The 109,325-nt window shown below is 33.3% G+C and overlaps 1 protein-coding gene across 5 annotated transcripts; it reads right to left on the bottom strand.

The window, feature by feature from the left end:
• Window positions 1-27,657: 27,657 nt before the first annotated feature.
• UBE3A (ubiquitin protein ligase E3A) lies at window positions 27,658-104,648 on the bottom strand. Of its 5 annotated transcripts, XM_031959103.1 has the most exons (13): window positions 101,605-101,690; window positions 101,112-101,177; window positions 99,750-99,958; window positions 98,321-98,365; window positions 78,467-78,777; window positions 51,116-52,365; window positions 42,426-42,570; window positions 37,939-38,144; window positions 37,360-37,524; window positions 35,864-36,019; window positions 35,686-35,759; window positions 30,891-31,034; window positions 27,658-30,106 (listed from the first exon to the last, which is right to left on the bottom strand). In XM_031959103.1, exons 3-13 carry the CDS (start codon window positions 99,854-99,856, stop codon window positions 29,986-29,988), a joined length of 2,724 nt encoding a protein of 907 aa, XP_031814963.1. In that variant the 5' UTR covers window positions 99,857-99,958; window positions 101,112-101,177; window positions 101,605-101,690; the 3' UTR covers window positions 27,658-29,985. The 5 variants fall into 5 exon arrangements, with proteins under 5 accessions (XP_031814963.1, XP_003765680.1, XP_031814962.1 ...); XM_003765632.4 differs by lacking the exons at window positions 99,750-99,958; window positions 101,112-101,177 and adding an exon at window positions 104,584-104,648 and having other exon boundaries at window positions 101,605-101,724; XM_031959102.1 differs by lacking the exon at window positions 101,112-101,177.
• Window positions 104,649-109,325: the final 4,677 nt, after the last annotated feature.

The following is a 109,325-nucleotide window of genomic DNA, read 5'->3' as shown; positions in this document are numbered from 1 at the left end:
ACAAGAATCAAATGAAATAATATTTATAATGCTTACCACAATGTCTGGCAAGTAATTAGTTCTTGTTTCCTTCTTCCTTCTAGAAAGGTAGCCAAAGTTTTCACTTTTGCCTTATACAATATGTTTCCCAGTCTTTTTTAGTCCCCATACCATTGTGAATCACAGTTAAACCTTCTTGTATTCTATGTAAAGTATAAAAGAAAATAAATGTTAAATTCATTTAACATAAAATATAAATTAAAATAAATTCTAGAATTTATTTTGCATATAGGAAATAAAATCAAGAAATCATTTTTTCATAAAAAATTTTATTTGGCATTTTTTCAATAGCATTATACATTCATACATAGCATACATACTATTCAGGAATATTATGTATATATATAGTTTTCAACATTCCCCTTTGCAAAACTTTGTTTTCCAATTTTTCTCCTCTCCCTCACTTTCCCCTCTCCTTAAGACAGCAAATAATCCGATATAGGTTAAACATGTACAATTCTTCTAAACATATTTCCATATTCCTCATGTTGTCATGTCAGCTCAAAAGAAAAATAAAAAAAACAACAACAAAAATGAAAATATTATGCTTTGATCCACATTCAGTCTCTATAGTTCTCTCTCTGAATGCAGACAGCATTTTCTATCTGAGTTTATTGGAATTTCCTTGAATTACCACATTGTATAACAATTTTAGTATCACAAAGTTATTAGATATAATTCTTTTCACTAACGCTACTATTTTGGGATTATTTCAGTAAGTTGATAGAATCATTTATAACATTTCCCCCATACTCCTTTAACAAAATCCTAAAACTACCCAGTGTTACATGTACTCCAAGTTGGGAATCCCTGTTTTATAGGATTGGTTTGAGAGGAACTTCACTTACTATTTGGTCTCACTTCTTTTTCTTAAAGATAGTAGGCTTAAGATATACAGGTAGTCTAATCAGCAGAGCTATGACTACCAATACAAGAAGGTTTGTAGTTCTAGCTCTAAAGACTTGTAATGGCAGATAAGATCAATAAGATCTACTCACTGCCCCTCATCTTGCTCTCTGGTATATCTAGGGTTCCATACAGAAGGCAGGAGTCTCATGGTCAGAGAATATATTTTCCTTCTCCCCGGTCCTCCCTACTCTTACAAATGTCAAGGATAAGGCTGGGTACACAGCAGGCTCACATAGCTTATTGAATTGAACTGCAAGTCATCTCACTTAATCTAAAACTGATGTACTACTCTGAATCCTGAAGCAGGTCTCCTAAAGAATTCTATTTAAGCAATATTTTGTTAGCCTAGTTGGAATTATCTCATATAAGCAATAAAACTATATTTTATGGATTTCTATTAGCTGCCTCCACAACTGTTATGATCTAGTAAAGGTTTATTGTATCAAACTGATCCTTAATGTTCAAGAGTGACACTGATAAGCCAGAACCTTGTACTAGATTTATCCATATTGGCTATATTTAAGAATGACATAAGCCCTGGTGCTGGGGGTAGGGAGAAGGCAGAAGAGTCAATGAATCTTGTTAAAATGAATACAAAATTCCCTCTTTTTTTTTTTCTTTTGCTGATTTAGGGGACTGTGAATATGGAATATTTCTCTTTCTTTTTAAATCTTTATTACTAAGAATGGCTCATTGTTTAGGGAAAATAGAAGAACTGAATCAAAAAATCAAATGATAAAGAAAATATCAGCAAAAAGTAGTTATAGAAACATACAAAAAAAGATTCATACAAAATCAAGAAAGAAGAAAAGAAACAAACAGAAAAAAATCATGTAAAATAGCTGAAATAAAAGGTTGATATCCAAGATATATAGGAATTGGATACAAATATGTAAAACTGACTGTAATCCCCCCCCCAAAAAGAGGTCAAACAATATAAACACCTTTCAAAAGAAGTAGTACAAAATCATCTACACCCATATGAAGTATAGATTACAAGTCAGTAATTATAAATGAAATGCAAATTAAAACAATTCTGAGTATCCACCTCACATCTGACAAATTGGCAAAATTATTAAAAGATATAAATAAGCAATGTAGGTGGTATTATGGAAAGAAAGCCACAATAATACATTACTGATGGAGCTATGAACAGATCTACCATTGTGGAGACTTTAGAATTTTGAGAAAAGTATTCAGTTATTCTGACCTTTTCACTGTTGTGCCATAGTTCCCTTTTATTATCCTGATTCAGTTTCCCCTAATTTTCCTGACCCAGTTTCCCTAAATTATTCTGCCTCAGTTCCCTCTTAATCATCAGAATGTTTGATAGAATAAAGATCTTATATCTTAGAAATCATTAGAATATCAGATGCCTCTCCCCATCCCAATTAATTAGAATATCAGGTGCCTACCCCCATTATGTCTCCATTCTTGTTATCTTATAAAAGAATCTTTATATCTGACATTCGCTGCTGGATTCTTGGAGATTATAGTCTCATTCAATCCTGGGACCAAACCATGGATCCATTTAGTCCCAGTAAATCTCTCCCTTTCAAATAAAATATTAAAAACTCTCTAATCACTATCTTGCCTCAGTTTCTCTGGCATTACCCTCACTCCAGAGATCTCTCTCCTGGATATATGCACCCCAAAGAGATCAAAGACATAAGAAATGGCCTTATATTTACCAAAATATTCATAGTATCACTTTTAGTGGTTGCAAAAAAACAAAACAAAAAAACTACTAAGAACAAAATGGTTTCCTATTTATTTAGGAAAAGCTAAACAAAATATGACATATAAATATAATGGAATATTATTGCACTTTAAGATACAATGAATATGAAGAATTTAGAGAATCATGAGATAATTGCTATGATCTGTTAGTGAAAAGAACACTATTGATGATTTCTTTTGTTATTGTTTACTTGCATCTGATTCTTCATGATCCTATTTAGGGATTTTCTTGACAGAGATACTGGAGTGATTTGCCATTTCCTTTTCCTGATCATTTTACATAAGAGGCAAACTAGAAAGTCACTTACTTGCCCTACCCTACCCTTGTGTAAACTTACACAGCTAAAAAGTATCTAAGGACAAATTTGAACTTAGAAAAATGAGTCTTCCTGACTTCAGGTCTGGCACTCTATCCATTGTACCACATAGCTGCCCATTAAAGGATGACTATAATAGTGTAAACAAAAAGAATGTTAAAACTGGCTGAATCACTTCTGAGCTGATGACACGCCTAATCTTGGCCCAATACTATAGATCAAAACTTCTTAAACTGTGGGTTGTAGTCCCAAAAATGGCAATGTAATTGAATGCAATAGTCTCAAAATTATGATTTATTATCAGTAAATGTTTGATTTGTATACATATTTTATATACCTATATACCCAGGATCATGTAAAAAAATTTTTGAGCGAAAAGGGGTTGTGAGTGGAAAAAGTTTATATAGCCCTGAACTAGATGGCTCATCTTTTGGTGGACACCTAGGGGGCTTTGGGCATAAAAACTTACATTTGCTATCAGATGTGGGATCACTGTGTCTGTCAATTGTTTTGAAGGTCTTTTTTTGTTTGTTTGTTTTTATAAGATAAGGACTTTGAATGTTTGGAGGTGGGAAGAGTAGGACTATGACCAAAAATGATTATAATTTAAAAACAAAAGACAACAATAAAACTTATTTTGAAAAAATAGATTAGGTATAAACCTCTATTTCAGAGCTTTTATTTCCCTCCTCAATATCATTATGGTACACACAACAGATGCTGATGAAATACTGAGGTGGTCAATAATGTTCTTTTCCAGATCTCAAAATGGTCCCTAGACCACAGTCTAAAATAACCCTGTCCTGGGGATATGGAATATAAAGCAGGCCTTAGACCACTGGTATCAGTTTATGAAATGCTAATGGCTTATCCAGCCAGGTTTACCACCTTTTGCTTGAGGCAATTTGGGAGCATTAAGCATCCATAGCCAGAAGCTTTAAATAGTACAATATCAAATATTTACATGTGAAAGGATCTGTGTAAAAGACTGGGATAAAATTTCATTATCTGTAGAAAACTCACTCTCTCAAAATAGCTGATTCTCCTTTTTTTTTCTCTAAAGGAAGATGATTCAAAATGGCAGATCAATCAATCAAATAATCAGTAAATGTTTATTAAGCATCTATTATGTGCCAAACACTGTGCTAAACATTGGGGACACAAAAAGAGGTAGAAGACAGGCCCTACCCTATTGAACTCAGAATTTTCTTCTGAAATAGTTTTCTCAGTGACTGTGCCAATTAGAAGCATTGAGCCTTCAGATTCTGTTATTTTATAATTAAGAATCATTCATAATTCTATAGCCATGTATTTCTATAATATAATGTAAATTAATATTTTTAAATAATGTAAACTATTCCTGCTTAGTAATATGATATTATTATTATGGTTATTTACAAAATGACACTATAGATTTTTGTTGCTGTTCAGTCATTTCAGTCATGTCCAATTCTTCCTGACCTTAGTTGGGGTTTTCTTGGCAAAAATACGGGAGTGTCTTGCCATTTCCTTCTCCATATCATTTGACAGATAAGGAAATTGAGACAGAGTAAAATGACTAGTAAGTGTCAGAGGCCAAAGTTGGATTAATGAGGATAAATCTTCCTGATTTCAAGTTCATGCTGGATCCACTGTGCCACCTAGGATACCTCCACCTAGGATGGTGGAATGATGAAATTGGAGTAACAGGAAACATGATTTAATAGAGATGATACTAGACCTGAAATCAGTAAAAATTGGGGTCAAATCCTACTTCTGACAATCATAAAGCCGTTCAGCAGTGAATAAAGTCACTTATCAAGCTTTTGTTTATTTATTTTTAAAATGGGTATCATAATATTTTTATAGTTATAGCCTCACAGGGCTATTTCCAAGGTTCAAAAAAAGTAATAACATTTGTAATGTGCTCTATTAATGTTAGTTATTTTTATTGCTTTCAGTTTCTTCAACTGCAAAAGCCTGTTCTTATGTTAAGTTGAATGTATGTAAGGATGTGACTACACTAACATATAACTTTCTTCCTAGTTCCCAACCCTCAGACAGGAAACCCTGTGACTCACTTCTGGCTGGCAGTCACACAACACAATCTCTGTGACTACTGGAGACTTTCCCTTTTGTTTTCAGCACCTAGGATAGTGCTGGACACAGAGTAGGCACTTGTTTGCTTCCTTGATTGGTTTGTTGCATTGCATGAAGATATGGTTGCATGTGTTGTTCTAGGCATCCACAATTATTTACATGACAATTTTAACTCAAGAGAAGCTAAAAATCTATCCAGCTTTCCAGTCTTTAGCACACCCATCTCCACTTCAACATACACCCCCTAAACTCTTCTTCATCTTTTCTGCATTTTAGATAGCATCACTTCTCCCATTAATGCATAAGTCAACCTGAACTCTCCCCTCTTTATATTTAATGCACTGGGGGTTCACATCTTCCCTGTAGTTAAGGAGAAAATGAAAATACAAAATTGAAGCACTTAGATGGTATAATGGGTAGAGTACTAAGCTTGGAATCAGGAAAACTTGACTCCAAATCTAGCTTTAGAATCTAACTAGCTGTATTATTCTAGGCAAATCACCCACTGACGCACCCAGTCTCCATTTTACCATCTATAAAATGGGAATAATAAAAGCTTCTACCTCCCAGATGATTGTGCAAATCAAATGAGGTAACATATGGAAAGCCTTAGCAAACTCTATAACACTCTGTAAAGGCCATTATCATTATCTACTCTGGTTTAAAAGGACATCTTTTAGGCTATATGGTGAAGTAAAAGTAAACAGATAGTGAATACTATCTTGATTGATAAAATTGATTAAAAAAATTGATAAAATAACTTAATTCTTATCACTAGGAACAAGAAGACAAGGCCTGAATTGATCTGCATAAATCTTCTCCCTTCTTAAGGCCAATGATTTGCCAAAGCATTAACATTTATCAAATCAACATTTGCAGTTGAAAAAAATACATACAAGCATTTCTTTGGAGCAAAAAACTAGATGTGGTTTTTTTTTTTCTTTTTGCTTCTTTTCCTTTGGTTAAACCAAGATCATTCTTCTGTCTGCTTTTAGGAATTTTTAAAATGTTTTGGCTTTTACAATATGGTATCATGGTTTTGGTATATATACCTGTTTGAATCTGCTCCTGTTTTCTCTTCCTCCCACAGAAGGAACAGTGAAGGCTTTTTTTTCCCCTAACATGCTGCTTATGTTTTTTTTTTTTTTTTTCTCTCTTCCTCTGAATACTACAAGATCTTACATCTTCTTAGGTCATTTAATATTTTAGGTGCCCCTGCAATCCCCAATTTCATACTTCTGGCATTTTGATGCATTTAAAATTACAGAACATCTAGACAGAAAATTGTTACTACCAAATATATTACTTGCCACTCCTTTAGATGATCTTTGCAATGTCAGAATTTCAATAATATCCTTACCTTCCTGCTCTTAAGATATTTACTCTTGATTAGACTGACCTGGACCACATCCTAGGTCCCCACACACAGGGAGTTTACCTTGTGGGGAGCCCAGTTCAAATGAGATTTCAGTTCTAGCGTCCTTGGCCCTTTCCATTGGGATTCATGGCAAGAAGAGTAAAATGGCCAGAATAAAAGAGCTTTCCTTGCCCAGATTGTCAAGAGTCTCTGGGATCTCTTGATCAGGTCTAGCTATCTCATACTGCCTCCTTCCCCCTCTCTTCCTGAAACTACAAAAAACTTTTCCATGGGTCAATTTGGTTGGAAAATACAATGAACATTCCCAGGGTAGCAGGTTTCTTATCTCAGTTAGAAAATGTTTTATTTCTGAACTCATGGTCTTGATTTATTTCAGGACCTGATCATCTCCACTCAGGGTCATTCTTTAGGAGTCCACAACATATTAATTGATAACTAAGTTTGGCCCCAGAGAAGAGTTGAGAACATGCATGATCCTTTATGATAAAAAAATGCTGTCTACTTCTACAGAAAGAACTAGTGGAGTCTAAATACAAATTGAAGCAATTTTTTTTAAACTTTATTTTTCTTGTTTTTTTCCTCTAGGTCTGTGTTTTCTTTCATAACATGGCTAATGTTTTGCTTGACAGCACATATATAATCTATATTAAACTGCTTGTCTTTTCAAGGAAAGGAGAGAAGAAAAGAATCTGGAACTCAAAATTTTAAAATACAAATGTTAAAAATTATTTTTATATGTAATTAAGAAAAAAAAATTTTTTAAAGAAAATACACATTCTTAACGTTTTTTACAGAGGTGGAGGACTATAGTGTGTGATGTTACATATACTGTCAGACTTGGTTAGTATGTTTTATAATTTTGTTCAATTTTTTTTCCTTCTCTTTCTAGTATATACTTTATTACAAACCATAGCTTTCTTTGTAGAGGAGGAAAAAAGATATCTGGAAATAGAGGTGATATGAAAAACAAAGGAAAAAATAAATAAAAGGCTATTAAATTAAAAAAAAAAGAAAAAAAAAGAAAAACAAAGGAAAGCAATAATATTTTCAAAAAAGAAAAAAAAAAGCACTATATTGTCTATTATTTTTATGGAAGGAAAGAAGTGTAGTCTTTCTGTGGTCATAGTTGGTCATGGTTTGTGTAGTGTTAAGTGTCCCGACTGAATGAGCCTTAAATCTATTTTAATATCTTTAGAAAAACAAGCTCCACCTTCCCCAGGCACTGCCCAGCTGTTTGCCAATGTTCAGGGCCAGGTCAGTTGTCAGAATTGGCCCTAAGCTAGAGATGGCTCTGTTTCTAGCACATCATATGTTTTTAAAGCAACTTACTTTAACACGTTGATGCTCTAAAGATATGTGATATCATTGACATGGATATTCCCTCCACTGATGGATACTGTCATCTACTGACCATTACCAGTCAAGACAAATGAGTCAATCTAACGAAGCATTAAATAAACTTATCAGGAAGTGACCTGAACCAGGAAAGTCTAACCACCTGCACCAACTTAACCATTACCTCCCTTCCAAACCCAGTGGAGATAGCCTAGGAGCCTGAGCCTGAGAGTCCTGGGAATAGCAGTGACCTCTAGACTACTAATCCTGCTTGCAGCCCTGCCTCCCACAGCTTTCATACAGAGGATGTCTTCCTGGGCATTTATAGACATGTGAACTAAGAAATGCCCCTGAAGGTGCTCTAATCACTGCACTGCCTAGGTGCCCCCGAGTTGTGTCCTTCCCCTCCATATATGTTTATCTCCTCCTAACATCAATCTCTTGCTTCCATAATGGAACACTATTGTGTTGTTAAAAATGATGAAGGGGATAGTTTCAGAAAAATCTAAGAAAACTTACATAAACTGATACAAAATGAAGTGAGCAGAACCAGGAGAACTCTGATCAACACACTGATCCATCAATAGTTCCAAAGGATTTAAGATGAAAAATTCTATCTACCTTTAGATACAGAACTGATGTTATCAGGCACAAAATGAAACATTTTTCCTACTTTCTTTTTCTTTCTTCCTTCTTCAACATTACAAATGAGGAAAATTATTTTACATGACTTCAAATTTGTAATAGGTTTTGCATTTTTTGCTTTCTCAAGTAAAGAGGAGGAGTAAGCTAGAGAGAAAGTAAAACTAAAAATAAAATAAAATAGAATTTTTTAAAAAAAAGTTTTTCTAAAAGTTCTTTAATTGTATATCTTTTTGTCTGTAGAAGTGATAGTAGCTGAGTGAGATTATGGTATCTCAAGGGCACAAAAAGTAGATTATCTTTCTAATGGTTGGAATTACCATCTAAGGAGCCAACAGGAACCCAAGAGACTTACTGATACATATTATAGCTTTCCTAAAGAAACCCATGCTTCCCCATTCACCAGAGATCAAAGAAAGGAAAAGGTGAAGTCAAAAAGGAGCAGGAAGAGAGTAGCTCTGTGCTACAGAGAAAGTAGTTAATGATTTTTTTTTCAGTCAATTTGCAGTATATCACCATTATTAAAGGGATAGCTGGATGGCTCGGTAAATAGAGTGCCAGCCCCGCATTGAGGATCATATGAGTTCAAATCTGTCCACAGACACAAGCTGTGTGGCCCTAGACAAGTCACTTAACCCTATTTGCCTCAGTTTCCTCATCTGTAAAAAGCTGAAGAAGGAAATGGCAAACTACTTCAGTATCTTCACCAAGAAAACTCAAATAGGGGCGAGAAGAATAGACACAACTTCTGCCTAAGATCCTAATATTCCTTAAGGATCAATGCTATCTCCTCAGTACATAAATCTAGACCTGGACCAGAAGTCATCTAGTATAAATCCCTTAGTTTACAGATCAAAACTAAGGAGATGACCCAAGGTCGCACAGGTGATAAGGATCAGAGATAGGATTTGAATTCAGGTCCCTTGTTCTAGATAAAGTATTTGTTCAATATTGCCATGCTGTGTCCTACATGAGGGTACCTGATTTCCCCAGCTCCTAAGGCCTTCTTTCCCTTCTTCATTAGAACAAACCTTTTTTTAATTAATTTTGCATATAAATGTCTGTGAATATATTATTTCCTCCTACAGAAATGTAAAGTTTATTAAGAGCAGATTTTTATTTTATTTTATATTTTTATTTTTTCCTTTGTATCCCCAACTTCTAGCACATTTATTAAGCAACTATTATAAGACCCTATTGGGGTTTTTATTTGTTGTTTATTTGGTTTTGTTTTTTGCTGAGGCAATTGGGGTTAAATGACTTGCCAGGGGTCACACAGCAAGTAAATATTAAATGTCTGAACCTGGGTCCTCCTGATTTCAGGGTCTGTACTTTATCCACTATATTGCCTAGCTGCTCCATTTGAGGTTTTCTTGGCAAACCACTTGACAACCACTGAAGTGATTGGTCATTTCCTTCTCTAGCTCACTTTACAGATGAGAAAACTGAGGCAAATAGTGATAAGTGATTTTCCCAGTCACACATTTCCCTAGCATATTTGAACTGCTAGACCTAGCTACCTAGTTTCTCTGGTATACTAGGCAACTGTGTAAATAGTAAAGCACTGAGTAAAAGCTTTCTCAACACAAAGATACTTTGCATGTGTGTTGGTCAGTCAACAAGTCTTTATTAAGCACCTACTATACCAAGTACAGTGCTAAGCACTGGGGATTTAAAGATAAAAGATGTTCCCTGCCCTCAAGTAGCTTACAGTCTGTGGCGATGGGGGGGGGGGGGGGGGAAAGGGGGAAGTGAGGGTGGAAAGCAAGCAAACAACTATATACAAAAAAATAGAAAGAAGATAAATTAGTTGGTAGGCAGCTCGTGGAAGAACCAATGAAAGGAACTTCTATTCCAAATCTGATTCTCATATAGAGAGGACCTGATTGCTGGATGGAAGTGATGACAACTTTGGGAGAAAGTCCTTTCTCCTCAATGGAATGTAAGCTTCTAGAAGGCAGGGGCTGTTTTCAGTTTTTGTCTTGGAATTTCTAGTGTCTAAAATAGGGAAAGTGTTTAACAAATGCTTGTTGAATGAATCTTATATTCTCTCTTCTGGGCAAAAGGAAGGCTGGTCTTATGGGCCTGCACCCAAATCCTCTCCATCTCTAGCTGGTGGTCAGTCTGAAGATATAGCAGGTGGTGGGAGAATGGTTCTGAATGTGAAGAATTCACATCAGACATTATTGTCACAAGGACCCTTTATTGATGTGAAAAGGCTCATAGGTAAAATTAAAAAAATGACTTAGTAATGGGCTTTGTAAAGGTCAGAGGGTGAGAGAAAGTAAGGGTAAGATCTTGATTGGTTGTTGTCACCCCTCCCCAAAGAAATCCCATTACAATATATCTGGCAAAAGATCTCAAATGAGAGGTAACCAACCCAATGCCTCTAAAAGAATTCATTCCACTTTGGAATAGTTCTGATCATTGCTCAAAAGTTTTCTTGATATGAGCCCAAATTTGCCTCTTTTCACCTTCACCCTTGCCACTGTTTCTTTCTTCTGAGACCAACAGAGATCAACAGAATAGGTCAAATTTCTTTTCCAAATGATACCCTTTAAACTAATTAAACATGATATCCTATCCTTCCTGAGCTTTCTCCTCTCTATTCGAAAGATATTTAGTTTCATGTTGGCTACATGGATGGAGTATAAAACCTGGAGGTAGGAATGTTTAATTTTCCTCCAGGGTGAGAGGGTTATGTTTGCTAAAATTCAATCAGATAAAATTATGTTCCACTCAGTGGAAATGGTTTATTCCAAAGGCACTAACCCACCTATCTCTAATCATGCTTCTTGTCCTGAGTCCCATGAACGGGGTTCACTCTAAAAAGGAGACTTGGGGTGCCTTGGGGAGGAGGACATCATTGTCAGAGTGAGCAGTCAGTTGCCATGTCAAAATTCTCAGTGTGTGACCTATCTGTATTCTAAAATCAATAAACCATTGGCTTGAGCTTCCTAATATAGTCCCCTGTCATTTTTTCATAGAGGAAGAGGATTCAATGTCCTAGCAACCCCACAAAGTACTCCATGGTAAGTCTCAACAACAAACCCTGGGTTGCCTGAATAGAATGAAGTGGGTGGTAGTATTGGCTACATAGGCAACTAACCACATTCACATGCATACTGCCAAGATCTTGACTGCCTTACTCTGTTTTAAGCAGAATTCTGCCAGGGATCTGGGAATAGAGCAGCAGAGCTTGGGGGATACTCAGTTACATGAAGACACCCCTGGGGTGGGGCTCTTTGGATATCTCCCACATAGAACCATCCAGATCTAGAGAGAACGAGCGTGATTTCTGAGCCAGGGAAAAAATGAAAATCAAATATTTGGAAAAATCATATTCAACTCTTACTTTCAACTGGAAGGAAGAAAATCTGCTCAAGAAAAAACTCAGTCTTTTGGAATCCCTGAAAAAACATGAAGCCAGAACCTGGCTAGTGGAACAGAAAGCTTTATATGGTCAATTCTGCAAGAAGCTTTGGAGGTCAGAATTGGCTTATGCCAGGTTGCTGGGCAACAAGGACTTGATCAGACAGCTCTCCAAGAATGAGTTCTCTAGCTCCATGATGGCAGATAGTGAGCCAGCGCTGATGGCTTTAGTGCAGAACAGGAGAGACATGAGGAAGCCTCCAGGACCAGGCTATTGTGGTTCCACTAGGGATGACTTCTCACCTGCTACAAATAGTAGTTTGGTGAAGGAGAAGGAAAGCAAGAAAGACCTAAATGGGTTTTTGGAAGATTCTAAGAAAAAGCTAAATCCAGATTCAAAGCAAAACAGCTTGAAAATGAATTTGGAAAGGAGAAATTTATCAGCCCATCAGGAATGGGATAGTTTGGATAAGCAGGTCCAGTTTTATCTCCAGAGATCCCACAATGGTAAAGAACAGGAGGGACAGAAAAGAAAATCCATTTCTGCCAACTATAGATCTTATTTTAATCAAAAGCTTCCAAGTTCTCCAAATCAACAGCACCCAGCTATTACCCACTCTGGGCGGGATGCGCAGGTAGATGACCAAGACCCAACCCGTGACAGACCAAATGACAAGTTTCTAGGATGTCTACATTACAGTAATAGCAGAGAAAGCAGCTACTTAGCCAAATCAAGACCCAGCCCAAAAAGGGTCTTTTTGGGGGAGGAAGAAGCAACATCATTCATGCTCTTGAGGGCTGAAATTCAGTCCATGATGAATCAAAAACCACATTTTAGAGAAAAAATCAAGCACTATCTTCGGAAAGTGGCAATTCCACCAAGTGCTCCTCTTCCAAGAGATCATTATGCTAAAGGTGTCCAAGAGAGGGGTGGGCAAGACCCCTGTTATAGCTGGGATTCAGAAGCAGATACAGAGAAAGAGTGGATGAAATGGCTCCCAGTGGGACCAGAATCCCGTTCACGAAGTGTTACCTTAAAAAAATTAGATTGGTGCTTTGTTCAAAAGGCTACTTCCCCAGAGGTTCTTTTCCTGGAGAGTTACAATGCAATCCTCACCAAAGAAAACCAGGTGAAGAGAAATTGGTTCCATAATAACTCTTACTGCTCAATCACTAAACTGCCCTAAAATTTCCCTAAATTGGTCATTTCTGTCTTTGGATGAAGAAATGGCCAAGAAGCTGGGTCCAATCATTTCTGAAAATTGGATCCCATAAACAGGCTATTTTCTTTCAGATTTATGAGAAATCACGACTACTCAGACCAGGGAAGAGAAACTTTCTATCTTCAAAAGCATCACTTTGATAGGCTCTGGTTGTGAAAGCTTTGCATTGTCCAGACTTATCTTCATTTATGGGTCCTGCCGCTCAATATAGTAAAATGCTTTTATTAGGAAGGATTTCTGGGAATCCAAAGATTTTGAGAAACCTTATTCTAGTAAACCAAAAATGAATATAAAAGGAAAAGCAGGAAACAACAGCTTGTATAAAGTGAAGAAGTTTCAAGATTGAATGTTAACTTGGGAAGGGAAAATGAACTATAGGAAGAGAAGCTAAGCCTTATTTCTAAACCTTTTTACAATCTACTAAACTGAGCAACTGAACAAGGACTTTTGCTTACCAAGTGCTGGAAGGAATGCAATGGAATGTCAAAGCTAGTCCCTGTCAGCTCTCCCTCAATCCTCATCAGTCAAGCAAAATTAAACTTTTTTTTTCATTGTGAAATGAGGTTATTAAAATCTCTTTGCTTCAGTGGTATATTATGTTATAGGAGAAAGACCATTAGACTTGAAACCAGAGGAAAAGTAGATCTGAGTTCTAGTTCTAAAAGCAACAGAGAAATCATTTAATCTTAGGTTTTTCATCTGAAATATGGGGATAATAATGCAGGTACTAGATAAGAAAACATGTCTCTGCTTGTTACAATGTGTATAACCTTAAATGAGACCTTTAACCTTCCATGGTCTCAGTTTCTTTTTTCTATAAAATAAAAGGGTTGAATTAAATGACTTCCATAATCCAAAATTCTCTAATTTCACAGATGAGAGATTTTCTTGACCATTATGTCACAAGTAGCGCGGTACAGCTAAGATTCATGACCAGGTCTCCTGACTCACTTTTCAGGAGTCTTTTTATTACACCTTACTGGTGCATGTGGCAACAACCAGTTTTGACATGTTTAAATGATAAGACAGGTTATTCCTGTCCCCTGAAACCAAAGATCCTACATATCTGAGGTTGTCAGATCTTGTGGTCTGTTGAGTTAATTGACTTTTTGGGTGAATTATTTAGGAGGATTATATACATGTATGTTATATATTAAATACAAAATATTTCATTAACAGATGTTGGGTTTCTCAAGTGTGATTGGTTTGTGTTGGGGAGAAGGAATGGGAAGGGTTGGCTGGATATTTAGGTTTGATAGTCAACTTTTTTTTTTTTTAAGGAACATACCACTGAAATATTAATGCCAATAGAAACAGGGTGATTCAATATACAATATTAAAATATATATTTCTATTTAATGCTATACCAACATAATTGTGTTATGTCCATTTTACATATATTTATTTAAAATAGATTTAATTTTAAATTTATTTAAATTTAAAATAAATATTCTTCAATAAAGACAAAATCTAACTTAGTTTCAATTGATCAAGGATGGACAGAAGCAGTTACACCCAAAGAAAGAACACTAGGAAATGAATGTAAACTGCTTGCATTTTTGTTCTTCTTCCCAGGTTATTTATACCTTCTGAATCCAATTCTCCCCGAGCAACAAGAAAACTGTTCAGTTCTGCACACATATATTGTATCCAAGATCTACTGTAACCTATTTAACATGTATAAGACTGCTTGCCATCTGGGGGAGAGGGTAGAGGGAGGGAGGGGAAAAATCGGAACAGAAGTGAGTGCAAGGGATCATGCTGTAAAAAATTACCCTGGCATGGGTTCTGTCAATAAAAAGTTATTTAAAAAATAAATAAATAAATAAATTTAAAATAAATAATGATCAAAACCTAGATCAAGTAGTTGCCACTTCCCTGTGTCATTGAGAAAATATACTTCCAAAGGCTGTCCCTCATCCAAAAACCATCACTTTATAAGTCCAATAAAAACAATCACAGAGGGCATAAATAATGATTTTTGAGATAACATTCAATCTAGTTGTTGCATTTTCAGTTGTCGAAGCCTTTTTTCATAGATCTACCTCTTTGTTTTGTAGGGGCAGCTAGGTGGCTCAGTGGATTAAGCACCTGGACTCAGTTCAAATCTGGCTTCTGATACTAGCTGTGTAACCCCTGTGCAAGTCACTTATCCCAGTTTGCCTCAGTTTCCTCATTTGTAAAATGAGCTGGAGAAGGAAATAGCAACCCACTTCATTATCTTTGCCACGAAAATTCCAAATGGCATTGTGAATAGTTGGACACAAGTGGACCACAGTTTTGTAGGAATGGATACATTGTAAACTTCAGAAGCAGCATATCTCCTGCCCTAGTGTTTCTTTGAATACAGAGTCTTTGCGGAGTTTCTGGGACAAGGTCAAATCTTTTGGAGGAATCACAAAATGTTTTGACTTGTAACTATTGATAGCTTTGGAAAGATAGTGGCTTCCTAAGGAAAGGAGAATTGGGTTATGTTCAGAAGACTTCAGTTTTAATCTAGGGTTTGCCTACTTGTTTAATCTCAGCAAATCATTTAATTTCTCTGGGACTCATCTCCCTCATCCATTAAAATAAAGGGTTTAGACCAAATGATCTTTAATGGCCTTTGCAGATGTAAAGCTGGTTGTGATCCTAGGAATTCCCCTTTGATTGGGCCCTATTTCTGATAACATCCTAAATCCAGAACTGGGATATTACTGTCCTTGGAAGACCCTTTTTCTATATTTTTATTTCTCCATTGACTGATTCTAGGATCTAATATACATAAATAATGGATCACAAGCTACTCAATGAAGGAACTATATTTTGGAATTGAGCCATCCAGGTGAAGGAGGAATCCTATAGCCTTAAAAATCTTCTGCATTTATTCATGGCATCTTTAGATGGAGGATTTACGAGGTAGGGATCATGATCAGTGTTTTCAGAAAAAAAATTCCAATATTCCCTTTCTTCTTGAAGAATGGATTCATGATAAATAAACATAAGTCTTCTGTGTACCTTACAAAATGTTTTCTTGGTTCTCTCATTCCTGAACTTGATTTTCCAAGATATTTTTCAGCATCCTTCCATAAGCTCATTTTTATCCTTTAGTCATTGAATATTAATGTATGTGGTAACCTAGTTGGGAGGATCTTATTGTATCCTTGCTAGGAGTTTCCTCCCTCCTGCTCTACAAGAGATTTTGGTGCACAAGTACAATTGCCTTCATGGTAGTCTCTTCTTTTAAGTTCCTTATGAGCATTCTAGCATGAGGTGGCCAAGTGTCATATTAAAGATTGTTTATTATTGCTTTTGAAATGCATGATGAAACCAATTCTGCTGAACCTTCGTTGAATTTCCAGAGAAATTCCATTTAGCTACAGCTTTCTTATATCTTTTGGTCTCTGTTATCCAAGAATGTCCCTGTCTCTAGAATTCTTAGTGTGCTACAAATTATTGGGAAAAGAGGTAATTTGTATAGGAGATAAAAGGTTTTACATGGGCTATATAGTATATATTCTACTGCCTCTATATTAAAATGACTTGGGGCAGAAAGAGGTAAGAGAGCTGAGGCAGCAGTGGGTTAATTTGACTCAGAACATCCGACCTTGACCAGATGAAACCAAATTGAGCTAGTTTCTCCACTTGTAGTCAGTTCTGTCAGATGAGTGTTGGATTCCATGCCATTTGTGCATGGTTCATTGCTCCCTTAATGGTGTTTTTAATTGTGTGGTTTGTAAGGATGGATATTATTTCAAGGAATTGTGCAAAAGTAGTAACTCTTAAAGAGCACACTTCAGTGACTATTAGAAATACTGCAGTGATTTTTTGCTGTGGGGAAATCAAGTTTTTCAAGGATCACTGAAGCTCACAATTTAATAAGATCAGATGAACAAAAGCACAATGGAGAATAGTTGAAAACTAAAAAAAAAAAAAAAAAAAGGACTGAGTACTTTTACAAAAACAGACTAATTGCAGAAAAAAAGGCAAAAACTTGAGAAATCTAGGATTTGGAGTTTTTCTTGATTCTTCTATAATGCAACCTAGGTTTATCGACATTGAAAGAACAAGAGATAAGCAAAAACAAAAACAAGACACAGCGACTAACTCTTGTTATTAAGTAAATAAAACCACATGGAAGAAGCTACATGAAAACTACTGACAGCAGAGCTTTAAATGACTTAGTAAGATGAATATCTCATCATACTATAAAACATCCACATAAAAATGTTTGGGGGATTTACAAAAATTCTTAGAAATCTTGATCCCATTAAGAGAATGATAAACATATTATCATGAAAGTTTAGGAAATTTGTCAAAAAGATGAACATATATATTTTCTCTTTCTTGTGTTTTTTTCATGTTTGATGTGATTTTTCTTGTGTAGCATGACAAATATGGGAAATATATTTAGAAGAATTATATGTTTAACCTACAGCAGATTGCTTGTTGTCTTGGAGGTGAGGAGAAAGAGAGAAAAAATTTGAACAGGTTTTTACAAAAATGAATGTTGAAAACTATCTTGTTTGTATTTGGAAAAACAAACAAACAAAAGATGAACATAAACTGGCCTGGGTGGTGTGGGACTTTGATTGATTTAAGCCATATTAAAAACCTATGTGCTACAATAAAAGCTAGAATTGGAGAAAAAAAAAAGGCAGTTCATCAAATCTCCATTTAATATCCAAATATTGTACAAGTTGTGGTATTAATATAATGGAATGGGATATGTCTTTTTTTTTCCCCAATTGTGTCCAATTCTTCATGACCCCTTTTTTAGGTTTTCTTGACAAAGAAGCTGGAGTTGTTTGCCATTTCCTTCTCCAACTCATTTTACAGATGCTACTGAGACACACAGGGTTAAGTGACTTGTCCAGGATTACACAGCTAGTAGATGTCTTCCTGACTCCTAATGGTGCTCTACCCATTATGTCACTTATTATGTCTATGTAATAGAATACTATTATGCTACAAGAAATAATGAAAGGAATAATTTCAGAAAGTTATAGAATTCTTATGAACTAATATGAAATAAAAGAATCAGAATAATGGATACTATTAACATAATAAAAATGAATGCTTTTGAAACATTCAAGGATCTCTGATCAACACAATGATAAACTATTATTCCAAAGGATAGATGAGACATGCTACCCATTTTTTGACAGAGAGGCAATAATTTAAAAATGCAGAATAAGAGGCATTTTTAGACATGATATGGACAATATGAGAATTTTTTTGCTTGACTATGTTTGCAACAAAGGTTTTGTATTTTTCCTTTCAGATGTGGGGGAGTTGGAAGGTAAAAACATTGAATTTATTATTGAAAAAAAAATGTCTTCTTGACTCTAGGTACTAGCTGTAAAATGAAGTTAATTGGCCACATTCAATATGTATAATTATTATGTGGAGTGCTAATTATATATATATATATATATATATATATATATGTCTCATCATTCAATAAGAATTTATTAAGCTGTATCTTCCATTATATTAAGCCTTGGGGAAAGAGAGAAAGGCAAAACTGGGATCCTCAAGTAACTCACATTCTAACAGGGCAGATAGCATGCAAATAACTATGCATATGCAGCCAGGCCAAGAGCTTTTGGGTTCAGCTAGGAATAGGAAAATATGATCATCTTTCCATCTCTCCTTCAAGGGGCTGGAAATCACAAAATTTCTATTGTCCTCTCAATCCCCAATCCCCATCCATCCTCCATTCTAAATCCTTTCCTCCCCATAAACTAGGGTCTGATTTACAAGGTGGAGTGTTTTGCAAGATCATAAGCCAAGGTGCCCCTGGAATATCTGCTTCTAGAGATCCACTTTATTTTAAATTTAAAACTAAATACAAAATTAAGGAAAAAAATAGAAAAGGAAAGGAAAATAAAAACAAAAAAAAAAAAATACCTTATATACATTTACTAGCTGTGTAATGCTGGGCAAATCACATAATCTGTTTGTTTTAATCTACTGGAGAAGGAAATGATAAAGTACTCCAGTATCTTTACAACGAAAAACTGGACATGACTGGACAACTAAACCACAATGTACCAAAAATTGTGCTAAGTATTGGGGATAAAAAGAAAGACAAAAACATGATCCCAGAACTCACGGATCTTGTATTCTTGCTGGGGAGAAAACATGCAAATAGTCATGTGCAATGTCCATGCACATGCAAGACATGTACAGGGAAGCAAGGGATAATGTTGTAAAAAATTACCCTGGCATGGGTTCTGTCAATAAAAAGTTATTTAAAAAAAAAATAAGATTTACCAAAAAAAAAAAAAAAAACCCACATACAGGGAAAATGGAAAATAATCTAAGAAAAGGTCCTGGCTGTGTGGAGGTGAGTGTGAAGAGGGGGGAGAATACTGAGAAAAGTCTTCCAAAGAAGGTAGGATTTGATTTGAATCTTGAAGCTAGGAAAATTCAGATATGAAAAGTGAGGAGGGGGGACACTGCCAACACGGGGGAAAGTCAGATGGAGTATGGTGTGAGAGTAATAGTAAAAAAGTCACCATAGCTAGATTGTATAGTATGTGGAATATAGGAAGATTGGAAAAGTAAGAAATAGGAGACTGCGAAATACTTTAAATGACAGAGCATACTATATTTGATTTTCCAAGTCTAACAGGGAGCCACTGGAGTTTTTTAGAATAGGAATCAGATTTGGATTTTAATAGTTTTGGCCACTGAGGAGAGGATGGATTCAAATGGGAACATACTTTTTAGTAGAAGATATTAGAAATCATTGATAAAACCATTGTAATAGTCCAGGATGGTAGTTATCTATGTGTGTCGAGAAAAGGTGAAATTTTATGGGAGGTTGACACGTTGTTTAGAGATGACAAATCTTGGCAACACATGATTGGATATGCACAAATGAGGAGTTAAAGATGACACCATAATTACCAGTTAGAATAACCAGGGGAATGGTAGGACTTAGTCATAGGAAAGTTGGGGAAGGGAGGTTTAGGAGGAAATTATTTCTGTCCTGAATGTGTTGAGTTTGAGATGCTTATGGAACATCCAATTTGAGATGTCCAAAAATCAATTCACAATGGGAGAGGTTCAGGAGATTTGTACTAGTTATATAGAGAACATTTTAATAATGCAGATTAAACTTGAGATTTTTTCCCTCTACCTGGAAATCTGGTTGTTAAATATTTACTATCTTACCATTTGTTGTTATAAAAATTAACAAAACAAATTGAGAAAACAATCTACATCTGAGAATCTGAGTAGAGAGAGGAGAATTAAAGTTAGGGAATGAAGGAAGGAATTAAATTTGTTCAGGCATTAAAGAGATTTTGATTTCCTGTATTGCTTTCATATTCCTATCTCCTTCAATGCAATTTAATTTCCTCTTAATGCCACACTTCATATCTACTCATTCCTCCAATGTGTCAATCACTTGCATAAAAATTATAATTGAATTTATGACAGCTGATGAGATTGACAAGCAATATGATAGAGAAAGAGGAAATAGGGCAGGGCCTTGAAATACACCAATGATTAGTGGATTAAGATCCAGCAAAGGATACATTGCAGAACTGTCATGAGTAGATAATGAAGGGAGAGAGAATCACATCATAACTTAAGAGTATGAATATTGAGTAAAAGAGAATGGTCCACAGTGAAAAGAAACAACAGAAAAGGTTAAGAAGGTTGAGGGTTGAGAAAAGCCCATTAAATTTGCAATTGAGAGGACTGATAACTTTCAAAAAAACTATTTGTTGAAGGATGAAATTAGAAGCCTGGTTGAAGAAGTTTTAGAAGTAAGTGTGTGAAAGGAAAGAAAATGGAGGCACTTTCTCTAGGACATTTTCTGAGGAAAGTAGGAAAGATAAAGTTTGCTAACAGGGACAGTAGGATCAAATAGTAGCTTTTTTTTTGGCCGTTAAGATAGGCTTTTTGTAGGTCTCAGCGTTTCTGTATGTCTGTTAGATACAGAGAGATTAAAGATTAGAAAGTGTGGATGAGAATGGCAGCAATCTGCTAAAGAAGTCAGGAGAGGATGAAATAAAGGCTGCACTTGAAAGACATAGGCAGTGAAGGTATTGGAGATCATGAAGAGAAAGAACGGGTAGGGGATCATAAGCATATAAGATGGAATAAAAAAAGATGAAAGAAATTTTCAGGTTCATTAATCAAAGTGGGATACTTGGTAAAAAAATCAAAGGGTTGATGTCAACCTCAAAAGCTAGCTGAAGTGGGGAGGAAGAGGTGATCATGGGGGTTGAGGACCAGGAAAATTTGGGTATTTAAGGTAGTGTAAATATGTTTAAATCCATGAGAGGAGTTGAGGTCATGAGTAGATATTGTGAGCCAGATGAGTACATTGAGGAAGGAGAATATGAGGGGCATCTACTTTAGTCAATAGATATCCTCAAAGGAAAGATTTATGACATGATGGAAAAACCTGAAATTCAAAATGGAAGGTAAAGTATTCCGATCCCCCCCATAATGATTGGGTATGCATGAACATGAAACCAGCCCTTGAAAAAGTAGCAGGGCATTCATTATTGTCAGAAAGGAATAAGGTCCTGAGTGTCAGAATGTGGAAGGTGTGAGAAAGAAAAAGATTTAAGACAATTATGGAGTAGGTATTCAAGGGCACAGAATAGAAGAAATAGTAGACTTTAAATGTGATATTAGGGGAATATTAAAATTGGGTTGAAGGGAACAGAAGTATGGAAACAACATAGGAAATAAGATTTTTCTATTTAACGCCTAAACACAGATTGGATCTCTTCCCTCATTTTCTAACTTTAATTCTTCCCCTCCCTGTACTCATCTTCTCAGATGTAGGTTGTTTTCTCAATTTGTCCTTTTAATTTTTATAGCATAACCAATGCTATGGTGACGAATATTTAATAATCATCTGTGCAGGAGGAAAAGAACCTTAAATTTAATCCGCACTATTAAAATTTTCTCTAGTATTATTAAGATGATCAACAAAAGAATGAATCAAATCCAGATTTGTAGCATTTGCCCATTTCCAATATGTAAATGCTCACACTGAACGTTTAACAATTGGTTCTCCACTATGAACTGGCTCCAGCATAAACATTCTGAAATGCATGCCTATGCTTCAGCTCTGGAATTGATATTCAATATATCCTCCACTTCTGTGCCCTGTTTGGGAGTCAAAGCCTGCAGAACCTGTTCCAGTTTCAGAATTCTGGTCCTGTGCCCTCTTAAGACATGATCTGCAAGATTTGAAACAATCACATTCCTATAATAACACCTGCTTTCATGGGCTTGTGCTGAGAAACCACTCAGAGCCTGGAAGTGATTGTGTTGTAATCCACCTTCTCACCCATGATTTATGTACACAAACTTTGCCTTCATTCTCCTCAGGAGAACTCCAAAGACTGGCAGGTAGATTACCCTCTCAGAACATAAACTAGTTGTTTCTCGGCCCTCCTCTCTGGCCTGCTTTGTCTAGCTTTATTTCCTGGTTAGAGACCGGTCCTGTCAGGACATTTAAAATTCTGTTAACAGCATATTATTTATTAAGACAGCTAGCTTCATATGTATATTTTAGAGATATTTCCGTTTCAGACTTTGGTATGTATAGCTTTAAATATTTGGAAAACTCTTATGTAGAGTACTTGTATATGATGGAGGATAAATGAGATGGATATCCATATTCTTTGCAGATCATCATTTCAGAATTTTTCTTGCATTCTTCATTGCTCTCATTTTCCATTTACCAATGGTAAAACTCATAAATTTCAAAGTACGATTATATAGGAAAATTCTGACATAACCTCAACCCACACCAAGGCTGCCTTTTCAGCATGTATCTGGAAATAGGCACCATTTAGAAATGAATTCTCTACAACTAATCTCATCGACTTTGTTGCTTGAGGACAGTTTAGGATATAATGTAATGTTTAGAAAATACCAGGGAACATCAACATCTTATGAAGATTACATGTACCAAGAACATAGTAACTGTTTTGAAATCAAAAATGATCAAAATAGGAGTGAATGAGGAAAATCTAATCCAAGCACGCTTTTTAACTGGAATACTTCAAGTTATGGGGCATCCCATTTCAATCTCGGGCAGCTCTAATTGTCAACATGTTTCTCAAATTTATAACTAATTTCAACCCAATTACTCTATAACTTACAATAAATTTAATTGTCCTTTGTGCCATCTCCTGGTCTTCTCTAGGCTAAATAGCCCACTTCAACAAATTTGCACAGCATAAATTGTAGTCTTGTGGTCACCCAAAATCACATATGCTAAAGATGCAAGGCAGCTTACAAAGAGCGTCCTGTTATATTAGTTCACCTTCAGAAAAAAAACTTATTTGGATTTTTATCAGAGCTCTTGTAAATCCCTTTGTCCAATTTAGCCTGTCAAATACTGTCAAATAGTTTTAGGTATAGCCCTAAAATAGTTTTGTGTAATTCCAAAATGAAGATACCATATTCCATATGCTGTAATTAATTCTTTCTTAAATTATACCCAGTTGTTAAAGGAGCAAAGTATGCACAATTACACCCTATTCTACATAGGTTCATAGACCTAGAAAGGATTTTGAAGGTCTTTTAGTCCAAACATATTGTGGGTATGATTTTTAATGAGAAACTGGCCCAAATAGATTGTGTTTTGCTCAAGGCCCCTCAGCTACTAAATAACAGGGTTCAAATTTGAATTCAGGTCCTTTATCTAAACATTTTCCATTGAGCCAAACTACATCCTTTCCAAAGCAATCTTGAAAAACCAGATCAGTTCTGGGGCATTCAAGTTCACCATAATGTAGGTCTGAGAATTTACTTGGGCATTCTAGGAACAACTTAAGAGCTGACCTGGCTTTTATATATGACATGGATAAGAATAGGAAGATTTGGGACTATGCAAAGAGACTCTATGCCATTCAGAGAAGAAAATAGCATTTCCTCATGCTGGCACAGAACTGAGTTTTAGTACAAGATGATGTGATCCAGATTAGGGAATTTGTCTCCACAGAAATCAGCAGCTTTTACTTTACCACTGTCAATGCATATGCCCCTACATTAAATTGTGAGACAAAGAAATTCCAAATATCTTAAACTTATCAAAAGTTAGTAGTCATGAAAATCTTACACATACACACACACAGAGTCAGAGTGCCTCAGATATTTATTAGCTGTGTGACCCTAAGTGGTCACTTAAGCAGTTTGCCTCTGTTTCTTCACCTGTAAAATGGAGATAATAGCAACTACTCCCAGGGTTGGTGTGAGGATAACATGAAATATTTATAAAGTGCTTTGCAAACCTTAAAGTGCTACATATAAATTCTGTTACACACACACACACACACATATATATATATACACCAAACATCAGATCATAATCCCCATAAAGAAAAATCCAACAGATGCGCCCACGTCCATCCACTAAAAGTGGATGGGTTTCAGATGTCATCTTGCACTGTGGACTTCAAGCTGTTTTCAAGGCTACTTCCGTGAAAATAATGCTGGGGTGAAGGGAGAACTTGCACTAAAAGCAAAAAAACAAATGAATAATCTACCTTATACTAAAATGTATTTATGATTTCACCAGAGTGGGTATTTTTTTTACATGGTGCAGACCACAAGCTAGCCACGTGTGCTCAGCTTGTGTGGGTCTTATTCATATCCTCCCATAAGGTGGACACCACCACAGGGAGCAAAGGAACAATTTTGCCCAGAGCTGGCAGCCTTCCTTGCTTTCATGTGACATCACAAGGGTAACAATGGATTTTGCTATGCCGTTATTTCTTAATTTTACCATTAGACCAGCTTTTCTAAAATGACTTTATCCCTCTTTAGCAAATTATTCTAAGATATTGGGGACTGAATATACCCACCGTTGCCCTCTGGATCATCCCCCTAAGGATCCATCCAAGACATGTATCCAATATAAGAAGTGGAACCTATAAGAAAATCAGTATGATGGCACCCCCAGATTCATGAGGAGTTCTGAAGATTGGACTAATCACACAAGACCATGCTGTAAGAGCTGAGCTCTCTCCTAAGAGATATGAACAGTCAACAACATGTCACTGAGTTTAACATAACACACATCCTTCTCCAAAGAATCACATAGGAGCTGTATAAAAGTTCAAAAAGATTTCAACCTAATTGGCTATAATTTTTTTCATGACTTCTTGGAGAATGTACTTAATAAACATTAATTTCTGAGGCAAACATGATAGTGTTAAATTTCAGGGCCATTTCTTTTTACTTAAAATGAGAATCTCCCACTTAATTTCTATAATATAAAATAGAATTGGTCAGGCCTCATTGGGTAAACTACTCTAGGTCTTTTAATTATAACTAATAGTTGACTTACAGTACTTTAGGAGAAAACACTATCTCATTTGATCTTCCTTGTAAGATATCAAATGAAATTATCCATATCCCCTTTACAGATACAGAAATTGAAACTCTACAAAAATCAAGGGCCTTAGGGATAGAATGCAAACCCAGAACATCTTTAAACGTCAATTCCAGGGCTTCTATAACTAAACCTCTGCTCTTGCTTTTCCTCCAATCACACCCTCTTATCACTACAAAAATAATGTTCTTAGGCATAGAACTGATGTATCTTGTTTAATTTTTTAAAAACCTCAGTTGTTCCCTATTGCACATTCAAATGTCCCTAGTATCATTCCTAGTCCTCCAACCCTGTGCACAACTCTGGGGTCCTTCATCCCACACAACACTAATCTCTAAGGCTTTTCTTGAATTGTTCCCCAGGCTAGAATCATCTTTCTCTCCCCTTGTCTATAAATTCCTACCTGCTCTTTAAATCTCAAATCAGTACAATCTCTTCTTGAAAACCTTTCTAGACTTCTCCAAAATTCATCTTTAACTTTCCAAGGCATCAATTAGATCAGATTGTAGACTGTGGCTATCTTATTCTTCTATTAGACTCTACTCTTTGAAGGCAGAATTCTTAAACTTAGATCTCCCCTAGCACAGTTCTTAATAGAGGCTTAATAGATGGTGTATTATATATCAATATTCTCTTGTATAGATTGTATTTATTTGAGATACTAGACACACTTTATGTAAATTGACTTTTTTCCAGTCCTAAAATTCTCTTTTAGTGGGTGACGAGTGTATTCCTTAAAGAATGATTTCTTATGACAAGCCAAGTCTGAATCTGATGCTTTTTTAAGGTGACTCTCATCTAGCTCTAACAAGGGCATAAAGAAGAGAGGTAATATACAACTAATTTACAGTTTAAAACTTACTGTGTAATCTGCCATTTTATTGGTGGGTTTTTTTTCTTTCAACTGACCAAGTATCAACTTCTAGATTTAAAAAATACTTTATTTTAAAAAATGATTGCAAAGACAGAGAGGTCTTTGCATTGCATGGACAGCCTTAGATCTTTAGATTAATTTAAAAAGAGTAGTCTTTGTGAAAACAAAAAATCTGTTAGTATACAAAAGTTACTAAAGCACAGTTCAATTCAACAGAAATTATTGGGTGTTTCAATATCAGATTGTTCCATATCATACTTGTTTGTAACTAATGAAAGTATTATCAAAGTGAATGAAAACGAAGGATTCCTTCATAAAAGGGAACGTATATCTGTCAATTATAAAATAGTTCTTTACCATTATGGGGGGGAGGATCAGAGAAGAGTGAAAATAAAATTTTCCAATCATGTTGTAAAGTGAGGGGAAGCATACTGTTGCATATTAAGCTGCTATAGTTTATAAGGAAGAGTTTAGTTTTTCACCTTTTTTTGGAGCTAATATAAGAAATTATACATTGAGTAAATAGCATAATAAAAATAAAACATTAACTTTTTTATTTAAAATTAATTCGTTACTTTTACTAAAAGGTGATAAAAATGTCATTATGGCATAGTGTCTGGACATATTTAAAACCCATTCTCATAGATATACATGTCATTTATCTTGCGTTGTCAATATAGTTAGCAGCAGCTCCTGTATGAATTCCAAATCAATCTCTCAAAAAACCCCCAACAGTAGTATAAAAATGGAAAAAAAAAATGTTGTCTAACATCTCAATTTCCAGATGAGAAAAGTGAAACCAAGAGAAATTAAATGAACTACCTGAAAGAAAGACACCTAATTAATGAAATTACAGAAATTATAATCAAAATTTAAAAGGTCTGGATATAGTCTTACAAGAAGCAAACCGGCTTTTTAGAATATAAGACAAAAATTTATAATTATATTGAAGCAAAAAGCCTTCTTTCCTAAGGTTACTATGTAATACTTAGCCACTTTAGAAAATAACAGCCATAAAACAATGATGAAACACTAAGAAATTAGTATTAGAGAACAAAAATCTCAAGTAATATCCCCTTCAAAATGAGAAATTCTAAATTCACTTTAGGGGAAAAAAAATTTTTTTAGGAAAATAAAAAATGCTAAAATCAGACTTGGGCATTTTTTTTGTTGTTGTTGTTATCTTCATTTCATTTAAGAAACCAATTCCTTCTATCAGTATTAGAAATGTTAAGTTCTGGGAAGAAAGTTTTGAATGAAGGTATTCTTCCTGAGCTTTACTGATGCTACAACCTAGTTTTTCAGACGAATACACAAAAACTATTTTTGAGGAAAACTAAATTTAAATAAGACCACCAGTTTTTAAGAAAGAATATTGTCAGCCATTTTTTTTTTTTTTTTTTTTTTTTAAAGGACATGTCAAGAAACAGAGGCTAAAATTCAGGGAAATATAGTCCCAATTAAATCACTGCTTTCACCCAAGCCCTTGAGAACCAAACCAAGAGCTAATATACAGAGAGCAAATAACTATTTCGAATTTTATTCCATTACAAACTGTCTGGTCTATCTTTACTAATACTGCCAATACTAATTAGCAATGGAAAATCACAGGTGTGCAGAAAGAAGTTATAGCACAAATGAAAATAAACTCCTGAAGAGATCATCTGACATACCTTTTTTCTTTACTTAATATAGATTTTTTTTCTTTTTAAATTTCTAATATTCTAAAATAGTACACCTAGTGTTTTGAATCTGCTTGATTCACAAATCAAAAACTTGTCAGAGAAACATTAAAATGGCAGGATTTCAGTAGTGGAGTGATAACAGAATTTAAGAGAATAACTGAACAGCTTCAAATTGCTTCACCCATTTATTATATAAGATGCCTAATGGCATTTGGGGTTTCCTTGCTCTCACTTTTACATGAAGTAAAAAAAAAAAAAAAAAAATGGGTATGTCCTTTAGAAAAATGTATGATCTTGAATGTTCACTGTCATGCCGTATATATATCTTAACAATGTTCTAAAAACAGGTAAGCCCAATTACACCCAATTTAACTTATCAAAGGAAGGAAATCACTGTCTTATTTTTTCCACTAGATCATGGTGAAAAAGGTCACTGTTTTATTCGGCATTATAGTTACATAACAGTTCTGTTTCTATTACTAGAAAGAATTTATTAAAATAATCCTGAAAGACATTTCCCCCCACCCCTCCAATGATTTCAAGACTTGTCCTTTTCCTTCCAATTTCACACAAATCATTAAGCTGATTTGACTTGTAGAAGTCAGTTAAAACAATTGTCAAGGCACAAGCTCAGCTCTGCACAATAGCTATAGCTTGTTGTTGAAAAATTTACCAATTATGTCCCCTTAGTTAAAAATATACAATCCCTTTATTGTATATTGCAATGGGAGAAATTAACATTACAGACATAGATGACTAGGAAAGGGGAAAACTATTTCTGAACTGTCATTTAAGTTGAAAACCTACCGATTACTTTCTGTAACACAAAGTAATTTTTAGCATTCACTTTTTAAAATAATTAAAATAATATTGAATAGTTGGGGACATACAATAGAAATGGGGTTTAAGATCAATAGTTTCATTCATTTCCAGGTTTGCTTAATGTTAGATTCTATAAACAAGGAATAGTAGCCATCTTTTTTGATTATGTCACAACACTGATCATGTGCCTTGATAAGGAGGAACAATTCATTAAATAGGATGATGATATCATGTAGGGAAGACTTTGGATTGTCTATTTTAAAATCAATGTAATAGGCAATTAATAAAACTTAATTTTAAGTGCACTTCCACATGCTTTGTCTATAATATAACAACTTTCCCAACTTTCTTGCAATACACTTGACTTACTATCATTTGGCTGAATATGCACTTTCCCCCAAGTAAATATTTAGTTCAAAACAAAACAAAACAAACTCAGAAAAACAAAAATAAAAAACTCCCACCAACCTAAAATCTCTACCCTTTCATATACTAACAAACAGGATTGGCTACTGAAACAGTATATTGCAAGACACGTGAAGACAACATACAGTGGCATGAGTTTTGTTTTTTAATTTGTTGTGCTGTGACTAAAGTAAAGTTCTCAGGGTTGCAGTTAAAACATTCCAAGTTCTCCCTTCCATCTTTATTGATTCTCAAGATTTTGCACAGAAAACTCTTTGGGGGCTAGAACAGCAGTAATTGCATCACACTGTTTCCAGGACTTCAAGTTTTAAAAGCAAACTGTTCCAAAAAGTACAGTTCCTGATTTGAGTAGATACAGGGACAAAAAAAAAGCACATACTTGAAGGTTACACAGGCTACAAATGATGGCAATATTTTTCCTTGGGAAAGTACAGTTTGTTGGTATTTTTTTTAAATACTCAAAAAGGCTCAACTTCAAGCAGTAATAAACACAAGCAAAAGTGATTTAACCCTTAAAATAAATATTCAGGAAAACCTCTCTGTACATATAAGTGAAAGAATATGTAACACTTTCACGTGAAAAGAAAAAAAAATAAAGAATTTGTTCATACAAGCAGCTGAAATCTGCTGTTCCAGCCCTAATGTCCCCAGGAAAGAAGGGAGGCACAAACACGGATGACTACTGTAGCACACTATCTTATGGCCTTTTTTGTATAGGGACATCATCACCACCAATTGTTATCCCTTTTGTTATATTTATTAATTATTATTATTTTTTTTTTACAGCATGCCAAATCCTTTGGCATATGTGATGGCCTTCAACAATCTTTCTTTAAGTTTTTCTTTGCTGGAGTATTCCGGAAGCAAAAGGACATTAAAGCAAGTGTGAGATGTAGGCAACCTAAATGAGAAAAAAAGGGAAAAAATGGAAAAGTAGTAAGTCATGGGAAAATATAGTATATACACTTGTTAAAAACCTGTGAAAGATGTACATTACATCAAGTTGATTTACCAGCAATAATGTCACATGAAACCAAAACTTATCAATAAATTTCTGCTTTTGGATTTAAATTATAAACATGAAATCTTCTGGCCTGAAAATAGGCAATCTTGAAAGAAATTTTTTGTGTGTATTCAATTACTTGTAAATTATACAATACTATAATCTTAATATCAATTTTAAATGAAGCATATTTTGGAAAGAAATGTTATTTAGGGGCCAATAATCACATATGAGAGCATAGTAATTCCCTTTCCCTATTAGAAACTTAAGATGTAATGACAAATGGCCAATCTCTATGCCTGTGTTTAACTATTTCTGAAACAATTATCACCTAACCAGTTACTTGAACAGAACTAAGTTGTGAATTAAAAAAAAAAGTGAATGAACCACAATAATTTGCTGAGGCAAAAAGTTAACATTTTACTGAGCTGAAAGATGAACTAAAATTTTAATGAATAACAATAATGAAGTTATATACTTATTATAAACTGGTACAAATTATAACTTCAAAATATTTTTTTGAAAAATACTTAAACTGAACCAAAATCATAATTGGTTCAAACAAATCCTTGAATAAAAATAAAAAGTACAACTGTTTCTGGTACATTATGTTTATACTTGAATAAGATAAATTTTTGGAACATGATAAAAGGTACTATATATTCATGAATTCCATAATTACCTTTCTGTGTCTGGGCCATTTTTGGCTATAATCATCTTTAATTTTCCCAGTCCTCCCACGGGTGCTCTGTCTGTACCTGTTGTAAACTGCAAGAAGAGTCTTTTCTGCTCATCTGTAAACGAATGGACGATTTCCCAGAACTCTCTAAGTAGGGAGAAAATGTAACGGTAAATTCAATTTAAAAATTGTTTCAATGACTATAGCACTACATTTATGAGCTTAGCATTATATGAGTTTTCTATTAAAAAAAAAACTTATATATTAAACATAATCTACCTGCCATGATATGGAGTTATGAATCAAGCTAGTTTAAAAAAAACCTAATTTATAAAATCTTACAGAAGATAGTGAGAAGTTATAAGGAATAATATCTTATAAAACAATTATGTAACAGCAAAATTTATGAAATGCTTTCTAGGCAGAAGCAAAATCATTCTCAGAGTATTTAAAGATGAGGCAGGAAGGAGAATGGCCAAAAAAAAAAAAAAAAAAACTGTCCAAAATTTTATGATAAACTCTTCTTTAGTAAATGACAGTGTAGGTACCGCATTTATATTTGAGTACCACAATCTAGGGTTCTGGAGAAGGAAGCTGAAACAATATTAAGGAAAACAAAAATGGGATTTATCAGCTGGCTTAGATCAACTAGACATAGCAAAATCCAACTGAAATTGACAATTTTTTAAGGGATTGATGAACAGGGAAGAATGAACAAAATTCAGATCTCCTGTTGCCAGATAAAAGCCATGTTTCTACAAAATTTCTATGACAATAATATTCACATCCATTGAAAACACTTCCAAAGAATGAAGAAAGGAGAGGACTTCTATAGCAGCATAAATAGAAAATACAACTGTGCTTTGTTTACTGACTATATATATATTTTAGAAGCATTTACCATGATATAATAGAATACCACCTTAAAAGCCAAACTGTCTCACATGCTTATGTAAAATCATGAGATTCTCTGAAAGATTTTGTTCTAAAAATCACTGTTTATGTGTATGATTATATATATATATATATATATATATATATATATATATATATTTGTCAAAGGAGGTAGTAACCTTCATAAAATAAGAGTCTAAATAAAATGAGGTTAAGTTCTCCAGATATTCCTACATATAGCTGACAATGTGCTGACTATTTAAGCCTCAGAATACTAAACAATTTTTAAAATGAGATTGATAATCATTCAAAAGAATTCAGCTTAGATATTCAAAATGACAAAACAAAAACAAACCCCAAGATGGATAAAGAAAATCTACTGTCCACACTATTTGCATGAAAAATCCACAGATAGATGAATGTTCCAACAGGATAACTTGAAAAGTATATAAATATAACTTGAACAGAAACTGTAAATGGAAAATGAACCTGATCAAGAATTGAATAGGAGGATAAAACTGAATTCCCTTTGAAAAACTACTGTATTTAGAAGATCTAAAACTTTTATTTGAAACAAAGGTCTACCTTGTTAACATCAATATTTTTCTGATGCTTGAGCAAGTTCATTCCAGGCACAGAGCATGGCCAGTACAAAGGCATGGAGATGAAGGATCATGTGAAAATAAGAAGTACAGATCTTCAAAGAGTAGGGAGAGGAAGCAATATATAGATGGGAAAGACAGACTGGGGTGAGGAGTGGGAGAAGGGAAGAAGGGATAAGTAGTAAAGAGCTTTAAAAACTAAAGAGGAGTTTATATTGTATTTTGGAGGCAACATGGAATCACTGAATACTGAGTATAAGTGACATGGAAAGATCTGTACTTAAAGAAAAGTATTTCAGCAGCAAAATGGGAACTTAGGGTGGGTAGAACAATAAGAAAGCTGCTATAATAATACAGGTGAAAGATAATAAGTGCTTAAACTAAGGTATGTAACTATATGAACAGAGAATAAGGCAAATATATGCAAAAGAAATTGTGGAGGTGAAAATAGCAAGATTTGGCAAATGATTTGATGTATGGGGTAAGGAACAAAGTGAATTTGAGGATAATGCCAAGATTATAAGATAGAATGATAGTGCCTTCAAGAGATACGAGAAAGTCTGAAAGTGTGGGTGGGAAAGTAAGTTCAGTTTTGTACATCCTGTATTTGAGATGTTTCTAAAACTCCCTCTTTGAAATATCTAATAGGTAAGTCTTGATGTGAGACAAGCTGAGAAAGAAGATTGCTGCAATATAACAGATCTATAAATTGTTTCCATAGAGATGAAAGTGAAACACATAAAGGATAGTAAGAGGTAAAGTGGGATGAAAGGAGAAGTGGGATGGGGGTGACAGAAAGATGAGACAAGAAAGGAGGAACAGGGGAAAGGAAAGAGCAGGGAGAGAGGAAAAGAGGATGGAATCTTGGAGCATATCCATATTTTTTTAAAAATATTTTTCAATTATTTTATTTTTTACTATTATTTTATTTTTCCAAATATATAGTTTTCAGCATTCATTTTTGTAAAACTTTGTGTTCTAAATTTTTCTTCTACCCTTCCTTACTTTTCCTTCCCCAGGCAGCAAACAATTTGATATAGGTTAAATATGGTGCTATCATTTTAAACATATTTCCATATTTGCCAGAAAAAATCCATATTTAGGATCATGAATACATTGAATCAGTAAAGGAGATTGCAACACAACAAAACCAAGAAAGGAGTTCTTATTTAAGAATAAAGGGTTGTCAACACTAAAATAAAATGGGAAGAAGGAAGACAGAGAAAAAGATCATCAGATGTGGCAATTAAGATTACTGGTAACTTCAGAGATCGGTTTCCAAAGGGTTGAGGAATAAGAAGAGAGGAAATGAAAGAGTTTTTTCAAGGAGTTTCACTGAAGACTAGAAGGAGATGGGAAAGTGATCACATGATGAGACTGAAGGATGACTCATGAACTAACCGCTTGTAATTTTCTAATAAACCGCCTGTATCCATACAATATCAAAATATACAGAAGAAAGTCCGATACCCTCTATGGAAAATTTATGGGACAACATGAAAAGAAATGCACAGGATGACAAGAGACATAGGCTCCAATCACTGTTGATAATGATGTACATCAATGAGATCACAAATCTAAGGATCAATGTATCAAGACAAAATGGAAATATATAGCATACTGGAAAAATATTCTTGAAAAAGTTTCATGCACAAAACGTCCTCAAAATAAATATTTTAAAATTGTAAATAGAGTAGAATCCCCTTTATGATGTTGGTATTGGCTTGAGGAGAAAAGTACAACTTGTTTCAGACTTGTGAAATTTGTATTAGTTATATTTGAAAGATATTATTTGAATGATAATATACTTGAATCCTTGTAATAAGAAAATCAATATATAAGGTGAATACAACATATCAAAGTAACTTTCCATTACCCATGCAAGAATAAGTAAGCAGTGGTAATGTTTGAGTAAAATGATATTTCAGGAGAGAAAAATCTTTTTTAGTTGGCTTTGGGATATACATACATGCAGATGCATGTATGTCTATATGCTTATCTTCTTTGAAAAGTCATACTATTTAAATACCAAATGATAGACAGGATGATATAACAGAAAGAGCACTAGATTTGGAATTAAAACAGCTCTTCATTGCCTATGTGACCTAGTTACTTAATCTCTCAGTTTCAGTTTCCTTAATTTAAAATAAGGAGGCTGAAGCACAAGATGTCTATAATTACTCTAAGCAAGAGGTCACACTGAATTAGGATGGCAGTAGAATGTTCCATATTCTAGTCCCCAAATCTTTTTCTCATCTGCTCTTTTTTGTTTGAACAGCTCCACTCCTACTGAGAACCCTCAGTCATATTCCTCTATTCTGTTCTATACTGCTATGAAACAAAAGTAACTAAGAGGATTGAGATCCCTATTTGGCAGTATCTGGTGGAAATAAGGCCCAGATACTGAATTCTCTTGGATGAATGAAATCTCAAATGGATGAGTTCTATCCTAGAAAAAGTATTTACACAGCAGACGTAGTTACTTGAATAAAAGCAAAATCTAAATTGAGTAGTGAAAATATTATCTCATTTACTTATAAGAAAGCAGATTGTCCTGTTAATGAGCAATAAAACAAAAACAACCCAACTTAGAGTCTCTTGAAAACATGAGGACCCTTTTTTTATTCTTTCTGTTCCAAATTCTTTCTGTTAAGAAGCTACTTTGTCCTTAAAAGTCCTGTAGTGGGTAAAAAAGCTAAGATGTCAATAGGAAAATTTTCCTAGAGAGTAAGCAGGAATGGGGATCACACTGAAAACTATCATCTGATCATGGCTTCATATCCTCACTATCATGCTCATTTGGCAGAAAGGGGAAGCTAATGATTTTTTAACCTCATTCCATTCCTTGAAATTTGTATTTTATACCTATAATTTCTGATGGTACTGGGCAGCAATGATAGGGAAATGGCCTGAGGCCATGGTCCTAGACATTAGCCACATTGGAGGCCATGGATTTACTAGTGATAACAACTGAACAATCAGTTACCATGGCCCTAAGGTCAAGTTTTGCTACCTTCTCAGCATGGAAACAAATTATAGAACTAAACTTTTTCCACCCTTAGTTGGCAATGTCACTAAAAATAGTAGAAAATGCATGCTCTAAACATAGACAAACATAGTCAGCTTACACATGATGTATTTGACATAATATATCAAAGCCTTGACTTTTTTGGTTTTATGAAAAATAAATTTTCATGACTAATTTTAAAGGTTAGATCATTTACTATTTAAAAATACATAAAGGGACCTAAAACATGAAATTGAATGGACAAAATGGTGCCATTCTACACAGAGCATCTTACCTAATAATAAGAGAGTCCCTGGTATAGCCACCATCATATTCTGTGGTTTCTTCTAATGCTTGGAAGTCTAGATTCTGAAAACAAAAGAGTATCTCTTAGCATCTTCTGGACCACCACCTTCTTTGGAATAAATGAGTTTTATTTAAAAAAAAAAAAAAAAAAGTGCCTGTTTTCTTACCCGGCTTCCACAGATAAGCAATTCAATTTCCTCTGGTCTGAATAAATACTTCAAGGGAGACTCATTGGTTACCATATGAAAACCTCTCCGAAAGGCTTTGAACTGCTTTTCTACTGATTTGTTGAGAATATAGTCAGCATAGAGACTGACAAATTCCTGAAGGAAAACATTAATCAGAGGAATTTATTGTGGCAGTGAATATAAATGGCAAAACATTTGGTTGGGTAGTATAAGTTTTTCCAAAGATTATCAGGTTCAAGAATATTTTAAAAACCCAATACAATTTTGTAGAACAAATTTCATAATTCATAGATGTTTCTGAAAGATGGTGATAAATGCTATCCATACCACCTCATTACCTCATAGAAATTCAACATACAGAAATTAAAACAATTTACAAATCTGGAAGCTAACTCAATTTAAAGCACTTGAAAATCTTGGTTTACAAAATATTGAAGTCTCTTCAGCTGTCTGTTAACATGCTAAACCATTGTCCCTATCTTATCTTCAAGTCAGAATATTTACTTTAAAAAATTAGTGACTTCCACAAAATGATATTCATAGGTTCTAAGCAATCAGAAAATTATATTCTCTTTCCTGTAAAGTACTTAGGAAACTAGTGAATTTTTTTCAATACTCTCATATTTATAGGATTATATGTATCCAAAAGTGGAAGAGACCTCTAAGGCCATCTAGTCTAATCTTCTTAATTTTACACCTGAAAAAACTGAGGTATCCAGAGGTTAACTGACCGGCCCAAAGTCATCTAGGTCTTCTGATTCCAGAGCCAGTGCTCTCTCTATCATATGGTACTATATACCATACCACCTCCTTGTCATGAGTTCTTCTATAAGATATGGTACTAAAATATTAAATTAATTAGATAGAATTTATTATCATATGATTTATTTTGGATGTTGATATTCCAATACAAATATATTTTCTGTCTATGTTCTTGAAAAAATGCTGAATTGTGATTTTTATTCCATTTTGGTAGATTTATCCCAACACAACAGTTTTCTTTTGATGGAAATTGGATTTACAGAAAACTTTACACAATTAATTACTCTATAAAAGAGACATGCATGAAGATAAAGTACACAGGTATCATTTTGCTGATGTGAACATGCAGTAAATAAAGTTTCACAACACCTCTTCCAGTGCGTGCGCGTGCACGTGCACACACACACACACACGCTATAAAGATATATAAAATTCTGAAGTGTGTTTTTGTAAATCTAAAAACGGTGGTTCACTGTTCATAAAGAAAAAGACCATGGTGCTTATTATAAAGTTCTTTGAAAGATGGAATTACAAATTCCCTTTAATTACTCAAAGGATTAGAAAATGTTGACTTTAAGATTTAAATGAAATTATGTGATCACTTAGCTTTTAAATGTAGTGTTTAGACAGAGATCTAAAACTATTCATGATACATAACATTTTGCAATGCACAGAGAAATGGAGAGCAATGAAGAACTCAAAACATGGATTACCTTCCTGTTTTCATTTGTAATAGGAATCTTATCGCCATTTTCCTTTAGATCATACATCATTGGATTACCAAAGAGATCTGTCTGAGATATTTGAAAAGTGATCATCATGTCATCTTCCACACTTCCCTCATACTCCAGCAAATCTTTTAAACTCTGATAGAGAACCTAAAAATTTAAGAAGGAAAAAAAAAAAAAAAAAAAAAAAAACAAGTGAGCCTACTGGTAAATTTTAAAACATAACAAAGAGCAAAACTATTTCTCTTGAAAATAGGTGTACCAAGTCATAATGAGCAGTAAAGATCAGTATTGCACACTTGCTCTGCAGAAGCAGGGAGAGGGCTATCACGACAGGAAAGCATCACTGTCTTGTTTCCTTTTGTCATCTTTCAGCTACTCTAAAAGTTTCAAGGAACTAAAACAATTTTACAAAATCAATAACACTACCATTACAGTTAATATTTAAATAAGCAGCCAATACTTTAGAAATGTTAAGCACAAATATTTAAATATCAAGTGAATTCTTATATTTATATATCAAGTATAAGGGATAAAAATAGAAAAACAAAACAAAATACTTACTGGGTGAGAGTCTGCCAGATCACGGAAAGTTCCTTTTTTCCCCATTAGTTTCCTGTAGACAACCATGGGAAAATGCACATCCAGTATACAGTTATTGTAAATAGCCAGACCCAGTACTATGCCAATCAGGGTAAACTGACCCTCAGTTTCAAAAGAGGATGGATTAAACCAAAACAGTTTTGTAGATTCATCATATGTGAACATACCTATAAGAAATGATTTTAAACAAAAAATATTTTCTTTAAGATCATGACTGAAAAAAGTATAAATTTAATTATTTACTTATATTAAACTAATTTGTACATGAGTAGGAAAATTCATGTTTATACATTTTTAAAAATCAGCATTTAAAAAACCAAAGGGCAAATTTTAGATTATGTTACAAACATACAATTAAAAAAGTAGAAGCATATAATTTCAGGAAGCTAATGAAACATGCAAGAATAAAGAGTTCCCAGTGGACTTTGATATGAATGTAGGGAGATTTTCCCCAAATTCGTAATTTTTAATATTCCATTTATAGAGAGGTAAAGAGATCTCATATTCCTGCTACAGTGATTAAACATAAAAAATAACACATTTCCAGAAAAAAATGAAAATACAAAATATTCTATTGTTCTTAAAAATCTCACTAAAAAATTCTAAGCAATATTTAGTTAGTATTACTTTAAATCTCATAATTGTAAAATAGAATTTGGGAGTTTCAGTCTGTAATGTAAATACAAGCATAAATGCATCCTAAGCTAAAGCTCCTAAATGTATTCAATATATAATGTATATAAATGTATTCTCCACTTAGGCAAGTAAGTGGCGAAGGGGATGATCTTGTCAGAAAAATATATATTCAATTCAGTTTCTGACACTTAATAAATGTGTGGCCCCTGAGCAAATCCCTTAATCTCTATTGTCTCATTTGTAAAATGGGGATAATAATAATATATACTTGGCAGGGTTGTTATGTGGATCAAATGATATAATAATTATCATTATCATCATTATTATTAAATTTAGATAATTGATAAGTTTAGTTATGCTATTTTTAATATAAAGGATATTGTAAACTGAGCATAACTCAATAAGAGAAGCAAATGTGAATCTATATAAGCCTAATTTATTTTTTGCTTCACACAATTTCTCTTCTCTTAACTCTTGTAGAACTCTTGTAGATTTTACAAACTAGCCATTTTCTACTTCATAGTACACTTGTTTACATACATTTCTTATCATCACCTATTATTTTAAGATCCATGATTTCTTTCTGTCAGAGACTGTTCCCATGCCATATTCTCAATATATTTTGGCAAGATGATCAAATTTCCATTCTACATTATGTATGGTGTTTCCTATGCACATATTATTATTCCAAACTTCAAGAACAATTTCAAATTTAGAATTTTAGAACAATTTACAAGGATTACAAGTCTTTGGTTTTTAAATTTTACTATTATACTGAATACCACTCATGCCTTTCTTACAATACCCGAAAGTTAAACATTATTTAATTATATGGTAATTGCATTGTAAAGGTTTTCAATTCACCAAAATAATTTTTTAAAAGATTCTTACTAATATGAAAGGGAACAAAATATAAAATCACATTTTTCAAAAAATCCAACATGATATACAAGTAACTGATTTCAAAACTGCCTAACAGTTATTTATAATAGATATCAAAGAGATGAAGTCTAATTTTCTCGACTAAAATGATTCTTAATTCTTGCAGCCATTATGTAGAAAGATAAACACTAGTAGACCTTCTCCTCTGTTTCTTCATGTAAGGTAATGTAAAGTAATAAATAATGTAAAGTAATAAATAATAATCACTCAATCACAAGTAATATAGTATATAATTTATGTTAAAATTTAACAGTTTGTATTTTAGAGGAAAAAATTTTGAAACAATACTTCAGAGTAAAGAAGAGAAGAAAAAAGACATCTACCTTGACTAATCTAAGCTATATCATCATTTGCTTTCTAATGAATTTTGTTAAATAACTTGGTTAGTTAAAGGGCTAAGACTCAATCATTAAATTCAATCAAAAACAAAGTAAATGAAAGAACTCAATTCTAGAACCATATTTCAAACAAAGGCACTGCTTCTAGCCTTAAAGACTTCTAATAGAACTAGATTATGTGCAAAATCCCCTACTACTAAAAAAATAACTTAAAAAAAGCTAATCTTATTGATAGTTGGCTGGCAGTGTGATCTTTCTACATGAAAAGAAAAGAGGTTTTCAATGTCTTTGGCATAATTTGTTTGTTATTTTAGGAATATCCTGTAATTTCACTTAAGAGATCTACTTTCACTATAAGATTTTCATGGCATTTAACATGATATTTCAAAAATCAAATTTTATGAAATTATTTATATTAGCACTCAAAATGCCAACTTAAATTTAAGTAAACCTCTACCATGATATTATTTCTAAAAGCACATATTTCAATATGCAGAGCGTGTATTCATATAGATGTTCACATTCAATAACAGCTAATAACTTAAGAGGGTCTTTCAACCATCAGTAAACCAATATGACTGCAATTGAAATAACAGGAAATCTCAAACTGAAAGGGCAAAAATACTTAGAATTGCCATGGTTGTATCTTTCCTAAGTGATTATATAAAACAAAATGCTATTGCCTTAAAAGACAAGGAAAAACATTTTTAAATGTATTTTTGATTTAAACTAACATTCCTATGGCTAAATATCTACATAAACCAGAAACTACACTGACTGAATTCACTGCAGTCTACTATCTTGGATCATCACTTTGCAGGCTGGCTAGCCTTTATTCATCATCTCTTAATGATCCTCTATTAATTCAGTGACTATTTCCAGACAAACTCTTGTCCAAAGAACTCAATTCCATTCTCCCTCCCTACCAATCTTTTATTAGAAAAGTCAGAAGCTTCCTTAACATCTTGTCTTTCCCAATTCCCCTTTGCCTAGTTAACCTTTTCACATATGCTCTGGATACTATCCCCTTCTCTCTATTCTGGTATACTGTTCCAGTGATCATTCTGGTTCTCCAACTGATCTTCAATAGCTCTTTCTACTTTTATCTCCCCGACATCAAGGAAAATGCTTAACTCTCATTTAGTCTAAAAATAAAAACCTTCTCTTTGATCCTGTTATCCTTAAACTACTGTCTCATGTTTCTCCTTCCTTCCCTTCACTAATTTCTAGAAAAAATTATCACCACCCCTTCACTTCTCAAAAACTCATCAAGCAGGCTACCAGACTACAACTTTATTGAAAATACCCTCGGCTGTAAGGGTTACTGATGAAATCAATCAAATGACCCAATTCAATAGCTTTTTCTTACTTCCCTAACCTTATGGTAGTACTAAATACTGCTGGCTAACCTCTTCTTGATTCTCTTTTCTTTCTTGACCTTCAGGGGGTTGGAAGAGGCCTGAGAGACCTTCTACTGGAATACATTTATGACATACCCATAGAGTGGTTGACCAGTCTCTGCTTAAAGAATCCCCAAAGAAGACTCCACAATTTTCAAAGTTTTCATTTTGAAAAAGTTCTAACATTTAAGTTTTTCTTTCCATAAGCCTGGGGCACATCCCTTTTTATCTTCTATTCATTATTCTACTTTTACTTGTGTAATGTCTTGTCTTATCTTCACACTAGATTCCAAAGTCCTTGAGGGAATATGCTATGACATTTCTCATTTTTAAATTCCAGGTACAGAGCACGATATCTTATACATAATGTTGATGCAGTGATAAAAGCAACTGTTTCGGAGTCAGAAAATCTAGTTTAAATCCCAGTTCTGATGTTTTAATACTATATTTGATCATGGATAAGTTGCTTTTCTTCTGAGCCTCAACCTATGGACATCACAGGAAAACTGTGAGATTTCTACAAGTTACTTAATATGGTTTTCTAATTGAATGTTCACTTTTTTTCTTTCCCTTATAATAAACTCAAAACTTGGCTACTTTTGAACTTAGTCCAAACTATTAAACCACACCAAATCAAAATTTAGTATGAAGTAATAAGAAAAGCTCTTTAGTTTTCAGATACAATATCGCATATACTAGTATCCTAAGAGGCTCAATGCAGTTTGAAGTCATTAAAGTATTATTAAGAGTTATTTCAAATTGTTCAATCCTAAAACATTAAGAATTTTGGGATTTGCCATCTAATATATTATGTCCTCAACTCTCAAAATTAATGGAAAAACATACTTTATTTTGGGTTACATAGCTAGTAAAATGCCCTTTCTATATTAACAGGTCATCTAATGACTTTAAGATTTAAATATTTTATATTATTGCCTAGCTCACAATTAACAGATAAAATATGTAAAATATAGCATAGTGTCACTCAATTTTTCTAAAACAGGAATAAAATCTAGGAATGCTGACCCTCAAGTTAAGTAAAACGATCAATTCTAAAGAAAGGATAAAATTGGGGAAAACCTAGGACATAAATAATGATCCCAGAAAATGAACACATTATCAAAATATATACCAATATCTGGATTGAAGATTTCTTCCACGACTAGCTGAAAAAATTCTTTGGAAACACCTCCTTCATCAACTCCTTGTTCTCCTTCAAATTCCACATATAACTGCTTCTTCAAGTCTGCAGGATTCTCCATGGCAATCATCTCTAGCTAGAAGTAGAAAAACATAAGTATATAACATAATTTTAACTGAAAGTATTAGGATAGAAATCAAGCAAAACTAAAGTAGAAGCAACAAGGGAAAAATAGGAATTGGGAGGAAAAAGAAGATACAAAGAAAGCAAATTTATAATGAACTTGCTAGATGATACTGATGTATGAGAGAGAAATCTGGTAATTTAAGATACTTAAGATCTAAGTCATTTTTTCCAACATAAATACAGTCTAATTTGATTGCTTGTTTCTGCCTTCTAAAAGGTTAAAAAAAAAAAAAAAAAAAAAGGTGGAAAAAGAGCCCGAAACTGTGTCTAGAATAATACAGTGATTAACTTTTTTTAAACTATGAAACTAACAAGTAATGGAAAGACAAAATTAGATTCTGTTAATCCTAAATTATGGATTGGATATTAGAGAAAAAAGAAAAGAAGACTGCAGAAAAGTAAATGTTCAAATTATATATGTTCAAATTATATATAATCTCAGTACATGCAATGGAGTACAAACATATTTGCAAACTTTTTTTTACAGACTATAAAACAAGTTAATTCCCACTAAGATAAATATGTCACATGAGAGCAGTTTATGCTCTCACATTAGCCTTTCATTTCTTCAATTCCTTTATAACAAGTGAAACTGGTGAAATCCATTCCCTTGTTCTGAATATATTCATAGAAATCAGTTCATAGTAGACTTGAGTGACCTGGTACTTAGCATCTGAGGCGATTCAATGGAGAGTGTGGTGGGATTGGAGTCACAAAGTCTAAGATCAAATCATGCCTCAGAAACTTATTAGCTGAATAATTTGGAGCAAGCCACAACTTCTTTCTTACTCTCAGTTTCTTCATCTATAAAAAGTGGAAGGTTAGGCCCAATGACTTCTATTGTACCTTAAAGCTTTAAATCTATGATTTTATAATCAATTCTCATATCTAGCACTCCTACAAACCATTATACAAGAAAAATCAATGCCCACAAAGATGACCCTTGTAAACTGAAAGACACTGAAACATTCCCTGAATTGCTGAAATATTGTGTTCATAATAATAGTTTTAATTAGGCTCATTATATAGCTAATTAATTAAAACTGGTAAACCATATAGTTCTTTACTAGACATATAACAATACTTTTTTCTCAGTAAAACATTTATGAATTTACAAGTCTTAAGTCCATTAAAATTGGCTTTACTCTAGAACTGAAAGATATAGTGGAAATAATGTTTTTTATTTTTTATCTAAGCTGATAGTAAAGACATTGCTCAATGCTTTCAAACTCTTGTTACCACTATTTCAGTATTAGAGATAATTTCATCCACATAGGCACTGAATAAATGCTTAATGACAGACCGAGTAAAGAGCCCATTAGTACTGACTATTCCTTCAAGTTACATGCAGAACAACTTCTTTTATTCTTCAGGTGGCATGAAGATAACAGTACATCTTTTCTCTGCATTTTGCATGTCAGGTTATTACACAAAACAAATTCATGATTTCCTTCTGGTTACATATTCTGATACTTTTTTTTTATCAAGTTGCATGTGATTTATATCATGACAACTTTTATTTTTATAAAAGAGCTAATAAATTTTATAATAAAATGCACAGCAATATAATAATATAGTTTTCCTTATTCAAAAGAACTCCGAATACATACTAGTCTGAAATGAATATTTTGGAAAGTCTGATCTCACTAAAATACACAAAATATGTCAAAAAGATGTTGTTGTTTTGACTCTAACCTACATAGAAGATTCTGAGAAGTTTAAATTCCTTTCTATGTCCCCTTTTAATATTCATTCCTCTCTTATACACATATGTACACATGTACATACATGTGTATATGTACATACATTTATAGAAATATATGTATTTCTTCCAACTAGGGGAAATTACAAAGAGTAAAGGTAAAACACTATATATTTAGAAACTGTCTAAAATAATATGTAATTATACAATATCATACTTTTCAGAAGACTTCAATGCAACTTTCAATTTAGTTTTTTATATATACACATATGTGATTTTGCATGCAGTTAAATGTTTTTGAATCTTTGGAATTTTAATTATCCAGGAAATTCTAAAAAGAGCATTTTTTTTCCTTCAAAAAACATACACGCAAATTGTAATAACCCATATCACTTGTGTGTTGAGTGACAGCCAAATCTTAAATCACAACTGTCACAAAGATGCCAGATTTACAGGTACCTAAAGAAAATGCTACAACAACCTAGAAATCTTTGGACTCTATAATAATTGTGTGTGTGTTGATATACTATTTATGCTTATCTGCCTATGACAGGCAATTTCTTTAGTCTGTGGAAGAACATGGATATTTATGAAGCTCCATGAAATATAAAATAGAATTTTTGAAGTCTTAAATTTATAACTATTCTCACACCAAAATACAAAGTATCTTTAAAGCTATGTGGCTGCTCTAATCATATTAAAGTTAACTTGTTGGTAATAAGAAAAATATTTCTAATGAAGTGGATGAAACAATTGGACAGAAAGTTGTTCTGGGGTTTTCTATGAATTTATTTCTGTTCTCTATTAGAATGGATCAAGCCAGTTGGTAGCATGAAAAACCAAGGGATATTAGGTCAAGTGCTGTCCTAGTGATTTTGCTATTCCAATTTAATGTAATAATGGGAATGTATGACAAACCATTCAGTACTGACTGAATCTGAACACCACTAAATATAAATGAGAAGAGCAGCAACCAAAAATAGCACAAAGAACAAGGTATTAGACTTGGAGGAAGGAAGATTCTGGGTTCAATTTCCCTTTTTGACATTTTAAAGGTTAAAAAACTTTGCTAACGTCTCTTCTGAGACAAACCTATCTTAAACTCCACTATAAAAAGGGACAATAATACTTGTGGTTCCTACCTCAAAAGGATTATTTTGGCCTTTGCAAATTTTAAAGCACCATATAAATGCCAGAAATTAATACTGATGTTGTTATGGTACCTGAAAGCAAATTATTATACTTTTTTCTAGGAAGAATCTCTAAATAAAGGTGGGGTAAGAGATGATAGTGTGGCAAGAGAGAAGGAAAATGTGTGTCATTGCAGAAGGAATGATTGTCAGGGGATTAAAGCCCCTGTTGCAGGTTTTCTTTAGAGACTGACAGCTGAGTACTACCTTATCATCTCCATCTTATTTCATTTATAGTTTATTTAGGCACTGCTAAACCAAATCTCACATTATGATTTCTCTCTATACTCTAAATATTTCTTCTTCATTCTCCTATACCTACCTGGCAGTTAGCTAAATCTAACATTTTTCTGAACTTAAGTGTATAATTCTTCTCAATGTTCATCTATGCCTCATACTCCCTCTACTTGTGATTCAACTCTAAAAAGACAAAAATATTTTCTATTACATGCTCTGTACCTAGAGTGCACTAAACATAGTTCAATACATTTTTTTAAAATGAGAGAACCATTATCTGCAACTAATAAAATAAATTGTCTCTACACTAAATGTTTATATTATACAGAAAGACTTCTGATATGAATGTGGCAAGATTTGCCTATATTTTAAAAGGACAACAAATTATGATAATAGAAATTAGGATAAATTAAGAAATCAGGAAAATATAGTCAAGATTTATTTGGAACTCATGCTAGTTCAGATAGGCTGTGTCATCATCAAAGGTGTGCTAGGCAAAAATAAAGATTATACATAACATCTAAATGTGAATAAATAGTTTTCAATACTTTAAGAGACAACCTTTTGTATAAAATGATATACTAATTATGTTTATTCTTTCTACAACAATAAAGACAATATTCTTTATCTGCTAATAAACTAAGTTATGAAGATGATTTTTTTTTTAAAGCTAAAAGATGTATCTATCTATATAAAAATATTCAGAGCTGCTTTAATGTAGTGGGCAAAAATAGGAAACAACTTAGAAAGCCAATAATTAGAAAATCAATTTGGGAAATCAATAAAATAAAATAATCCTGAGATTAAAAAAAGATAAATGTGAATACAGAAACATCTACAAAAAGACATGGATATAAAATGAATAAAGTAAAATTAGCATAGGACAAGAATACAAAAAAAAAATGAACAAAAACAGTATCTTATATGTGTATCAAGGGAATAAATCAGATGGGGCCAGGGAACAATTAATCTACTAATTACTTTGGTTAAAATTTCCTTTGAGTTAGACCTAAGTTATAATGTTAAAGTCCTATCTTTTAGCCTAGTAATTATACCTACTCCTACTAAAGCTATGGCAACTAGTTGTTCAGGATACTTTCAATGGCACAGAATTATCTGGTTCCTCAACCTTTTATCTTCAATTGTGACTTTAATACATGTTATATATTCTCAAAATCCAACTTCCAATCTTTTCCTCAGAATACACTGTAAGATTATAGGTACTTCTATCATCCCTATTTACAATACCTGTATCTCAAAAGATTTTTGTGCTGTAAAAATATTGTTATCATAATGTGATTATAACAACTCCTCTTCCCAAAAGTAATAAATTATCCATGCCTGGAAGGTAGAATCCAGACAGTTTAACCTATCCCTAATAAAATGCAGTATCTTGGACACAAGTGCTTTTCTAACTCTGCCAATAAACAAAGACCTGGCTTTATAATGTATAAAATAAAAATGTTCGATGAAATAATTTTTAAGGGTATTTCAAACTCTCAATATTTTTGATTCTATGTAGCTTCCTTTTTCACTTATTATTTTCATTTCTTATAAATATTATTAATAGGCTACAAATTTGTCATCTTTGTATATTTATTTCAAAGCAAAATTTTGCTAAAACTTTTTCTGAATTGTATGTCCATTAAAAAATTAATTCCTAACTATTCCCAAAAGGTTTTAAAACTGTGCATACTCGGATTCAGCAATACTACTGCTAGTTCTGCATCCCAAAGAGATTGGGACAACAAGAAAAATGAGGCAAGGGGGAGTACAAAAATATTTATAGCAGCTCTTTTTGTGATAACTAAGAATGTGAAAGAAATTGAGGGGATGATCATTAATTGGGGAATGGCTGAAAAAGCTATGGTATATAATTGTGACAGAATACTATAGTGCTATAAGAAATGACTTGCAGGATGATTTCAGAAAACCCAGGAAAGACTCACATGAATTGATGCAATGTGAAACAAGCAGACAGGAGAAAATTGTAATAGCAATATTTTATGGTAAAGAACTGTGAATGCTATTATTAGCAACATGATGATATAAGACAATCTCAAAGGATTCATGACGAATCATGCTATCTGACTGCAGAGAAAGAACTGATATTGTCTAAATAAAAACTAAAGCATATATATTTTTTAAGCTTTCTTTTTGTTCTGTTTGTTTCTTTTTCTACAAAATGACTGGTAGAACTCAAAACTTAAAAAATATTAAAATATTATTGTTTAAAAAATTTTAAGTAATTCCTAATATCCTATAATGTTTATATTTCTTTATACAAATGGGATCATTTTAACAGAGATTATAAAAACCTGCCTAAATAGATCACCTACAATTCTACAAAGAAAGTGGTCATTTGAGAAGTGACTTTGAATACCATTCTCAAAAAATTTTAGATAACTGATTTATATGGGTAAATCTTAATTTATGGTCTTGTTTACAAGTGCTTAGAAGTTATTTGTCAATATAGTTAACTCTCCAGTATTTAAATTCACTTTGCTAATTTTAGTTCTTTCTTGAATAAAATAATAAATCTTATTTCCCAAATCTCTGAAGGTATGAAAAACAAAGGGCAAAATCAACATGTCAAGCTTATCAGGAGTAGATCTTAAATAGGTTTTGACCTTGTTCCTGTAGAACTGAATGTAGATCAGGAAATGGAGGAGGATATGCTTTATATCACTACCTGGGATCATGGGCAACTCTAATAATATAAGTAAGGCTGTAGGAACTGGTGATATTCAGTCTTGAGAGAGGACCTTGGAGGGGGCTGGCATTCAAGCTCATGGCCGCAGTTTTCAAGTATCTAATGGCCCATCTTTTAGAAGATGAAATAGATCTAAGACTGCAGAGTTATAACTGGACTCTTCACTTTTCTGATGGGGAAGATATGAAAGAGATACTAAGTGAGGACCTTGCCCAAGGACCCACAGGAAATGAATAACAAGGGGTCTAAGCTAAATCTTTCTCATTCTAAACGCAATACTACTCTACTTAGCCCTGGGAGAGTGAAACAAGGTAAAGGCCCCAGAAAAATTTCAGCTTAATGTTAAAAAAAAAAAAAAAAAAAAAAAAAAAAGTTCCAATAATTAGAAATATCTATAAGTGGAATTTTATGCTTTGGGAGGTGCGTGACCCTCACTGGAAGATAAGATTACCACTTGTAGAGTCTAAGTGTAGATTTTAGTAGGTCTTTTCTCTAATTTTTTAGCTCTTTACTTATTTGAAGAACAGGCATAATCACCGCACAATGACCAGCCTCCACAAAGCTCAAAGGAGTGAACCAAGAAGTCATAGTGTTTAGTTTTGTGCTCTGGCACCTCCATGTACCCTGAAAACTCCACAAAACTACATGTATGTATAATATCTATACTTCGGCCAAAGTTGTTAATTTGTTGAAGTCTGCAGATTAAGATTAGTGGACTTCTGAATCACATGGTTAAAATGAAAAAGACCAAGCAAGCCTTTGAAAGAGACATATGTTACTGTCACCTGCCTCCTCTGGGGCTTTTTGTCACTAGTCAACAATTTTTGCATTGCAAGGAAGACTGGGGAACTTGTGTTTTGCAAAATTAAAAGTCCTTTAGTATTAAGACACTTGGTTATTTTGCAATCAGTAAGATGGAAAGATCCAAAACTAATTAACCTGTAGACCTGGAGCTTAAATGCAGATTATCATCTTCTCAGAAATTTATAGTCTATATGAGAGTTAACTAGAGCACTAAGAAGTTGGGTAACTTGATTGGGATCCCAAAGTCACTAAGCATCAAGAAGCAGGTCTTCCTGGTTTCAAGCCAGTTATTTTTCCCACCAGGTCAAGCTACAAAAATTTGGTCTAATATAACTTTTAAGAATTAACTTTGCCACACCCCAATTCTACACCAGTGTAGAATAATGAAAGTTAATTATACTTTTATCCATGAGCAGATAAGCTATTTAATTTGTTCAAAATCAGAATAAAATCAGTATTTTTGTTTCCATGTTGAAAATTAAAGATGAATAAGTAGTTTTTCATTACTCTAATAAATAACACAGGTTAAATATGGATTTTTAAATGCTATGATATGATATTACCTTTCAATTGTTCTGGAGCTGGAGCTATTTCCCCTTCTTCTTCCTGATATTTATATTTATGCCACTTAAACTACTGTACCTATACTTCCATGTAAGGGTTTATAGAAGATGGTAAAAGGCATATCCTTTTTTCCCCCTTAGTTAATAGTAGCAATTTGGCAATTATTTATACTTTTCATTCATCTTTATTAGCCCTGTCCTCCATTAGCATAAATAGTTGAAAGTAAAGCTATAAAAATTTGTAGAGATGTTTACAGGAATATGTAACTTTTATTTTAGGGATTCTAGTGTGGTGGAGAGAATACAGTCACTCAGTCAATAAGCATTTATTAAACACTAATTCTGTGCCAGGCCCTGGGTTAAATACTAGGGATACAAGGAAAGGCAAAAATATGGTCCTGCTGTCAAGGAGCCCACAGTCTAATGAGACTAAACATGTAAACAATTCAGTATATACCACAAACACACACACAGTAAATGGAAAACAATCTCAGAAAGCAGGGGCCAGTAGAGTAAGATGGAAGACAAGGAATGGCATTCTGTAGAAAAGGGAGTTCAAATTGTATAGTATGACGCTGGATAGCAGAAAACTTGGGTTCAAATCCAAGCTTTTTATGTTTATTATTTTTATGACTTTGGGCAAGGATTATTCAGTCTGGGCCACAATTTCCTTAACTGTAAACTGAGTGAGCTTGACTAGGTCTGAGGTCTCCTTTCAGCTCTAATGCTTATGACTCACAGGTCATATTTGAAAAAAAATTACTAAAAATGCCACATAAGTGATGCCAGCTAACTGCCTGTACTGGGGCTACTACTCTTTCTTATCTTATATAGGTCTGTCTTTACATTTGTGGCCTTCACTAGTGATCCCAATTTCCTCTGTGTTTTTTGTATTTTCTATGTCCTTAATTTATATTTTTAAAATAAACTTGGAGCTGGCTGGCAAATCATTTATTTTGCCCTTGCAGAAATGAAAAATCCCACTCTCTTCTAGTCAAAGAGGCAACTATTAATATAATTGCATAAATTTAATCTTTAGTTTATCAAGAATATTGAATTGATAATTCTGAATCTGATGGGCAAAAGTCACAATACTATCACATTATTCAAGAGAAGAAAATTCAGCTGTGCTTATGGTTTCTACAACACTCACCATAACTTCTAGATTACAAAATGCTGCCATCGTGCCATACAATTCCTCCTAAATAGTTAATGGCTTTTCCATCTTTCTTACAGCTAAACTTGCTAATATTCTACTGTGTATTTCAAATTACCACATAACTTACCCGGACAAGTGCATCATCTATGATATGATCACGTCTGACTTTGAGTCGTAAATATGGATTCAACTGTTGTCCTTGAACTAAGCTGTAGAGCACAGTTATGCGTCGTTCACTGTACATGCGGATTCTATTATCATAATACAATCCCAGGTTCTTGGTGACAGCATTCAATATAAAGGGACAAGTCATAAAAGAGAATTTGTTTTCTGTTTCTACCTTGAAAAAAGTGTAATCTTTGTCCATTTCTAGAACATCATTCAGTGGTTCATTAATAAACTCTTCAAAAGGGATAAGTGGTTTTCTGCAATCTATAGTTTTAACACCAAGTTCAGTTTCTAATGGGTCTACTCGAGGACCCTTCTTGTTTCTTCTCTCCTCTCCCAAAAGCTCCTGAAGTGTCAATTCACTGGATTCTGGGATGGGCTCTTCATCCTCCTCTTCGTTATGATCTGTATCTACCTCTCCTCCTACTACATTTGCATAGTAAACCATTTTCAAGCACTTTGAAGCAGCAACAATGGCATCATCATCGTTCACTAGATTACGACTATTGAATTCATTGCTTATAACTTTGTAAGTAATAAGCTGTTGAAACGTTTCCATCATTCTCCGAATCTGATCTGCACTGTATTTAGACCACAGTCTGACCATTTTTGCTTGGGCTGCAAGGGGTAATTTGCTCATTGCTTTGCAAAACAATGGCAGAGCCATTTCCAGATATTCAGGGCTATGAAGATTGCCATTCTCCATGACAATAATGAACAAATTCAGATAATTAGGATCCCGAGAGTACACATTGTGATAAGTCAAGTCACACTCCACATTAGGTGACAAGTACACAAGTGCATTAAGAAAGGCAGTTTCTATTTTTTCATTAGAAAGCAATCTGTTGTAGACTCTTCTGATTGCTTCAATATCTACAGATACTTCATCAGGACCTAATTTTTGTAAGTTGTTATCTCCTTGAGAGTTGCTATCACCTATCCTTGAGGATGATGCTTCTGAATCTTCCTCCATAGCAGCAGCAGAACATGCAGCTTTTTCCTTTTCATCTTCATCCTTATCTTCATCCTTTCCTTGAAGAGATTTCAGTTCTTCCTTCGTATGTTGTTTAGCTTTACGGAAACTCTGTACCAAGGCCTCAGCACTAGAAAATACTCTTCCAATAACTCGTATTAAAGGGGAATAATCCTCTTTCTCTCTACATAATTCAAGAATTTCGTATACCTTTTCTTCTGTTAAGTAAGTCACATCTATAAAGTTTGGGGAAGAAAAAGAAAGACATTTTTATAAGTCAAATATATTTTTTAAAAAGTTTAATAAAAAAACAAGACAAACACTTTGCACTCAACACCATTACTGCTTAACAAATCTTTTAAAAGTAAATGGGGATTCTTAGGATATATTTTAGCCACTTGGAATATAGTTTACTTCATTTGCATTATGCAATGTTATAATTATACAGAATTAGAAAATTGGCTCCAGCCTAATGAAAATATTCAGTGTGACTGAGAATATGCCATTACTTCATGGGGTTTATTATTTCTACTAATTGGAATGTGGCTGTGTAATCAGAAATACAAATAAAATTTTATGATTATTTGCTACTTTTACTCCTGCTTAATAAATAAATTAAATTAAATCTCAATGAATGAATGAATGAATGAAGCTAGCTTGCTCTGAACATCCTTTCCACATCTCATTGAAACCTAGACTTTAACCCTGGGAGTGACTCTATGGTTTCATATACTTAATACCATTTGTAGCTCACCTTTATGAATAGTCTTATGCCATTAGATTATATAAACTCCATAAATACAGACTGTCTTATTTACTTGTATTTATGTTACTAGTGCTTAGTACAGTGCCAATCATTCATTCTTTAATAATATAGATACAATATAGATAATGAAGAACTTGAAAGTATATTACCCAAAGTAGTTGTTTTTTTAAATATAGAGATAATAATTAGTGTGTTAGTATGCTCCAGTTTGCAATCAAATATATTAAGATAGTTTTATTTTTAATGAGTCCACATTTTATATTTATGTTTCATTTTATACCCCAAACAGCCCAGTTCAGCAAGTCTTTTTTTTTGGGGGGGTGGGGAAGTGGGAGGAAGGATCTCCTCTCCCCACCCCCAACATTTTCTTGATTCATTACCTATGTAAGGAGGAAGTAGAAAAAAGATCTAAAAGATACCTACTCCCAACCTGGAAACAAGGCCCTATGTTTTATTAGCTTTATTTCTCTTCCACATAAAAACACAATACTATCTTTGGGGTTTTTTCTAGTTTATTCAAGATCTTTTTCAGAAAAATGGCACTTTAATAATAAACCGAATAGAATCTTATATTTGAAAAGGACCCTAACATAGAAAAGTCAAACACTTTCAGAAGCATTATCTGGAAGTATGGTTCCCTAATATCAAAGTTAGTGCTCTTTCAATCATATCATGCTACTTCATGGGTCTTCAGTTTCAAGTCAAAAGATCACACTATCATAAGAGCATTAGATTTAGAGCTAGAAGGGAACAACTATCTCATTAAAATCCTTTTATAGTTGAGGGAACTGAAGTGAAAGGTTAAATGATTTGTCCAAGGTCACTCTGCTAAAAGTACAGAGCCTTGATGTAGAATTCACTTCCTATTACACAATTAGTGGGAGTAGGTATGGAAGGATTCTTAGCTTAGTCCAAAGTATAAAAATGGAAGATTAATAATTCTTTAGATGATTTTTCAAATACAGTTGTTCTCACTGAAAGAATATCTTATGAATAATAGTTTGGGACAAGTATAGATTCTAAGCAAAGGGACAGGGAAGGAAAGAGCTGATCAAGTCTGAAGGATAGAAAAGCAAGCTATAAGGTATGGCCTAAAGGTGGGTAAAAGTAATGGGCCTTGAATATCAGACAAAAGACATTTTAATTTTATTCCAGAGACTACAGAGGAGAGCAGAGGAGTAAAACAATGAGATCTGTATATATAAAGAAGTTTAAAAATATATTAGAAGGGAGTACTGATTAGAGTGAAGACAGCAAGACTGAGCCACTTAGCAGTTATGTTACTTCAGATGAGTCACTTAATATCTCAAGACCTCAATGTACTCACCTGTGAAATGAGTTGATCTCTAAGGTTCCTTCTGCTTTTATGTTTTATTACTAGTTTGAAAGCTATTACAAGGTAGGCAAGTAGTATTGGGGCCTTACAGTAAGTAGTAGGTATAGTAGGAGTAGGAGTAGGAGTAGGAGGTAGGAGTAGGGGTAGGAGTAGGAGTAGGAGTAGGAGTAGGAGTAGGAGTAGGAGTAGGAGTAGCAGTAGCAGCAGCAGCAGCAGCAGCAGGAGTAATTCACATTTACATAGCAAATCAAGATTTATAAATCTTTGCACATACATTTTTTCATTTGATAGGAGGATGAAGCCAACAAGAATACAAAAGAAGATATAAGGAATATTGTTGTTCAGTCACGTCCAACTTTTTGTTGACCCCATTTGGGATAGACTATGTAGTTAAACTGAAGCCCACTATTACTTCATACATAGATTAACTGAAATAAAGCGACAAGGGAAAAGATACTCTATAGCTTCCACCATCTCTGAAGTAAATAGAAGAGATCTCACCCTTTCTTCCTTCTCCAAACTTCTCCCAAAGTATCTGACAGATCAGAGAATGACAGGCCTGAGGAACATCAAGTGTGTTCAGTAAAGAGATCTGTAGTGGCTGCTTTCAGTAGCAAAGTTCCCCAACAAAGACAGAACCTCATTCTCCCCACCCTAGCTCCAAATGCGACTGTGGTTTATCAGATATCTGGCCGACATTTAGGAGAAATTGCAGTGATGTCCTGGTGTTAAGAGGCCGGGGATGGGATGAAGCACCCTAACCTGTCAGTCATCCACTATGGAGTTCAAAAGTGTGCCAGGCAAAGTTAGCCTCTAGTTCCCATTCCTGACTAGGGTTTGTCTCTGGCTTCAGTATAGAGGAGGTACCAAATTATCTAAGAGGCAGAAGCCAAGCCTAGAAATAAACTTGGAAATGCTTATAAAAGAAAGATTAAATTCTCTCCCTTAAAAAAAAATCCATTTAAATATTTTAATATCCATATATTGAGTGTGGCAATAAGATATGCAATATTATTAATTTCTATCAGGAATGGCTTATTGGGGATGTTCAGCCTGAAGAAGAGAAGCTAGGGAAAAAGAATGATTCTGAGGGAATGTAACTATTCCTAAGTATTTGAAAAACTGACTTATAGAAGGATTAGAGCTTTTCTGCTTGGTCCTAGAAGCCACTCCAAGACTCAAAATAAATAAATAAATGTATTATAAGAAAACAGCTTTATCCTTGATTTAGAGATAAATGTACTAATTACTGTAAATTGTCTCAAAATAAATATAGATTGCCTCTAAGAAAATATTAAGTTCCCAGTCTCTAGAGGTCTTCAGAGACCAAAGAACAATTATGTCAGGAAAATCATAAATGGAATTCATAATTTAGATAAGAGCTGAATTGAATGAACTCTGAGGATCATTCAACATTTTAAAATCTTTACTTCTAATACAACATTATAGTTAAAATAAAGCAAGGTTTCCAACATCAAAATATATTTAAGAAAAAAAAACAATTATGTGGAATTTATCAGAAATTTATCGTTTTATGATGAAAATACTGTGTGTATGTGCATATTTATAACAAGAAAATATATAGTTCAAAACTGCTAAGATTGAGGGTTAACTCTGATGTCTGTTAGCAAATAAAACAGGAAAGGCACACTTAGAACTAGTTTAACATGACATTCATATTATTTACTTATATATTTGGGAACAATCTTTTTTAAAAATTTAAATTCTTAAGTCCCAGAAAAAATGGGAACTTAAAATATGTAAAGACATCAACTTTAGAATCATTTTCCAAATAGTAACAAGGAAGTCTAGGAATTGACTAATAAAACAATTCCTTTGCCAAGTAGGGACATAACAACAGTACTGCTACCCCATGAAATAGCAAGTAGAGTGAACCAAAAGTTGGGAATCAATTTCATTAAAGCAAAATTCCTCCACAAGACTAGGAGGGGAAAGAGATGTGACCTTCATTTTAACCTATGTGGACCTCAGTTTCCTTATGTATAAAATACAGGGGCTGCCCTGGATAATTCCCTTTTTGGACTTTTGACTCAACATCCTAGGATTCTCTTTCACATGATGAGATCTCAAGCTGGAAGAATCCTCCAAGATCATGTCTATCCCTTACCCTTATTTTACTGATGAAGGAGCTGAAGCTTAAGGGGGGGTTAAATGCTTTGTCTAGGACCATGACAGGAAATAACCAGCAGAGGAAGGAGATGAATTCAGGTCTACAGACTTGAGAATCTTTGCTCACTTTACATGAGTCACTCTTATTGTCTTTCATTGATTTTGGCTTTCTTAGTCTTTTTCAGATTTATCTTTGATTTAATAAACTCAGCTCAAAAGTGATAAAGCATTTATTTATTGTTGTTAATGATAAAAAGAATAGTGAAGGGATTGGAAGCAAGAGGATGAGTATAAAAGAGCAATTAAAATCCTACCATAAGAATGTCAGTTCAAATCTGAGCTGAGGCTTTTTGAAAATTTCTGAAGACAAGAATGAAAGGTTTTTTTTAGTTAACACTGGATCTAAGAAAAATTCTGGTGAAGGAACTGATACCTGAAGACAGATAAATACTAGATCAATTTTTAAAAAAGGAGGAAAAAGCAAATTCTTCAAACAACTTCAATTCCTAGAAAAATTGCAAAACAGATTATGAAAGGTATTGAGCACTTAAGAGAGGAATAGGTAAAGGAATTGTGAGAATTAGGATTGCAAGGGGTTGACTGTGGGAAATGGATAAACCATATTGATGCCATCTTGTTATTCAACTCTAGAGGTAGCTCAGTTATTCAATTATGGATCTAATCAAAATTCTCTCCAGTAAGAAAACTTTATTCAATTATGGGAAGAAAGAAAACTTTTATTGCACTGTTTGAACCTTGCCCTCCATGGCTAGGAAAATGGACCACACCTCTACCTGCTGCTGAGATACCTTTAACCAAGGACCTAGGTTATGCTGACTGGAAATCTGGTCATATCCTAAGATTGAAGCAAGGAATTTTCTCGTAACAGGACATCTCAAGCAACCCTTGTTTTATCTGAAAACTGACCCCATACTGATCAATCATTTATTGTTTCCATGATTCATTGCATATTGCACAGAATATTGATGAGAAGTAGAATACTTCTATTTTTGATTTCAAAGAATTTAATCTGGCTCATTTCCACCCCCACCCTCAAACTTGGAAAGTTCCAAATCTTTCCTCCAATTATATCATAGTTTCCTATTAATTAACTGGCTTTATTCAACTGTTTTTAACATATGTGGTTTATCAACTCCTGTATTCAGTGTCCAATTCTAAGGTCTGGAATAGGTCTGGTCCTGGTTTGTTGAGCAATGGCCATGAACCACTTAAATCAATATGCTTGAAAGACTGAACCTTTCCTCAGACATTTCATCTTTTACCCTCCATACAGGTAATCATGACTCAGAACAGACTTTTTAAAAAATGGCAAAAGTATGTTCACTACACCTAGTTTTGTTCCTCAACATAGTAGACAGATTATAGTTGGTAACAGTGCAACAAGATTTCAACAAATCATTGAAAAAGCCTCTCATAATACTCTTGTGCATATTACTGAAAGATGTGAACCAGTAGGTTTGAAGAACTGCTTCATTGACTAGATTCAGAGTATTGATTAATAGGTTAAGTTTTAAGAAGGCAGGGACTTTTTTTTTTTAATATAAACTTTTTGAACTTCCCAGGTTGGTTGATAAATTAAATTGACATTAAGCATTCTCTTATACAAGTTTGGTTAAGTCACTCAATAATGCCTGAAAGCTAAAACTAAATAAAACTCACATTCATCTGTTTTGCATTCAGGGCCCTTCATAAAATCTTACTATTTTACTTTTTAGCTGTGCCTTTTTTTTTCCTGGGGATTTGGTTAGTAGGGGGAACTGATAAGTTTTTTAACAGTTCCCTGAAAAGAAATATGCATGCAATACACACTTTTAAATTTAATATATATTACTAACATTTCCTTCATGACTTAAGCCTAGAAAATCAACAAAACAATAAATCAAGCTCCAATATGTAGTTTTCTGTTTTCCAAGGGGTAAAAAAAACACAGCTTACAGTAAAAATTTAACAACTTGTTCTTATTAGCCAGCTACTATGAGCCGACTGCACTGTACTATAACTTTGTTCCTATACTTCCTGATACAAATGCTATCAACAACATCATCTACTGAATTTGTACTTATTCTTTGAAACCTAATTAAAAAAACAAAAACCATCATTTCCATGAATTTTTTTCCTTATACCTCCTCCTATTAGTAATAGCCTTCACTTTGAAATATTAACACTTAGACTTTGTTTTTGTTCTGTGGCACAATGGACAGAGCACTAGGCCTAAAGTTAGAAAGATTTGAGTTCAAATGTGGTTTCAAACATTTACTAGTTTTATGACCTTTTATAAGTTACTTCACCTGTTTGCCTTCATTTCCTTATCTTCAACGTGAACTCTAGAAGAAAATGGCAAAAAAACTCCAATATCTTTGCCAACAAAACCTCAAATGGGGCCAGACTAAATGGCTGAAAAACCAAAAATGCATTTTTATGCAACTCAGGATATTTGGTGGTGGCTAGGTGGCACACACTAAATACAGGGTTGTAGTTGTAATCAGGAAGAGGAGTTTAAGTCTGGCCTCAGATTTTTCCTAGCTGTGTGACTTTAGGCAAAGTGATTTAACGTATGTTTGCCTCAATTTTTTCAACTGTAAAATAGGATTGTCCTATTTATTTTCCCCCTTTCATCTTTTTATCTAATAAAAGTGCTCTGCAGACAAAAGGCGCCTTAATTGAATAAATGAACCTGAAAAAAGCGCCCTAAGGCTTTGTCCTTGGGACCACTTCTGTACAACAGTTTTATCAATAAACTACATAAAACAGAGATTACATATTTATTAATTTATAGATTATGTGAAATTGGGAAGCACAGTTTAATACATTGTATAAAAATTTCTAATTAACAGAAAAAAATTAACAGGAATAAATATGAAGTCCTATACTTAGTTAAAAAAAATCATTTGCAAACGTGCATAAGTAGAATATGATTCTATGTGGATAGAAAAGTTTCTATGGAACAGTGGTCTTTAACTTGGCTCACTGAAAGTATAAGAAACCAGCGCTGTATTGTGGCAATTTAACAAAAATTAACAAGTTCTCTGAGACAGCATTAATAAAAAATGTCCACAATCTTGAAGTTAATTGTATCACTATGTTATCTTGTGAAGATTATATCTGGAATTCCATATGCACTTCTGAATATCCAATTTTAGAAGAGCTATTGATAAAATGAAGTACCTCCAAAAAGTAAGGACTAGCATAGTGAGAGAGGAACTAATACAAATTCAAGGAATATATTATTTTATATAGCAAGAAGTTGTTTGTTTGTTTTTTTTTAACAGAAATCTTTATTAACAGAACAGATATAAGCTAAGAAATATTTAAATGAGGTCAGGTAAATCTATAAATTACAGGATCATAGTACTTTTTTTGAGAAGCCAGGACTTCTCCTTAAGCTCATACATGGAAAATAAAGATGCTCTCCCACAAATACTGCCAGTGTTTAAAAAAAAAAAATTCCAATGTAGCAATTTTATATTATTTACACAGAGCCTCATAAAAATATATTAGCATACTATTTTTCTAAAAGGCTTATTATGGTAATATTTTGTAAATAATAAAAATGGACAATGAGATAATATTTTTCATTGCAAATTCCTTATTTAATCAGCAAGACATAAGAAACAAAATGACTGAAGATGCCAAGTCCATAATAACAATCTCTCAAAATTCCCCATATCTCCCTAATCATAATACTACATTAAATTAATTCTTTGATATTAGTGAAATTATCACAGAAAGGTCAGTGGTCATATGTACCCCTAAAATATATCTCTATCAACAGGTTTCCAAGAATGGGAAGTGTGAAATGTGCTGAAGATGTAGTTTAAATTTCTTTGTGCTGGCATAGACAGTCGCCCTCAGCACAAAATCAGAAAAGCTATGGAACTGAGTTTACTGATTTGGTGGACCATTTTAGGCCAGTTTTTTAAAATTTGCAAAATGGAAAAATACATGCCAACTATCTATCTCCAAGAACTGTATACAAAATAAAGTAAGCTGAAATGAAAAACAAAAACAAAAAAACAAGAATTGTGAGGAAAACAATTTTAATCTTAAAGCATTATATAAATATATTCTAAGCTTGTTCAACCTCTGTCCCAAAAAATAATTTAAGGATTTGCTATTTCATTGACTTGCTATTACCCCCAGAATTGAATATAAAATTCTCAGACATTTTCTAATCTTTTCCTCTTGTTCAGGCTGCTGACGCCTTCCTCCTTTTCATATATTTGAGGATTCAGTTCTGCTGGTCTCCCAGGTCCATGCCCCCCAAAAGGGCTTCATCCTCTAGCTCATACACCTTCTGTAGCTCCCAAATCCAATTACATACAAACCTTGAAGCCTGACATCAAAGACTGAACAACTTGACTTAAACCCTAATTACCTGTGAACATGAAAATCTTCTTCCCTTTAAAGGAAGTAGCTCTTCACATGGCACTAACTTCCCACACACTCAAAGCCTCTGTCCTTAGTTTCAGAATGGACTTCCCTTCTTTCAATCTTCTGCCTGTTTGTAACTTTTCCCTTTTAGGATCAATCCAGGTGCCAACTTTTCCATGATACTTTCACTAATCTCTCTGACCTTTCCCCCTACCTAAACCCAAGCAAAATACAGTCCTCTTTGCCTTCTATTTCTCATATTGCTATTTGACCTTTTGTATGCATATAATCATTAGCATTATACTTATTTGTGGAAATGTCTCATTCCCATAACTTTTGTTTTTTATTTTTGAATTCACAGTTTCTGGTATAATAGGTACTTAATATTTCACTGAATTAACTTCCTTAAAATTTCAGTTAATTTTCTCTTGGGAAAAGCTGATTTTGTCTACCTCTTAGAAGGTACAGAATTTACAGTATGGGGGTTGTAATCAGAAGACCAGAGTTAAAAACCTTTCCCCACAGAAAATTAATAGTTTTATGATCCCTGAACAGGTCAAGTAAAGGCTGCCAGCCTTAATTTCGTCATATGTAAAATGCTGTTAATAATAGCCTCTTTCCTCAAAAGTTTGTAAGGATCAAATGAGATAACACATAAAGTACTTTATGAATCATAAAGTACTACATAAATGTCATTATTAGCTAATATTATTTAAGGGTAAAATAACAAAATATATAAAAGTCTTTAGAAAACTATGAAATGCTACAAAGACATTTATAAATGGGAAAAAGTTTTTAAACCAATGGTTAAAAAATACACCTCAGAATCTATGACAAATTTTCTTTGAAAACAATGCCTATCTCAGAAACTGGAAACTGAGTGGATGCCCATCAATTGGAGAATGGTTGAATAAATTGTGGTATATGAATATTATGGAATATTATTGTTCAGTAAGAAATGACCAACAGGATGATTTCAGGAAGGCCTGGAGAGACTTACATGAACTGATGCTGAGTGAAATGAGCAGGACCAGGAGATCATTATATACTTCAACAACAATACTATATGATGATCAATTCTGATGGACCTGGCCATCTTCAGCAATGAGATGAACCAAAACAGTTCCAATGGAGCAGTAATGAACTGAACCAGCTATACCCAGTGAAAGAACTCTGGAAGATGACTAAGACTATTTTTGTCCACTTGCATTTTTGATTTCCTTCATAGGCTAATTGTACACTATTTCAGAGTCCGATTCTTTTTGTACAGCAAATAACTGTTTGCACGTTTCCTTATTTTGTATTTAATTTATACTTTAACATATTTAAAATGTATTGGTCAACCAGCCATTTTAGAGGAGGGGGTGGGGGGAAGGAGGGGAAAAATTGGAACAAAAGGTTTGGCAATTGTCAATGGGGTAAAATTACCCATGCATATAACTTGTAAATAAAAAGCTATAAAAAGAAAAGAAAAGAAAACAATGCTTATCAACCAAGACTTAACAAAGTCTTGATAGGACCTGAATAAAACATGTACCTAAATAACTGCTTCTCCACAGTCCTCCATCCTTCTGTCACAATTACTGTGAAAAAGAAAAATAGCTTTGGGGAGTATAAAGAAACAGACTCTTAAGCAGGTCTCTCTTATAATCCCTATTTTCCTAAAATGAATACCTTTCCCTATATTACCTGACTTTTTGTAATTCATTTCTTGTAAAATGTCAGCTACTTCAGAGGATAAGTCAACGTGGATTCACAATGTTCCTTTACAGGTCCATTAACTTTTAAATTAATTTTTAAAATAACTATGTTTCACTACAATAGATTAATTTTTAAATCCTTTGTGTTTGTTTATCACAAGGCTGTCAATTGGGTTCATGACATTTAAAAAAAAAAGTGTTCTAGTTGGATGAAAGGGGCTTTGATTCATGGACTCATCAATGCAAGGAAATCCTTCAATGGGATTGTTTACTTAGCCTTCATTTCCTCATATATATAATGAGGGAAGACTAAATGACTTCTAAGTTCTCCCTTTAAGCTCTATATCCATATTGATATCCGTTTTGTATCTTTACAAATAACCCAAACTTAGCTAAGAAACAACTAGCTGAGAAAGTTGCCTACTATGAAAGGGTATTTGCTAGGTAATTAATATTGCAATATGGGAAATTTTTGGAGAAAGAGGATCAGTGAGAAACAGACTATAAACTTAGGTACCTAGCTTCCTCATGCCTAAAAAGAATGCTTTAAAAATAAATTCCTTATTGGAATTTTACACAGCTTTACACAGACAGATTGGGAAAAGATGCTTTTGTTCCCTCATTTACCATATAAACCTTGGTTCTAGAACAAAAATTAATTATATACACAATTACACTGGAATGTAATCCATTACTAAATTGCAAACTATCTACATTTAATAATATAATCTTATCTTATAAGAAATTTCATTGTCCATTTTCAGTCCAAAGGCTGACCTTTAAAGACTATCAAGAAAGTGACAGCCAAGATACTCATCTTCAATACAAAGAAGAAACTAGAAATAACAAATAATGTTCTTACACTGTTAATCCTGAGTGGACTTTTTACAGTATTAGTAACCACACAAGACAATTCTAGAGTTAGAAGTTACTAATCCCACAAAAGTTTCTATTAAGAAAACCCAAGTCTTTGTTCAATTTCCTTTCTTTAAAGCTGTACTCTTAAAATGAAATGTGAATGTGCACATGAAGGCTTTTTATTGGTGTCCTAACCGTAAAGATATGCAAGCTTCAGTGACTGGGAAATTTTGCTTTAAAACTATAGTTTCCCCTTATATACCTTGGCTCAGCCATGGTAGTTTAATACCAAGGAAGAGATGAAAGAGTAATTAAAAACAACTGAGCTAATAATTTATAGTTTGACTTATTTTCTCATCTATACAATGGGGGTGATAATGTATACCTTGTTATACTGATCTTAACAGTGGGTTAAAAATAAGATGATATATATGAAAATGCCTTGAAAAAGTATATGTATAGCAAATAAAACCAAGATAACCAGACCATATTATTATTTTGCTCAATAACGGGTTAATTCAAAGAGGGAGAAGACTTCATTGGACTGTGTTATAAACAAATCCGTTTTAGACAGAATTGACATTTAAAATGGTACTAAAATGACATTCTTCATTTTCTTAAGATGTCTTTGGAATATCCTTGCTCACATCCAACTACACTTCCAAGATTCATCTTCATGATGCTTTTATTGTAGAACAAGAAAGAATTCATGAAACCGGTTTCAAAATATATTTCATATAACATGTAGCTTAAAATTTCCATTAAACCTTGGCTAATCAACATTCTAAAAGCATGTTTACATTTCAATTTTCCATGAAGGACAACTTACTGATTAAAAAAACTTCAAAACTATTAGCTGACTAGGAAAGACATTAAAAAAAAAAAAAAAAACAGCAACACACACACACACACACACACACACACACACACCCCCCCCTCTCTCTCTCTCTCTCTCTCTCTCTCTCTCTCTCTCTCTCTCTCTCTCTCTCTCTCTCTCTCTCTCTCTCTTAAAGTCACCAGCTGATACTTAGCTTTAAAGATTTCAGTGAGGTTCATGAGAAAAGACACCTTTTCCTGTTCAACAGTAATGCCCCCAAAATTCTAAATATATGAGGGGAAGATAGATGGTTACAGTAAATAGAGTATCAGCCCTTAAGTCAGAAGGACATGAATTTAAATCCAGCCTCAGACACTTAATACTTCCTACATGTGTGGTGCTGAGCAAGTCACTTAACCCCAATTACCTTAGCAAGCACACACACACACACACACACACACACACACAGCCCTAAATGCATGGAATGGAAAAATATGGCTATGGCATCCTTCAGTTCTATTACATTTAGAACATTTCATTTGCTAATTTTCTAACGAGTATAAAAAAACAACTCTAAAGGGATTAATAATATTTTAGTAATGCTCAGCTCCAAATCACAGGTTCATAGAGTAAAAAGAGCTTTGAGAGATGATCTATTCCAATCTCTTGATTTTAAACATTTGATAATAAGAGATGTAGGAAAAATATGTAACTTGTGCAATGAATACTTAAAGGTTGTGACAAAACTGAAGATAAGAGTATGTGCTGACACCAAAAGTTCAAAATTTCTGAATCTACCTATCAAAGTTCTACTATTAAGTTATGATGCAATCCCTTTAGTTTACTTGAGGATGCATGTAGCTTATAGAAGAAAGGAAGCAAAGCATGTTAAAGCTAAACACACTTATACTAAGCAAATATTAAGAAAAGATTTTTATATTACTCATTTCCTATATTTCTAAAATCAGTTTAAGGAAAATGTTACTATGTTATAAAAGCCTTTCAATAAAAAATTCATATTTCTAAATCCATTTTTGAAAAGGTTTTTGACACAAATAAAGAAAAAATTAACTACTGTGGGGGAATGATGTTAAGTTTTCACCTACTTGAAAAGAGGACTTGATCGGATGATCTTAAAGTCCCTTTAAGTTTTCTCCAAACTCAATACTTGCTGAGCTAGGTAGGAGTTTAAATAATTGGGGCTTTCTGGTGGAGAACCAGGACTACTTGCTCTTCCTAAAGAGGAAGCACAATAATGAAGTATAGGACATGTTCGAAAATATTTGAGGGGCTCTCGAGGCTTTTCAACTCTAAAATGATAAACTAAAATGATAGATAGAAACGGTTAAAATGAACTTCACAGATAATATTATTTTGATAAGGTACAAAGGGTTAAAAGCACTCAGTAATCTTTATAATTAGAAATACTTAGCAAATATTTCCATCAATACCATCCTCAAATTACTAAATGAGAAACTTCAAATAACTACAGCTATGAAAACAAATTTAGACTTAACAATTTAAAACAATGTTCTAATATTTACCTATCTGAAACAGTGATTGTATATTCATTTAGAAAGTCTTCCTCATGAAGGCTGTACACAGGGCAGTAGAAACATTTTTATTGAGGATGATGAATTTTGATTATAAACTTTTCAGGTCCATTTTTCTTTCTCCTGCAGCTTTTTTTTTTTTTTTTTTTTTGAAGACAGCTCTCCATTAAACTATGACAAAGAGCTTAAAGTTCTTTTGGTTAAAGTGGAGGTCTGCTTCTAGAATCACTCTTTCTTGAGTCTTTTCTTGGAGGACTTGAAGAGGTCTTCATTAAGTGTTCACAGCTTATAAATCTATCTTCCAGGTTCATAGACAGAGGTAGAAACTGAATAATGAGCCAATATTCCTTTTCTCTGTGATCATAAATATAACTTCATGATAAAAATAGGCTTCCTGTAAGAAATAGTACTTAATTGGACAAATCTTTTTTTCTATACACTATGGTAGTGAGAGAAGGTACCCTGGTTTGTTTATCTTATTATTAAACTTAGAAACTTGTAAAGTTTTAAAAGCATATGTATATACTTAAATGCTTTACAAATACTTGTTAATAATATTATAAAAAATTTACAATGAAGAGTTAAGATTATAAGAGTTTCACATCTAGTTCAGAATTTGACCATAAACCCCACATTGCCATGCAAGAATAAGATGTTATAAAAACAAGTTTTTATTTCTTTATCTTATATTCTTTCTGTGCAATTACCCTTTATTGGTTTCCATTTCCTCTGCTTCCCTCCATTTTTCTTCACCATATATACTGTGGTGAAGACAGACAAATTCCTTTACAGACTCACTTGTTCCTCTTCAGGATACTGACTTTAAGATATGTGAAAAGATCCTCTGATTCCAGAGAATAGTTTGTACTTTAATTCCACAGGCTATAATGGGAAATGGAAGACTAAATACATAATAGAGTCAGCCACTTCCCCTCCTAACTTCCTCTTCCATCCAAGCATAGAGGCCCAGAAATATGCCTAAGACAAAAATGAAAACAGTCATCAGACTTGTTATAGCGCTCAATAGGATACAAGCAACTATTTTCTCCTTTATGCTGGTGAATCCTGATTTTTCTACTATACTCATTACTCTTCCTACCTTTCTCTATTTTTGTCAAGAACACAATTATTCTTCCTAATTCACAATTCTGAAATTAGACTCAACTCTTCATTCTTCCTTCCTTCCAATATCTATTACCAAGTCTTAACAATTTTACTTGCATATCATGTTTGTGATATTTCTTTCTATTCTGTTTCTGCCCACTCACATGGCCAAGCACACTGGTTCAGGCTTTCATCATCTCACTCCTAGATTTTGATAATACCCTCCCCAACTAGTGACAATATCTCCCTGCATCCAAGTCTCTTTCCTTTCCAATGTATCTTGAAAACAGCTCCAGTGATTCCTAAAACACAGCTGACCACATCAGTTCCGTGCCAAGAACTTTTGATGTTTCCCTATAGCTCCTGTTTAGCATTTGAAATCTTTCACAATCTGCTTCCAATCGATCTGTCCAAACTTATTGCACATTACATGCCTTCATTCACTCTATAGTCCCACTAAAGTGCTCTATTTGTTCTTTTCCGTACATAATTATCTCCAATCCCCATTCCGCCATATAACACGATAAATCCCAGGCTGAGACTGCATGTGTTTGCTAAGTCCCTATAAAGTTCATCTCATTCTATGAGACCTCTCTTGATCCCTCTAGTGGTTAATTCCAACCTCTAGAAGTTACATTGCATATATTGAGATTGATTTGATTACAAAGTAGTTTTTTTTTTTTAATTCAGTAGAATGTAAAATCCTTTGAGGGCAGAAACATTTTTTTCTTGTTTTTGTATGCCTAGTACACACTACAATGCTTGCCATATAGTGGGTAAATGCTTAAAATTGCCTCAAAAATTGTTTTTATGAACTTTCATTAATGTTTTATCACTGAATAGTCTTTGCAGTATCAATATTTTTTTAAAATAAAGAATATTTCTTTATTGTTTTATGAAAACATGCTTTATCTTACCTATAAAGAAAGGAAACAAGAAAAATCTGCTTCCTCTTTTCTTGTATATTGTTTTCCTTTTAGAAAAAATATGAATGACTTCTGGGTTAAAGGAACAATTCATATTGTATGAAGGGAGAAAAGCTGACAGATATTCAAATTTTCAATAAAAAGTTAATAAAAAAGAGAGAGAATATAACAAAAGGAAAGATTTCTTGAAATGTAAAACAAGTGTAAGATTAAACCTAATCATAAATGAAATGAAGCAACTAGGTAATACAGAGGACAGTGATTGTGTCTACAGTCAGAAAGACTCTTCTTCCTGAGTTCCTGAGCCTCAAACATTACTAATTGTGTGACCCTGGACAAGTCATTTAAATATGTGCTTCAGTTTCCTCATCTATAAAATGAGCTGAAGAAGGAAATGGCAAACCTTTTCAGTTTCTTTGCCAAGAAAACTCCAAATAGCCATAAAGAGTTGGACAAGACTGAAAAATGAGTAATAACAACAATCATAGATGAAAAAGTTATCCAAATTTTTTATTTCATGCTGGAACTTTCTTTGGTAGAGAAAAATAAGTTTAAAAAATATGTCAAGAATGAGAACTTCAAAGTCTCAAACACATCTTAAAGACTAGTAGCCATGGTTTGTGATTAAAACTGCTTTGAAATCAAAATATATAAGTTTCTGGGCTGTTATATTTTTATAACAAAGAGTGTGACTAAAGCAGCATGGCAGGGGCATAGTGAACTGAGTTTCATTAACATTTTATCACTGAATAGTCTTTTCAGTATCAATGTTTTTTAAAATAAAGAATATTTCTTGATACTATAATACAAAATAAGCATTTTACTTTAAAAGAGAACAAATGGCATTTTTAAGGATTTAGTTCAAGTTGTTTTCATTAAATATTATTAAGACTTAACTGCAAATTATACAAAAACAATAATTTCCCCAACAACGTGAGGATATTACAAAATGCTACTTAAAATGAGCCAACCTGCTAATTTAATCTTCCTTACATGCTGATCATTACCAATACTGCTTAAGTATACTGAGAATGACAGAAGTGGTGAATAAATTTATATCATATATCAATGATCCCTAGTTGTGTTTTAGAATCCCTTAACAAGAGCCTAAAAATGATTTAAATTTACTTATTTTACCAACAAAATTGCCTGAATTTAGTATATTTGTCTTTAATGAAAAAAGAATCCAGAAATGTCATCAGTTATAAAAGAATCAATAGATTCAGAATTTAAAATGTAAATGTAAATACCTACATTAAACATGGTTTACATGAGTTGGCTTTAAAATATGACTAAACTTCTTTAATTTATATCAACTAAAAAAAGAAGGAATTTCAGAATATTTGAAATGCTTATCATCATATGGAAGTGACTGGTTTTCAGTGTAAGAAGGCTAAGCTTGTGGAATACAAGTTTTAGCAGGTCTGACATGAAGCTGGAAAGACAAAGGACATGAACTAGATAAAAGCTTGTGAATCTGTAGTCAAAGGACCAAAAGTGTCCTCTGGAAAGTGTGTGTGGAAGGTAGGGAAGGGAGGGGGAGATAATTACTAGAAGATCAGTATCTGGGTATACTCAGTTAAATAGAATGCCATTCACTATGTTAAATAACTTCCAACACTTGAAAATTAAAAAAATAAAAATACCCAAATACCCAAATGAAACTAAATACATAACTGGGGAACAGGGACATCCCTAGCTAACGTAGATGTAATCCAGCTACCTGGGGCAAATTTGTCCTTGATTATGCAAAAATATATAATTCTGATGGATGTAGACTGACCTTATAATAAGGACAAGGCAATGTGAACCTCCCAAAAAATATTTTACTATATTCACTGACTTATCCAATACCATTCATTTCCAAAGACTTGTGATGGATAGATACTGAAGTTGATGCAAATTTTAAATTAGACATAGTCTTTCGTTAAAGTCCCACTAGTGGAATTTACATTTCATCAGTGGAACAGGACTTATGTATATACATGAAGACAATATAAGATATGAAAAGTTTAGAGAGTTATGTGAGATTTGCTAGACTAGATGAATTAAAAGGTGGAATTAAGGTTGCAGGGAGAAATATCAACAATCTCAGACATGCAGATGATACTATTTTGACGATAGAAAGTGAAGAGGAATTAAGAAATTTCTTGATGAGGGTGTAAGGAGTTTATAAAAGCTAGAGACAGCTTGAAATGACATCAAAATAAACAAACAAAAATACAACTAAGATTTTGGCAACTGGTTCCATTATTTTCAGAGAAATAGAGGGGTAAGAAATGGAAGCATCAGATTTTATATTCTTCGGCTTAAAAATCACTGCAGACAGCAACCGTAGCCATGAAATTAGGACTCTTGTTCCTTGGAAGGAAAGCTTTGAGACATTTGGATAATGTACTAAAATGCATCACCTTGTTAACAAAGGTCCATATAATCAAAATCATGGCATTTCCAGTATCAGTGCATGTCTGTGAGAGTTGCACTATGAGGAAAGCAAAGAAAGCACTACAGAATTGACACTTTTAAATTGTGGTGCTGGAAAAGTGTGTTGAAAGTCCCTTCCTTGGACAGCAAAGAGATCAAATCAATCAATTTATTCAGGTTACTTACTAAAATATCAAATACCATAATTATATATACTTTGGTCAAATGGTGATAAAACGACTCAATGGCAAAAACCCTCTTGTTAAGAAAGACCGAAGATAGAATAAAAAGGGATGGCAGAGGATGAGATAGCATCATGGAAACAATGAAGTGAATTTGTAAAACCCCCAAGAGATAATGGAAGATAAAAGGGCCTGGTGCGCTATGGTCCATGGGCTTACAAATAGTCAGGAATGACTGAATGACTGAACAACAAAAACCTGTGGAAAAGAGAAAGCTGAGAAGAGAAAGAGGGAAATATGAGAACTGTTTTCAAATATGTGCAGGCTGGAAGACCCAACAGATTTGCTCTACTTGGCCTCAGGGGCTGATGCTGGAGGAAGACCAGAGGAAAAAAACCTCTCAACAATGAAAGCTTTCTAAATGTAGAATGCACTTCACAAGGAGATTGAAGAAGTTCTCTCTCACTGGAGGCCTTCACGTAGACAAATATTGTTGGGCATGTAGAAAGGATTCTTATCTGGCTAAGAGTTACATGGACAAGATGGTCAATGAGTGATCTTTTTAAAGGAAGATAATATTCGAAAAGATAATAATCAAGGATATATAACTTGGACAATACCTACTCTAAGAAGATCAGGAAAGGAAACGGCGTCAATGAAAGAAAAAGAGAAGGAAATGTTAGAGAGGCAGCAGAACTAAGAAAGTGATTATCTCTGAAGCTAAGGAAACCATGATCAATAATGTCAAAGGCTGTTATTAAAAAAAAAAAAAAAGGCAGGAAAAATATAAACAGAAACAAAAACCTTGTTAATCTTTAGAACCTCAGCTTTAGAATGTAAACTCCTTAAGGAGAAGAGTAGTAGTTTTTTTTTCTTTATATTCTCAACATTTACAATTGCATAAAGAACAAAATCAGTGCCTAACATGCTAATTACCCGCTTTAAAAGAGCAAAAGATCTGTAACAAGGTAAAAAGAAAGTAGGTTATGAAGAAGTAAGACCTAGTGAAGCAGGCCACACAGAGAAACTTCCTCCATTCTCCTGGCCCCTACCCCAATACTGCCAAGATACCACTGGGCCCCAAAGGGTCAAATGGAGTAAACTGTGGGAATACTTGCTTTTTGCCCCATTCCTACCCAGAGCCCACTGAGATTTTTTATTCCCCAACAATCTTTTTTGACAATGCACTTTCCCCTTTTCTGCTTCAGGCAAAATACCAACTCCCAGACCTACATACACCCTTACCAACATTTGTGAGCTAGACCCCACCAAAGCCACCCCCCAACCATGTATGTGAGATGCACATGACTGGTAACACTGAATCTATGTGCAGGAAGTCAACAACTATAATCTTCCCAGTAATACTGTGTACCATCATGCCTTCCCATTTTTCCTGTTGCTGAGCATTATAGAACATCATGACCATCTTGGCTGGTTGGTTGCTGTCCATTTCTGAAGATAACCAAAGGTACATCACTGTGTTAAGAGTCAAGTTACTGTGTCTTACTGTGGCGAATCAGACCAATATGAGCTCAGAATGCTCTGCCACTGGTCAAACACAAACAGTCTCTATGAACATCTGGAGTAACTTCTCTAATTGTACATCTCTCATTTCTTTGGGGCTAATGCAATTCTACTTTGCTCATAGAGTACAGCAACTTCTCTGAGGAGGGCATGGCATGCTGGATGGCTCTGTCAGTGTCTCCCATATCATACAATCGATTCTAAAGTTCTTGAGAGACCATCTACACTGTTACTATTTTCCTTCCTCTTTCCCCCCCCTCCAAGAATCATAGGATCTTTCCATTCTCCCTGCAGCTGAACCCTCCTATATGTTGTCTTCCTCAATTAAAATGTGAGCTCTTTGAAAAGAGGCCTTTTTGTTTTCCACTTGTATCCCCAGCAGGTAGCACAATGTTTGTCACATGGTGTAAGTACTTAATAAATGCTTTTAAATTCATTTATTCATGCCAGAAATAGAAAAACATTTAAAAAATCATTGGCATAAACCAAAAAGACAACAACATATAGTTGTAAAAGATAAAAGTTAAAGGATGATATTAGGGTTGATGGAGAGAGATAGGAAGTAAATTAAAGATACAAGAAAGAAAAGAAATGATTGACAGAGCAATATTCTGGAGAATTCAGGCTCAAAAATACAAAAGGATTAACTTTTAACAGGGAATAAGCATATCATTTAACTGAGCCAAAAGCAAAGGACAAAGGAATGGGTGAAAATACTGAAAAGTTTTGAGCAGTGAAGGAAAAAAATTGAGGGAAATCACTTCTGTAAGACAATGGTTAAGTAGGACATTTACTACATTACTGATGGGGCTGAGGAAGGCCTATTAGTGAGGTTAGCATTTTTACACAGTAAAATCTACCTTGAGTAGAAGAACTGCTGAAAAGTGAGACCAAAGCCTTCTCTCTCCACCAGTGGAGAGATTTGTAGGTAACAAAGTTTTTCCCATCAGTGGAAATTAATATTAGAGTTACTTGTGACAATGACAATTTAAATTACTTGTCTAGAATCACAAAGAGGTGTCTGAGGCAAGTTTATCCACTCTGACCCCAAGGAAAACTTTCTATCCATTAAGCTACCTTGCTTCTCTTCTTCACCAAGTTATGTTTATTAACAGCTTTATTAATATCTTCTACTTTAAAAGATTTTACCTCCAGAATAGGAGGGAAAGGCAGAAAGACAGATAAGGAAAAAAAGGTAAAAAATACAGGTTCATTTATTTAAACTTCCAGTAATAAGATGAAATAAGATGATGTCTTCTTGCTAGTTCATATCTCTTTAAATATAACTCTTGTGAATTTTTTCTAAAAGCAAACATGAGAATTCTAATCTCCTCAATTACTCTAATCATTTCTTAACAAATCTAACCAATTACAAAGAAAAAAACTGCTTCTAGGAAGCAGTACAATGGAGTTAAAATTAAACATTTTTCCTACTGCTATATAAAGTACAACTCCAATGTCTTGTGTCATGGAATGAAGATAATCTGGGATTCCTGAAGATTATGTCAGTAAAAGAAAAGTCCTGGAAGGTTCCAGGCAAGCTTGCCAGGCAAGATGGTCATTTGTTAATATATTAGTTGGTGATGGCACCTCATAAAATAAAAACAATAGAGAATTCTATTTCTGTAATGACAGCAACAGTATAACAGAAATGAGGGAAGAGAATAATAAGAATCCCAATGTTTTAAAGTCCCTCTATAAATATCAACTTAGCTACTGGAACTTTACATATGAACTTCTCAATCAGTGGTCAAAAAGAAGACACACTGAAAAGAACTGAGCAGAATGAATCATGACATTCTTGCTACAGACAAAATCATCTAAAAGGAAGTTGAAGCTAAGTGGAAGAATGCTCACAGATTCTCTCTGGAAGGGAAAATAATTGGTTCTATCCTAAGTTCAGAAGCAACTAGAAAGATCATTTCATTATGTATTTGGTCATCTCTTATCACAGAATTCCTAAGTATTTGCCAAAAGACCACCAACTGCAGCTAATATACAACATCTATTGAAGAAGCAATAAAGAGATTTGATAAAGTGTTTCATAAGATGCTCTAAATTAAATAAACATATGCTTCCAAGATCCAATAACTTCAATGTTATGGCACCAAAGTTAAGATAGTAAAATCAACAAAAAGATAGTAAAGTCAGAACTAAGGAACAAGAAACAGTAAAGTGATGATTACCCAGAATCCTAACAACTCTCTATCACACATATCAGGGGGAAAAAAAAAGAAAAAAAAAAAGGAGTTTTGAAGATCAGGAAGACATTGGATATCATGAGTATCTAATTTTTTAAAAATGAAACTGATTTTAATGGGCATTGACTACCTCAAAACTGTCTTAAGAGTCAAAGTCAGGAGTATCTGAAGAATCAAGATTACTGACTTATTTGGGGAAAAAAGTCAAAATGAATACAGAACTAGAAGGATAAAAGTGACCAAAAAATATGGTATGCAAACAGAACTCAAACTTGATCAATGTAAATAAGCCATTGATCTGAGAGGAAAACAGGAAAATGGTTGGAAGAAAATGACACTGAAACCAATTATATCAATTTCATATAAAAATTTAACTGATGTATATCAAATTCTGTAAGTAAATAAAGAGCTTAAAAGCCACTTTACTCAATAATACTTGACTTACTTGTTAGGTAGAAAAAGAGAACAGAAAAACTCAGCTCATAAAACAACAAAAGAGGTGAAAGGAAAAACAAATTTGAAAGCTGGCAAGAACCATTTAAACAAAATCATTCTAAAGGTTTAATGATGAAGTTGTAAGAGTAATAAAGAGAAAAATGATTTTTAAAAAACCACCTCTTTTTACTATAATGGTACATCCTATTATTTATTTGCTAATTATATAAAAACATTATATTTGATGGAGGGAAATATGACATTAAAGTTTTTTCTCTAACAAGTTGTCTCCCATGGACCCACCAAATTTATACAAGATTTCCTGAAAAACTTCTTGTTCAAAACCCTGGTGAATATTCATAAGGCAAAAAATCAGAGACATATTTGATATTGACATGTTTGCTACCCTCAGGCAAGAGATGTAATCCCTAAATTTAAGTCCCACAGTTTAAGCTAAAGAGGTTTCCTCTTTATATGATGAGCCTCCCCCAATTTGAGAATGATAAAGTACCGATTATATCAAGTCCTAGAATAAATATGTAAAGTTTCCGGGATGGAACACTGTCTGGACCAGATTAAAATTTGAGAAATATTTAACAAAATAAACAGAAGTCCAATACAAAATAAATACTGCTAATTTGGAGTTTTCCAAGTCAAGATGTTGGAAAAGTGCTGGTAAAGGATGCCATTAAAGTGATATTTGGGAAAAGTTGGATAGTCGATGGACGGTCTGAGTGAGTACTGCTTGATCTATATACTTCCCCATTCCATACTTATATAGACAAGACATGAACAGATGGGCAAAAAATAAAAAAGTTATGTGTTCTTATTGGAAGGATTTGCCGCCAAAATGATAAGATCACAGATTCACTGGACTATTGTGGGGAAGGGTGCGGGGGGGGGGAGGGGGGGTAAGGAAAGGGGTAATAGGGGAGATAGAAAGGAAGAAGAGAGAGAAAATGAGTATAAAAGGAAAACTCAACTTGAACTAGATTAAAAGAGTAAGTTATGAGTAAAACCAGTAGGAATTAGCAAACTTTTGCCATGCACAAGCAACTCAAGTGCTTATACGAACAAAGCAACAAATAATATTTTTAGGAAGACCTTTTTCCCCAATCAAAAAAATGAAAATGAAAATGTTTTTACAGAAGTATTCTTATTTCTTCAATTTATTAAATAGTTAATATTTCAAAGCAAGTTTAGCACTTTGTAATCTTAAAACAGCAAATAAAGATGTTAGGAAACATCACTATTCAATATCATGGCTGAAGCATAATACATTTTGCCCTACTTTTCAGCAAATTCTTTCTCAAAACTGGCAAGCTAATGTTCTAAGATGTTTAAAAATATTAACTAACTTAAAATATATAAACAGAACTAATGTGATAATTGTTCTTTCCACTGATCTGGAGAAATTTTGTGAACAGAATACTCACAATCTACTAACTGAAAAACAAAAACCTTCTTTTTTACCCAATTTGTCTTTTTAAATCAAATATTAAAATTTAAAAAAATTCTCAACAATTGTCTAAAGAAATTATTTTAAAATGCCTTCTTTTCTCTTGTTAAACTTTACCATTTATTATAATGCTATCTTAGGAACTTCTGAGTATAGGTTGATTTCTCCCTGGAATATCATTATTATTTGTATGATTTTCTTATTTAATAGTTTACAGTTTAGCTTCATCTTAAGTATTTTCATATATCTAGATCAGGATTAGATGATTATTTATAATAATCTATAAATCACAAGCATATAATTTTTTCCCACAGCATTCTCTGTCTTATTTTCACATTATTGTGAACTATTTTGTTTCATTAATGTCACTGCTCCCTTACCCTACTTTAGTGAAAAATGGGGAGCACAGAAACACTTTGAAGATCAAGAATGGGGAGCACAGAAACACTTTGAAGATCAAGGGGTTAATAGACCTATATATATACTTAATTGCAATATTACTATACAATAAAGAAATCCTTCTGTAAAATATGGAAGGGAAAAAGAAAATTTTAAATTTTATCTTATTTATTAATTATTTATTTAGTTGTTATATAGATCTGGGAAGAAAATTAACTGAAAAAGATTTGAAAAAAACAAACAAAAAATCAAGGAATAAATTAAAAACACAAACAAGTCAATTCCAAAGGACAAAAACATCAAACTAGTTGAATGTTAAATTTCTCTGTCAATAAAGAAAATCTTTTAAACAGAACCCTAGTACAACACAGCCTGAATATAACACTGTCTTTAGGATTAAATGCAAAAATGTTTAGATTTTTGTCTCATTGCACTCATAGGTGTTATACAATAAGCCTATAATAATAAAATTCCTGGAAATGATTTTGCAGCTTGACATCTAGCAAATTATTTTTTCATAAAGATTGTGAAACTGGAATTTGAACTACAAACTAAGCTTCACTTTTTGATAACCATGTGAAAGATGGGATTTAGCTTAAAAAGATTATCTTAGACTCAAAATAGGTATTTAATATGGGATTGTTGAACTGAAATAAGTTTTTCTCCTAGTTTAGAGAAATTGATAGCCAACTGAAATTTCTTGAAAATTCTTGTAATTATAGTTAACTGAATCCTAAAAAAAATGGCTATTCAACTTTGCATATGTTAGCATACATTTTTCTAAGAGGTGAGTATTTAAATTTAACTTGATATCAAATTGAAAGAACATATATCATTTGGCTGGGAATACGGAAACCTGCTGCTACTATATTAACTAATGAGCTATGTTTCTTTGGTAAATAATCTAAATTCTGTCTGTTTCCCTTTCTATAAAATAAGAAGTCTGAACAAGACATTCCATGATACCAACTTTCAGCACTTTTCAAGCTTTTGTCAAGGCAGCAAATATTAATACAAAGTAAAGTAGCAAGAATTCTTTGAGTAATTGGGGTAGAAGAGAACAGGGAAAAGAACAAAGGAGGTACAAAGTATTTGTGTTAAATTTGTGGAAAATAGTATATAAAATTTTCATTCTTTTTAAATCATGGAAATTCTGTGTGCTTCAACTATTACAAAGATTTGGATACATGAGGGGGAAAAATGACTGTACAAATATATAGTCATCTTATTAACACTATTATTATGAATTTTTTCTGCTTGAAAATGGTTTTAACTATCATAAGAACAATTATTAAAAAAACTTGGACATAATAGATAATCTAAGTATTTTATAGATACAAAAGTCAAAAAGAAAAAGCAATGAAAATCAGGGATAAGTCAACTTCTGAAGGGATGACTTGCCTTTAGGAAAGACTACTACATGTTTGGTTTTTTTTTTTAATCTCTTACCTTCAGCCTAAAATTTTCTATTTTATCCTATCAAGTTGAAATTCATTTATATTAGCAAGCATTCTTTTATGAAAATCAAATACTTCTAGGAGAATTAACTCTTTAAAATTGGCAAAGACTTTATCCAGAGGTAACCCAAAGTTTGGAGATTTGGGAACAAAATAGGTAATTCTAGAGAAGAGAGCATTCTTGTGAGGTAGGATCTGTGCTCTTGGGATAAAGTTCATAACTATGTGGAAAAGGGAGGTATAGAAAGGCAAAGGGGAGAATGCTAAACTTCACTTCATTGAAATTTTGCTTAGGGGAAACCCAAGAAAGGGGGAAGAATACATCTTCTTGTATCATGTGGCCCTCTGCTCATAGGATTATAATTTCAAAATCAAGAATTATAATTTAGGTACAATATAAGTTAAATAAATTCATGTGGACCTGTCTGGTAACCTACCATTTATAATATTGATTTCATGAGAAATGTGTTATTTATTGACAAATTCATGGAATAATAATATTAAAAGCTTGAAACAACACAGCTAGCTTGTACCATGGATGCTTGTGCTATCCTTCAAAAGCAAAATGTTATAAACCAAAAATGTTACAAAGAAGGGTTCACATTATGCCATAATTTCTTAATAATTTAACAATATATCAAAAAACAAATTCGAATTAAAATAAAAGTTCTTACCTTTAAAGTCATCTCTAGGGCCTTGTACTTCCTTCTTGTTCATTTTCCTATCAGTGCAGGAGTTGTTATGGGCACCTTTAGAGTTGTTTTCAAGGTAAGCTGAGCTGGTTCCTTTCTTGGAGGGATGAGGATCACAGAGTTTTGCATTAATCTTATAAAGCTCGAGGGCCTTAATAGCTGCTGCATTGTTATCCATACGAAGAAAAGTTGGACAGGAAGCACAAAACTCATTCGTGCAGACCTCATTTCCACAGCCCTCAGTTAACTGGTGGTAGTAGCGTTCTATTAGATGCTTTGCAGCTGCTCGCTTCCTGTACCAAACATTCAAACAGTAAGCATAAAGATTAGTATGGCGTTCATATACAAAGCTCATTCAGATTTTCAGCAAAGCAATAATTAGTCAAGCACAATCTGTGTAATATTTTAAAAGAAATTAAGAATATATAAGGTTTCTATTTTTAATCAAAATTTTGATTATCAGTGACAAAACATTTGTTCTGTCATCAGTATGGTTAAATTAAAATTTACTAGCTTTTAAGATATTTCATTTAACTAAAACATTTTATATTTTATTTCATTTTTGTATAAAAAGGTTTGAAGAAATATAAATTGCTAAGAATAAGGAATATTTAATGAAAATTACATGGATCCTACCTTTCGAAGAATGCGTTCATATTTTTAACATATTTTTAAAATGGGTCTATAATTAAAATTGTGTAGACTGCACAATAACCACTTAAAATTTTAAAAGTACAGTTTTGCTTTCCCTTTACCTAAAGACTATCTTTTGACTGCAACTGTTTGTAAATACCATATGTAACTGGCTAAAATTTTATAAAATTTAAAAAAAACAAATCTAAACTTAATTTTTCATATTTATTTACTACCCTACATACATGAAAATATCATGATACATAACTGTCTATACTAATTCTATTCTGAAAAGAATTGGTTGAGTTTCAAAATCCAAACTATGAAATATAATTATGAAGCCTATTACTTAATAGTTTAATAAATTCATCTCATATTGTATTCAGAGTTTATGAATGTGTTATGATGAGCTGAAAAAAAAAAAAAGAGGGACTATATATTCTACATACTTCGTAACCTTCAAAGGAAAGTGGGCATTTACCACTAGTGTTTGTACCAATCAAGATTGGATAGCCATCTAACCTAACCCAAGGGGTTATAGAAGAGATTCCTGAATGGTTTACATGAATTCTAAATCGAAAAATCTAGATTTCTAAGTCTAAAATTCTGTGATCATATGATTCTGGCAGAATAAGCCTGTAGAGACTACTGAATAAAGAAAAACATTTTATTATAGCCTACAGACTCTCCACATTTGCAGGGGAAAAAAAAGGGTACAATATCCTAGGATGTATACAGAGACAAAACTAAATATAAAACATGTATAGTGATGTGCTGCCCCTCCAAGATTCAGCTTTTTTTAATTTGTTTTGGTTTCTTCCTCAAGAGGGGGCGAGAAGCAGTAAAGTTTCAATGTCTGAGCCCACACAAAACAGTAGAGGTATAACAATAGTGAATTATATATTAAATAAAGAGTATATGAAAAAAACCATGCATTTCAAAGCAGGATTTTATTGTAAAGCTTACAAGAACATCCGATCTCACAGACAGGTAATGTAACATTCAAAATCAAATTAAATCAAATTTATTCTTCTGCTCTATCATGAAAGAAACATGCAGATTTGTAACCTATGACTCATGCCAAAACAGTTAACAAAAAACAAGGGCAATGTACAATAAAATGGGGTCAACAAATGCTCTTACTTTCTGCAGATAAAAAAACCAGATGTATAGCCATACACATTTTACTGATGTCATTTTAATAAAAAAATAAAAGTTAAAAATAAAAAAAAATCCTATCTATATCTCTCCACTAACATTCATTATAAAAGTTGAGGGAGAAACACATTAAATAATAACAATTTTTTCCCCTATGTTCACCAAAATATCCTTTGAATAGTAGTACCAAATGTAATTTTATACAATATCAATCATTCTTAAATCAGTTAAATAGTGCCAAGGAAATCTTATGAAAAACTCAAGAGCTATTTTCAAGTATTAATGGTTCCTCAGTGTCAGACTGGCTATGATGACAAAAAAAAAAAAAAAAAAAAAAAAAAAAAAGATAAATGTTGGGAAGGATGTGGGAAAACTAGGATACTAATGTATTGTTAGTAGAATTGTGAACTGATCCAGTCATTCTGGAGAGCAATCTGGAACCATGCTCAAAGGCCTATCAAACTGTGTATACCCTTTGACCCAGCAGTGCCATTACTGGGTCTGTATCCCAAGGAAATCATGAAGATAAAAAAAAGTACTCACATGTACAAAAATGTTTGCAGAAGCTCTTTTTGTTGTAGCAAAGAATTGGGAAAATGAATAAATGCCCTTCAATTGGGGAATCACTGAATAAGTTATGGTATATGAAAGAAATGGAATATTAATATTCTATTAAAACTTATGAATAGTCTGATTTTAGAAAGGCCTGGAAATATTTACATAAATATGCTAAGCAAAACAAGAAGAACCAGGAATACATTGTATACAGTAACAGCAAAACTGTGTGATGATTAAGTATGAAGACTTGGTTCTTTTCATCAGTTCAGTGATCCAAGGCAATCCCAATAAACTTTTTTAAGAAAAGACCATCTGCATCCAGAAAGAGAACTACGGAGACTGAATGTAAATCAATACATGCTATGCTCACTTCTTTTTTTCTCTCTCTCTTGGCTTTTCCCTTCTTGTTCTGATTTTTTTCTCCCAGCATGATTCGTAAAGAAATATATTTATTTTTTTTAAAAAAATCAATGAATGTGTAAAATAAAACAATAAAAAAGTAAATAAAATAGTCTTCCTCAGAAGACTTTTCAATTTTATACAAGCAAAATTTAATCAGATGCCATAGTGATCATTTTGGGAATCCTCTTTATGTAGAGAACCACAAGTAAATTAAGTATCTGATAGGTAGAATAGAACTCCCTGGAAAGCAAAGCTTTAGAATATTTATATACATGTGTTATGTATCAATAATCTTTCAAAAGAAATCTAGAAATAATCTACCTCAGTTGTTCCTAAATTATGAACCAATATTAACTCATTAATACATAAGCTTTCAAGTATCATGGAGCCAGTCAGGATAATACATAAGCTTTCTTTTTTTTTTTTCCCCTTTCCAATAATAGTCCCTGAATTTCATAAGCAGTGTGGCATAGTGGAAAGAAAAGTTAAATAAGAAGTGTGTGGTTCTGGGTCAATGATTAATCACTGAGTCTCAGCTTCCTCATGCATAAAAAAGGAAAAAAAGCACCTGTAGTGCTGACCTTAGAGAATATCTCTAAAGAAAAAGGATAATGTATGAGAAGCATTTTGTAATCTTTAAACATTAAAAAAAAGCAGCTATTATTATTAGTTTAGAGAAAGGAAGTATGCCCAAAGCAATATTCATATTCTAAAGTCACAATATCACAACCTAATTCATCTGGGAAAAAACTGACATTTTCAAAAAACAACTAATTACAAAAGACTTCTAAAATCTAATTAATTTGGAGCTAATTTAAAATTTATACTAATTTGGATAGTGTAAAGAATAAAACTAAAACCTGAGTTTCACTAATACTATGTTGTATCCAATCTGCTTAATTAGCCAGAAACCTGTAAGACATTAAATTATTATTTTTCGTTAAAATTTCAAGTATAAATCCTAGTATTCTTCTCTGACAAAAATATATTTAAAATTACATAATATTTCTCAGCACTAAAGTATATTAAAAATTATAAAGTTCTCCCAAATGACTCTTTCTGAAACATTAACACAAAATTTCCTTTGTTAGAATCTTCTTTAATATGGTCATCTTATGTGAAATTTTAAATAAAAGAGTTGCTTATGCAGAAGTTATTAAAGAATATAAAATTATTCACTTTTGATCATTCCTACATATTCTCCAAAATACACATGATTTTAATACAGAGTACCTGCTTTACTTTTAATAATTTATAATAAACAAAACTATCCACTTATGTACTTGGATACAGTTGATAATGTAGCACCATGAAGAAGGAAAAATGAAAAAGAATTATGGAATGATAGAACCAGATCTGGGTAACATATATATATTCTCTTATTATAAACATGGTTTCACATAAGTTTGATCAGTGATGTGATTTGTCTGTTGACAATCTTTAGGGCAGCTAAGTGGAGACGTGCATAAAGTTTTTCCGAGTTCAAATCCAGCTTTATATCCTTATTTACTGTGTAACATAGACAAGTCACTTAATACTGCTTCCTACTCTGAAAATGAGTTGGAGAAGGGAATGACAAACCACTCCAGCATCTTTGCCAAAGTTAGATATCACTGAAATGACTCAACAATGAGTAGTAGAAAAATTTCTTTTGAATGATTAGGGAAGTCACTGGAAAGTTTCCAAAGTATTCTACACCTTAATATAACCAGCATAAGGTTATTTGCAAAGAGGAGCATTGGAGAACTTTAAGTAGACAAAAGAAATCACATTTTGGTTTGAAAATTTCCCAAGATAATTTCCATGAATACCTTCAGTAAATATCTTTGTATTTTATGTTTTGTTTGATATTGATAATCAAAGGAACAATTTTTTTTTTTAACCTCTCCACGTATCAGGAATTCTTTCATGATCTGAATACCTTGTTAAAGTAAACCCTGAAATTTGCCAAGTCAGGTGCTTTTTATAATCAACAAATAGTAAATAAACAGTGGTATGCTGTGTCCTCTACCCATCAGTCAGCTGATGCTCCACAGAAAAGCATTTATAAGAAAGAAGGTAGGGAAAGGAAAAGGCTAAGTGCTTACTATGTTCCAGGCACTTTAAGTATTTTACAAATATTATCTCATACAATACTTACAATGACCTTGTAAGGTAAGTACTATTATTATTCCTTTTTTACAGTTAAGCATAGTCAGAAGTTAGACAGTCAGTAATTAAGGAACTTGCCAAGGGTTTCACAGCTAGTTAAGTATCTGAAGGTAGGTCTGAACCTAGATCTTCCTGATATATAATCTAATGTTCTATTCAATGTACTACCTAGATCCTCATTTATAAAAGCCAACAGTTTTTTCTGTTAACAATGACATCCTGAATATGTGCAGATAATTCTTATCAAGACATAACAATAATGATAATAATAAGTAACATTTATATACTGCTTACTTTGTGCCAGGAATGTATTTAAGTGCTTTACAATTATTATCTCATTTAGGTCAGAATTTGGTGATACGTTCAGGATCACAAATCTGAAACATAAAACCGCGTTAATCTTTTGCCTTCTTTTGGAATCTATTCCTTACTAAGATAATTTAAAATTGATTCTAAATGTCTTAAATAATATGTTGCTGCCAGCACAAATTGTTTTTCCTGGACTTTTGGTTAGATCTAAGCTCTCTTCTTGCCAACTGGTATTGGCAAACTACATTGGTGCTTGACAATTATTAGTAGTATATGATAGATGGTAGCTCTATTATTGTGGAGTGAAAAAAAGAAAATAGAATCAGTAGCCAATCTATTTAATTTTGAACTCTTTGTTGCCCTCTTTCATTAAAGTCTCACTTTTTTCTCCTGTTTTCTTGAATGATACGGTTCTTGATCTTCCATTATTCTAATACTTTTTATTTATTTATCAAGTACCTAGCACAGAAAACTGTGCTAAATGCTGAGGACAGATCTTTGCCCTAAATAAAGGACATTACTTCCTAATGGGTTTATTGGCTAAACTTATTGCTGAACTCTTCTGACATCATTATGAAGGTTACTTTTTTCATCGTTCCTTTAAGAAGTGAAGATGAATATAGTTGATACTATACGTGCTGCTAAACATCAATGGAGAAAGCCATACAACCATTCTGCCTGGGTTCATTAAAAGTTTACAATAACTAATCTTAACTGAGCCTTCATTGCTTATTACTCTTCACTGATTGATCCTCTATCTCACTTTCCAAAATACAAGTTCTAAATCTGCTTTTCTCTCCTCAAGGCACTGGTCCCCCAAACCACAAGGTCTATCTTCATGCTTCACTGAAAAAACTGAAGTCATCCACTGAAGGAGGCTTATGTGTGATTGTTACTAATTAATCCTCTGTAAAGAGGATCCATCACCAGTTCCTTCTTCTTCTCAATTCTACATTTAAAACTACCTTACCATCCTACTTCAGTTCCACTCACAGAGGAAAAGGTGAACTTTTAATTTTCAAATATAATATCTGCTGGCCAATTTCCTGTCTCCTCTAGAAATTTCCCTTTCAATCACCATTCTTTTTTCTCTTTCATTTTCAGTTTCTCCTTTCTTTGACTCCTGTTCTGTTTCCAAAAGTGCTTTAAAAATTTTCAACTGATTCTATTATATCCCTAAGTTACTTCCCTATACCTCTCTACTTCTCCCAGACAAACTCCTGGAAAAAGCTCTCTATGAATTGCATCAAAATCACTTAACAGAAACTGGTTTCTCTAAGGTTACCAATGATTTCTTAATTGTTTAATACCAGCTGCCTTATTTTTCCCTTTCTTTCTTCTTGAACCCTTTATAACATCTGATGTTGTTCACTTTTCTAGACACTAGTGCCTTCCCTGGGTTTTAGTGACACTTTCATCCCTTGATTCTCTCCATAGCTTTCTGGGCATTCTTATTAATTTCCTTTGCTGGAAACAGCATAAATTTCTCTACTTTTGGTTAAGTCCAAGTACTTTTCTTGCCAACTAGCATTGGCAAACTCCATTATGATATCAGTTTATGATATCTAACTATCTAATATGTATACAGATGCATTTGGAGGCATGAATATGCATATGTGTTTAGTATCTGGAGAACTAAGGATAATTTTATATTTTAAGCTATTTCATGGGTTGCCACAAAAGAAGTTTTATGCAGTTGGGCCCTTGCTGGCAATGAGATGCTCAGGATTTAAGTAGGCTGGGCCCTATATATTTTAGTTAGACTAGGACAGTCTTTCTAATTTAATATAACCTACCAGAAAGCATTGCTGGGATAGCCTTCAAGAACCTAGGAGTTATGTCCAAGTCACAATGTGGCAAAAGAATTTGTGAAGAGAATTTAGTAACCACCAATTAATAAATGAATTCTTTATTGGACTACAATGGACTATCTAGTTAATTTCACAGAATTTTGTCAAATAAAAGCTAAAGATAGATGGAATAAAACATCATTTAACAGGCACATGCCTTGCTAAATGAATAGATATTTAAAAATATTCAGCATAACAAAATTAACTCTGGGACCTGGGATCCTCCCCCCCTTCTGAAGAGGATAGGAGATGGGGTTAAATATCCAGGAGCTTCTCCTAGGTCCTCATTTTGAGAAAGGCATCCCAGAAATTTGTTTCAGCATTTCCCACCTGGCTAACTTCTAAACTTCATGATCTTCAGCATGTAACTGTAATAACTGTAATAATATGAAATCAACTCTGAAACTCTCATTTTCTCAGATCATTTCTCTCTAGGTTATAGGACTGTATCATGCCCTGCCAATAGGTAATCTCTCTCCTTCCCCACATGCTTTTCCCACAGGAAGGACAGGGATTGTCTTAAGCCTTTCATGGTATCTCTAATAATTACCACAGTGTCTAACCCCTATTAAGTACTTAATGTTTGTTTATGGACTATTGATTCCTAGGTGTCACACCATGTACTTCATTCAGTAAGTTACAATTGGCTACATGACATATAAAGGATGAAAAACAAATTAGAGAAATAGGCAAGGAAATGCCTTTCAAACTATAGATAGGAAAAGAGTTTGTGATCAAATAATATCCTCATATGAGAAAAAAAAATGAACAATTCTGATTTGCATCAACAAAATCAATGCAGTTTGATTAATGTTGAATTGAAAATTAGTAAACTGAGGAAAATTTCTTGAAAAATTTCCCTGGAGTAGTCATATCTATATTCTGGGAAATGATTTAAATACATAAGAACAATAGACACTGCACAATAGATAAATGATCAAGGAATATAAACAATGTGAGAAATGGATGGGCATTTGATTTCCACAGTTACAAAAATTAAATTGGAGAAATGAAACTTAAAATTAGAAAATTGAAACCCACAAAGGACAAAGAATTATCAAGGGTCCAGACTATCTTCCCTTAAAAGAAAGTAAGAATGTAAGTTCCTTGGGGACAGGGACTGACTTTAGTAATCAGGGTGACCTGAGATTTGAAAAGAATCTTTTGTTCTTTGCCCTTAGTCCTTTTCAATTACTTTCCCCCTTCAGAATGTAACCTCCTTGGAAGCAGGGACACAGTTAAATAATGGGGAGTGGAGATTCATTTCTTGTAAATTCTATAACATCCAATTAATGGAGAATCAGGAGAGGAACTTGCCCTTCAGGATAGGAAATAAAATCCTGCCTTTGAAGTTTCAAAGGTGAATCTACTAATCTAGGCACTCATGCTTGCAAGAATGTAAACTAAATCTTTCCTGCATTCATCAGTGAATCAGTGGAGTTCTTGGTAAGATGTTTTGTTTCTTCCACAATTTATTCCAAAAACAGGGGAAACTATCAATAATGATAAAAATTGGTTCAGATCACTAAGAGAAATGAAAATTAAAACTCTGCTTTCCACTTCTTAACCTTCAAAATTGACAAAGATGAAAAAAAGGAAAATGAGAATTATTCCTAAGATATAGAATGAATAGAATATTAATATATTACTGATGACAGTGTGAATTTTCCAATCATTTGGTAAAGGAATCTGAAACTATCACTCAAAAGTCACTATTAAACTCTGTCAAGCAATACCATTAGTAGCTATAAAACAAAGAAATCATTATATATAAAAAAATTTGTAGCAGCACTTTTATTTAACAAAGAATTGGAAACATGAATTCCTATGAATTGAGGAATAGCTAAACTAATTATGGTATATGGAGTAAAACTGTGTTACGAGAAATGAGGAGAAGTTCAGAAAAATAAGATTTGTATGAACTGATAAAAAGTAGAGTAAGAAAAACTAAAGGAAGAATTTATGATTTCAATATTATAGAGGAAAACAATTTTTGAAAAATTTAAGGATCTCTAATGCTGCAAAAGACTCAATGAATCATATTCTTCAGTCTTGAGAGGCAATTGACTAGATACACAAGCTGAGACATAACCATATTTTTAGACACAGCCAATATAAGAATTTACTTTTATGCTTTAAAGGAATGCTTTCTTCCTTTCCTTTTTTGGTGGGGATAGGGAATAACAAAGTGAAAGCTATGGGGAAAGAATTACAAAGGAAAAGTAAGGTTAACAATAACAATGCCAAAAATAGAGGACAAATGAAACATTTAAAGAATCACAGGAGAAAATTCAGAAGAGGATACAGACAAGCAAGGTTAGTACTGGACTGCCACATAAACTTAATATGTATGGTGTCCCAAAATCTTAGTGTAGTCTTAACCTTTAATAACTTAAAACAGTAGTAAGAACTTTGAGATATTCTGTATACTTAAAAAAACAAGCTGAACAGAGATTCACAGGATAATAGAGGTTTCAGCCCCAGCAAACTAGAATAGGCCTTGGGGCAAAGTGAATCAGTGGCAGCAGTGGCAGGGGCCGTTTCCAGAACTCTCGGCCCAAAGACAATAAGCAGGTCACACAACTGGCCAAAAGGCACTGACGGGTTTTTTCTACTAACACTGAGGCTGGCCTCTGTTGCTTTGCCCATCCTCGCACCCAGGCCTGGGCAAAAAGGAGCCCTAGCACCCCAGAACGGTTATCCTCCTCACAGTCCCAGGGCAGAAAAGTGCTTGTGGTCATTCACAAACCAGGAGAAGACTAAATACACCTCTTCTTAGATCACACCATCTCAGAGGAACTAAAATTTACAGATCCCTAAAAGTACCTCTAAAAAAAATGGTCTCAGGCTATGGAAGAGCACAAAAAAATACTGAAAAAACTAATAGCTCAAAAAAAAAAAAAAATAGACTAGGCTAAATGATAAAGAAGACACAAAAACCAATCAAAAGAAGAAGGCTTTAAAAAGTAGAATTGGCCAAATAGAAAGAGAGGCACAAATGTTCAGTGAAGGAAAAAAAAAAAAAATCCTTAAAAAGTAGAATTATCAAATGGAAGCTAATGGACATAATGAGAATTCAAGAAACAATAAAACAAAATCAAAAGAATGAAAAAATAGAAGACATGAAATATGTCATGATCCCAGGGGAAAGACTGGCTTAAAAAATATATCCAGGAGAAAGAAGGTAAAAATTGGTGGACTATCCTGAAAGCCATGATCAAAAAGAGAGCCTAGATATAATCTTTCATAAAGTTCTCAAGAAAAACTGCTCTGATATTCCAGAAAGAGAGGGTAAAATAGAAATTGAAGGATATCCTCTCCTCTAAATCACCTCTCAAGAGAGATTCCAAAATGAAAACCCCCAAGATTATTATATCCAGAATCCCAGATGAAAGAAAGAATTCAAGTATTGTGGAGACAGGATAATGCAAGATTTAGCAGCTTCTATATTAAAAGATCAAAAGGTTTGGAATTTGACATTCTAGAGAGCAAAGGTAGATTACAACCAAGAATCTTCTACCCAACAAAACGGTATAATCCTTCAGGAGATAAAAATTGGCATTCAATGAATTAGAGGACTTTCAACTATTGTTGAAGAAAAGATAAGAGCTGAAGAGAAAATTTGATTTTTAATTACAACACTCAAGAGAAACATAAGGTAAAAAGGAAAAAGAAATCATAAGGGACCTAATAAGGTTTAAACAGTTTACACCCTACATGGGAAGATGATATTTGAAACACCTAAAAACTTTTTTTCCTTTTTAGGGCAGTTAAAAAGAAAATAAATAGAGTTAAAAATAAATGTGAGTTGAATATGAAGGGATGGTATCAAAAAAATTAAGGGATAAGAGAGGAATGTAATAGGAGAAAGGAAAAGGGAGAAGCAGTATGGGGTAAATTATCTTAAATAAAAATGGCAAGAAAAAGCTTAGTGGAGGGGAAAAGGAGGAGGGGAGGAGTAAGTTGTTGTGCCACAGTTGTTTCTCTTTTATTGTCCTGACTCAGTTTCCCTAATTGTTCTGCTCAACCACCCCTCCCTCTCAATCATCAGAATATTTGATAAGGATAAAAGATCTTATATTTTAGAACATCAGAATGCTTCTCCCCATCCCAATTTATCAGATTATCAGATAATGTTTTCTCAATATGCCCCTCCCCATCTCTGGTGCCTCCCCCATTATGTTGTCCCCATCTCCAGTGCCTCTCCCTACCCTGTCAGAGTCCTGTTCCTGCTCTTAGCACTCTGACTTAGCACCCTGCCTCTGTCTACCCCCTGTATCTGAGCCATGTGTATATATGTCATTGAGAACTCACACTGTTTGCTGGATTCTTGGAGACTATAGTCTCATTCAGCCCTGGGACCAAACCATGGATCCATCTGGTCCCAATAAATCTTTCCCTTTCAAATAAAATATTAAAAACTCTCTAATCTCTATCTTGCCTCAGTTTCTCCAGCATTACATAGTGAACCTTACTTATTCTCATCAGAACTGGCTCAAAGAGAGAATAACATATATACTTAATTGGATACAAAAATCTACCTTACCATACAGGAAAAAAAAAAGTTGGGGAAGGGAATAAAAAAGGTATGGACCTGGAGTGATAGAAGGGAGATCAAATTGGGGAAGGGGTAGGTTTTCTTTCACAACATGACTATTATGGAAATGTTTTGTTTGACTAGACACGTATAAGCTATAACAAATTACTTGCCTTTTCAATAAGGGAGAGTGGGGAGGGAAGAAAGGAGAGAATTTGGAACTCAAACGTTTTAAAAATAAATGTTTAAAACTGTTTTTGCATGTAACTGGGGAAAAATAAAATGATAAATATATTTATTAAATATTTTTAAAAAGGGCAAAGTTGATCAATGCAAGAGAAAGGCCAAACAAAATGCAGAAGCAATCAAACATAATGGATAAAGTATTTGAAAACAAAACAAAACAAAACAAAAGACACCAGTGGTATAAGGAATTCCTAATCAACAAAAACTGCTTGGAAAACAGGAAAGTGGTCTGGCAGAATTTAAGTTTAGACCAACATGTTATACTGCACACTACAATAAATCTTAAGTGAATATATGATCTAACAGTATCATATTATAAACTAATTAGAGGACAAGGATACCTTTTGTGACTATGGTTAGGGAAACAATTCTTATCTTGCCAAGGAAGAGAGATATTCATCAAAGATAAAATGAATAATTTGGCTACAAAAAACTGAAAAGCTTCTGAAGGTCATACTAAGTGAATGTAGTTAGAATCAAAAGGGATATAACCATGCAAACTTTTTGATCCAGAAAAACCACAATTAGGTTTGTATCTCAAAGGGAAAAAAGCAAGAAGGAAGGGAGGAAAGGAAAGAGGGAGGGAGGGAGGGAAGGAGAGAGGAAGAAAGGTAAGAAAGGGAGGGAGGAAAAAACTGCACAAAAATATTTTTTGTGGTGACTAAGAATTAGAAATTGAAGGGATGTCCATTGACTGGTGAATGGCTGAACAAACATATAATTATGATGGAATTCTATTGTGCTATAAAGAAATGGTAAGCAAGCAGGATGATTTCAGAAAAATCTGAAAAGACTTATGAAGTGAGCAAAACCAAGAAGACATTATGCAAAGTAAGAATACTGGACTATCAACAACTGTGAATGCTTTAACTATTCTTAGCAATACAATCCCAAAGGACTCGTGATAAAAAAACACTTATAGAGAAAAAACCGATGCTGTCTGACCAAAGCATACTATTTTTCACTTGCTTTTTTGTTCGAGATTTTTTTGTAGAAAATGACTAATATGGAAATTTTTATAGGATTACACATGAATAATCTCTATCAGACTGCTTACCATTTCAGGGGAAAAGGGAAGAGGTGGGAGGGAAGAATAGAATTTAGAACTTAAACAAGCAAAAAAACCCAACAAATGTTTTAAATTTGTTTTTACATGTAATTGGGGAAAATAATTTTTAAAAAATCTGAAGAGAAACAACTGGGGGAAAATGTTGAGAGAAAACTTATTGGATTAAGGTATACTAAGATATATGAAGAAATTTATATAAATATATGTATGAACCGTGCCCCTACTAGATAAATGGTCTAAGTTAATAACACACAATTTTCAAATGATAAAGTACAAGCTATCAACCATGAGGTGAGAAAATGGTGCAAGTCACAAATAAGAGAACTATAAATAAGAGAACTATAAATTTAACAAAATTCAGAAGTTACACCTTACACCTCTCAGCTTGGCTAAAAATGACAAAAGAATAAATTAATAATAACTATTGGGGGGGCTGTGAGTGGACAGGAATACTGCTTATAGAACTGTGCATAAACTGGATTAACCAGTAAGGAAAACAATTTAGAATTTCAAAACCCATTACAATGTAAACACCCTATGAGCCAACAGTAATACCACTACTAGGCATTTTTTTTCCTCCTGTAGTGGCAACGATCTGATCCACTTCATTATCACCCTCTGCCTCTTTGATTGAACCCATGAACTTAACACCTCCATTGAAGGAGTGTACTACTCAACTTGGATATCTTATTTCTCACCTAGCTGAACTACTATGAGACTTCTCTATCATGGACATGAATTAAATACTAGATTGCCTTAGTATGTTTGTCTTTCCCCATTAGACTGTAAGCTTAGGGCAGGTAGGTAGTGTAAAGGATACAGCACAGGTTTTAGAGTTCAAATCCAGTCTCAGATACTTAGTAGCTGTATGACCCTGGCAAGTCACTTAATACTGACAGCTTCAAATTGAAAAAAAAATTGTAAGCTCTTTGATGGTACTGTCCATTTTTCTATATATGTATTATTCCCAGTGCTTAGCATAGTGATGGCACACATTGGGAGCTTAACAAATATTTACTGATGAAAACTTAATTCATTTATCTTGATCTATGAAATAAAATACTAACAAACTATAATTTCTTACATTTCTGTTACTTTCTATATTCTGTTAAATGTAGAAAGCTTTTATAACATGGAGAGTCATATTGATAATTATGTTAAGAATAATACTGACACTCATTCAACATGAAAAAACCACACATATATGTCATTTTGCCCAGGAATGTGTTTTTGTAGTGACATCCAATCAATCTACAGGCATTTACTGTGTGCTGTAGGCTAGGTATTGTACAAGGTGCCAGAAATTCAAAGAAAAAAATGGAATGATCCCTGACTTCAAGAAACTTTCATTATATATAACCTCGTAGAAATGCTCAATACTTTAAACAAGCCAATGAAGCCATATTACTTACACTGATTTTAAAGGGTTAAAAACAATTAGGTTAATGTTCTTCTATATTATAGAAATCTTCCCCTTGGGCTGCAGACATAGCAAAAAAGAAAATGTTATCAAAAAAGAATTTATGCAATACTATATCAATGAGAAGTTGGACCTTGTGTTAGGTTACCTTCTTGTCCACAAGCATTAACTTTTCCCTAGATTAAGGGAATTCCTTTCATGAAGCAAAATAAATATGCAAATTCTTATGTTACCAAAATATAGACAGACAGACGTTATGAAACTCATTAAGCCAAGTTACTTTGGATTAACAACTCAAAACCTGAAGTTTAAAAAAATTTACTAGAAGCTTAAAAACATCTCGATTGAAGTGTTAAAAGTTCTTCTAGGCAGTCCCTCCTAACTACTCTGCACTTCACGTTTAGAATGCCTTCCTTTGAATCTTCCCATCTTTAGCCAAGGCTCATATCTCTGTGAAGCCTTTATAGATCACCCTAGATATTTATTTCTTCTTGGTCCTCTTCAAATCACCTTGTATTAACACACACACACACACACACACACACACACACACACACACACACACATTGTATTCTCCAGTGGTGCTAGGTGGTACAAGAATGTTTAATCTGAAGAGGAAGACCTGAGCTCAATGTAGCATCAAACCCTACTAGGTGTGACCCAGAACAAATTAAATTGCTTCCAATCTCCGTTTCCTCATCTGTAAAAATGGGAAAATAATGGCACCCATCTCCAAGGATGGTTGAGAGGACAAAATGAGATATTTGTAAAGCACACTGCAAACCTTAAAAGCTCTATGTATATTCTAGCTATGATGACAATAATCTCAGCTCTTTTGTCTTTGTAAATTTAGCACATATTTCCGAAGGATGTTGCAACAGCAGGTGCTCAATAAATGTTAGTTGAATTGAAATCAATTATTAAGCATGGGATACTTCTCATGCTTTTCATAAAAATGTTAGTTTTAGAGAGATAAAATACTTTAAAGAATGTTCAAATAACTAACAAAATTATAAATGTAAATGTTCATATTTAGCAAAGTCATAAAAATATTACGTATCAAGATTTCAGAGTAATATCTCAACATTTATTTCTTTTTAGCTAAAGGCATGATTCTTAATAGCTTGAGTTTTCTATGGTATTTAGAAGAGAATCATTTACACAGCAAATATTAAGAAATCTGAATGTCTCATTATAGCAAAACCTGGTTTCCTTGATGCATTTTAAATTTCACACACACACACACACACACACACACACACACACACACACACACACACACACCATCTTTCCTGAGCTATATAAATGACATAAAGTAATGATGCACATGAATACCCTAGAGCAAGTAAGTATCTATGGGGAAGATTACCTTTTAAAAACATATAGGGTCATTACTACATATCCATAATTATAGAAAGAAGAAATACTGTAATTTCATTGACTAAGATGACTGAAATCTAAAATAAATGAAACTCTGAATGAATGACTCGGGGATTCTAAGTAGGAGTTTCTAAGGTATAGTCTAATAACAACTCTGACATTGATTGTGCTATATTATGCCCCACAATTACTAGACTTTGCTCTCACCTCCAATTTTAGAAATTGATTTAAGAAACTTGAAAAGTATGTATTTTGCCCACCAACCCCACTGAACAGCTCTCTGAATCTTTCTCGAATAAGCCCATCCCCTTTAATTTCAACATCACGATGGCAGAAACTTTCATTATCAAATTCCTGCTCTATTGAGATTCCTGAAAAGTCTGCCTCTTTCCAAGCTAAAGAACATTACTGTCATTTAACCTACACTCACAGATTCCCATGAATTCAAATGAAACTTCAAAAATCAATGTCCCCAGGTAACATATGCATTCCATTGAAAGCAGTCCTAGTAAGTAACCATTCAATTTGTTAGATTAATATTAGTTACACCAAGACCTGATCATTTCATTCTTCTGATCAAAATACTTCAATAAATCCTTACTGACTGGTTAAGTCTCACTGCATATTAAGAATATCTTCTATATCACTTCAAGAATCTCATCCTGTTTTCCTTCATGTATCTTCATGTGTCAAGATTCTCTCTCTCTCTCTCCAATCTATCTCTGAATAATTGGCAGCATAATACTGCTAAAACACAAACTCAAAACAAAACATCCATCACTCAAACCCAAATGACTTCCTAACATCTTTAAGATCAAATAAAAACTTCTCCACTTAGCATTTAATGCCCTTAACTACTGGGCTCCAACTTCTTTTTTTTCCACTCTCCTTCACATATTTTAAGATTTACTGATAGCACGCTTGTTGGTGTTCTTCAAAATACTCTCATCTCCGTGACTTTTGGCATGATGCCCCCCATCAGGGGTGCATTCTTTCTTATCTCTATCTCCAACTCCTTTACCAAGCTTGGGTCAAACATCTCCTTTTCTGATCCTGGTTCTTTCCTCTATTAACTATCTTGCAACTATGTATTTTTTTTAATATATGTCATCTCCCATGATGAAAAGCAAGCTTCCTGAAGACAGAAAAAATTTTTTGGTCATTTTATCCATAGAACCTCACAGTAACTACAATATTCTTGACATATGCCAAATATATAACTGAGTGATTGATATATGCTATAGTACAAACAAACCAGGGTACTTCTTATTCCTTCACAAATCCATCCTTCAAGATTTTGTTCATGTTAATCCCTACCTCTATTAAGATCATACTTAACTTTCAAATCCTTTATTAAATGCCTTTTCCCTCATTAAACTTTCACTAATCGCCCCAATTAGAAATATTTTCTTCAACCTCAAATTTACTTTACCTGCCTTATAGTATGTTCTATTATATATTACTATTATTACATAATATTATATATTTAAGTAAAGTGCTATAACTCTCTTTCTAGATATAATGTTACATCAAGGCCAGAATCATGCTGTATTTCAATCTCTCTCAGCACTTAGTCAATACCTTGTACAAAATAAACATTTAATAAATAAGATGCTTATTAAACATTTCCTCAGTTTTCAAAGTAAAGAGCAATATTATAATTTAATTCTAGAATTACAGATTCCTAGAATTCAAATGGAATTTTAGAAATCAAATGACCCAAGCCTCAGATGATGCAGACATCTCATTTAAAAGCAGCCCTAACAAGTTACCATTCAGACTCTGTGTGATAACCCCTATTGGTGGGAACTTACCCACAAAGCAATATCACAAGAAAGTCTTTCAATTTTTGAATTCTGGGAACAGTTAGGTGGTGCAGAGGATAGAATCCTGGCCCTGAAATCAGGAGGATCTCAGTTCAAATCTGGCCTTGGACACTTAATACTTCCTGGCTGTGTGGCCAGGCCAAATCACTTAACCCCAATTACCTGCCTGTCCCTCCAATTTTTTTTTTTGAATTGTGATGTTAGCAATTTCATAAATCATATACAATGATCCTAATTTTGCAAAGACCAAACACAGGTTTCTCTTCTCTATGAAGATTGATAGATAATAGTAGCTATAAATATCCTGAAATTATTTTAGTTTATCATCTTCATTTTATAAATGTGGTAACTGTATGTATCTCATCCTCTATTTGACACAAGACTAGTTTTTATTTTCATCTTAAAAGGGTCAGCAAACCAGATCTACTAGGAGGTGGTAACCCTGATAGAAAGGGTATGAAAAAAACTAGCTAAAATTCACAGAATATGATATTAGGAAGCACTGGAAAGGTCTTAGAAAACATGTACTACTCCTTTTTGTTTCAGGAAACTGGTAATCTAAGAATGTTCTTTGATTTATAATAACCACTGAATGTATGAGAAAAAACCATAGATGAAAAATAATGGCACCCAAAACTTTATAATGCCTAGATGGACCAAAGGGAACAGCCTCCTAATTGCAAAACTATTTATGTTCACCCAGCACTCACATAATTTGATCTTGGAAATTTTTTCTTCCTACATTTTTTAATGGGATTGAAAAAATGAGAAAGGCTAAAAAATGTTTTGAACAAATTCAATAACTAAGAAAAGCAATGTATGAGAAAAGTAAAGCACATATTCAAATAGCCATGCTAAGCATTCAAATGAAACATTAAATAAATTGCTTAATCTTAAAATTGAAGGGACCTTAGAAATCATCTAGTCCAACACCTACCTGAAGCACGATTCTCCCAGTTTCAAGGCACATTTTACATGTGCTCATATACTTTTCAGGATATATTTAAAATTATGTTGCCAGAAGAAAGCTTGTTTAAGCTTATGAGGAAGAAAAAAACAAGCAAAAAACTCTCAAACTTACTGCAGACCCCAAACAAAAAAAATTTTATTTGACAAAGAATTTTTTTTTAAGTTAAACAATTTGATGGGGTTTAGATTTTCCATACTTATTTTTTAAAAATGTGTATCTCCTGGCTGTGTTTTAAAGCCAATTCTGTCATAAAGAAAATAAAAATGTAATGAACACAGGACTAGAAGTTAGACAAGCTCAATTTTAGTTCTGGACTGATTATTTCAGCAGCTGGGGCTTTATAGAAATTTCACTTAACTTTAGTAGACCCCATTTTTCTTGATAAAATGAGGAGGTAGAGAAATGGGGGTTGAGGGGAAGAGGAGTTAGATTAAATGATTTCTAAGGTCCCACCTAGATTTCAAATTCTATATTCTATGGTTTTGAGGGTTTTCTCCCCCAAGAAATAAACAATATTACATACTACTATAACAGTAATTATCTCACTTTACATAGCAGTTGTGTTCCTAGAAAAGGAATATAAGTCAAATCATATTAGATATACTCAAGAAGCTCACTACTTGAAAGCTATCATAAGTCAAAGTGCTTTGAGTACTATAAAGCACTATTCAAATGCAAGATGGCACAATCACTATTGTTAGTTATAATAATTGAACTCTGTGGTAAATCTTTTTATATAGTCAAGAATTTTTTTTCTGATATGATTATTCCCCCTTTAATTATTTATTTATGAGTTTAGATTTTCATATACAGGTATTTGGTTCTGGTAGAGCAAAGAACACCTGTATTGAATAAAAAAATTTGCCTCCTTATCCCACTGAATAGCTGTCAGATTCCAGTCTCTCCAATGGAAGTGGGACTGAAAAGCTGGAAGAGAGATGTGACGAGCTAGAACTACACTTCCACATTTCTGCATCTCTCCCTTCCATCATAAAAGTAGAAGGCTGAAGAGACAATGAAATGTTCAGGCCACAGAGGAATTAAATGTTATCAAACCTGATACTATCTCTAAGTATGAAAAAGTGGAAAGCTCTAGGGATATGCTAACATCTAGAAGAAGACTTGAAGAAACTTAATGACTAGCAGTTGGAGCTAAGAAGTACAAAGTAGGTAAGCATGTTTCTACTCATGGCTCTTTTAAGATCTCATTTAAAGTAAATTATGAAAATATAAATTTTTATATCTGTTTTAATAATCTGACAGTCATTTAATATGGTCTGTATAAAAATAATAAGTTTCCCAAATAATTTCCACCAATTTTACTTACATTCGGCTAGCTTCAATGTCGTCAGAGTGAGGTTCTCCTGGTGATCTATAAGATGTAAGTGAAAAACATTAAATAAAACATACTACTTTAGATAATAGCTACATGTAATTACATTAGAAGGTATTTCTCTAAAATAAGTTTGATAATACATTAAATACTTTAGGTCACAACATATTACTAGCCAAAATTTTCAAATTTCTAACACATACTGAAAAAACTCAAGATTTATGGGAAAAATAACATCCTATAGATTTTTTAAATGTACTTTACTTAATAAAAGCTAGCATATTATCTTCCTGAAAAGAGTATACAGAATCCTATGTTGGCAGTATAAGGAATCAAAATCTGAGTAAGTAATCAAGATTGTGCAGGAGGAATAAAAATTTTCACTAAAAAATACTCAACTGCAGTTTGCTATGGTCAAACCTTGACTACTAACTCTTATAGAATGATTTACTTATGCATAATCCAAAAATGCAAGTCAGTCTAAAAGGAATTCCAGCTGACATGGTAAGTTATCAGCCAATAACAGTTTGACCATTTTTATTTTTATTGACCATTCAATATTGACATTACTTTGGTTTCTTTGTATACATACTAACTAGTGGTGCTGCAGATACTACTGGTCAGAAATAAACTTGAATGGGAAAGAAAAACTATACTTTATATTAAACCTTTGCTGCAGAAAACTGAGAATTGCCCATTGATATAAAAATTGTCAACCAGTGGTTTTGTGGTATTTTGTTTATCCAATAGAAGCTATATATCTTTATTTTATATAAATATACTCAGAAAGTCAAGTATACTAATCCAATCCTTTCTATTTCATTTCTGGAGTGCATGAATCTCTTACCCTATATGTGGCTGCTAGAAACCAGAATGAGGTACAGTAAGTGTATTCATTTTATTAGCAGTTTTAAACCATGTTATAGTAGGTATAATCTAAACATTATTTTCAATACTTGCAAACTCAAAAAAAATTTTTTCTTAAAGACTAAGTTTTCAAAAGGACATCAAGTTTTGACCTAGGAATTAACCAGAAAATGAGGATTTGAACTTCAAAATTTTAAAGACATCAGAAGAATCTTAAAATCAGAGCCACCAGAAAAAAAGGATAATTCTGTTTTCCACTGTTCTTAAAACTACTTTAAAAATGTAATCTTTAATGTAAAGATGTAAATCTTTAGTTGACTTTCAAAACTTTTCTTTTCCCTTGTTTGTTCATACCATTGCTAAGAGCAAGAACGCATAAATAAGGTCCCTGCTCATATTCCTGAATCTCTACATACAGCAATATTAAAATTGTAAGTTTCATTGAAAATCACTTTGAGAAATAAACTGATAGCCTGCTGGAGGTGGCAGTGACTTAGCTGTGACACATATAAGAAAATTTCACTCCACCCTCTCCCCCAGGGAGCAAGCAAATCACCTTCGTGACACACCTGGTCTCCACCAGCCTTGTGGGTAAGAACCCCAAGATTGCTTCCAAACTTGTATCTCCCAGACAGAAGTGCTAAAAACTGATGATAACCCCATGTACCAGCTGACTCATTTTTGAAAGTGCGACCCTCCAGCATCAGATGTCATATTGTAAGGAGGCAGAGCAGGCTTGCAAAACAAAAAATAAACCTGCTGGCACTAAGGGAAGAGAGGCAGATTAGAAGCTTTCAAACACTTAGGCAGCAAAACTTTCAAAATTAACAGGAAAGATAAAGGAATAAAGGAAAAGGGGAGGACCCAGAGAGAACATAGAAAGGGGAGGAGGGGGAGAGACTGCAAAGGTATAAAGATAAGACACAAGCAAGGAGGGGAACAAATCCAAGTCTTAGAAGCAAAGATATATAAGTGCTGCAGAGATGTGAGACTCTTCCAGAAGAGGATGGAAGCTATGTCAATTACCATATAACAAAAACATTCCAATCTAGCTTTAATGTATAGCTTTTCCCATTTCTGTTGGCTCCACAGAGGAAAAGGGTTACTATTATCTAAATAAAACTACTAGGTTTAACTTGGTTTTGGAAAGTGATCACTTGACTAATTTATAAAATCAAAGTCAATTACTCAAAACCATTTACAAGTGATGAATAATTTAAAATCAATCTGGACAGGGAAAATGATAAAAGGTGACTAAGAATGAAGGACAGATTAATGAGTTTAATTTAAATCTTCAATCTAAATGGTTATCCTATATATCTTTCTAGTTTTATTGATATGATTTTTTTTAACTAAAAGATAACAGTATCCATAGAACAAATACAAAAATTTTCCTTATAAAAATTTAAACAAATATTAAGTTTAAGTCAATTGTATATCAAGTTTCTAGTAGCCCTGCTTAGATTGCATTTTATCAATTACTTTTCTAACCCAATAGTGAGAGGACAGGAAACAAAACTAGCAAGACTCCAAGTCAGGTCCTTTCAACTTTCAAAAACTAGAGTATCAAGTACTTTGCAATAATATTAAATAATTTTCAATCATTTGTTCAATAGAAGCTAGTTATCCTTTCATGTCAAGTATTTATGATTTTTAAGGAGTAAAACAAGGAAATTATTTGTTTAACCAAACTTAGAAAATATAACTAAAGGAAAAAATTATTTTGGGGACACTCTCATTAAGATTTTCATTTTTAAAATTTAACAAAAAGTAAATTATTTTAGAAACAAAAAAAAAATCTCAAAACAAATGCTCATATAACTTTCAGTCTTAATTTGGATTGCAGAAAATGTGATCACAAGACACTCATTAATCTGAAAACTGCAGCATGAGCTAGCAAATTCATATGGTGGCTCACTTCCAGCAGTACTGGGTACAGCTTCTCCATTCTGCAAACCACTCCTTTTCCCTCCACTGTAACTCTCTAGGAGAGAAAAGTACACTGATTTTACTAAAGCTGTAAAATCTGCTAAGACAGTCTTTTAATAAAAAGTTTACCAAGGAAAAGGCACATTTTAAAGTTTAAACTTCTAATAAATCTTCTGATTATTTTCTATAAAGTTCAGAAATAAATATTTACACAGACATAAACCTGGAATCATTTCCCTACCAAAATACTCTGCTCTGTCATTTATCCATATAGACTTATGGTAATGACTATTACTGGCATTTTTAAAAGGGGAAAAAGGTAATGGTAATTTTTGGAGAGACATGAAAAAGTATGCCCAACATTCTTAATTATATCTCTACCAATTTTACATTTTATTTGTATAACTACCAATAGTCACTGAATAATCTTACTTTATAAGATGATAGCCCACCAAAGACCATGAAATAACATTCAAAGTTACCTTTTACAAGCTGTGGCCATTCGGTGACATCGAGGTGATCACAGCTTTGAGTCACTGATTAAAAACAGGTTGTCACACCAGTCTAGTTGCTAACTTGAGCTGAGCGTAGGCTTAATAACTCTAATAAAAACAAACTTTCAGTTAGAATTCCTCAAAGTTAGCATTTCAGTCCAATGTTTAGAGCACTCCTCTTTAAAACTTTTGTCAACTTCTAAATGTAAGAGCATACCATTATAATCTTCATTAAAACAAACAAACACTGATTTATTACATCTCTATTAAGTAAGGCACTGTAACAGACACAAAGATAGAAGGTTGTTGTTAACAACAAAAATCCTGCTTTCAAAAACAATCCACTTGAGTGGATGGGAGAAGAGAAGCCAAGGATATTGGTGTTAGGGTTAGGAGCTGTGTTGGTACAAGTAAATAAATAACTACAACAAACCAGCATTGTAAGCTGACAAGTGGAAGGGAGAAAAGTTCAGGTAGAATATGTGAGGATAGAAAGAACATTTTCAGCACAAGAAAATTGGAGATAAAACTCCAAGAGTTACTCGAAGAGATAGCAACTGAGCAGGACTTCAAAGAAAGGGAGATAAGAAGGCTTTTGAGGAGAGGGACAACCCATTCTAATGGGAAAAGCCATATGCATAGGTATAGAGATCAGAGAAAGTAGGAACCGAATAGGAAACAGGAGAACAGTTTAGTTTGTCTAAAATAGTGTACATAAAGGAAGAATTAATATAAGATATAGTTGGGAAAAGTGTATTGAAGCCATACAAATGGGTCTTAAATGTAAAGAAAGGAAGGTTCAAGTTCTCAATACTCAATGAAAGGGTTTTGTTTTTTTTCTTTTTTTTTTAGTACAGTAAGTGAAAAGAATAATATTAGGTGAAGGACAGACAGAAGGGAAGTACTGCTGAAAGGGATATACAATAGTTCAAGTAAGAAGAAATGAGGACTTGAATTTACTTATCCTCAGTAGGATGGGAAATAAGGTAAAGAATGTGGGAGAGATTGCAGAAGTAGAACTGATAAGACTTAGCAACTAACTAATATGGATATTCAGAGGTAAAAGAGAAGCAATGTTTAATAATGACTCCAGTGATTCTGGTTATGAGCCTATAACTAGAAGAACAATGGTACTACCAACAAAAAGAGGCAAATTAGAAGAAATGGCAAGTTGTAGGGAAAAGATACCAAGTTATGTTTGGAACATGTTGAGTGAAGTGGGGTGGGATATATATGAAAGGCAGTTGAAAATATGAGCCTAGAATTTTGGGGAGGTGAGAGATAGAGATAGATTCAGAAAATAAATGTATAAAGGTGATAATTCAAGATATGGTTTTTAAAACTTTAAGCTTGTCAGTTTATACTTTGCTTATAGCCCACATTTATGAATACGAAACTGAGGTTAAGTAAGAGTTTGGGAGATAAGATATAAACAAAATTTATAATAAAAGCTTAATGAGACCATCATGAACATTGAAATTTTGAAAAAAGTCAATAATTGGGCACATATTTGACAGAACAGTATAAAAATATAAATGAATCCTTAAGACACACTCTTTAGGGCCATTAAAGACTATGTTGGATTACTTTACATGAGATGAACAAACATTAGCAAAATTCCTTAGGAGGGCACAGCTAGATGGCAGAAGCCAAATCCAGCCTCAGAAACTTATAACACTTACTAGCTCTGTGACCCTGGGCAAATCATTTAACCCCAATTGCTTCACAAAAACAAAATTAAAATTAAAAAAAAAAAAAATCCTTAAGATACTGCAAAAGGATACCTAATTCTTTATTAAACTATGAAATTTATTGTCCAAAAGCTAAAAAATTTTCCCAAAAGAGGCATCAAGACAAACCTACATGTACACATACCAATCCCCAAAGACACATCTCCCAAAAGTGTTCACTGTTTCTACCACAGCTGGCCCTACTAGTAATCTTTCAGTGATATCACATGAGAACTCAAATACTAGGAATCCTCATACTAGTTCAGACAGCATACTCAAGTCCAAAATAATAACGTACCTTCATGGTTTTGCTAGTTTCACTTTGTCCCACCAAACTACAGCAGGCCTATGAGAAATAGCTCTAGAATGAGCCAACATCTCTAGCCAACTGGAACTGATACCTAGTAGTTTGACAGAAGTTTAAGGTATGGGCCTCAAGGTAAAAATGATACGATATCTCACTCACAAAATATAATAAAAAAAAAAAATGGTACCATTAATATTTCAAGAAAGTTCTGAATTCTGAATGTAAAACTTGTAGACTACAATTACCTAAGAAGTCAAAAGATCGTTCCTAGGCCTCCAAGAAATCTAAGAATTATTACAGATTTACAGCTAGAAGGAAATTTCCAATCAAATTTAGTGTTACCTACTCAGGTGAAAAATAGATATTTATAAACAGAAAAAAGGTTTGTAAGTTTTTTATCATTGCTGGTCTCAAAGTTGCATTAGGGTTTTTACCTCAACAGCAGCTGAAGACTAAAGAAAATCTCTCAATCAAAATCATAAGGATTTTTAAGGGCTCCTTGTAGTCTGACATTTTCTAGGGGACATGAACTCTTGAGAAGTAATACACTCCTTTCTAGTCTTTAGTCATGTACATATCAAGAGCCACTGAGTGGTACCAAAAAGACATTTCAGATTTATAAGTTTCAAGTCAGAATTTTTTTATACATTAAAATGACAGATAAAAGTAATTTGCTAAAGAGTAAATATTTGGACATTACTAACAAGTACCTGTTACATTTCCCTCCTCCTATTATAGATATTTATGCTTTATTTAAAGAAACAGCTCTCTTCCTATTCCTTATGGATTTGAGCACTATATCCCAAATAGGTTTAATAAATATTTTTCTATGTTATGATTGTGACAATTTTCAAATTCTGAGGCAAATGCAGTCAAGAGCTGATATTAAGCCATTATTTTTATATGAATATGTAAAAAATACAAACATACCATATTTCTCTAGTACTTCAGGTGATCTTGTGAACTCTAAAATCAGGCTTTTACAGAATCCTGACCTATAATACAAAAACATGCCTTATTTAAGTTTTTGAACCAATAAATCATGAACTTTATCTTCACTATATATTTTAAAACAAAATTATCACTACACATTTATTGTATACAATATGCAGTAAGAGGAATACTCTATGTCTTTTTATTGCTTAAGTGCCTAATCAGGATAGTAACAAAGCTGAAGTTGTAATTCTGGCTGTTGCTGCTATTGAATGAAAATATACAAAGCCTTAAATATGCTACCTAAATCATCATTATGAATTATTTTTAAAATTTATGGTTAACAGGAGAACATTGTACACAGTAACAAAGCAAGATTATCTGATGATCAGCTGTAATGGACTTGTTCTCAGCAATGCAGTAATCTAAGATAATTCCAAAAGACATGGATTGAAAAATGCCATCCATATCCAGAGAGAATGATGGAGACTAAATGTGGATTGAAGCATAGTATTTTTCACTTTGCTTTTTTCTTTTTCATGTTTTTTTCCCCTTTAGGTCTGATTTTTCTTGCACAACATGACAAAATGAAAATATGTTTAAAAGGACTGCATATGTTTTAACTTATATCAGATTGTTTTCTATTTTGGGGAGAGAAGGAAGAAAAATCAGGAACACCAAATCCTTATAAAAATGAATGTTGAAAAAAATTATATGTATTTGGAAAAATAAAATACTATTGAGGGAAAAAATATGGTTAAACTATTCAAAGATTCCACAAATTCTAATAGTTCAAATTTGGTTGTTTCAAATATGTTCTAAATTTCTTCTATTCTCAATTTCTTATGTTGGTTAGGGTTCATACAAACAAACAAACAAACAAACAAAGAAAAACAACTTGTCCATTTGCAATAGTTTATCTTTGTGGTTTTTTTTTTTTAATTTTTTTTAATAGTTTATCTTTGTGGCCAGATGTGCCACAAAAAAATTATTTATGGACATTATACCACCTGAAGAAAAAAAGTTCAGGTATGAATGGAAACTGTTTTTCTTGCCTTTAAAAATAAATGCTATTGCTTAAGTTCATTAAGGCAAAGTTCTCTGAGTTTAAATATCTCACAAGTTCACTGATTGGGGTTAAGGTTTTTTCTTTCCTCTACATTTATTTCCATCACAAAGTGTTTTATTGTTCTATGGTGACATTCTGCTTTTTGAATGCTAGTGGAGCAAGAATTATCTGGCCCTTAAGAAATAATTCTTGATGAAGAAATCACCTACGAATAGGGAATAATTCTTGACTAAACATTAGAAATTCACAGAAAGTAAAATGGACAATGTTCATTATGTAAAATAAAAAGGTTTTGCATAAATAGTACCAAATGCAGCTAAAACTAGAAGAAAAACAGCTACTTTTTGAAAAAGTTTTTCTGTTAAAGGTTTCATTTCTAAGATATAGATACAAAATAGTCAAATTTATAAGAATAAGAGTCATTTCCCAATTGACAAATGGTCAAAAGATATGAATTGACATTTTTCAGAGAAAGAAATCCGTTTTATTAATAATAGAAATTTTCAATTCTTACAGAAATGTAAATTGAAACATCAACAAGTTACTATCTCAAAACCAAAAGAATGGCCAAAAAAAAAAAAAAAAAAAAGAAGAAAAAGGGCTGACACATTGATGATGGGACTGTGAACTGATCCAGCCATTTTGAAAAGTAATTTGGAACTATACCCCCAAAACTGAACATATACCCTTTGACCCAGCAATACTGCTAACTAGGTTTATACCTTTAAGATCAAAGAAAGAGAAAAAGGATCCAAATATAAAAAATATTTATAGCAGCTATTTGTGGTGTCAAAGAATTGGAATCTGAGAAGGTATCTATCAATTTGAGAATGTTTGAACAATTTATGAGACATGAATGTGATGGAATATGATTGTGCTATAAAAGATAAAAGGGATGGTTTCAGAGAAATCTGGTAAGGACTTGTATGAACTGATACAATATGAATTAAGCAAAAAAGAAGAACAATTTATACAATAACAGTAAGATTACAAAGACAACTCCGGAAGATTTAGGAACTTTGAGCAATATAATAACCAAAGAGAATTCCAGAGGACACATGAAGGAATATGCAACCCACCTTTAGAAAGAAAAATAATGGACAGTGCAGACTGAGACATTTTTGGCATGTCTAATAGAGGAGTTTGCTTTTCCTGACTTTTTCCTGTAGTGGCTTTTCTTTTTCTTATCTTCTCAGTGGGCGTGGAAAATGAAGGTGAGAAAGGGAGAATACATATTTTAAAAAAAAAAAAGATCAGGGAGGATTCTTGGAAGGATACTGTTAAGTATGTTGGCAAATTTCAAGCTCTCCCGATTTGTCCCACAACAAATTTGTGCTCAGGGAGAACATAGCCTGGTGAAAAATCAAAACCTGAGGCAGAACGGGGTCCTCCTAATATAATCTGTGAAGATTAGAAAACAGACCTGAGCAGGGGATTAGCTAGGATAGCTGAGCTGAAACAGTAATTGGGGACCTTTCTAATTAATTGGGTGTGGCTTCAGCCTCAGCAGGAACAGAGAAACTTTGAACCCAGGAAGACAGTGAACCTGGGCTGATTGGGAAGGCCAGACCCAGTGGTGCTGCTGAGGCATGACCCCCAGCAAAACGGAAACATCACCTGAGTGAGCACAGAAGCAGCAGGACATTCACTGGCAGTAGCTGTGGACACTGCAGTGGGGAGAGCTCTTGGTCTGGGGTTCCTGGTTAGAGGGGAAAGCTGAAAGGAAGCTTCAGGCACCATCTCCCTATCCCACAACTAAGGAAAAAAAAACTTTTACTCCAAAGAGTAACATGAAATGGCTCCCTGCCCAGAGAGAATTTATAAATTTAAAAAAAAAAAAAAAAAAAAAAAAAAGAATTTAAAAAGCAAATGAGAGACCATTGAGGAAAAACTAAAAAAAAAAAAAACTTAAAATAAAACCATCTAAGAAAAACAAGAGGATGGTTATAAAAACCAACTAGAAAAAGAGGTATACAGAGTCTCAAAGATGAAAATATTTGAAAATTAGAATTAGGCAGGGGAAGCCAGTGAAGCTATGAGATTAAGAAATAACAAAACATTATAAAGAATGAGGAAACAGAACAGAATGAGAAACATCTTATAAGAAAAATGATAGATCTGGAGGACTGATCAAGAAAAGAAAGTATATACATGAACTGATGTTGAGTTAAATGAGCAGGACCAGGAGATCATTATATACTTCAACAACAATACTATGTCATTATCAATTCTGATGGACGTGGCCCTCTTCAGCAACGACATGAACCAAATCAGTTCCAATAAGAGCAGTAATGAATTGAACCAGCTACACCCAGCGAAAAAACTCTGGACATGACTATGAACCACTACACAGATTTCCTTCTATTTTTGTCCACGTGCATTTTTTATTTCCTTCACAGGCTAACTGTACACTATTTCAAAGTCTGATTCTTTTTGTACAGCAAAATAACTTGTTGGACATGTATACTTATATTGTATTTAATGTATACTTTAACATATTTAACATGTATTGGTCAATCTGCCATCTGCGGGAGGGGGTGGGGGGAAAGAGGGGAAAAACTGGAACAAAAAGTTTAGCAATAGTCAATGCTGTAAAATTACCCATGCATATAACTGGTAAATAAAAAGCTATAATAATAATAATAATAATAATAATAATAATAAAAAGAGAAAGTATAAGAATAATTGGACCGCCAGAAAGTTGTGACCAAAAAAGAGAACCTTGACACCATAATGCAGGAAATAATCTAAGAAAATTGTCCTGGACATGAGAGGAAAGTAGAAATAGAAAAAAATTCCACCAATCACACCACTTCAAAGAGATACTTTGTGGAAAACATATAGGAATATTATTGCCAAATTTCGAAACCCCCAGATTAAAGAGAAAAATTTGCAACAAACAAGAAAAAAAATTCAAATATGCTGGAGCTACACTTAAAATTATGCAAGATTTATCAGCAGTTACAAAAAAAACTGCAGGTCCTGGAATCATACCTATTGACAATCAAAAGAACTAGTCTGACACCAAAAATATTATATAAAGCAAATTATATAAAGGAACTTCAATGAATTTACAGATTTTCAGGATTTTCTATCAACCAATTTCTATCAGAATTTTACAGAAAATGTAACACATAAAAGCCAAAATCAAAGATCAATTTTAAGGAATTCAACATGGACAAATTGTTTTTTTTTTAAAGGGAAGTGTAAACTATATGCTTAAGATTCACATCAACAATAGATCTAGTAAGCTCAAAAAAAAGATTGGGGCAGAGAGTTAAGATAAAAATAGTTATCATGTCATACAAATGAGGTGCAGAAGGACACAGAGGCATCAGAGGGGGGAGGAGGGCTCAAAGTTCTGAGAACCCGCTCACATTGGGAATGGGTTCAATAGGCAATGCTACATATATATCATGAAGGGTTATAGCTCCCTCCAAAATCTATAAAAAAAATAAAGGGGGAGCGATGGGCAGATGGGGAAGTAAAGGATGAAGGAAGAAGACAAGGGAGGGATCCTTGGGTGGGGGAGATTAAGTAATAACAAGGCAAGTTATGGAGCAGAACTTAAGAGTCAGCAGGGATAGGAAAGATAAGTGTGTATGTGGAATGTGTGTATGTATATGTATGTATGTATATATCTACATATGTATATCTTTTCTTAACTATT

Source organism: Sarcophilus harrisii, chromosome 3 (assembly GCF_902635505.1).
Source record: "Sarcophilus harrisii chromosome 3, mSarHar1.11, whole genome shotgun sequence".
In the NCBI taxonomy this organism is placed as follows: Eukaryota; Metazoa; Chordata; class Mammalia; order Dasyuromorphia; family Dasyuridae; genus Sarcophilus; species Sarcophilus harrisii.
Note: the sequence above shows the minus strand (reverse complement) of the source record. Positions and strands in the feature narration are given on the sequence as shown.

What these genes read in the sequence shown, in the direction of transcription:
- UBE3A (XM_031959103.1), bottom strand. Translation starts at nt 99,856, where the DNA reads ATGGGGTTATCATCAGTTTTTAGCACTTCTGTCTGGGAGATACAAGTT. An exon ending in GACATTGAAGCTAGCCGAAT is followed by an intron (nt 78,778 to 98,320) that starts GTAAGTAAAATT and finishes TGTTTGGTACAG; the next exon opens with GAAGCGAGCAGCTGCAAAGC. An exon ending in AATGGCCCAGACACAGAAAG is followed by an intron (nt 30,107 to 30,890) that starts GTAATTATGGAA and finishes TTTCTCATTTAG; the next exon opens with GTTGCCTACATCTCACACTT.